This window comes from Hypanus sabinus, chromosome 9 (assembly GCF_030144855.1).
Source record: "Hypanus sabinus isolate sHypSab1 chromosome 9, sHypSab1.hap1, whole genome shotgun sequence".
In the NCBI taxonomy this organism is placed as follows: Eukaryota; Metazoa; Chordata; class Chondrichthyes; order Myliobatiformes; family Dasyatidae; genus Hypanus; species Hypanus sabinus.
The window spans coordinates 46,985,629-47,129,807 of NC_082714.1; the positions used below are offsets into that span (position 1 = coordinate 46,985,629).

At 41.0% G+C, this 144,179-nt stretch overlaps 3 protein-coding genes across 3 annotated transcripts; 2 read left to right on the forward strand and 1 right to left on the reverse strand.

Annotated features, from left to right (window-relative positions):
- Positions 1 to 2,259: 2,259 nt before the first annotated feature.
- cdip1 (cell death-inducing p53 target 1) lies at positions 2,260 to 30,048 on the reverse strand. Its single transcript, XM_059979610.1, has 5 exons — positions 29,963 to 30,048; positions 19,332 to 19,424; positions 17,744 to 17,902; positions 10,988 to 11,270; positions 2,260 to 9,281 (listed from the first exon to the last, which is right to left on the reverse strand). Exons 2-5 carry the CDS (start codon positions 19,414 to 19,416, stop codon positions 9,170 to 9,172), a joined length of 639 nt encoding a protein of 212 aa, XP_059835593.1. The 5' UTR covers positions 19,417 to 19,424; positions 29,963 to 30,048; the 3' UTR covers positions 2,260 to 9,169.
- A 6,948-nt stretch (positions 30,049 to 36,996) lies between these two features.
- On the forward strand, positions 36,997 to 76,574 carry LOC132400049 (uncharacterized protein C16orf96 homolog). Its single transcript, XM_059981135.1, has 8 exons — positions 36,997 to 37,498; positions 44,190 to 44,273; positions 50,251 to 50,298; positions 54,225 to 54,311; positions 57,333 to 57,416; positions 71,943 to 72,072; positions 73,893 to 73,978; positions 76,446 to 76,574. Exons 1-8 carry the CDS (start codon positions 37,025 to 37,027, stop codon positions 76,572 to 76,574), a joined length of 1,122 nt encoding a protein of 373 aa, XP_059837118.1. The 5' UTR covers positions 36,997 to 37,024.
- Positions 76,575 to 76,716: 142 nt separating this feature from the next.
- On the forward strand, positions 76,717 to 90,447 carry LOC132398823 (glutamine-rich protein 2-like). The gene is made up of 5 exons (XM_059978664.1): positions 76,717 to 76,778; positions 77,701 to 77,865; positions 81,519 to 81,637; positions 83,467 to 83,529; positions 90,260 to 90,447. Exons 1-5 carry the CDS (start codon positions 76,764 to 76,766, stop codon positions 90,387 to 90,389), a joined length of 492 nt encoding a protein of 163 aa, XP_059834647.1. The 5' UTR covers positions 76,717 to 76,763; the 3' UTR covers positions 90,390 to 90,447.
- Positions 90,448 to 144,179: the final 53,732 nt, after the last annotated feature.

Below are 144,179 nucleotides of genomic sequence, written 5' to 3' on the forward strand. Positions count from 1 at the left end.
TTAGTAATTGACAAGGTACCCTATCTGGGCCAGGTGCTTTTCAGGGTTTGCCCTCCTGAAAGCTGCTTGCACTTTGGCTTTAGGGACTGAAATCACAGTATCATCTGGGACTGTGGGAGTTTGTGATGGTTCCTCCACGTTTTGACAGTCAAAGTGAGCATAACAGGCACTGAGCCCGTCTGGATGCAAAGCCCTGTTGTCACCTATGTTACTTGAATTAACTTTTTAAAGAGGTGATGGCATTCAAGCCCTGCCAAAACTGTCGACCATCATTCATTGACTCAAGCTTAGTCCGGAATTGCTACTTCACCTATGAGATGGCTTTCCAGAGATGATACCTAGACCTCTTGTAACTGTCTTAGTCACCAGACTTAAATGCCACTGATCTGGCCATCAGCAGGTTGCAAATCTCATGGTTTGTGCACATCATATAGCAGCTGAATCTTTTTGCCTTAACAAAATCCTGCATCCTTGCAGCTGGCGCTAGTATAAACATTTACACTGAATCTTGTTATGCTGTAGGAGTAGCACATGACACTGGACAATTATAACATTTTTGAAAAGGGTTTCTTGCGTCTGGAACTCTGATAAAATAAGGTGAACTAACTGTGAAGCCTTTCTTTGCTTTTCGATTACTTACAACAATTGTTATAAACTAGATGGCTCATACTAATGGGAAGGAGGAAATAAGTAGAGGGAACAAATGAGCTGACTCCTTGCAACAGCAGAACTTTATGACTGCATAAGCACTCCAGTATCATCAGGCTGCCAATACTTAGGAAATTTTTTTGATGAACTAGTAAAATCACAGCATGATACGTCAGAGGCTGAAAACACTTTACGGACTAAAGCACACTATGTACAAGAATATAAAGGATGGTGGGTATAATTGAAAGTGAAGTTCTCAACCGTAACAAGTAGCAGCAACTGTATGATTTGCCAGATATAATCCTGAAAGATACTGCTGATATCTGCCCCGGAATTCATTTGTGCACTTCCAAATGAATTTATGCAGTTACCCAAATGTACGGATTGTGATTATGTACTTGTTACTTTGCTTGTTATCTCCATGGCTAAAAGCTTATCCAACTCAGAAAGGATGCTGGGACTGTCAGTAATTTTTATTATGAGAACTTATTCCTTGGTTTGGGATCCCTGAGAAAAAGAATCTTAAGTGATAGCCGTACGCACTTTACAGGTAAAGTTACATGCTGATGAAAGCCTTGTAGTGTAAGCATCATTTCACCTGCCCTTGCCACTCTCAATCATGCCAGGCAGCTGAAAGACGGAGTGGGGCCCTGAAGTGCAGGTTTAGATAAATTGCATGACAAGATCGAGCTAAAGTGACTAGAGGTGCTTCCCCTGGCCCTCGAGACAATGTGCTGCACAACCCAGAATATAGCTTCCCTTTACACATTAGTGGGTGCCAGAGACAGATTAGAGAAATATGGAAGGATGTGAAATACACCAAACAGCTAAGGGACAATTGCTTTACTAACTTCAAAATATCATTGGTTGTCAGCTAAACACACAAAATGCTGGAGGAATGCAGGCCAGGCAGCATCTGTGGAAAAAAAGTAGTCAACATTTCGGGCCAACACTGATGAAGGGTGAAGTTCATTTCCCAGAACCAAGCTTGCCTCCTCTCTTGGAAAAACTTGCTGTATACAAATTCCTTCAAATTAATTTAACAAATACAACCTTATACAACTGATTCACAAACTGTTGCTAATTGGAGGGTTTTTTTTTGCATTTTGCAAATATACTAATATATAATTTGTTCCATCTGTTCCTGATTGCTTTGGGCTTTAGTACATATTTTGCCCCACATTATTCCTTAGTTCAATTTACACAGGACTTCCTATGGTTATGGTGGCCAACTTATCACTCAGCTTCCATAATAGTAAATTCAAAAGGTCTGATGTACTTCTACAAACTGCAGAATTAACTTCTACTCTCTTCACTTTTGTAATTGTTATTTCTTATCAAGCACTTTTGATGCAATTCACTACAAAAGAAATTATTGCCATAGCGATTTTGTATATTTTCTAACTTATGGATAAAGTTAACTAATGGGACACGCAAAAATGAAATCTGTTCAATAATGTTTGATTCTTCAAATTAATGATTTGATCATCTTCATGGAATAAAATTCTAGCACTTTAGATCCAGCAACAATATGTAAATTGCGAGAAAACAAAAGTTCATTTTGGAATTTGGAATTCTAGTGTTTTTGATAAGATTAAGATTAAAACAAAATAGTGCTATTGGCATTTATTAGCTTCCAAGGTGTAAATAATTATACATAATACATGAATATACATATTTTAATTTGTACACAATGTTACAGAAAAAATAGACATTGCAAGGCATAATCTAACAAAAAGCTTTTCATAATATACATAGCCTCTTAAATTAACAAAAATATCAAAACATATTAGAAGATTTACACACCAGACAGATAAGTACTACTCATTTCAAAAGAAAAGGACATAAAATAAATTATTCACTGGTATGCAAAACAAACAACAGCGTTTAAAGAAAATTTATCCTTCATTTCTATTGTCTACCCCATGCTTTGGAGTTGTGGCTTTATATTGTTGACTTGTACAAAAAGTAATTACATCAGTCAAGACTAATTTAAAAATGGAATTTTCATACTTTTCTGACACAGAAGCACTTAAAGGTCCTCTTGCAATTATGTAAGATGTTTTTAAATAGGCCCTCTTTCAAAAGAATCCAATACTTAACGATCACACAGGGAACCTACTCGTGAAACTGATTTAAACTGTCCGATCAGCAAAATACTGCATCAGATATTAATCCTGTACCTGCATCTCCATCATAGTTGGAACAATCAGCTTACTCCTGTATAACATAATTATTAAATATTGGTATAAATATATAACTATATAACAATCACAGCACGGAAACAGGCCATCTTGGCCCTCCTAGTCCGTGCCGAACCCTTAATCTCACCTAGTCCCACCTACCCGCACCCAGCCCATAACCCTCCACTCCTTTCCTGTCCATATACCTATCCAATTTTACCTTAAATGACACAACTGAACTGGCCTCTACTACTTCTACAAGAAGCTCATTCCACACAGCTATCACTCTGAGTAAAGAAATACCCCCTCGTGTTTCCCTTAAACTTCTGCCCCCCAACTCTCAAATCATGTCCTCTAGTTTGAATCTCCCCTACTCTCAATGGAAACAGCCTGTTCACATCAACTCTATCTATCCCTCTCAAAATTTTAAATACCTCGATCAAATCCCCCCTCAACCTTCTACGCTCCAATGAATAGAGACCTAACTTGTTCAACCTTTCTCTGTAACTTAATTGCTGAAACCCAGGTAACATCCAAGTAAATCGTCTCTGCACTCTCTCTAATTTATTGATATCTTTCCTATAATTCGGTGACCAGAACTGCACACAATATTCCAAATTTGGCCTTACCATTGCCTTGTACAACTTTAGCATTACATCCCAACTTCTGTACTCAATGCTTTGATTTATAAAGGCCAGCGTTCCAAAAGCCCTCTTCACCACCCTATCTACATGAGACTCCACTTTCAGGGAACTATGCACAGTTATTCCTAGATCTCTCTGTTCCTCTGCATTCCTCAATGCCCTACCATTTACTCTGTATGTTCTATTTGGATTATTCCTGCCGAAATGTAGAACCTCACACTTCTCAGCATTAAACTCCATCTGCCAACGTTCAGCCCATTCTTCTAACCGGCATAAATCTCCCTGCAAGCTTTGAAAATCCACCTCATTATCCACAACACCTCCTACCTTAGTATCATCGGCATACTTACTAATCCAATTTACCACCCCATCATCCAGATCATTTATGTATATTACAAACAACATTGGGCCCAAAACAGATCCCTGAGGCACCCCGCTAGTCACCGGCCTCCATCCCGATAAACAATTATCCACCACTACTCTCTGGTATCTCCCATCTAGCCACTGTTGAATCCATTTTATTACTCCAGCATTAATACCTAACGACTGAACCTTCTTAACTAACCTTCCATGTGGAACTTTGTCAAAGGCTTTGCTGAAGTCCATATAGACTACATCCACTGCCTTACCCTCGTCAACATTCCTCGTAACTTCTTCAAAAAATTCAATAAGGTTTGTCAAACATGACCTTCCACGCACAAATCCATGCTGGCTACTTCTAATCAGATCCCGTCTATCCAGATAATTATAAATACTATCTCTAAGAATACTTTCCATTAATTTACCCACCACTGATGTCAAACTGACAGGTCTATAATTGCTAGGCTTCCTTCTAGAACCCTTTTTAAACAATGGAACCACATGAGCAATACGCCAATCCTCCGGCACAATCCCCGTTTCTAATGACATATTAAAGATCTCCGTCAGAGCTCCTGCTATTTCTACACAAACTTCCCTCAAGGTCCTGGGGAATATCCTGTCAGGATCCGGAGATTTATCCACTTTTAAATTTCTTAAAAACGCCAGTACCTCCACCTCTTTAATTGTCATAGGTTCCATAACTTTTTTCCTCACACCTTAGACAATTCAATATCCTTCTCTTTAGTGAATACCGAAGAGATCATTCAAAATCTCTCCCATCTCCTTCGGTTCCACACATAGCTGACCACTCTGATTCTCTAAGGGGCCAATTTTATCCCTCACTATCCTCTTGCTTTTAATATAACTGTAGAAACCTTTCGGATTTACTTTCACCTTATTTGCCAAACCAACCTCGTATCTTCTTTTAGCTTTTCTAATCTCTTTCTTAAGATTCCTTTTACATTCTTTATATTCCTCGAGCAATTCCTTTACTCCATGCTGCCTATATCTATTGTAGACATCCCTCTTTTTCTGAACCAAATTTCTAATATCCCTTGAAAACCATGGTGCCCTCAAACCTTTAACCTTTCCTTTCACCCTAACAGGAACATAAAGATTCTGTACCCTCATAATTTCACCCTTAAATGACCTCCATTTCTCTATTACATCCTTCCCATAAAACAACTTGACCCAATCCACTCTCTCTAAATCCCTTCGCATCCCCTCAAAGTTAGCCTTTCTCCAATCAAAAATCTCAACTCTAGGTCCAGTCCTGTCCTTCTCCATAATTATATTGAAGCTAATGCTATTGTGATCACTGGACCCAAAGTGCTCCCCAACACATACATCTGTCAGCTGACCTATCACATTCCCTAACAGGAGATCCAACACTGCCCCATCTCTAGTTGGTACTTCTATGTAGTGTTGCAAAAAACTATCCTGCACACATTTCACAAACTCTAAACCATCCAGCCCTTTTACAGAATGAGCTTCCCAGTCTACGTGTGGAAAATTAAAATCTCCCACAATCACCACCTTGTGTTTACTACAAATATCTGCTATCTCCTTACACATTTGCTCTTCCAACTCACACGCCCCATTAGGTGGCCTATAATACACTCCTATCAGTGTTACTGCATCTTTCCCATTCTTCAATTCCACCCAAATGGCCTCCCTAGAGGAGCTCTCTAATCTATCCTTCCAAAGCACCGCCATAAGATTTTCTCGGACAACCAATGCAACACCTCCTCCTCTGGCCCCTCCTACTCTATCACACCTGAAGCAACTAAATCCAGGAATATTTAGTTGCCAATCACACCCTTCCTGCAACCATGTTTCACTAATAGCTACATCATCATAATTCCAGGTATCAATCCACGCTTTACGCTCATCCACCTTTCTTACAATGCTCCTTGCATTAAAATAGATACATTTAAGATACTCTCCATCTCCTCCTCTCTTTCCATCCCTAACAATGCATTCAAATTTATTATCCTTTTCTTTCTTCTCCCCTACATCTTCGGGCTGAGCGCATCCCTTCACCATCACCTGCCTTTCCTCCCTCACACACTGTCTATTTACTTGCTTCACTGGTGAACTAACCTCCTCTCCCATAGTCTCCTCAAATAGTCTCCCGCCCCCCCCCCCCATCTTACTAGTTTAAAGTCCGCCCTGTAGCCCCAGCAAACCTCCCCGCTAGGATATTGGTCCCCCCACGATTCAAGTGCAACCCGTCCTTCTTGAACAGGTCACTCCTGCCCCAGAAGAGGTCCCAATGATCCAGAAACTTGAATCCCTGCCCCCTGCTCCAATCCCACAGCCACGCATTTATCCTCCACCTAATTCTATTCCTACTCTCACTGTCGCGTGGCACAGTCAGTAATCCCGAGATTGCTACCTTTGCGGTCCTTCTTCTTAACTGCCTTCCTAACTCCCTATACTCTCGTTTCAGGACCTCTTCCCCTTTCCTTCCTATGTCATTGGTACCTACATGTACCACGACCTCTGGCTCTTCACCCTCCCACTTCAAGATATCTTGGACGCGATCAGAAACGTCCCGAACCCTGGCACCAGGGAGGCAAATTACCATCCAGGACTCCCGGTCACCTCCACAGAAACACCTGTCTGAGCCCGACTATTGAGTCCCCTATTACTATGGACCTCTTTCTTCTAACCCTACCCTTCTGAGCTACAGGGCCGTCCTCTGTGCCGGAGGCTCGGCCACTGTCACTCCCACCAGGTAGGCTGTCCCCCCCAACAGTACTCAAACATGAGTAATCTTATTGTCAAGGGGTACAGCCACTGGGGTACTCTCTAGTACCTGCCTCTTCCCCTTCCTGACTGTAACCCACCTATCTGCCTCCCGTGGTCCCGGAGTGACCACCTGCCTGTAACTCCTCTCTATCACCTCCTCACTCTCCCTGACCAGGCGAAGGTCATCGAGCTGCAGCTCCAGTTCCCTAACTCGGTCCCTCAGGAGCTTCAGTTTGGCGCACCTGGCGCAGATGTGGACGTCCGGGAGGCTCGGAGACTCCAGGATCTCCCACATCCGACACCGAGAACAACAAGCTGCCCTCACACTCATACCTCCCAAATAACTGAAAATACAAGAACTAAAAGATAAGCCTACTGTGCCCTCTTCCGCCTAAGTCCTCTGAGCCCAAGCCCTACACTCTGCGCCCGGCTCACTCCACTGCCCGCAAACGAAGCTGCCCGCTTCTTAAGGCGGCGTTCTTTATATATCTTCCCTCCTTCCCGGGCCTCCTTCACGCGCCTGCGCAGTCCCGCCTCTCAGAACTCCGATCTGAGAAGCAATTGGACAATTTGAAAATGGCCGCCGCCGCACTTCCTCTCAAGCCTCGCTGTCCTCTTCCAAAAGAGAACTACCTCACTCAGTATCTCCTTTATGTATCTTCCCTCCTTCCCGGGCCTCCTTCACGCGCCTGCGCAGTCCTGCCTCTCAGAACTCCGATCTGAGAAGCAATTGGATAATTTGAAAATGGCCGCCGCCGCACTTCCTCTCAAGCCTCGCTGTCCTCTTCCATATGCATGATTTATTGATGAACAACATTTTAGTTAAACAATCCATACTTAGAACTGGCTGTAATTTTGAAAAAGGGAATTGTTTCAATCTTGGTCTTCATTTTACAAGTGATCCTGTATGCAACATATAATGTAAATTAAAGTGATATAAAAGTGTGACCTATGTGCAAATAACCTACTGCTATAGCCTTTCAATGATTTACTCATGAACTGACAGGGACTTAAATCTAAGTAAATTTGCTCAACATTTTGACATTGCTAACAATTGTGATGACATCAGAAACACTCAATGAATAAAAATTTGAGATATTAGTAATATATTTATTTAGAAATGCTTAATGTTTTCCAACTAGCAACAGCTGCAGCATCTCATCAAGTAGTTTGTTTTAACCCAAAAGGTGGTTATGGTAGATACATTAAGCCACAGCATATTAGGTAGGATAAAGTCAGCCACATGCATAATCCTTCTTGTGCACTCTGAAAAATTAATGCATTCTTCTATTACATTTGTATCCCAGTAACCTATTTTGAAAGCAGAAAAACATTTAATACTTTTTGTAAGTTCATGATGCATAATAGAGACAATAAATAAAAGTGCAAATTTAGATATGCAGCAAAGTCTTAGCAAAGGCAATACTTGCAAGCTGCATGTGTAGATATTTTACTACATTTATATTCTGAACATGTCAAAGATTTCTGCACTGTACAGTATTTCCAAACACTACTATAAAGAACATTCATGAAGATCCTGACAGTCATTCTTAACAGACAATATTCCTCAAATCTGGAAGAAAAAACATTCTTTGGATCCACAAAATCTAAGCTACACATTTAGACTGAAAGCTTACAGGTGATGTTATTTTTTTAAAAAAATATCCTCTATTCAAGTTCCATTAAAATGATTTTGAATGATGCGAGTGCACTATAATCACAATAACACATCGTCATGGCTCAGAAAGTTTGTCTTAAACTAAACTAGAATGGCAACAATAAAATACTTTCAAAACCATAGTACAGCTCTTTATAAACATTTAATCTCTCCAAAATAAACAATGCTTTTCTTAAATTGGCCTTCATTTTAACCTTGGTATCTTTCCCAGCATTTACCAACTGTTTAGAAATTCAGACTTGATAGGTCTGTATCAGGAAAGATTTGGAAAAAAAAACACTGATGACAAGTATTTAAATGACTAGAATGCACATCATATTACAAAACACTTCCATGCATGTGCTCCCATGAAGCAGCAACCTGTGTCAGACAACAAAACATTTCTCCCTGGGGTTTAAAGTGTGCATTTTAACTTGTGTATATTCTATAGAGCACATTATATTAAACTGTACATGTTCAATATAAACATCACAAAAATATTGCAGCAGTCGGCAATATTTTGGGACAAAAGGCTGACTGTTGAAAGATATCCTAAGTTAGATACTTATTTTTAATTCTCAAACACTATTTAGCACAATAATCCACATCAATATTCAACTTGCTCAAGATTTTAAACTGAATATCATAAAAAGGTGCTAGCCATAGGGTTTCCTTTACTGGGAATTTCATAAGTTGAAGTGCAATGAAATATTGTTTTCTGATTTAAATTAGGACAAAAACTTTTCTACTGATATTATATTAATACATTAATTAAATCTTCATCTTAATCATATAATCTGCAGATAAGGCATTCACAGTTTGTTGGACAGCACAAGACAATGCTGCATCATGTGTGTAAATAGAAACAAAAAGTTAATGTTAAGTTTATCGTTTTTAAGGTTTGAACAGAGCCAGGATTGGCGTTAACACACACGCTTGTATGTATATATATAAGCTTTACAGTTTGGACAAGTATGCATCACATCCTTCAGGTCATCTATCAAACATGGGATTAAGCAGCAGCCCAGGTCACACCTGAATCAAAAGAAAAAAAAAGATATGAAAGCTTTCTACAACCATATATCAAATGACAATGATTTTCTAATACACATTATATAGTGGTATCAAATAAAAAGATGGCATCAATTATGCTCATACATTTATTAGAATTTAGACTTAAGAGCCTGAGCCAAAGAAATCCATTCTTACAAAATTATAGCATTTTATTTAATTATTCTCCAGGCAAAGTCACAAGTACAAATCAGAACACACTTATTAAAAGTGCTTTGGACTCATTTCTCCTTACTTCATCCCTGCAAAAACAGTAATTTTACCGAACCAAGGCGATCTTTCAAATTACAAAGCATGAAACCTGCTGCAGATTATGACATAGTCAGTTTATGATATGTACTATGTTATCATGAAATCATCACTGTCAACTAATGCAACTAAATAAGGATCTGTAGGTGTGCTAAACAGTAAAACCAAAATTTTAAGACATTGCAAAATAGTTTTCCTGTAAGTCCCATACTATTTTGCAGAACTGCACATATTTTTCAAATACCTAAATATTACATGGTAAAACCAGAGGTCCAGTTTAAACAGGAGGTCACATTCTGGCATGCATTTCTATCATAGTATTTTGGTAAGATTCTGAAAGAAACCACTCTGGAGTATAAAAGAAAGGAAGGCCTGCCACGACTGAAGAGTGCTGATGCATCCGCAGTTATAGTCAAGATCAGTGAAAGATTGATGTTAATCTTAGAACACAGGACTCCATTGTTTCTTTCAAAGAGAACTTGTTCCATCACTTGAACTACATTAGTTATGGGGGGAAAAAAAATCACTTTGCAAATCTGGGTGACATAGGAAATCACAAAATTGATCCTGACTCAAGGTGGACACAGGAATTCCACTCTATTAATTTCCTAATTGTATGCAGGATTCTCTTATTCCTTCAAGGGGATAGTTATATTTGCAGAATAATAATATAGCTTAGTCATGTTGGTGAGTACTTGAAGATTACCTAGGGGAAAATAATTTGCTTAACTGCAGAGTAGTCAGGAGGGTATCAGAACTGGAGTTAGGCAAGCCAAGATGGAAATAGAAATTAGGCAGATAAGAGAACACCAAAGGAACTCAAAAGAAATAAATGTTGCAGAATAGTGTGGAAATATATTCAGAACTTTGAGATTCTTGATCTATTCAATTTTGTAGTGTGACAAAATGGAACGTATATAATCCCAGAGTGCTTTGCTATGAGCTAAGTGTGTACGTGGCAAAAGGCATACAACGTCTTGATCATATCTCATTGTGTAACTAAGGGGAGATTGATATATTACTGCCCTCGAGTACTACAGTGGAGGAGCTGACCTCCAGAACAGATAACAGCCAAAGGATGGCCAGAAAACTTGTAACATAAACAAACTTTGTAAGCTATAAATCAGAAACAGCCTGTTATCCATGAGGAGTGGAGATGTTTCTCCTTACAAGTAATAAACATTTTGAACAGATCCACTGTATTTTTTTTGTTCTTTGTTATAAGACCTAGCAAAAGGTACATGACAGTAGTTCATATTCAAAAAGAACAATAGTGCCAGCATGCAAGAAAATATGAAAATAAGCAGAGAGGTTAAAGTTCATGAAATCAGGGGTCAGAAATTTCAAATGAATACAGACCGCTGTAAAAAATGAGAATTCTTAACAATGAGACTTGAAAACCTCAAGTAAATGTCACTTACCCCATAAAACAGCAAAAGAGGCAGAATAACGTATTCAATAAGCCTAGCTCATAAGTGATCTTGGTCGTGATAGCCTGCTGACAGTGAGGGCATACAGTTTGGACTGGTGCAGCTTGAAACATCTCCCCTTGAAGCACAGTCACTGTTGTTGCTGCACCAGGGGGGACTATAACAGTTGCTGTTTGTCCACCATGAGGGGGATAGTGCCCAGGAGGAGGTGGATAATGGCCAGGAGGTATAAATTGACCTGAAGGTGGGTACGGTCCAGCAGCTGGATAGTATCCTGTTAAGAAGAAAAAAAAACAAGATTATCAACACATCAATAGTCTTATCTTTTAAACTTAAATTTTGTTTGTCATGTAAATAAAATTTTTTAAATAATTATGTTTGTGTTACACAAGATGCATTATCTTCATGTTGTCCTCCTCTGGAGTTACTTGCAATGACAGGAGCAGAGAGGTCACAGATACTATAAATACGAAGTACACTGCAGATGCTGTGGTCAAATCAACATGTACAAACAAGCTGGAGGAACTCAGCAGGTCGGGCAGCATCCATTGTAACGAGCAGTCAACGATTCAATAGGTGCTGCCCGACCTGCTGAGTTCCTCCAGCTTGTTTGTACATACAGACACTATAAAGCTTGGAGTGCTACCTACTGCACTAGCACAAAGCTGGAGGAACAGAGGTGTTGCAGGTAGTATAGCTGTGTCCCAGCTCCCAGCTATCCAGGCTCAATCCTGGCTGATGGTGCTACGTGCAGAGTCTCTCTTTCTCACGGCTGCTCCAACTTGCTTTCACTTGCCAAAGATGTGCTGGCTTTTAGGTTGCCACAGTACTAATTTAGAGTGATAGCAGATGATAGAATGGAGGTTGTTAATTGATGATAGAAAGAATAAGAAAATAAATGGAGGGGGTGGGGGTTTAAATTTGGTTGCTCTGAGAGGCAGTTGAATTGACTCTGCTTGTGTCATAAGGAAATATAAAACAGGCCAGTGATAATTTAAAAGAATGTTGGTAGAATTACAGAAGTTGAAGCATTTGCTGAACCGTGTTTTCTTTTAAAAATTATACAACAGTGCTAGAAAAGTACACTTCCCTTGGCAGAGATAAATAATTAATGGTAGCCTATATGAATAGAATGGGTTAAATAGCCCCTTCTTTGATAAAGTATTTCTATGATTTAATTCTGTGAAAATTCCAAGGTTGACATTTTCAAAATACTTCACTGGTCATTTTGTTACCCTGTTGATAATGTAATCAGTCTCACACTGTTCTGCATATTCTTTCCCTTCTACAATGTTCTTTAAAGGGGATTAAACATGAGATTTTAAATGAAAGTGTCATTCTTACTGGAGTTCGGTTCGCTGTTTATATAAAACCAAGTGGGATAATGAGTAAAGTGTTGAGGGTTTAATAACAAGATCCAAAAAACAGGCAAGAAAATAGTGGGTGAAACCAAGTGAGAACACCCACAGTGCAAATAGCAGAAAAGGCTTAAAAAATGTTAACAGATCAGGGAATATTATTAAAATAAAACTCACAGGATGCTGCAAATAAGTCATAAAAACATCCAGGTGCAGCAGGCAAATGGTACTGTGGCCTCTATTACAAGAGGATGAGTGTTCAGGAATGAAGATTCACCAGAATAGCTCCCGGGATGGTGGGCTTGCCGTATTACATACGTACGATAGCTCAGACTAATGAGATGATCTCACTGAAACTTACTAAATTCCTACTGGTTCAAGAGACTAGATGTAGGAAAGGTGCTTCACTTTAGATAGAGTCTTCAATGAGCCATCCCAGTATCAGCATAAATAGGCAGGTTATTTATAATTAAGTCGAAGAGAAATTTCTTGCTAAGTAGGGATTGGCGAATCTCTATGATTTACAGCCCTATTCAAGGGGTGATTGATAAGTCTGTGGGCTACGGTAGAAGGAGATAAGTTATTAACTTCAAACTTTCTGCGTTATCACTCAAAGAGTTGAACTACATGTGCATGTAACAGGAGCTGCATAACTTATCAATCACCCCTGCTGTGGACATTTTCAGGAGGTCCAAGATCCATATGCTCCACAACCACTGGACTAAGTGTGTAAACGTAGGAGGAGACTATGTTGAAAGATAAATGTGCTAGGTTTTCTAAAATTGACTCCTTCTACCCAAGGCCACGAACTTATCAATCACCCCTCGTACAAAACAGATTGATGACTCCTTTAATATCTAGAAATTTCAGTCATATGGAGGTTAGGGCAAGAAAACTAAACTGAGGTAGAAGATCAGCTAGGTGGCCTGTACACTTAAGTATGTCTGTACACTTGTGCTTTAATGCAAATATTTAAACATACAATCATGTAGCAGCATCCCAATGGATAGTAGCATGTAGACGTCGTCAAGAGGTTTAGTTGTTGTTCAGAGTGGGGCAGAAATGTGATCGAAGTGATTTTGACCATGGAATGATTGCTGGTGCAAAACAGGGTGGTCTGAGTATCTCAAAAACTGATTTCCTGGGATTTTCAGAGAATGGTGCAAAAAAAAACATTTTGTGAGCAACGTTACTGTGGGTGAAAACACCTTGTTAATGAGGGAGGTTAGAGGAGAATGGTTCAAGCTGACAGTAACTCAAATAACCACATGTTACAATAGTGGTGTGCTGCCCTAAGCACCAATGGCCTAACAGGCAGCAAGTACAACAGTGGTGGGCAGAAAAGCATCTCTGAACACACAATACATCAAATCTTGAACGGATGGGCTACAGCAGCCAAAGACCATGAACATACACTCGGTGGTTACTTCATTAGGTACAGGAGTTATTGACTGAAAAGGAGGTCTCAATAGATTGCATGCTGGATGCTTCCTCTGACAGAATTGATACATAACAGAAATTCTTTAAAAAGGGATCATGTCTTTAAGACAAACAAGGAAAAGAAGAAAAACATGCTCAACCCTTAAAGAGCGAGGGACTTCCAAGTCTTCAAATAATTTTAAGGGTATTAGTAGATAGATTTTTGATTAGGCTGCTGGTGATTACCGGGGTTGAAGAACAAAGAATTGAAGTTGCAATCAGATCAGTTGCCACCTGGCAAAGCAAGCCCAAGGTGTGAACTAGCCTGCCTCTAATTCTTATGCTGGTGTGAATGACGGAGTAGGCTCGAAGGACCACATGGATTATTCCTGATTTCACTTGTTATTTTTTTAAAACAACAGATAACACACAAGTTCAGGCTCTCTTGCTCCAACTGCCACCAGATATGGCCTAGTTCCAGAATTTTAGGTTTTTGTGCTTTTTTTATAACTGTACAAAGTTTAAAGTATGAAAAAACAATTAATGCTGTCTGCAACTTGGCAACATGATAGATAACCAATTCACCATAAGGTTAGGTGCATACATCTGGAGCAGAAGATTCTCAAAGGTAATTTTACTGCATTGTTTTTAACCCCATTATTCTCAAGATACCACACTAATCATATCTTGAGAAAATACAAGTGGAATTTACTCAATAGGTTTTGGTGATGGTGTGTTTCAATTTAGCAGACTGATGGGGAAAGGGGACTTTAAAACTGAGGTTAAGAGATTTTATACAAGATATGTATAATAATGTGTTTAGAAGAGAGCAACAGCTTCCTGTAAATTAAAATTATGTAGTTTAGAGTTGGGAATGCATTGTCTGATGGTGTGGATAAATAACATGAAGGAAAAATAAAATCAAATGTGGGAAAGAGGACACAATTGAGACCAATTAATTTGCTCAATCAAAGAACTGGCCTCTTCCTTTGATGTGTTACACAAACCAAGTGAAAATTGCTGAAATAATCTTGCTGAGATAATCAATATTTTGACTGTAGAATCAGAGTTACTTACTGACGTAGATGAAGTAATATTTGCAGTTTTGAAAAAGTACAAAGACATAAAATTAAGTTATAAAAATTACATGCAAAAAAAGGAGCGTTCAAGGACCATTCAGAAAGCTGATTGTCGGGTGGGAGGGGAAGAAGCTTTCTCTAAATCTTCCAGTATAGGTCTTCAGGCTCTTGTACCTCCTCCCTGATGATAGTAATGGAAAGAGGGCATGCTCTGGATTAGGAAACCAAATTGAGATTTTATCATACTCATTTGAAATGAGAACTCCACAACTGTTATCCCAATTGTCTGGATAGAATTCCAACCCAAACCCACTGCTTTCAAGTAAGTGCAAATGACACCATTAAAAGTTATTCACTTCAATGAAGCCCCAGGATCTGATACTTCTGCTCCGTTTCAAAAGGGATGCCAAGAACTCCAGATAACTGTACAAAAGATATCATGTTATCCATCCAGGGTATTAGAAAGGCGCATATGCATTTTTAAAAAAATGATTGGAGTTACTTGTTAATTTATAAAATTCTGTTCATCAGCAAACAGCATTTCAAAAGGAGGCTACATTTGATGCAAATTTTTTTTTACATAAGTATTGCAGAGCATCACTAAAAAAAATGCTGTGGGAACTCAGGTCAGGCAATATCTATGGAGGGGAGCAGACATTTGATGCTTCAGGCCAAGTCTCTTCATCAGAAATGGAAAGGAAGGGGGAAGAAGCCAGAATAAAAAAAAGTGGGTTTGGAGGGCAGGAGTAAAAGTTGACAAGTGATAGGTGAAGCCAGATGAGCATGAAGGTGGGACAACGTGAGAAATTAGGTGGTGGAATACAGAAAAGCTAAAGGGCTTAAGAAAGAACCTGATAGGAAAGGAGAGGGGACCGTGGAAGAAAAGGAAAGAGGAGGGACTCAGAGGAAGGTGCTGGGCAGATGAGAAGGGAACCAGAATGGGGAATTGAAAAGAGGGAAGTGGGTGGAGGGAAGACAGCAAAATTACCAGAAGCTAGAGAAATCAATGTTCATACCATCAGGTTGGAGGAGACGCAGACAAAATATGAGGTGTTACTCCTTTAACCTGAGAGTGGCCTCATGGGGACAATAGAGGTTGCCATGGACCACCTGTTGTGGCAGACAAACACTGCACCTGCCCCTCCACCACCTCCCTCACCACCATTCAGGACCCAAAAAGTCCTACCACGTGAGGCAACACTTCCCCGACAAGTCTATCAGGGTCAAGTACTATACCCAGTGCTCCAGATGCAGCCTCCTCTAAACCAGCAAGACAAAAATAGATTGGAAGACCACTTCATCAAGAATTTTTGTCTGCCACAACAGGCAGGATTTCCTGGTGACCATCCATTTTAATTCTGCTTCCCATTCCAACATGTCAGACCATGGGCTTCTCTATTGCCACGATTTCTCCAGCTTCCAGTAATTTCTCCCCTCTTCATCCCTCTTTTCCCCTCAATCCTATTCTGGCTCCCTTCTTACCTTTTCCCTTCTCACTGACCCATTACCTCTCTCTGATATCTCTCCTCCTTGCCTTTCTCCAATGGTTGAGTCTCATCTCCTATCAGAGAGGAGGACTGCAAATGTCACTCCACTCTTCAAGAAGGGAGAGAGGCAGAAGAAAGGAAACTATAGGCCAGTTAGCCTGACCTTAGTGGTTGGAGAGATGATGGAGTCAATTATGAAAGATGAGGTCTTAAGAATACTTGGAGGAACATGATAAAGTAGGCCATAATCAGCATGGTTTCCACTAAGGAAAATTTTGCCTGACAAATCTGTTGGAATTCTTTGACGAAATAACACACAGATGAGATCTGTCAGAAGGCCTTTGACAAGGAAGCTGCTTAACAAGCTACAAACTCATGGTATTACAAGAAAGATACTAGCATGGATAAAGCAGTGGATAATTAGCAGGAGGCAAAGAATAGGAATAAAGGGAGCTTTTTCTGGTTGGCTGCTGGTGACTAATGGTGTTTCACAGGGGTCTGTGTTTGGACCAATTCTTTTCACTTTATATGTCAATGATTTGCATGATGGAATTGATGCAAAGCTTGCAGCCGATATGAAGATAGGTGAAGGAGCAGGTAGTTTTGATGAAGTAGAGAAGCTACAGAAGGACTTAGACAGATTAGGGGAATGGGCAAAGAAGGGCAGGTACAAAACAATATCAGGAAGTGTTTAGTCATGTACATTGGCAGAAGAAATGAAAGAATTGACTTTTTCTAAATGGAGAGAAAATACAAAAAAAAAATAAAATTAGATGCATAGGGACTCGAGAGTCCTTGTGCATGATTCCCTAAAGGTTGATTTGCAGGCTGAGTCTGTGGTGAGGAAGGCTAGTGCAATGTTAGCATTTGTCTCAAAGGGGCTAGATTATAAAAGCAAATATGTAATGTTGAGAGGGGATACAGGGAGAAGACAGGAGATTGAGGCAGAGAGGCAAATTGGATTGGCCATGATAAAATGGCAGCGCAGGCTCGATGGGCCAAATGGCCTAATTCTGCTCCTTTATCTTACGGTCTTACGAGGTTCCTCCTTCAGCACTTTACCTTTCCCACCAATCACCTCCCACCTTTTCACTTTAGTCCTCCTACTCCTTCCCCTCCCCCCACAACCCATCCTGGCTTCATCCTTCTTTCTTTCCAGTCCTGATGAAAGGTCTCAGCCCAAAATGTCAACTATTTATTCCCCTCCATGTTGACCGACCTGCTGAGTCCCTTCTGCATTTGAAGTGTGTTACTCTGGATTTCCAGCATCTACAGAATCCCTTGTGTTTATGATTGCAGAGCACATTCATCTCACTTTACCTCACCACATATTTCATTATATTGGAAATTACCAACAACACATTCAATTCTCTCAAATTCCATAATCACATCAATGATAGTTACCATGTGGTTGCAATGGCACGGCACCTTCTGCTGGTGTGTGAAGGGGCACAAATCCTGGTTGAGGCATTGGCTCATAAGGAGGTGGCCCACCATCTGGTGGCATAGAATACCCTTGAGGTTGAATGGTGGTAGCAGTAGTAGCAGCAGGTGACATATACCCTGAAGGGAGAGGGGAAAATTCTGTATTATGGATTAAAAAATAATTTAAACAAGAAAGCAAATAATTATCAAACAGAAATTCTTTATTTAACATCCAACTATCCTACAGTATTCAATTAAGGCTGCTTACTTTTGAAATCATCAATAAATCACTGCCTGGCTCATTTTAGATCCAATCTTACCTATATATTTGTGTGGCTTCAGTTTGCCATGCCTGGAATTTAGAAGAATGCAGAGGGGTGGGATCTCATTGAAGCTTACCGAATGCTGAAAAGGAGTAGATAGGGTGGATGTGGAGAGGACGTTTCCAATGGTGAGGGTATCCAGAACTAGACAGCATAACCTCAAAATTAAGGGGCAATCTTTTGGAACAGAGGTAATGTGGATTTTTTTTAGCCAGAGAATAGCAAATCTGTGGAATACTCTGCCAGACTGCAACGAAAGCCAAGTCTGTGCACATACTTAAGGCAGAAGTTGATAGTTTCCTGATCAGTGAAGGCATCAAAGGATATGATGAGAAGACAGGTGTATGGGTTGAGTGGGATCCAGGATCAGCCATGATGGAATAGCAGAGCAGAATCAATGGGCTGAATGGCCTAATTCTGCTCCTATGTCTTATGCCCTTTGAGGGACTGATTTCAAAGACCGCGACATACCCTTAAGTGAAAGAGCCCCTGGTGTAAGTAAAGTTCTTCTACCTAAAACGTTATTGTGACTGATGAAGGCTTTCAAACTCAAGATCTGACTTTATTTAACTAGTTGTTATTTCTGCATTTCCACCCAGAACAAAATGTTTAGAAAAAGTTAAAAGGCCATTTATTTATTTATTTCATCCAAAACCTTAACTTGCATGCTTTTATTTTCCAAGAAAAAAATGTTTTCATAATTAAGCTTTTTTTTAAAAAAAGTATTATAGTATGATCCTTGATAGTTGCTTGGAATATGGTTCATTTGAGGCAATTGTCTAACAAACAACTATTTTCCCACTGCTTCTTCTGATCAATAGAGCGTTATGGTAAAAACAAGCAAATACAAAGTGTGAATGATGAGCAAAAAATAAAGATTATTGGTAATTTAAATATAAAGTTGCAAAATACAGGCTCAAAAAGTTCATTTTAACTGTCATTCTAACTTAACCATTTTAATTATCAATAAAGTTAGAACTAAAGTTAAAATGAACTATTCTATTCATTTTCATAGTCTAATAGAAATAGAACTACTGATAAAAATATCCATTTCATTTCAAAACGTTTTCAAATTTTCATAAAGTCTGAACTATTCCAAGCTATTTAATCTTTTTGACATATATACAAGTAGAAGTATCTAATATGAAAAACCCTTGCTTGGTCAGGGAATGAAGGGATACAGGGAGAAGGCAGGAGATTGGGACTGAGAGGAAAAGTGGCCTTTGCTAGAACTTAGTCTTTACCTGTTGATGGTGGTTGCCCTGATTTCTCTTCTAGCAATGGAGCAGAAGGTCCCCCAGGATATGGAGGAGGTGGTTCTTCTGACATTGTGTCCTCTGTTTGATTTATAAACAAAAATCACAATTCTGAAATTATTCAAACTTCACACAGCAGTTCACATGAAGAAACATAATGGAAAAGGCAGTGTTTTCAAATTTTTACCCCCTAAAACAACAACCATTTGGCCATTGACATCAAGTACATATTCTACAGCTTTTTAAAACTCCATTATGTTAACGTCCACATCTTATGGAAAATTATACAAATTTGAACAATAATATCTGAATCTCAATTCTAACCAGGCAGTGCATTCCAGAAGTTAAGTTGATGTAAGCAAAACAATTCAGATTTCCTCATTTGATATTGTGCAAATTTCCTTTTCGTGATATGAAACTGCTATCATGCACAGGAAGTCAATGTCATCCGTCAGTGAAAACAATCCAAAGTTTCACTCAAACTCTTCTGTCAAAATCATTTGAGAGTGAGCACTCTAGACTCCCTGTTTCTCCTTAAAACATGCTTGACGGCTTTCCAGATGTATAGAATCTGTGAATCCACCATGCCCGGTCCGATTCTACACTACACCATGACATTAATTCATAAAGTGTAACATTTAATTTTGATAATGACAACATTCAGCAAAGCTTCTAATTACAAAGCATCAATCTTGGGTACTTTTTGCAAGTCCACCAATTTCCCCTGACATTTTCAAAAACATGTACATGAACAACCAAGTTTCTATTTCTGACTTTTAAAGTAAACACATTTACAAGGGCTGGTCTCATTTCCTTTTTCAAAATAAACTTGTTGGCATGGTTTCAAGTGACCCAGCCCAAAGTAAATCGAGGTTGAATTAACCATACTAATCAGTTACTATAATTAAAACATTGCATTAAGTTTTGAAAGATATTGCAAGCTACATAGAAATGCACCTTGAAATTTGCACAGCACTACTGATTTTTCGCTCAGAGGCAACATTCCAAGTGCAATTAGCTGAAGGCTGTACAACAGTGCAGTAAGAAACAATTACTCTGAAGACTGATTTTGTACTAATTGATCCTGGGTCAATATTAAGAAAACAAAAGGCTCAGAAAATTGTACCAGAGTACCTTCCAAATGCAGTGCAAAAGGGGTTGCAGGTGTAAAAAATTAGAATAGATATTTACCTTTTCTGAAAAAGCAGGAGGACACTTCTGTTGGAACAGTTCAAGGACTGATACACATATATAAAATGTATTTATTGAGATTTAGCAGAGTGGGCCATTGGAGCCATGCCACCTAGCAACCCTCAATTTAATGCTCAACTACTCAAAGGACAATTTGCAATGACCAATTTGCTTATGTTTTTGGAAACTGGAGCAACCAGAGAAAACCCAAAAGGCCATGGGGAGAGCGTACAAACTCCTCACAGGAAGCGCTGGGTTGAACCCAGGTCGCCTGTACTGTAAAGCATTTTGATAACCACAATGCTACTTTCCCACCTCCAAAGATCCAAAGGGCTAAAAAGAGAAGTTCCTTTACTCAAGACTCTACTTGGAACTTGCTCTCCACTTCCATCACTCTATGTAATCAAAGCTCTAAAAGGGAGAAGTTAGATAGGTATTTGTGGGGAAACAATTTGAAGGGCAATGGAAAAAAGTGTGGGAATGAAATGGGAGCAATGGGATTTCTCCACTTTAAGCCAGCACAGCAACTGACCTTGTTGTAACAATTATTTGTACCACATATAGTGGCATGCAAAAGTTTGGGCACTCCTGGTCAAAATTTCTGTTACTGTGAATAGCTGAGCGAGTAAAAGATGACCTGATTTACAAAAGGCATAAAGTTAAAGCTGACACATTTCTTTAATATTTTAAGCGAGATTACTTTTTTTATTTCCAACTTTTACAGTTTCAAAATAACAAAAAAGGAAAAGGGCCCGAAGCAAAAGTTTGGGCACCCTGCGTGGTCAGTACTTAGTAACACCCCCTTTGGCAAGTATCACAGCTTGTAAACGCTTTCTGTAGCCAGCTAAGAGTCTTTCAATTCTTGTTTGGGGGATTTTCTCCCATTCTTCCTTGCAAAAGGCTTCTAGTTCTGTGAGATTCTTGGGCCATCTTGCATACACTGCTCTTCTGAGGTCTATCCACAGATTTTCGATGATGGTTAGGTCAGGGGACTGTGAGGGCCATGGCAAAACCTTCAGCTTGCGCCTCTTGAGGTAGTTCAATGTGGATTTTGGGGTGTGTTTAGAATTATTATCCTGTTGTAGAAGCCTAGAAGCCATCCTCTTTTCATCTTCAGCTTTTTAAAAAAAACATACGGTGTGAGGTTTGCTTCCAGAATTTGCTGGTATTTAATTGAATTCATTCTTCCCTCTACCAGTGAAATGTTCCCCGTGCCACTGGCTGCAACACAAGCCCAAAGCATGATCGATCCACCCTGTACTTAACAGTTGGAGAGGTGTTCTTTTCATGAAATTCTGCACCCTTTTCTCTCCAAACATACCTTTGCTCATTGTGGCCAAAAAGTTCTATTTTAACTTCATCAGTCCACAGGACCTTTTCCAAAATGCATCAGGCTTGTTTAGATGTTCCTTTGCAAACTTCTGACACTAAATTTTGTGGTGAGGATGCAGGAAAGGTTTTCCTCTGATGACTCTTCCACGAAGGTCATATTTGAGCAGGTGTCGCTGCACGGTAGGACAGTGCACCACCACTCCAGAGTCTGCTAAATCTTCCTGAAGGTCTTTTGCAGTCAAAAGGGGGTTTTGATTTGCCTTTATAGCAATCCTACAAGCAGTTCTCTCAGAAAGTTTTCTTGGTCTTCCAGACCTCAACTTGACCTCCATCATTCCTGTTAACTGCCAGTTCATAATGCATTTCTTAATGCATTACGAACTGAGGAAACGGCTACCTGAAAACACTTTGCTATCTTCTTATAGCCTTCTCCTGCTTTGTGGGCATCAGTTATTTTAATTTTCAGGGTGCTAGGCAGCTGCTTAGAGGAACCCATGGCTGCTGATTGTTGGGACAAGGTCTGAGGAGTCAAGGTATTTATAAAGCTTTGAAATTTGCATTACCTGGCCTTTCCTAACAATGATTGTAAACAAGCCACAGCCCTAACAAGCTAATTAAGGTCTGAGACCTTGGTAAAAGTTATGAGAGCTCAAACCTCTTGGGGTCCCCAAACTTTTGCGTGCTGCTCCTTTCCTTTTTCCCCCACTCTAAATTGTACAAAACAAAAATAATACACTAATCTTGCTTAAAATGTTGAAAAGAATGTTTCATCTTTAACTTTATGACTTTTGGAGATCAATTCATCTTCTACTCGCCTCACAGAAACAGAAATTTTGACCAGGGGTGCCCAAACTTTTGCATGCCATTGTATAATCAGATTCCAAGTGATACGCTATGCTAACAAGTATATCATAAGACAATTTCCATCACCTATAACGAGCAAAAGTTTCAGTGCCGACTGCCTGCCTTTTGATTGGTGCTGGAGGAGGAATCTGTGAGCGGTCTATTGCTCTGTGGCTCGCTGTGGCAGGCCGGTAGGCCTTGCCTCGTGTGGTGTCCATCTCTTTCGATGACTGTCGGCATAGGATGGTATGTGGCTCTGCACTTATGGATTGGACTATTTCATGTATGGACTATGGACTTTCTCAGACTAATGGTTTTTATATACTGCGCTTTTTGTTAAATCACCCGTTTGATTTTCCATTTATTGTGTGAGGGGAGGGTGTTTGGGGCTCGATGTTCTATTAGTATTTTGTGTAGGGGAGGGGTTGTTTTTTTTTGGGGGGGGGTGGTCAATGTTCCTGTTCTGTGAGGGTTGAGGGAGGTTTTGAAGGGGTGATGATCAGGATGCAATTCTTTTTTGTACAGTGGGGGTGGGGTGGGTTTGTCATTTCTCTCTGAATTACTTTCATGTTCTTTCTTTGTTTTGTGGCAAGCTGGAGAAGACAAATTTCAGAGTTCCATATGCCTTGGTAATAAATGAACCTTTTGAACATCTTTCAATGCCTTTCATTGATATAAGTTTGAAACATTAACATCCTTTTGCCATGGGAAAATTTCTGTATCACCTTAAGCAATTGTCTTTACTAATCAACAAGCTGTTATGGTGGTCTGAATGTAATGGAACGAAAACATCAAAATCAGTCATTAGTTTTCATCTGTGAGAAGCTGTGGAAAAATTACAGATAAGTAAACTGTCAACTGCCTACTAGTCACTTATGCTGCAAACCAAAATGTTCCTGAGTGCGTAACGACATTTTTAATAAATTAGCTTTGCATGAATCTTTAAGTTATGCTACTGAATACAATAAAAATGATTTTCCTCCTCAAAGGGAACTAACATATTTATGGACATCCTGAAATTCAATTACTCCCTCAATAAAACACTGCAAAATTAATCTTCATATGGAACCCATTTTATAACCAATTTCTTTTACATATTTGCTTTACTCAGCAAATTTTCAGCAGCTAACCAGAGATAGTTAGCTCTCTGGTTAACTATCAGAGAGTAGTATACGGAGATAGTATACAGCTTTACCTTCAATCTTATTTTGGCTTGACTCAAACTACCAGAAACAGGTGAAGGAGCTTCATACCACACAAGATGTCTTGGCAAAATTCCACTACTCAACCAAAAGTTTTAAATTCATTTATGAGTCATGGGATTTGCTGAGAACACCACATTTAGTGTCCCTACCTAACTGCCCCGTTACAAGTGATGAGTTACCTTAAGTTTTTGCATTTCTTGTTATGAAATGCCACATTGCCTTTTGGAAGGTGATCCAGAATTTTGACCCAGTGAGAGACCCGACTAATAGTAACATTATTTCATCCTATTACAGATACCTCATTGACTCCATGCATTGTCCCTCCATACCATCATTATTCCCCACCCCTTCACTTCTCCGCTACTTGAACTGATTTTCACAAACACGGGAAAATCTCCACATACTGTGGGGGGGGGGTGGGGAAGGGGGGGAAAAAGAAAAAAAAATCGCTTAAGACCAACTTTGCCTTTTTCAGCTCCGATGCAATAGTCTTCAACATGAAACATCATCTGTTTCTCTTTCCAGATACTGCCAACTTGCAGAGCATTTTCCAGATTTTTTCTTTGTTATACTTCAGTCTTCCAGTTATGAGTTATTTGATGCTTTTCTTTCAAATGTCATTTTAGATCCAAATGCACTTTTTTTTTGCCAACAATCAGCAGGTGGAAAGTTAAGGAAACAGCACTCTGTAACCAGCAGCAATCATTCTTATTTTTGACATTATGATAGAGGAAAAGTCACTGAAGTGTAACTGAAGATGTTGGTGCTTTCAACACTGCTACAAGGAGCTTCTACAGCAATATCTTAAAAATTCAGATAAATGCTTGAATTCATGTGGCGTGTGTTATATTCCAAACATGAAGTGTAAATAAACCTAATCACCAACAACCATCACTGCACACAATGAAGGTATCAAAGAGCTCTCAATGATATTAAAAAAAAAATCTGGTAATGTGATAAATTTCTGCTCAGGCTTAAAGCAAGCATTGGATCATTTGCCAAATCCCAGAATTTGACCACAAATTTTGTGCTACCATCAATGCAGTATCAGACAATGCTGTATTTTTTCCATTGTTTGGGATATTAATCTTTTAACACATTCCATAGTGCTACTTAAATACTGGGGATACCCTGAAATTTATTGTTTTCCCCTTCCTGTTCCAATGTTATTAATATAATGAGAATAACCTGGTTCAGATAATCTACCTGGATCTACTTTTTTATTATTATTATTATTATTTATAAATGAATACCAGCATCCTGAAACATTTGTTCTGGTGGTGATGGGAAGCTTTCTTCAACTACACAAGGGGACATAGCTACAGACATTTATATTTCTACATTAATAATTACACTACTGGGGTAATATAGTGGCCACGAAGAATTCAATAAAATTTTCATGACATAAGCAATGGCAGCATTGTTTTTCTTAGGTGTAAGTTCATACTTTGAGGGACGCCGCTAAAGAAGCTTTAGCAAGATGCCAGAGTTCATAGAGCATACAAAGTTGATGAGCTCTGCAATTAAAGGAAAACTTTGCCCTGGACAGTGTCACCATTTTCCCAACAGAATTCCCTGAATTAGACTACATGCCATAAAAGAGATGCAAAGACAAAGCAGTAGGTTTTTTAAGTCATCTTGAAAGATTCTGAAACGTCAGCTCTCAAGTGTTGTCCATTTTATCTGCTAAGTAAGTTTTCCACTGTTATCCTGGTAGCGGTGTACATTTCACGCCTGGCCAACGTCAGACAAACACTGGAAGAGCTGAGCACCCAGTTTACCAATCATGAAACAGTGCACCTTGAGGCCTTCCTAATCATTGGAGGAGATCTCAACCATGCAAGCTTGACCAATAAGACCAACGTAAACCAACACACTTGACCACTGTTATACCCATGCCAGCCCACGTCCACACTTTGGCTAGTCTTATCACCTGACTGTACTTGCACTCCTAGCATATAGGACCACAGCAGCAGTCACACAGATCATGAAGGTATGGTTAAGGGAGGTGGAGGAGTGTGCACACGACTGCTTCGAATTGGCAGCCTGCGCAATACTCAGGAACTCATCTTTGAATCTGAATGAATATATCACAGTTGTCACCAAATTCATAAAGACCTATGCCAACATCAGAGCATCTTTCAAGAGAGTGAACCCTCACAAGGCATCAGGCCCTGATAGTGTATGTGGTAGGGTACTGAAAATCTGTGCCTATCAGCTGGAAGGACTGTTCAAGGACATCTTCAATCACTCATTGCTGCAGCAAGAGCTGCCCACCAATGTCCTTCAAAAGGGCATTAATTATACCGGTGCCCAAGAAGAGCAGGGTGAGCTTCCCCAACAACTAGCACCCACTTCCACTCATATCTCCTGTGATGTGCTTTCAGAGGTTGATCATAGCTAGAGTTAACTCCTGCCCAAGCAAGAACCTGGATCCATTGCAGTTTGGCTACTGCAACAATAGGTCTACAGTGAATGAAATCTCATTGGCTCTCCAGTCAGCTGTGGACCACCTGGACAATAATACCTATCACAGACTGCTGTTTATTGATTACAGTTTTTCGTTCAACACCTTCAAGTCCTCAGTACTAAATCAACAAGCTCCAAAACCCAGACCTCCTTCTGCACTAGATCTTTGACTTCATCAGGACTCCAGAATTAGTGTTGCAGATCCAAAGTAACATCTCCTCCTCACTGACATTAAAAACAGGCACACCTCAAGGATGAGTGCCTAGCCTGCTGTTCTGTCTCTCTATACTCACGACTATGTGTCTGCGCACAGCTCAAACACCTTTTGTAAATTTGCTGATGACAACTGTAGTTGGCAGAACTTCAGATGGTGATGAGGAGGCGTACAGGAGTGAGATAAACTGGCTGGCTGACTGTGTCACAACCTTGCACTCAATGTCAGTAAGATCAAGGAATTGATTGTGAACTACAGGAAGAGGAATTTGAGGGAATACACACCTTTCCTCATCGAGGGATCAGCACTGGAAAGGGTGAGCAGCTTTAAATTCTTGGGTGTCAACATCTTTGAAGATCTTTCCTAGGCCCAACATATTGATGTAATTATGGAGAATGCATGTCAGTGGCTAAATTTCATTAGCAGTTTCATAGCAGTCACCAATGACTCCAGCAAATTTCTACAGATGTCCTGTGAACAGCATTCCAACTGGCTGCATCGCCATCAGTAATGGACGGGCCACTGCATATGCTTGGAAAAAGCTGCAGAGGATTGCAAACTTGGACAGTTTCATCATGGGCTCCAGTACCGAGGACATCTTCAAAAGGCAATGCCTCAAAGAAGTGGCATTCATCATTAAGGACCCCCAATCACCCAGGATATGCTCTCTTTGTACTACTACCATTAGAAAGGAGTCTGAAGAAACACTCAGATTTGTGAATGGACAGTGAACCAAACCATCAACACTACCTCACTACGTTTGCTCTCTTTAACTTAACTTACACATATAACCTAAATGTAACTTATTGTATTTTTATGTAATGCACTGCTGCCATAAAACAATGATTTCTCATCTTTTCCCCCTCACCCCAGTCCTGATGAAGGGTCTCAGCTCAATTCGTCAACTCTTTCCTCTTTTCCCATAGATGCTGCCTGGCCTGCTGAGTTCCTCCAGCATTTTGTGTGTGTCGCTTGGATTTCCAGCATCTATAGATCCTCTTGTGTTTGTGAAATTTCACAACTTGTCAGTGACATTAAATCTGATTCTGATTTTGATCCTAACTGCATCTGGGAGACATTTGTAAATCAGGTTATGTCTTCTAAACTTTAATGCCGGGTCTTACACAGCTTCAATATAGGCAGAATTTTGATAGGTGTTCGTGAAGTAGTGCAATTTGGACACTGGTTGCAGTTTTCACTGAACAAGGTGAAGAATAGTGCAGAAAGGGACAAGACACTGGGTTTGGAGTGTGCAGATCCACCAAGTTCGGAAATTGCACCATCTCGGATCGCAAGACCCTGCAGAGGATAGTGAGGTCAGCTGAGAAGATCATTGGGGTCTTTCTTCCAGCCATCACAGACATTTACATTACATGCTGCATCCGCAAGGAAACAGCATTATGAAGGACCCCATGCACCCCTCATACAATCTCTTCTCCCTCCTGCCGTCTGGGAAAAGGCTCTGAAGCATTCAGGCTCTCACGACCAGACTATCTAACAGTTTCTTCCCCCAAGCTATCAGACTCCTCAATACCCGAAGCCTGGACTGACACCTTGCCCTACTGTCCTGTTTATTATTTATTGTAAATGCCTGCACTTCTGTTGTGCACTTTATGCAGTCCTGTGTAGCTTTCTCTGTTTTTTTTATTACATAGTTCAGTCTAGTTTTTTGTACTGTGTCATGTAACACCATGGTGCTGAAAAATTTTCTCATTTTTACTATGCACTGTACCAGCAGTTATGGTCGAAATGACAATAGAAGTGACTTGACTTGACTTGAAGTCTAAGAATATAAAAGCAAAACTTAGACATGTGCTAAAAACTATTTCTTGAATAGCAAGGAGATAATGTATTACAATTTTACATCAAGTTAAATTACTATTTTTAATAATAAAATGTCAAAAATTAATTATACAATTATATTCAAGTACAGCAGAATCTAATATTGCAAACCATTTCACATCTGGAAAGAATTAAATGTTCTCAGGGGAAAATGAGAAATGAAAATATAATGTGCATTAAGACAATACATCTCCAGTTAATAATAAATGCAACAGTTTATAAAATGAAAAAAGTAAATATTTGAAAAACCAACACGACAAATTGAAACAAAAGGCAATATAATAACATTGATTTTAATCAAAGTTTCAAAAGTATTCAAAATAAACAACAACTTTTTACCACAACATCACAGAGGATCTATTTCACCTGACAATTGCTGTCCAAGTTGCATGGGACAATGACTCCCATCCACTCCATTATGTACTGGTTAGGCACAAGAGTACATTCAGCCAGAAACTTATTCCACTGAGATGTAACACTGAGCGTCATAGGAAGTCATTCCTGCCTGTGGCCATCAAACTTTACAACTCCTCCCTTGGTGTGTCAGACATCCTGAGCCAATAGGCTGGTCCTGGACTTATTTCCACTTGGCATAATTAATTTCTTAGTTATTTATGGTTTTATATTGCTATATTTCTACACTATTCTTGGTTGGTGCGGCTGTAACGAAACCCAATTTCCCTCGGGATCAATAAAATATGTCCGTCTGTCTGTAACTCCACATTCAAACATTATATCTGAAGACAGGAGAACATATGAGAGAGTATTGCATTAAATGAGGAAACATTCAAACTATCTACCTACAACACCAATATGAAAAATACACTTTTCAAATACCATATAAATGTGTTACAGCTGATAAACACCAAATGAACGCTCCAGGCTAAACAATCATGCATTAATATGGCATAATGTATACCGACTGAAATCTTAATATTCAAATTCCAGAATCTCAGAGACTGGCTTCTACATTTCATTTGTACATGCAATAATAAACTTGCAGTAAGCAAAATTATTCCGATAAGTCTCTTTTGGTATTAACGTAACAAATCCATTTTGTTATCATTGAATGATGTTGCATTATCGAGAATTTTAGTGAAACTATTCTAACCAAGTATTGCAGATAAATTTTGTTTCTGTTAAGCAAAATACAAATTTTACAAGACTGCCTTATTGCACAGTTAAGCCTAGGAACTACGTTCTAGTCATTAGAGAACAGAACCAGTTACAGTCTTAGAATTTAAGGCCTTGACACTTGATCGTTGCGCAGGCGCGAGTCACGGGGTCGCTGGGAGATGTAGTTCAAGAGTTACAATCACAGGTAGAGAGTTACGGGGATTGCGCGCCAAATAAACTACAACCCCTATAAGGCCCTGCCCCGAACACAAATAAGACTGAAAAAGACGGCGAGTGTTTTCCAGCAGCAATGATCGGCCATTGAAAACCAGATTTTCTTACATTCAGTGAAAAAGCCAACTCCCCCCTTAAACTATTTCACGTTCTTTCTGCTTAAGCTTACGTACCACTCTGGCGTCCAACACGGCACTGACAAGCACTGGACCCCAGCCGCCGTCTCCACTCTAAATGCACTGCAACCGCTAGACAGGCGCCGCGCATGCGCTGCTCATTCCGCTCGCCAATAAGCAGCGTAACCTGCTGAAACGCTGCGGGTTTCATTAACATGGGTCAACTGATCTCTCAAACCCAACAAACAGAATTGCAACAAAGTAGCATTTTTAACCTTTTGAAAAATAATCAGTTATGCAATTTGAAGTGTTTAGTTGCAAATCTGGATGGGTCGCTGAAAAGATCAAAATCCCACTTAACTGTTCCTAATTGCCCTTGAAAAAACGGTGAGCTGCCTCCCTCAATGCTGCAGTGCCCCAACAAAGGATATTCCCAGTGATATTGGGAAAGGTGTTTCAGGAGCATGGGGCTTTAATGTGAAAACAACAATTTATTTGCAAGTTAGGCTAATGAATAAATTGGAGGGAATGCTGAAATTACATTGATGATTTGGCAGAGGGACTAAAGTTTGCAGATAACACGAAACTGTGCAGAGAGTGTGGAAAGTCCGCAAAGGGATATAGTTAGGTTGAGCAAATGAGTGAGGCTCTGGCAGATAGAGTACAATACTGGTAAATACAGGGCCAACCTCTTTGGAATGCCACTCAGTTTATTTAAATAGTGAAAGATAGCAGAGACAGAGGGTCTTGGGAGGACATCTTGAATCGTTAAAGGTTTTGCAGGTGCAACAGTTTATCAAGAAGGCAAATGGAATGTCTTAATTTCTAGACAGGTTGATTTTCAGACACAGAAAGGTACATTGCAAATGTACAGGGCAACGAAGAGTAATTCATACAGTTCTACTCTCCTTCCTTGAGAAAATATATACTGGTTTTGGAGGCAGTACAGAAGAGGTTCACCAGGTTGATATTGGAGATGAGGAAATTCGCCGATGAGGAAAGATGGAGTCACCTAGGATTATGCTCACTGGAATTCGGAAGAATGAGAGGGGATTTTATAAAAACATATAAAATTATGAAATGGATAGATTGGATGGTGGCAGAAAAGTTGTTTCCACTGGCTTCTGGACATAGCCTCAAGATTTGGGGGTGTAGATTTGGGATGGAGATGCGGAGAAACTGCTTTGCTAAGAGAGCGCTGAATCTGTGGAATCATCTGCCCAGTGAAGCGTAGCAGATATGTCATTAAATACAGTGAATTCCAGTTAAACTGGCCATCGGTTAATTGGGGCAGCCACTTCCTTAGGGCAAATCTTAAAGAACAAAACTAATTGAGAAATTTCCTGCATTCCTTTCATGGAACGCTATGCTGTCTAATTGGAACAAGAAGCAGTTGCCAAAAAGTCAAGAAAATCAGCAGATGCTGGAAATCCAGAGCAACACACTCAAAATGTCAGCAGATCATGCAGTATCTATGCAAATTAATAAACAGTTGACATTTACAAGGTAGTTCTTCAGGAGGAGTTGTAGGGGCAGTTGTGGCACTTATTCCCCAGAATGGTAATGAGGGAGGAGGTGTAGGGGCAGGTGTGACTCTTATTCCTCTTGCTGGTAGTGAGGGAGGTATCATCTGTATCCAGTGCTCCTGGTGTACCCTCCTGTAGATTGTTGAGGCCAGACATAGATTGGGAGGCAGCTTCAGTGAGCACGTTCGCTCCATCTGCCACAAAAAGTGGAATCTCCCAGTGGCCATCCATTTCGGTTCAGCTTCCCATTTGCTTTCCAGCGTGTTAGTCCATAGCCTCCTCTACTGCCAGGGAGAGGCTACACTCAGTTTGTTGGAGCAACACCTTATACTCTGTCTAGGTAGCCTCCAACCTGTGGCATGAACATCGACTTCTCAAACTTCCAGTAATTGCAATCCCCCCTTCTTCATCATTCCCCATTCCTCTTTCCCTATCTCACATCATCTCCTTACTTGCCCATCACCTCCCACTACCCTTTTTTCCATGGTCTTCTGTCCTTTCCTATCAGATTCCCCATTCTCCAGCTCTTTATCTCTTTCACCAATCAACTACCCAGCTTACTTCACCCTCCTCCTCTCCTGGTTTCACCCATCACCTGCCACCTTCTACTTCTTCCTCCGCTCCTCCCACCTTCATACTCTGACTCTTTCCCTTCCTCTCCAGGCCTGATAAAGGGTTTTGGCCTGAAACATTTACCGTGCTCTTTTCCATAGATGTTGTCTGGGCTACTGAGTTCCTCTAGCATTTTGAGTGAGTTGCTGAGAAAACTGCCGGACAGTTTCTAACTAGCATCAGTCTAATGTGCAAATGTGTCTGTTAGACACCACCGTGTACTTACAGCAAACGGTTTTTAAATGTTTGTGTTCAAAAAACAGTGATTGTTTTTGCAACTGATAGTTGGCTAGAAATAAGCAGTAAGAGAATTCAGAACTGTTTTGCTCACTAAGGCTTCAAGCATTCAGGCTTAGAGATGCCAAAAGTATCCAAGAGTGAAAGTGAAACCATTTCACTACTTCAAAATATAAACTTGAGAGTTCAAAGTAAATTTATTAGCAAAGAACATTTATATCATTATATAAGACCCTGAGATTAATTTTCTTGTAGACATTGACAGTAAAGACAAGAAACACAATAAAATCAGTGAAAGATTGGACCCAGTAGGATGGATAAACAACCAAAAGACAACAAGCTGTGCAAATACCCAAAGAAAGTGTTATGAATGTACCACAGCTCTGAGGGGCCGAAGGGTGCGGGGTAGCCCCCTCCTTTGTGAGAATCACAAGATCGCTATTGATTTTGGATCAGGAGACCCAGGAAATGAGAGAGAGATGTGCAGGATGTCACATTTCTCCCCCCCCCCCCCCCCCCCATAGCGATGTAAAGCTACGGGACATGGCCATTGTCTCCGGAAGACCAAGTTGTGTATTGAGTACTGTACTATTCATTGAAGCCCCTCAGGGGATGACCAGAGTGGGCTGGTTGAGGGATTGCATCATCCCAACCTGATTGACATCTGAGACCCCGTGAGGAAGTATAAAAGAGGGTCTGGGGAACAACTCCTTCAGACGCACCAGAAGAAACGCTAGCAATCCCGTATTAGCGGGAAGCCATTTGAAGGAAGCCACATGCGTTCGGTTCCCTTGCCTGGGAGCTGGTGGCTGGTACCACAGAAAACGACTTGGAACTAACAACGGGGAACCAACTCCCCCGACTCAACGGATTGGCCTCATAAAAGACCCGGGCAAGTTTAAAACCGTCTCTCTTAAACCCAAAGAGCTGCAGCTTGAAAGGACAGTGACTTTTATCTTTCCATCGGACAATACAATATCCCCTAGACAAACAATAGAGCTATTGCTTAATTGATGATTATTATTATACCCGCTTTTTTTAGATTGAGTATTGACGACGTATATTATCTGAATGTCTGTATTAATCTTCTTTTGTGCCCCTTTATAAATAAAGACTTTTAAAAAATAGTACCATCAGACTTCAACGGACCTCTCTATCTTTGCTGATAAGTGATCCAGTTACGGGAATTTCGTAACAAAAGAGACAAGTAGAAATTATAATAATAAACAAAGAAGCAAGCCATAAATATTGAGAACGTTAGATGAAGAGTTTTTGAAAGTGCTTCATTAGGTTGTACGGACAGTTCAGAGATGGGACAAGTACAGTTATCCCCTCTCGTTCAAGAGCCTGATAGTTGAGGGTAATAACTGTTCCTGAGCCTGGTGGTGTTGGATCTGAGGTACCTCAAGCTGTCAGAGTGAGAGGTTAAAGATCTTGGTGAACACTCCAGCCAGTTGATCAGCATAGGGGTTTAGTGCTCGGCCAGGTACCCCATCTGCTTTCCGTGAGTTCACCCTCTAGAAGGACCAGCCTCAGAGACTGAAATCACAGGGTCATTGGGGCTGTGGAGTTCATGAAGGTGCCTCCCTGGTTTGACAGCCAAAACAAGTGTAAAGGCATTGATTGAGCTAATCAGGGAGTGAAACCCATCACTTTGTAGGAGCTGATCGCATTGAAGCCCTGCCGCAGCTTTCGAGCATCCTTCAGTGTCTCAGATTTTGTCCACAATTGCCACGTCGTATGTCAGCTGGCTTTCAGGAGATCGCAACAGAACCTCCTGTACTTTATTTAGTTGCCAGACACAAATGCCACTGATCTGGCCCTGAGCATGTTTTTGTTCTCATGGTTCAGCCGGGGCTTCTGGTTAGGGAAGACTATGAAGGATTTTGTGAGGTCACACTCATCTACAACTGTTTTTATAAAGTCCATGACAACCATGGTGTATTCATTCCGATGCTTGAAGACAGCCCAGTCCACCAACTCAGAACATTCCCATAACCTCTCCACTGCCTCTTGTGACAATCTTATTATCGTTCTTACCTCTGGAGCCTTGCTCTTTAGCCTCTGCCTGTATGCAGGTAGGGGGAGGACAGCCAAGTGATCAGATTTCCCAAAATACATTCTAGGCATGGAAAGGTAGGTAATCCTAATCATAGTATAGCAGTGGTCGAGTATGTTGGGAGCCTTGTTGCAGCAAATATGCTGATGTTAATTGGGCAGAGATTTCTTTGAGCAAGTGTGTTTCAAGTCCCTGACAATGATCTGAAGAGCACTGGGGTAGGCTGTTTCTTGTTTACTGATGGCAGCACTCCATACCCCGAGTGCCTGTTTAACATCTGCCTTTGGCAGTATGTAAACTCTGGTCAGGATCACGTTCTTGGTAGGTAGACTGGTCAGCACTTTATCATTAGATGGTCCAGGTCAGGGGAGCAAGAGTGCAACAAGGCCATTGCGTTGGAGAATTACAAAGAGTTTATCATAAAGCACACACCCCCACCATTTGACTTCTCTGAAACTGCAGTCTAGTCCTGTGTATCGAAATAGATTGTACATCTCAGTGTTGTTTATGGTGACATATGTATTTGATAATGAATTTACTTTGAATTTTGAGAAGCCTTCAGTTCTTACCAACATAGCTGTCTGTAGTGAGCTCTAGAATGCCCTACCTAAATCTTTTATAATTAAAATGGAATCATTCTGTAAGCAGCAAAGTGAAACAGAGATAATATCTTCAGTCAAAGACCTTCTCTCAGAACTGTCTGCCATTTACTTTTAGCTTAACACAACATCTGTGTTCTTTTGATTTTTTCTCTTAAATCTTTGGTTGGCAAGGTATTTTATTATGTCAAGGGCACTATTTAAGTACAAGTAGTTGTTAATGATAAAGATTATCTTTATTTGTCACACATTCATTGAAACATTGAAGCATACAATGAAATGCTTTGATTTTGTATCAGCAACCAATAGTCCAAGGATGTGCTGAGAACAACCTGCGCTTCCAGTGTCAACATAGCATGCCCACAATTTGCTAACCCTAACCCATACATCTTTGGAATATGGGAGGAAACCAGAGCACCTGGAGGAAATCCATGTGGACATGGGGAGAATATATAAACCTCCTGCAGACAGCGGAGGGAATTGAATACGACATTTGTTTTAAGCTTTCTGTAGTTTGGAAATAACCAGAGATGGCAATATTCACACTTTTTTCAGAAAGCACAGCGCTTCAATCAAAATTACACTTCAAAATATTGATAAGTAAATACATTCAAATTCAGTTCAAAAAAATTTTTTTGAGGACAGAAAGCAAACAAAAGAAAATCTGCAGATGCTGGAAATCCAAGCAACACATACAAAATGCTGGAGGAACTCAGCAGGCCAGGCAGCATCTATGCAAAAGAGTACAATCAACGTTTTGGGCTGAGACAGTCAGCCGGACTAGGTTTTTCAAAGAAGAGAAATTTCATTCCATTCAAATGGGGTTTAGGAACAATGAGACAAGGGTTGAATTGCTCAGTTTTATTTGAGGTGATAGATCAGCTGTGAAGCCTGTTAAAATGTAAATGTAAATTGAATATATGACTTTATGAACAGCAGCAAAGAATATGCAATTAAAATGTTATATTGAACCAAAACAGTGGGTTTGTTCTCAGCTAAAGTACTGTGTGCCATACCTTACAAAAAAATGCCAAAGTTTTCAAAAAGTTAGAAGAAATGAAAAAAGTTCCAAGTTAAAGAGAGCCAATTATGCCAAGAGACTGGGAAACCTGGGTTCTTCTCTCAAAGGCAGTGAAGGTTAAGAGGAGATTTGATAGAGCTGTTCATTGTCATAAACGGTTTTACTGAGTAGATAAAATGCTTTCCAATGATTAATAAAGTTAAAATTGTTAGTAGATGGGGCAGTTTTGCAGATTTGAAAGTCCTGCTCAACAGAGGTGGAAATACTTGTGGACTCTGGGAGTCCAGCCTGAGGTAATGGCTACAAGCTGGATGAGAACTGGCTCCACAGAAGTGCAACGTTGTGCACAATTTATCAGCAATTTCGTGCCAATACTGATCCTCTGAACGGGCACGGAATAAAGAACAGAAATGACTGGACGTATTCAACAGCTCAGGCAGCATCAGTGGGAGAGAGAAATAAAGGTTTCTGAAACATCTGTTCAAATGTTCAATTGCTTGACTTGTTGAGCCATTCCAACATATTTCTGTCTGTGTTTTGGATTTCCAGCAACTCCAGTTTGTGTTTTTTTTTTGGTCATCAGTTAAAATGCACGGACAGCCAAAAGATAGGGAAAGATCCTTCGGCGTAAACTCGACCTGTCACTTTGAGAATCCTCTCGTTGGTAAATTACGCAGCAATCGCCACCACTCAGTACATAATGAAAATACATGCATATAAAATAAAAACACCTGCTGACTATTTTGAGTTACTGTCAGAACAATGCAGATCATGACATAAAGCCGTAGGTACAACGCCATTAGCCTATGATAGCAACTCAGGTGACATCGGAGCAGCCCGAATAAAGGCGTTTCCACGCAGCTGTGTGGGTATCTTAGCAACTGTAGTGTCACGGGCGGGACGGGGAGTCCGTTGATTGGTGGGAGCGTCAATGGACAACGCCCTGGCCGCGATGCCACGTGAAGTTCCATTGGTCGCCTTCTTGCCGGTTGCACGTGTTGTGAATTGAACTGCATTTTTTGAGGTAGCGTCAAAGGCGATTTATGCATTGCGAGAGAGATTGCGATGGCACACACTTTTACTTTAAACGAGCTCGTGAATTTGGCCATCGGCACTCCCGAGGTGGGTGTGTGTAACTTCAACGCGCTGCATGCACTCCTGCATGGTATTTTGGAACATCTCCAACTTGGAGAGGCGCAGAAGACGGTGGAAGAAGTAGAGGCTGAGTTTATCAAACCCAAGAGCGCCAAGGGCAAGGTTTCTGCAGGAGAAGCCCCTGCTTCAGAAGGTCCACCCAAAGAGAATGGAAAATCGGTTTCTCTCTTCCACCAACTGGAGGAAAAAGTTGCAAAGCTCCAAAACGCGATGGACTTCTTGGGGCAATTGCCCAGTGTTCCAGAACTCATGGCCCGCAGCCAAGAGGAGGCGAGTGGTAGGAAATACTCTCTATCCAGCGGCAGTGGAGGGCCAGTGAAGGAAATGTGGCAACTTATGCAAGTCAAAAAAAAGGTGGAAGCAAACGAGGAAGGAGTACATAAGGTGGGTTACGGTCACCTTAAGGTGCTGTTATTTAATAAAACAATAGATTTAACATCCTGTACATGGGTTAATTGGATTTGGAATCTATTGCACTTGTCAATCAATATACATAAGTATGTAGGAGAAGCATTCACTGCTGTCATCAAAGGAGTTGCAGTCTAAATTATATAAAGGATATTGGAATTCACTGGAAAATCTAATGGGATTAAATGCAGGCAAGTCATTAGCTCCTAATGTTTGGGGATCCAAAGAAAGTAAAGTACTGTAATAGTTCATCCTTTGATCTGTATCTTTCTTTAGTCATGTGTAATCCAAAATAATGTTATTTATTTCCAGTGAATCTTCCACAAACGTTCCAATGTTTATCCCTGTGGCTCTTGTTTCCCTAGAATACAGTTGCATTTGAACTTGTAGGCTAAATAATTTTAAAATAAATCGCAATGGGATTTTCAGGCAAAAGGAGGCTATATTAGAAAAGGTTAGCTTGGTGATTGTGGAGATGGGTTTTGTGATTGTGTTCAGAGGGGAAAAAGTATCTGAGGTGGATGTACAGTTGTTTCACACCCTGGTCATACACTGGGATTGTCCCAGTGCACTGCTTCTTCCTTGAACAGTGGCCCAACCATTTCCCCTCCACCAGCACATTGATTTGCCTGGCTGAACTCATTCTCATGTTAAACAACTTCCGCAACTCCACTGTTCTCTGGAGCCTTGCTCATGCCTGTCTTTTTTTTTTGTTTCCCCCTCATTACTTTTGCTGCCAGTTTGCACTCTGATGTCATCTTCCTGATCTGTGGAGATAGGTTCTGCCCATAACATGCCCACACTTGTTTTAGATAAACTTCATTCTGTCCAGCTTCCTGAAAGCACTCCACTCCCTTCTATTTTTTTTCTGTTTCTTCTATGTCTACTCTTATGACACTTGCTAAACGGGTGCCTGGGAGCTGTCTTCCTTTTTCCTTAATCATGATCTGTTAATACTACAGTTATAAAAGCCCTGATCACATCATTTATTTCCCAGCCTCTGGTCTCGCAACCTCTCCTAGATAGAGCAATAGAATTCCCACTTCCCACCTCATCAACCTCCTGGTTTGGACAGATCATCTTTGCAATTTCTGCTATCTTCACAAAACTTGCAGAGTAATAGAACATTACAACACAGAACCAGGTCTTTTGGCTTATTAGCCAATGCCGAACTGTTATTCTGCAAAGGCCCATTGACCTGCACCTGGACCATGGACTTCCATGCCCCTCCTGTCCATTTACTTATCCAAACTTCTCTTAAAAGTTGCAATCAAACACACATTCATCACATCTGCCAGCAGCTCATTCTACATTCACATTGCCCTTTGCCCTCACATTGCCCATTGCCCTCAGTTTACCCTTAAATATCTTCCTCTGTTTTCCTTTCAGCATCCTGAAGCTACCATCCCCTCTAGCTCTGTCCTGCTAATCCTTTTTCTTCAATAACCCCTTCTCATGATGCTTTCCAAACAATCACTCTTTCATTTCTTTTCCACCATCCAGTGACACAACAGTCACACAGGAGAAGCAACAGTTCACCTGCTCTTCTTACGATTTAGTGTATTGCATTCAGCGCTGATGTGATCTCTTCTACAGAGATTTGTACTGGGTCCAATGTTGTTTGTCATATACATTAATGATCTGGATGATGGGGTGGTAAATTGGATTAGTAAGTTTGCAGATGCTGCTTACTGCATAACAGGTGGCATTGTAGATAATGAAGTAGGTTTTCAAAGCTTGCAGAGAGATTTAGGCCAGTTAGAAGAGTGGGCTGAAAGATGGCAGATGGAGTTTAATGCTGATATATAACTTATAACTTACTAGAATGTTACCTGGGTTTCAGCACCTAAGTTACAGGGAAAGATTGAATAAGTTAGGTCTTTATTCTTTAGAGTGTAGAAGGTTGAGGGGGGACTTGATAGAGGTATCTAAAATTGAGGGGGATAGATCGAGTTGACATGGATAGGCTTTTTCCATTGAGAGTAGGGGAGATTCAAACAAGGACATGAGTTGAGAGTTAGGGGGCAAAAGTTCAAGGGTAACTCGAGGGGGAATTTCTTTACTCAGAGTGGTAGCTGTGTGGAATGAGCTCCCAGTAGTAGTGGTAGAGGCAGGTTCGGTATTGACATTTAAAGTAAAATTGGGTAGGTATATGGAGGGGAAAGGAATGGAGGGTTATGGACTGAGTGCGGGCCAGTGGGACTAGGTGAGAGTAAGCATTTGGCAAGGACTAGAAGGGCCGTGATGGCCTGTTTCTGTGCTGTAATTGTTATATGGTTATACATTGGAGAAACCCACACAGATTAGATGACAGCTTTGTGCAGCACTTGTTGTCAGTCTGCACCAGAGACACTGAATTTCCTTTTGTTGTCCACTTCAATTCAGCACTTTGCTTCACCACTGGCATGCCAGTTCTGTGGTCTCATCGCTGTTCTAACAAGGTCTCTGAGATCAGAGATCAGAAGCCCAAGAAGTAGTAGTTTGCTCAGGTTCACGGACTTGAGTAGAAAAGGCAGTGCTTGCAGCAGTTCGCTGCTTTGCGCAGCGGCCAAGTGGTGTTTGGGATTGATTGTCAAGATTAGATTAAAGTAAGGCTGGGCAAGTGGAGTGGCTGTCATTGGAGTGGTCGAAGTTAGAGCGGAGACTTTTTAGGCTTTAGCTCTTCGAGGCTTTAGAGTGGAGAGAGAAGGCAAAAAATGCTGTAGATGGTATTTCACACCCACAGGTTTTCTAATCTTCCTCCTTTGTTTGCTCAGTTAGAACAGTAGAGTTACTAGGCAGGGTAGTGGGATGCTCCTCTTGAGGGATGTGGGAAGGCAAGGAGACTTCCAATGACTATACCTGAAGGAAGTGTATACAGCTGCTGATTCTAACAATCGGAATTAGAGTTGGCGGTGGAACTGAACTGAACTCCAGATCATTTGGGAGGCTGTGGGGTGATAGATGGAATAAGTAGTTATACCCAAGGAGCAGTATTCAGTAAGCTAGATGACAGGAAGGGTAACTAATTAAACAGCCAATGCAGAGTATCCCTGTGGCCATCTTCCCTCTCCCCCACCCCCCAGCCCAACAACAGCTAAACCACTTTGGATACTGTTTTGGGGGAGGGGTGGTGGAAATGACCTAGCAGAGAAAAGACACAGTGGTCAGATCTCTGGCATTGAGTCAGACTCTGACTCAGAAGGGAAGGGAGGGAGAAGAGGCAAGCTGTGGAGAAAGGGAATTTGTTAGTTGGGAGAACAGAAATTTTGAGGGCTCCAATATAAAAGGTAAAGATACCAGGTGTAGGGAACTTTGGTTTTTCAAGAGTTATTGAGGTCCTGGTTAGACAAAAAAAGGTGCATAGCAGGTATAGGCAGGTGGGTATAAATGGGGTGCTTTTGGAATACATGAAATGCAGGAGAACACTTAAAGTAATCAGGAAAGCTCGCAGGCATGAGATTGCCCCCAGCAAACAAGGTGAAAAGAGATTCTACAGATATTGAGCAAAAGTGTTGCAAGGGACAGAATTAGTCTTCTAGAAGATCAGAATATGTGTAGAGATGGAGTTGTTAGATTTTTTTTGCCTCTAATTAATCAGAAGACAGACAGTCTATAGAAGTCGGGTGAAGTGGCATCAACTTCATGGAAGCTATACAGATTACAGGAAGGAGGTGTTTGCTGTCCTGAGGTAAATTAGGGTGGATAGATCCCCAGGGCCTGATGAGGTGTTCCATTGGATCCTGTGGGAGGCTGGTGCAGAAATTGCTGGGCCATAGCAGAAATACTTAAATCATCCTGGGCATCAAGTGAGGTACCAGAGCATTGGAGGATCATCAATGTTGTTCCGCTGCTTAAGAAAGTGTCCAAAACTAAACCAGGAAATTATAGGCCAGTGATCTGACATCAGTTGTGGAAAAGGTACGGAAGGTATTCTAAGGGGCTGGGTACATCAGTATTAGGATTAGACATGGACTGATTTAAGGATTAATGAAAATTACCAGGAAAGTTGATGAAGGCAAGGCAGTGGATGTATCCATATATGGACTTTAGCCAGGTGCTTAACAAGGTCCCTCATGGGAGGTTGTTCAGGAAGGCTCAGTCGCTCAGTGTTCAAGATGAGGTAGTGTATTGGATTAACATTGGCTTTGTGGGAGAAGCCAGAGAATGGTAGTAGATGGTTGCTTTGCTGACTGGAGGTCTATGACTAGTGGAGTGCCTCAGGGATCTGTAACGTGCTGTAAGGTTTCACTGCTAATGTAAAGGCTTCTCTGTAATGTTCCACTGCTAAGGTAATAGTTTTTCTGTAGCAGTAATGTTTGGGTTATGACTAGAGATAATGGGGCATGCTAGCCAATGAGTGGGATGTTCTTTGTGGTGTGTCTGGGAGCTGGGAATTTGTGGTCTTTTGCCAGGGAGAGATGAGAGAAGACACAAATAGAGTTGGTAGACCACTGGATGGAGTGGACTTGGAGTGAAGGTCCAAAGGTCAGTGACAATCAGAGGAGGTCGATGGTGGACGAACAGCCTTATCAGTGAGTTCCAATGGTGCGCATTAGACTGTTTCATGAGAATGGGACCTTTTTTGTTTTCTTTACCAACCATTGTAACCCTCAGGCTCAGCCAGCACATGTTCATCTCGAGAAAGACAACTTCTGGCCCCGCCAAACCGAGAAATCTCGTTTTATGTGGATGCTGCGTGATGTGTTGCCCAGTTACAAATCCGCACCGCAAAATAGCACAGTACACCATATTTAATTGATTGAATTTTATAAATCTTAATCTGAGTAAAGGGTTAGTAAAGAAAATAAAAAAAAAGAAAGGGTCCATTTTAAGGAACAGTTTATTGTGCATCGTTGGAGCTCACAGTTCATTCATTTGTTCCCATCGACTTCCAAGCAGGGCCGGCCCTCGGACCCTCACTCCTTAGTCTACTCCGTCTGGTGGTCTTCTGACTCTCTCCATTCGCGTCCTCTCTCTCCATTGCTCCCTGACGAAAGACCGCAAAAAACACTCTTCCACTCCAGACACACGAGAAAGTACAACATTGCTCCCACTGAATAACATACAGTACAAAGCCCTGTCATCTCCAGTCATAACCCAAACATTGCTGCTACAGAGAAACCATTACATTAGCAGTGAAACATTACAGAGAAGACATTACGTCAGGCTTAGCAGTGAAACCTTAGTGTTACACCATGTAGTCAAATTAAGAATTATAAAGATCAATCATTTAATCACATGTTGTGTACTGCATATTACTTTGTGGTACTGATTTGTAACGAGACACATCGTGCAGCATCCACCCAAATGAGATTTCTTAAGTTTGGGGGGGGGGGGCGCTATCATCCCCCATATTAAGCCGCTAGCCAAAGCAAGAGTTACAGATCTGTGCTGGATTGGTTGTTGTCATCTATGTCTGTGTCAGTGATCTGGATGATGTGGTTAATTTGCATATGACATCAATATTGGGGGGTGTAGTGGGCAGCAATTAAGGCTATCATGGCTTGTGTGTTCTGGGCCAGCTGGAAATATGGGCTGAAAAATGGCAGATGAAATTTAAAGCAGACATGTGTGAGGGTTTTGCGCTTTGGTAGGGCACTGAGGAGTGTGGTAGAAGGATCTGGAAATACAGAATAGAATTCCTTGGAAGTGGTGTGACAGATAGATAAGATCGTAAAGAAAGTTTTTGGCACATTGGCCTTCATAAATTAAAGTACTGAACACAGGAGATGGGATGTTGCGTTGAGGTGTATCAGACATTGAGTCCTAATTTGGAGTATTGTTTTGGATTACCTTCCTGCAGCAAAGATGCAAATAAATTTGAGAGTACCGAAAATTTGCAAGGCTGTTGCTGGGTCTGGAGGACCTAAATTGTAAGGAAAGATTGAATAGATTAGGACTTTATTCTTTAAAGTCAAAGTACGAGGGGAGATTTGATGAAGAGATACAAAATTGAGTGGTATAGATAGGATAAATGCAAGCTGAGTTTTTCCATTGAGGTTGGGTAGGGACTACCAGAGATCATGGATTAAGGGTGAAAGGTGTCCTCTCCTATCAGATTCCCCCTTCTCAACCCCTTTATCTCTTTCACCAATTGACTTCCTAGCTCTTCACTTTACCCTTCCCTCCCTTCAGGTTTCACCTATCTTGTGCTTATCCCTCCCCTCCTTCTTACTGACTTATCTTTTTTCTTCCAGCCCTGATGAAGGGTCTTGTCCCAAAATGTCGACTGTGATTTCCAGTATCTGCATATTTTCTCGTGTTTGAACTTCATAAACAAGTTTATTCCACAGAAACAACAACCTTGTTCAGTCAGAGATATTTCCTTTATTTTGTCCATCTACCCTGCACTCTCCCTGCAGCTTAAACTATTCTATATTTCCTTTTTCCAGTTTTTAAGTGAAGTCTTGGACCTGAAATATTAATCTTTTTTCTCACAAAAGCTGCTTGACCTCGGACTGGTTCCAGCAATGATTATTTTGAAAACTCTAAGAACCTTGGTTGCTGTATAGTGTAATCTGTTTCTGAATGCTGTAGAAATGCTACTTTAAATATTTGCTTTTATTTTTAGAATTCAAGCTCATGGTTATTCCAACTGGCATTTTCTGAGTACAATGATAATTGGCAATATCGCTGTGACATGGTTTTTCCCCTGCAAAATAATCACCTGTATGCACTTTTTCAGACAATGGGATCACTACAAGAATTGATGAATACATTGAATCTCTTGAGTAGTAACCATGAAGCAATGAAGAAGGACCTTGAAAAAGTAAGTTGCTGATTTTTTTTTTACTGATCCTCTCAATGTACTGTAAAGATTAAAAATGCTTTTTTTCTATGTTCATACAATTGATTTTTCCTGTGATCCAGTTACCAGTTGGGTCCTTGCTGGAGAAGGACTCAAAAATCACTGTCCTCCTTCCCTTCTGAGCTGCTGCAGTACAAACCCCATTTCCAGAAAAGTTGGGATATTTTCCGAAATGCAATAAAAACAAAAATCTGTGATATATTAATTCACGTGAACCTTTATTTAACTGACAAAAGTACAAAGAGAAGATTTTCAATAGTCTTACTGACCAACTTAATTATATTTTGTAAATATACACAAATTTAGAATTTGATGGCTGCAACACACTCAAAAAAAAAAGTTGGGACAGAGGCATGTTTACCATTGTGTTACATCACCTTTCCTTTTAATAACACTTTTTAATCATTTTGGAACTGAGGATACTAATTGTAGTAGATTTGCAATTGGAAATTTTGTCCATTCTTGCTTGATATAAGACTTCAGCTGCTCAACAGTCCGTGGTCTCCATTGTCTGATTCTTCTCTTCATGATGCGCCATACATTTTCAATAGGAGATAGATCTGGACTGGCAGCAGGCCAGTCAAGCACACACACTCTGTGTCTACAAAGCCACGCTGTTGTAGCCCGTGCAGAATGTGGTCTGGCATTGTCCTGCTGAAATAAGCATGGACGTCCCGGGAAGAGACGTCGCCTTGATGGCAACATATGTCTCTCTAAAATCCTAATATACGCCTCAGAGTCAATGGTACCCTCACATACATGCAACTCACCCATGCCGTGGGCACTGATGCACCCCCATACCATCACAGATGCTGGCTTTTGCAGCTTTCGCTGATAACAAACAGGATGGTCGTTTTCATCTTTGGCATGGAGAACTCAACGCCTTTTTTTTCCCGAAAACTAGCTGAAATCTGGACTCATCTGACCACAGCACATGGTTCCACAGTCTTTCTGTCCATCTGAGATTAGCTCGAGCCCAGATAACTCACCAGCGTTTCTGCATAGAGTTGATGTATGGCTTCCTCCTTGCATAATACAGTTTAAAGTTGCATTTCTGGATGCAGCGACGGACTGTGTTAAGTGACAATGGTTTTCTGAAGTACTCCTGAGCCCAGGTGGCTATAATTGTCACAGTAGCATGACGGTTTCTTAGGCAGTGCCGCCTGAAGGCTCGAAGATCACGCGCATTCAACAGTGGTTTCCAACCTTGCCCCTTACGCACTGAGATGTCTCTGAATTCTCTGAATCTTTTCATAATATTATGTACTGTAGAAGTTGAAAGACCTAAATTCTCTGCAATCTTGTGTTGGGAAATGTTCCTTTTGAACTGACTAACAATTCTCTCACAAATTTTGGCATAAATGGGTGAGCCATGACCCATCCTTGCTTGCAAAGACTGAGTCTTTGATGGACGCTACTTTTATACCCAGTCATGATAGCTCACCTGCTACCAATTAGCCTGCTTAATGTGGAGTCTTCCAGACCAGTGTTACTTGAATATTCTGAGCACTTTTCAATCTTATTTTAACTCTGGCCCAACTTTTGAGTGAGTTGCAGCCATCAAATTCTAAATTTGTGTATATTTACAAAATACAATTAAGTTGGTCAGTAAAACTATTGAAAATCTTTTCTTTGTACTTTTGTCAGTTAAATAAAGTTTCACGTGAATTAACATATCACAGACTTTTGTTTTTATTGCATTTTGGAAAATATCCCAACTTTTCTGGAAATGGGGTTTGTACATGATAGACTAGTTTCATTAACTTTCTGGGTCCTACAAGATGACAGCAATTAAGTGCATTGATATTGCTGTTTATCAAAACAAAAATTTTAACTCTTGGCGAGAAGAGGAAAAATGATGGGGGAGAAAACTAAGCAGTGATCAGGACAGTGAATGATGGTCTATGGAGAGGCAAAAAACAGACTGATGGAGGAACTCTGGGTCAACCACATCAGTGGTGGCAGAAAGGTAATTACATTTCAAATTGAGACCTTGCATCAGGAGAGAGAAAATAGCCAGTATGTGGAAGTGAGAGGAAAAGGTGAGACAAGGGCCAGTTAAATGATGGATGGAACCAGAAGGAGGAGGAATGCCTGGTAGATGGAACCAGGAGGGTTGGGTAATGGAGGGATAGGGAAGCTGAACAAAGGGAAAGAGACCCTGTGGACAGGTGGAAGCAGAAAGAACATGGAGAATGGGTAACCAGAAAATACAAAATCCAGTGTTTCTACAGTGGAGCTGTGGGCTGCTGTTCTTGTATTTGCATTTGGCTTCTGTGGCATTGAAGAAAGGTGAGTACGGACAGGTCAGTGTGAGAATAGGATATGGAATTGAAATGAGATGCCACCATCAGCTTAAGGAGGCATTGTGGATGGAGTAGAGATGCTCTGCAAAACAGTTGTGTAGTGTACACTTGATCTTGGGGGGGAGGGCCACATCATGGGCACTGAGTGCAAAAGACCATGTTGAAGGAGGTGCACCAACTCATCTGGAAAGGCTTTTTAGATATTTGGCTGGTGAAATAGAAAGTACAAATCTCACACATGTTAAGGTTGCAGGGGGAAAGTGCAGGAGTGCAAAAGGTTGGTGAAGGGATGAGTGGATCAAGGGGTCACACATTGCTTGGTCCCTGTGGAAAGCAGAATTTGGGAGGGTGGGTGTAGGGTAGAGGGGAAGATGTGGCTCATGGTGAGATCCCTTTGGAACTGATGGAAGGAATGAAGGATGATGAGACAAAGCCCAGTGGGATGAAAGGTGACCCATCTCCATTCTGTCTGGAGAAAGGTTGGATGAGTGATGTGAGAACAGATGTGTGGGAAGTGAAAGAAATGGGTGTTCAAATTGATCAGTTAAAAGGTCACCATGAAAGGGCAGCTCTTCTGAGTGGTTAGTAACAAAACAGATCTTGACAGAATTCAGGCTCAAGGAGAAAATATTGGACACCATCTGCTGTTACGTACCCCGTAACTAGGTGTATGCAGCAGGGAAAGAAGAATCCATTGGAGTCTGGTGGTACCAAAACTAAAGGTGTTTATTAGTAAACTACACAATACAATATGAAAAATGCAAATATACATATAAAACAAGTTAGCAGTAATAAACCTAAAAGTGTAGGAGTAATAATAATAAACAAGCTCTATTGATGTCTAGGGGTAAGTGAATTGTCATAGGAAAGTATAGAGTTCAGTTCATAAATGCTGAGGTGGTTATGGTTGTTGTATTGAAATTGTTGGGGAGAGAGCGAGTGAGATGTAACAGCTACAGCTGTGGCAGGCAAACCTTTTGTGGCTTTCTTAATCCGTCGTATCGTTGTGGCCTTTCAGTTATGACCCCTCCGTCCTTCAGCTAGACCGTTCTTCTGTGGTGGACTCGTCACTCTGGCATGAGTAGACACACACACAAGTCCCCACTGACTCTGCTGTAATGAGTTTTACTGACCGATCTCCTGGTTCGGTCTCCGAAGCCCCCACCTTTCTGTGGGTTCCCCAACACTGTCAGTGTCCACTGGTGTATCTGAAGGGTGTCTCTTCAGACTTGTCTTTTATCCCCACTCACGGGGTCTCAACTATCCATCCACTCTGAATGACTGTGTCCATCAAATCAGGCCACTCCTGCTATCTCCTGAGGAATGTTAATGAGCAAAGTAAAGTTCTTGTAGTGGAAGGTAAATAATCCAGGAAGAGTCAAAATACAGTAAATCAACAGTCTCGCTCTCTCGCTCTCTCGCTCTCTCGCTCTCTCGCTCTCTCGCTCTCTCGCTCTCTCGCTCTCTCGCTCTCTCGCTCTCTCGCTCTCTCGCTCTCTCGCTCTCTCGCTCTCCCCTCCCCCCTCTTATCTGTAGCAGATGTGCTTGCCTGGGCTTTCTCTCTCTTTCTCAGCAGCAGCATAGCAACAGCAATAGTTCGTAGTTTGCGGGGGGGGGGGTGGGGTTGGGAATGGTTAACTCTGCACCCCATTTCCATCAGGTCTGTCCATCACTCATAGCACTACTCCCCCCCCCCCCCCTTAATTAGTAGTAAAAGCTTAATGATGTAAATATGGAGAATTTCTTATTGATGTACCCTGCTTTATGAATGTTTGCTTTACGCCACTTTGCTTTTACAAAAGACCTTCATTAGTAACCTGTTTTTGCATTCCAAAAGGATTTTTGCTTTTACAAAAATTTTTCCCATATAAATTAATGGTTCTTTGCTTTACACCATTTTGTCTTAAGGGTTTCATAGGAATGCTTTACCTTTGTAAAGGGGGTTGGGAGACACCTGTACATAACACATTGCTTTGTACATGGGTTATCACAAGTGTTTAAGTGTCCTTTTATGGTGAGGTGAGTTTTGATGTTTACAACAAATTTCAGAATGTAACATTAAGCTTTTATAAATTTCTTCAGCTGCAGAGTTTTCCAGATGTATGAATGTGACAGTGACTGGGAAATAGGAGCTGCTGACTCCCCTAAAGCTTTTTTTGTCAGATTCAGGACAGTCCTATCTCTTCCTAGTGTTAAATATACAGTACTGGTTTTAGCAGGGGGAATGGTTCTATCCAATGACAGCACTTGCACACTTTTTGCTTGTGATTTATCAATAATCATCAACTGAGATTTTCTTAGTCACAAAGTACGTGCTTTTCCATTTGGATATTTATAAGCCTTCAGCAGAAGCTGGAATGTGCAGTAAGGTGGGTAAAATGCTGACTAAGTCCAAATTCTAAGTGTATAAGATCCTAAGGGACTTGTAAATTCTCATTAGTGGGAGTTACAAATAAGGGGATGTAGCTACAATATAGGGGACCGGTCATTTGAAATTGAGCTGTGTAGAAATTTCTTCAGTGCAGTGCGTCTCTCCCCTGAGAATGGTGGAGGCCACATCATTAAATGTAGAATCAAAGTAAAGACTGACAACTTGTCGAAAGTTTGCGAGATTGGGACTACAGGAGCTGTTGTGGTTGAGGAGCCGAGGCCAACATGAGATGGTTATGATTATGCTGAATGGTGAGATGACTTGGTGGGGGAGGTGGGGAATGATAGTTGTCTACTCCTGCTTCAATTTTCTTGTTTCTTTTGAAAAGCCATCCGGATTAAGGTTGATGACCATGAATAACAAGGAGCTAATCTTGCAGTTGTCCCTGTACTGCTATATTGCAGTACTTTAAGCCAGACGTACTAATGAGAAAGGAGGTGGTTTACAAACAACAACTTCAAGTGAACCTTGCCTTGGAAATGGTAAGAACGTTAACATTGTGGATGAGATTAAGCACCAAGGTTTTTGATACGCTGGAGGTGGCAGTGTACTGTCATGTCCACAGGAATCTATATAGCTGCATAAATTTGCATACCTTCAGCTATCTGATTTCAGTAGAAAAATCAGTGTGGTGTGCACCCGCTATCTTTCTGTGAGCCCTGGCTGCAGTACAGTTGTTTGAGTGAGTACTGTAGATCATGCCTCCGATTTATCCATTTAGGGCAGGGATTTTCAACATTTTTTAATGCTGTGGGCCTCTACCATTAACTGAGGGATCAGTAGGCCTCCAGTTGGGAACCTCTGATTTATTGTATTTGTACTGACGATGTTGACTGAGTGAAATAAGAGACAGTTCTTTGCCTCCATCATAGTCTCCATGATATCCAAGAGATTGCATCTTCTGGACACCTGAAAGGAAAAAGACAAGGGTAAACTATTGGTAGGTAGGGGAAGCTTTATGTGGGGACTGTAATTGATTAGCGCTTAACATCCACAGCAGTTTGGAAATCAGAACGTATGCTAGAATGAGAAAAAGGTATGTACAAAATTTAATGTGCATGTTGTTCTCTGCAGTTCATCTTTGCACATATATTCATTTAGTATGAATTGTCCCAGAAGTAGTTAGCACTATGACACTGTTTAAATCCCCATTTGCTTTAACTTTCTGTGAAGCTAAATTTCAAACTTCTTATACTTGCAGCTACAGCAAAGCAAAGCACGAAACACTGAAGAAACGACTCGCAAATTGGTGAGTTGTGAATAGAAACAGGTAAAAATTTTGATATTCAAAGACGACTAAAGATTTTTATGTAACCTAAAGTTGTGATACAATATTGTAACAGTGAAATAAAAATGATTTTGAAAACAAGAATTGGAAACTAACTTTATAATCTCTAACTTGGAGTGATAGATGGGGTTGGATTACTATAATCATGTTTGGATTAAAAATTGCCCATAATTTCCATAGCATTGAGAATTGTGCAAGCATCTGTCCTAGTTATGTATAACAATTGTTATATAACAGTGAACTGTATGCAAGTTGTATTTAGTGTTATCTTTGGTATACAGTTTTAAGTTTAAATAACTGATTCTAGATATTTATTTCTTAAATTTACAAATTTATTTTCTGGGTCTGGAAAATTGCAAAACCTGCAGAAAGTAAGATGTGAACTTTCAGTGATATTTTGCTTGGATCCTTCTCACTGAGAGGTATTGCTATGAAACATATTGTGAATTTTTGTAAGATGAGCCATCATGTCTCCCTTTGAATCCACTGTATAAGTGGAGATGTGTTCATGGGGATGATTTTATCTCATAAGGCCATTTTATCATGATTTAAAAACTGACCCACTGCTGTTGTTTAGCAGTTGAGACCAACATTAGACTTGCTGGGGGAGGGACGGGTGGGGGGTGCAGGGAGGACAAAAATGTAGTACTTTTTTTTAAAAAATGGTCTCTTAGTACTGTATGGCAATAAAATTTGGGCATATTGTTGCTGCATTGATTGGGTTAGCAGTCACATTTGAGACCTATTATTATCACACACCCTGTCCAGTCAAAGGACATGTGAACAAACATCACTTCTTGCAGTCCTTTCATCTACAATGCATTTTCTCTGACATCCATGGCTTGTGGATTAGGAAGGAGTGGGGATATCAGAAAGAAATGGGATTTGAAGATTATGGTTCATGGAAGAAAGGTGATGTAAAAGGAATTCGGAGTAATGAGTTAAAACATGGTGAGTTAGTAGCAGTGGAGTGAAGGTCAAGCAACATGCTCAATACTGGAGGAACTCAGTAGGCCAGGCAGCATCTATGGAAAAGAGTGCGGTTGACATTATGGGCTGAGACTCTTCAGCAGGACTCAAATTAATTTCTTGATCTCTTAAGGAGATAGCCATGGCTATTGAGGCTCCTCACAATGCAGCTTTAAAAATATAAAATGGCAGGGTGGAGATGGGTGGGTGGATGGAGAGTAGCTAATGGAAGCAAAGCAGTGAAAAATATAAATGGACAGTTAGGCCTTCTAGTGTATATATAAAACCTTGAGATAAATACTGTAGATTATGGTTAATTGGGCCATTGGTTAATTATGACAGCTGCTTATTTTGGCCAACTCTTAAAGAACAATAACTAATCAAGAAAGTAGCTGGGATTCACTTCATTTTGGACATTGTGCCACTTAATTGGGGCAGGAGATTGTTACCGTCAAGTTTCTAACTAGCATAGGTTCCGTGCACTTGTATGGCTGTTAAACATGACACTGCTTAAAACAGCTTAAATCGTGTTGGTTCTGGGTGTTTGTTCATAAAGCAATGATTTTTGTTATCGATGGTTGAGAAATGAGTGGGAAGACAATTCTAAACTCTTGCTCACTGCTCTTTCAAGCATTTAGGTTTGGTGATCCAAGAACTTGCTGGGGAATGAAACAATTTCACTATTTCAACAAGTTAATAATGTTAGAGTGAAAACTAACATTTGGAGAATGCAATCATTGAAGTATTGTATGAAGATAATCCATTATTTACACCAGGGGTCTGTGCTGATTTTGTTCATTTATAGTTGAAGGAAAGAACACCACAGTATATGCAGGATTAATTCCTATCAATAACTATTGGGGACTAAGTTTTATAATGCAGTAGTAGTATCAAGTGTTGTAATTTCTGTTTTTCATTTAAGTACATAATTTGTCACTCAGTTGAATGGTAGCTTGACTACTTATACCTTTTTAACTATCTCCATGAAACTTTAGTTAATTTGGATAGCTGCTTAATTGGCCAAAATGTACTGGTCCCAATGTGTCCCATTTGACTGGAAATCACTGTATTGATCTCTTAAAGAATGACGCAGGTGAATTAATAACAGAAAACAATGAAATAGCAACATGTGAACAAGTGTTTTTCAGTATTTTGACAGATGAATATAGTAAAATCATCACAATAACAAATTAGAAAAGGGGAGAGAGACTTAATACAGGTACAATCACTGGGAAGAAGATACTTAAACGATTTGGTGGGGAAGGATAAATGGTCCTTGTGAACTGATGGCTTGCATTCTAGGATTTTAAGAAGTGTCTCAAGGGAAAGAAGATGCCTTGCATTATCTTACAAAATTCCTTTACTAGGTTCTTGAGGGGTCTGAATAGATTATAGAATCACAAATTCAGTCCTTCTAGTCAGAAAAGTAGCCTAACATCTGCTACTGAGGACATGGTGGATCTAATATCGAGGAAGTAGCAGAAGCACTTTTACAAATTGCATAAATTTCTTTATGAAAATGAAGGTGTGCCTGACAGACTTGTTAGGAACTTTTTAGGATTTTGAGCAGGATGGATAAAAATGGTACACAGTTGAGATAGTCTGCTTAAATTTCCAAAAGATGCCATGGACCGATTCCTGTGTTAGAGAAGAGTTTATGACATTTTGGGTAATAGTATGGATGGAACATTTTCTAATTTATAGAAAATGTAGTATCAGGATAAATGGGTAGTTTTCCCATTCTTAAATTATAAGAAATGGGGTGCCACAGGTATTGGTGCCAGCATCTTGACTATGTACTGCTTAATGTTAGTGACCTAAAGGAACCGAGTGTTTGGTGGCATTAGATAAGAGGATGCAAAGTATCAGCAGAAAGATAGGCAGGCTAAGTGCATGGTCAAATGTGCAGATAAGTGGGTGATTTCAATTTCCTCATAATTTCAGTTAAGCTGGAACCCCTAATTTAATGCGCTGTAGATGTGTTAGTGTGGGAAGTTCGTTGAGTCAGAATTATAAAACGGGCAAACAGACCCTTCAGCCCACTAAATCTATACTGATTATCAAGCACCCAATTGGATCTATTCATGATATGGACTAATGCCACATTGTTGTACCCAGCCTGTACAGTTCCCTAAATTCTACCACTAATCTGCATACTGGGGTAGTTTACAGTGGCCAACTTGCACATCCTTGGGGTCTGGGAGGAAGATAGAACAGGAGGGTAAAACCCCATGACTGGATTGGGAGAGCATATGAACTTCACACAGATGATAGCAGAGATTGCTGGTTACTAGAGTTGAGGCAGTTTATCTACTAGCTGCACAATTGAGTCTGCCTCCTCCAATTATGAGGTTGTTGTAAGTCAAGCAGAAGAGCACCCAAGTTTGCATGCTAGTGGTAAATGGAAGGTCAACTTGCTCAACTTGTTCTCCACCCACAAGACCCAGTTAGTTATCTCTTGCAAAGTGCAAAGAAATGTGAGGTATCCTCTTCTGTTGCTTAAGAAATGTACCTCAGACTGCTACCGCTCCTTTATAGAAATTTCTTTCTGGTGATCAAAGTATTAGCGCAGCTCTGAGCTCACCTCCAATTTGGGTCAGTTTTGTCTTTATATTGTCCTGCTTGGTGGCACGATAATATCAACACCGGACTGTGGAGTGAAGGTTCCTAAGTTCAAATCCAAGTAGGTTTGAGCGTCGAGCTAGCAACTCGGCCTCGGAAAAACAAGATCAGCTTGCTATGGAAACACCATCAAAAGACGTTGCTCTGGAAACTCCAGTGCCAAGTTGAGGGCTATTCTTTCTTTATATTAATATGAAAAAGTGACGTGCTTGGCTAGGTATTATTTTGGGATGGCTGTGTAAATAACAAAACATTAATGATTTCATAATTATTGCTACATTTTTTCCTTTTATTAGAGTACTTTTGAAGACCAGCTGAATAATCTGCCAGATGCAAAAGATTTTGTTTTGTGGAATACTTTGCAGACATTATTGAATAAAGATGTGAGTAAAGTCTGTGGTCTCCACATTAGTGGAGCAACTGAAGGAATATCATTTTTTCAGATGTCATCAGATGTATAATAGTAGCTTTGCAGATCAAGGTTCCCTCCAGCATGGACCAACCATTGCTCTAAGCAGGAATTTTTTGTGGCCTGACATTGCAAAGCACTTTAAATATTTTTTGTGATATGCATACTATGAATATTTAGAATGAAAGTGGAAAAATCATACTTATTTAATTGAAGGGTATAATGAAATGTGGTACAGCAAAGACCATCTTTGGCACATACTCAATGATTCAGAAATAACTTCACTTTTGCCATCAGATTTCTGAATGGACATTAAACCTGTGAACATTACCTCTCTACTCTTTTTTGCATGACTTAGTTAATTTAATGTTTTAAGTGTATTTACTGTCATTTAGTTTTGATTGTGTATTGCTGTATTGTGTATTGTGTACTGCTGCTGCACAACAAATTTCACAACACGTGCCAGTGACATTAAACCTGATTCAGATTATGATCTTGTGTGTTTCATAAACTTTTTCTTGTCTGTCTTTATTCCTGCTGCTCGGCAACAAAGGCTTTGTGCATGGGAGCATTTTAGTTATTGCACATCGTGCACCTCTAGCTGAGAGAGAACAGTGCCACAGAGTCACCGGGATGATTAGGGCATACCTTGTATTTATTGAGCTCTTAACAACAGTTTAAAATCTCATGTTGCCTTTCTAGAGCAGAGAGATTTGTCAGGTGTAAGTGAGGATGAGTTGGATAGTGGGATCAAAATGCAAATGAAGAACAGTTATTGTAGATAGGTGTGGTAAGATGTAGGGAAGAAAAGAAGCAAATCAAATTAGGTGAGCGATGGATCTGCTGTGATTGGAATATATTTGTAATTTGTTGCTGAACTACCAGTTAACCAGTGAGAGAGTGCCTGTTAGGATGGAGGGAGGTGTGAGAAATTGTACTGTAAGCATCAACATGTAGAAACTTGAGTGTTGACTGTCTGGAATTAAAATTTGGCCTTGAGCCTTTATTTCAAAGCATACTCTTGCTTAACGGTCATCTGGTGGAGCATCTGCAGAAGAGCCTGGGAATCCTGCTTGGCATTCCGTTCTTAAGACTAGTAAATCTCTTCCATTCTCTGCAGCACTTCCATTAAAGAACCGAAAAATGTTGCGGGGGAGGGGTAATAACGGATGTCCTCTCAGCAGGCCCTAGTATCTGCAATATTTTATAAATTTTAATCCAAACTTTTATTGTCATTCCTTTATGGCAAGACTAGACCTGATGTTTTTTTTTAAAATAGTGAGCAAATAAATATCGATAGATGTTTCTACCTGCAGAAGGCAGTTAGTTAGGTACTAGATGCTGGTGGAGAGACATGCACACAAGAGGTTTTTTGAGGTAGCTAGCGATTTTAAATGCTTTTAGGAGAGCCACTTGTATGGAAAATAGCATAAATAAAGGGAAGAAGATTTTGGAGTGCTCAGCAAAGTATTTTATTACCTTTGACTACTTTTTTTTATTATAACTCATTTTTTTAAATGAGTGATCAATCACCAGAAGGTATCAGAGCAGAATTAAGCCATTCAGCCCATTGAGTTTGTTCTGCCATTTGATCATGGCTGACTTATTTTCCCTGCCAATACCATTCTCCTGCCTTCTCCCCTTAACCTTTTGAAGTCCTTACTAATCAAGACCCTATCAACCTCCACTTTTTAAATCTTTTTATTAATTTTCCACTTTAAATATACCCATTGATGGCCTCCACAACTGTCTGTGCCAATGAATTCCACAGATTCACCACCCTCTGGCTAAAGCAATTCCTCCTCATTGCTGTTCTGAAGGGATATCTTTGTAATCTGATGCTGTGCTCTCTCGTCCTAGACTCTCCCACTATTGGAAACATCCTCACCTTGTCTAGTCCATTCGGGTCTTTTGATACTTGGTAGGTTTCAATGAGGTCCCCACTAATTCTTCTAAACTCCAACAAACACAGACCCAGATCCATCAAATACTCTTTGTACATTATCCTTTAATTCCCAGGATCATTCTCATAAACATCCTCTTAGACCCTCTCCAATACCAGCCAGTATTTTAAATTTTATTTTAAAAGCCTCCCAAAAAAAAAACTGGTCTTTTATGCATGTCTCTCCCCCAGCATCTTTCACAGTACTCCAGTATGGTCTGAGCAATGCCTTGAAGCCTCAGCATGACATCGTTGCTTTCATGTTCCGGTCCTCAAAGTGAGTGCTAGCATTGCATTTATTTTCTTTACTATCAACTCCATGTGCAAATTGCCCTTCAGAGGATCCTATACTGGGGCTCTCAAATCCTGTTACACTTCTCACCACTGAATTGCCTCCCCTTAGAAAATAGTCTACATCTTTATTCCTTCTACCAAAGTGCATGACCATACACACTACTTTGCAATATATTTTGTCTGCCATTGTGCTAGTCTTCTAATTTGTCAGTTCTTCAGTAGATTTCCCTTCTTCCTTAATACTGCCTGCCTCTCCATCTGTCTTTGTATTGCCCTCAAACCTGGCCATGAAGCCATCAATTCCATCATCCAGGTCAATAACATGTAATGTGAAAAGAAGGGTTCCCAAACCAGACACCTGCAGAACACCGCTAGTCACCAGCAACCAACCAGAAAAGAACCCCCCCCCCCTCCATTTCCCATTCTGCATCTTGCCAGGCAGCCAGCCTTCTATCCATGCTAGCATCTCCCATAGTAGCATGAGTTCTTATCTAGCTGCCTCGTGTGTAGCACCTTTGTCAGGCTTTCTGAAGCCTCATGTATGGCACCTTGTCACAAGCCTTCTAGTCACACGAAAAGTCAACAGCAGTTTGAATAGAAACTAGTACTTCCAGCATTTAGTTCTAAAATTTAATAGCTTTGTGTGTATATATAAACAGCTTGTATTATAAATTGTGATTTATATAGTTTGTACCTATGATTAATAATTAGAGCTGGATAGATATTAATAATCAACAAACTTTTCTATTTTACACTTAGCTTGATTATGATGCAAAAATTTCTTTGCTTGGTCTTCAATCAGAAATAGGTGATTTTGAAACAAATGTGGAAGGTCGGAAGGTGGTAAGTAAAACTCCACCTTTGTGTAACTCCCAAATCATTTTTAAAGTTTCTTTTGTCATTCTATTATTATTTTCCAATTAAGATGAAATATTGTTTTATTTTCTGGTACTTGGAAGGAATTGCTGAAGTTTTGAAATTCAGAAATATTTTAATGCTGTCAGCCAAAGAAAGTCATTCTTAGTATTGTTACGGACCCCGTAACTGGGCCACTTACCAGCAAAGATAGAGAGGTCCGTTGAAGTCTGATGGTACTATTTTTAACAGTATTTATTGATAAAAATACACAAAAATAATTTCAATGCAAACATACAGATATGTCATCAATACTAAATCTAAAAGTGCGGGTATAATATAATCAATAAAAAATAGCTCTATCGTTGTCTAGGGGGTAATGTATTGTCCGATGGAAATATAAAAGTCACTCAGTTCATTCAGGCTGCAGCCTTTGGTTGGAGTCGAGAGAGATTTTTAGAAACTTGCCAGCTTTTCCTTTTTATGATTTCGATCCTTCGAGTTCCGTTGGTGTGGCCTCTCCTTTAGCTAAAGCTGTTCTTCCGTGGCGAGCAATTCCCAGGCAAGGGAAAAGGACACGCGCAAGCCCCCACCGGCTGTCGCTATTAAACGCTGTCACGGGATTTCTAGCGTTTCTCCTGGTGCGTCTAAGGGGGTTGTTCCCCAGACCCTCTTATCCTTACTCACGGGATCTCAGATGTTAGTCAGGTTGGGATGATGCAATCCCTCAACCAGCCCACTCTGGTCATCTCCTGAGGGCTTCAATGAATAGTACAGTACTCAATACACAATTCCGTCTCCAAGAGACAATAGCCGTTATCCATGGCTTTGTCTTGCTGAGGCCAGGACACATTCCAAAACCTTGAGGATGCTCTCTCATTTCCTGGGTCCCAGACCCAAATTAATAGCGATCTTGCGATTCTCAAAAAGGAGGGGGCGACTCTGTACCCTTCGGCCCCTCAGAGTTGCTGCACATTCGTAACAGTAATGACATTTTTGAGTAAAAATAGCATATTGTGGAAGGACTCAATTTCCTCTTCCGAAGAAATAAATCCTGATTTCTACTTCGTGGGGAAGTGCTTCCTGACATACCATTTTAATCCTAGCATTAAACAGTTTGTTTCCTTATTCTAAGCTGTTGCATTCTCTAGTTTTCAGCCCCATCCCTCCCACTTAGTTCTAGATTTTCTCAAGTGTAAGCATTCCTTTTTTTGGGAAACCTATGAGCTATATCCCCTCTGAGCTGTGCGTGTGTGTGCACGCACACAAGTTTCTCAACCAGCGCACAAAGGAAATTGATGTGTGCACAAAAGGTTAGTTACCTAAAATAATGTTGTAATTAAAGTTTCCTGGAGTGACAAAGTTAAGTTTTGCTAAGCCAACAGCGTGATTCAAGTTCGCTGTTGACTTTCATATATAGTCTTTCTGTTCATTTAGAAGAGGTTTCCTGAAGATGAGGTACAAGAATGGCTTGCTTTTGATTTCTCTGCAATTGCAGATTGTGACTTCACATTTGGAGATGAACAAGTTAATGCCTTGTGTCTAAAATATCATGATTTTCTAGCTGAAAATACTGTAATAGACAGTTTAATAATTTCAAATGTTCTGTGCAAGAAAAAATTAAATCCAAACTGATTTCAAACTTTGCTCAAATGGTGGCATTTGTACTTCAAAGTGAACAGTTTTGCGACCTTGCACAAATGACGATGGACATTGGGGGAAGCTTTCTTTTGTCTAGTGTGGACTTTGAGCGAGGTTTTAGCCTAATGAATCAACTCAAAATCAAGCTGAGAAAGCATTTAGGTGAATGTCATTTGGATATGTTATTGAGAATCAAAAGCTATCAATTGGATGGAAATTCTATTAGTCTAGGTAGAGTTTACAAAGAATAGGTAAATGCCAAAGACAGAGGAGAGAAAAAAATAACTGAAATATGTCTGTTATTTTGTTGTTCTGTGCAGTTTTATGTCAAATTTTGTAAACCTACATAAACTGTGCCATGTGTGCATTCAGTGTACACATACTTTTGTCACAGGAAAAAAAATTTGCACAAAAGATTTTTGTGCACATTGACTACTAAAAATTAAAGGAAACATTGCTGCTGAGATTCTTGAGCCTTATTTAAAATCTCCAATATGTATAGGACCAACCTTATTTTGTACCAGTAATAAACCTCCTCTGAATTGCTACCAAAAGCAGTCTATCCCTGCCTAAATAAGGAAATCAAAACATTCCATTCCTTTAAGTTCAGGTTTGTTATTAACACGTACTCATAAGGGCTAATGGAATGTTTTGCACATTGACCCAGTATATATAATCGCACATAGCACTTGTAGTTAAGATGGTACATACAGTCACATATTAGCCCAAGTCTGAGAGGAATGGCCTGAAGATTGGTGCATGGGATGTTATCTGGGACCCACGTTTCTGCAAGTACATACTGATACGCAGCAGTCCCTCGTGCACTAGTTCAGCTGCAGATGAAAGCAATCTAGCTCGACTTCCACTGAGTGAACATTGAAGAGCAACACCGATGGGAGAGGACCCTGGCACGGACTCCAGTGTGCCCACTGCACCTCTTCACTCCACTCTGCCTCTGGCAGCTGCACCAGGCAATGCCATGGATGAGGGCCTGGTCTGTGGGACAACAGTGGCCACACAGTTCCCTGGCCATCAGTCTCACCCACGAGCCATTGATTTATTTGAGTTAATGAAACAGTGTTTTTTTTTGTTCATGTCTTGTTTCATGTTTTGTTCTGTTCATTAAGTTGTATCTGTAGAAGTTTGCTGACTTGCATTACTGGGAATCTAGGAACAATTATTACTCTTATTCTTGTGTAACATTCAGTCCTTCTATTATGTAAAGAGAAACTTGTTTTCTTTCTTCCCATCCCCACAATCAATAACTGTGCTAAGCTATCTTATAGCATGCAGTTATTCATGTCATATTAAGAAAATAACCGTGACTCAGTGCTATATGAAAAGTTTGCAGGTAATCGTGGTGGGGGGGGGGGGGGGCGCGGAGGAGAAGCAAAAAAAGTGACTGGAAGTTTTCACATTGTTTTGTGCTTCCATTTATTTACATATGCTCAAGGTACAATTTAAGTAACAATTCCTAAAGTTGTTGTATAGGATCTAAACCTTAGGGAAACTTTTTTCCCTTTTTCTAATAAATGAGCAAGAATATCCAAGTATAGATGAAGCAGTGCATATTAAACATTTACATTTAACAATGGGTTGTTGCTTATTAAATCTTAATTTAAAAAAAGCCTTGCATGTTGCCTTTTGGCTAATGATTACTTGAGTATTGGAGTAATTGTATAGAAGCTTAAAGGTTTCTGAAATGCTATGTATAAATGATGAATTTTTCCCCTGAAATCAAAAATATCAATGGCCTTTTCAGTTCGATGGTTACTTGTTTCTCTTTAATCTGACTCTAGTATGATTAAAGTGACACATTTCTCAACACGTGTCAGTAATAATAAACCTAACTCTGTTTTCTATTGGTACCTTGGAGTCTTAAATATTTTGCAGGTCTGTGGTTGTTCTTCTCTCGGGCTCGACATTTTAATAATCTTTGATTAAACCTTTGTCTGCTGCCCAGTATCTGTCCAAATGATAATTGGGGCAACGTAGTAGCATACCATTAGCATAACACTATTTTGCCAGTGCAGCAGTTTTGCAGTTGTAATGTACTCCAAGGCAAATGTAGGTATACTCCTGATATTTAACTATCTAGGTGAGCAGCTGAATCACCAAGACAGAAGATTGCATGCAAAGTGCTGATTGACGAGATTCTGTGTTGTGCAACTGTTTATGACTGGCCATGTTCCTTATTGCGACGTTACTCTCAAGCCAGGGAGTAATGCAAACTCAGTATGTGTTATAGGTGTCCATAAAAATGAAGTGCAGATCTCGCGACTAAAGTGAAGAACTAAATGTATACCAAGTGGAAGCTGGGCAGCTCAAGACTCTGGAATCTTGCTGCTGGTGGATTAAATCATAGGTGAAGGAGAATCAGAGCTTACTCAGTGGAACCCAGCACAAGTGCAAAAAGCCAGTGACAGCTATCATGAGCTAGAAATCCTAGTGGACGCTAATGATGAAGATTAGCTTTATTTCCAATGTATACATTAAAAAAAATACAGCAGAATGTGTCATTTGCATGAAATCAGAGGCTTGTACTGGGTAGCCCAGGATGGTTGTCACACTTGTGGTCCAACATAGCATGCCCACAGCTCACTAACCCTAACTTATGCATCTTTTTAATGTTGGAGGAAACTCGCATAGTCACGGAAAGAATGTACAAACTCCTTCTGGACAGTGGGTGGAATTGAACCCCCATCTTACAGCTAGTGCTGTTAAGTGATGTGCTAACCACTATGCCATCTTCTAACTCTTCCACTTGAAAGTCCACTAATTTACAAGAGGCAAGCTTAAACCAGGCTGATTCACTCTGGGGCATTTTAAAAATCCTGGGTGTTATGGTGTTCAGTGACATCTTAGCTTTGGTCCTGAAGTCTTCAGTTTTTGTGCCTCATTCACTGTTCCACTGAAGTTACAACACTGCCATCTACCTGACAATGTGAAACATTGCACATTAAACCTGCGCATAAAGGTGAAAAATAAACTTGCCCGAATGAGTTTAAATAGTGGTCTAGCAGAGTTATCGGATATCACCAATTATCATTTTATTTGGGTTAGGGCTCACAGCTTGTTATAGTTTTAATCAAACAATGTCAAAGTTAGTAAGAATGGCAGTCTTTCATATCAGAGCAGCATTTTGGCAATGTGAGCCCTGATAAAAGTGCCTTCTGGGAACAGAGGGAAAGCTAGTTATTGGCTTGTATTGCACTGCAGAAAGGAAGATGGTTATGGATGCTGGAAACCAACCACAGTAGTAACTGCGGGTGTTGTTTGGGGCTGACCTCTGACTGCCATCTTCAGTGGTTTCATAATACAGTCAGTGCTCATTTTCGCCAAGGGTTGTGAGTTCCTGAGATCCCAAGAGATGCCGTCTGGAGTTTAGCTGCTGCTAGGGTCTCCTGTGGCAACAAGGTCAAAGGGAAGGTTTCAGATACAACAATCAAAACAGGACCTCCTGTGGTGGAACTATCAGAAAATGAGCATCCCTAATCACTCGCTGTCTATCCAAAAATTTGGATATCTGGTCCGTTAGAATACTTTACAGTAACTTGCCCACCACTAATGTTTCTTGACTTATTTATTGGGCCTTTCCTTAAATGATGGAACAACATTAGCTATCCTCCAGCACCTTGCCCATGGCTAAGGACATCTTAAATATCTGTGCTCGTGCCCCTGTAATTTCTGCACTAGCATCCCACAGGGTCTGAGGATTTATTCACCCTAATTTACCTCAAGACAGCCAACACCACCACCTCGGGAACCTGTCCAGGGTCCGTGTCCTTGCTGCAGCTTTGCCTCACTTCTGTGGACTCTGTCCTTACTCCTCAGACACAAGAATCAAGTATGCTCACACTCCCGCTCAAGAATTCTCTGGACCTGATCCAAGGTGTCCCTGACCCTAGCATCTGGGAGGCAGCATATCAGGGAATCTCATTCTCCTTCACAAACCTCCTTTCTGCTCCCTTAACCATTACAACTCATCTCTTCTTCCCTGTCTTTCCCTTCAGAACCAGACTCAGTGCTAGAGATGTGACTGCTGTTGCTTTCCTCTGTTAGGTCATTTCCCCAACCCCCCACCCCCCCACCCCAAAAGTATCCAAAGTGGTATACCTGTTGTCGAGGGGAACTGCCACTGGAGTACTCTACACTGGCTGCCTGTCCTCTTTCACCGCCTGATAGTCACCCAGTTACCAGTGTCCTGCTCCTTGGGTGTAACTACCTCCCTGTTTTTCAGTTCCTCAGCATTCCCACTGATCCAAAGTTCATCCAATTCCAGCTCCAACTCCTTGTCACGGTAAGTTAGAAGTAGCAGCTGGATGCACCTCTCTGGTGTAGTCTTCAGGGACACTGGTGGTCTCCCTGCCTTCCTACATCCTGCAGAAGGAGCCTTCCACCATCTTGCTTGGCATCCCTACTGCTCTAAATGTGCAATAAGAAAGAAAAATAGCAAAAAAAAAGTCTACCCATGCTTGTTTTTTTAAGCCATAGACTACAGTAAATGTTTACAGATTACCATGGAGAGCATTCTGACTGTCTGGAACTCGGTGCACAGGATCAGCCAGTTCCATGGCAGACGACCCACCACGGAGGCCATCCACGCACTCTCATCAGTACTACCATTGGGGAGGAGATACAGGAGCCTGAAGGCCCATGATCAATATTTTAGGAGCAGCTGCTTCCCCTCTGCCATCAGATTCCTGAGTGGCCCATGAATCTGTGAATGTTACAATGTTACCATGTTACCCATATTTTATATTGTTTACTTATTTTTGTAACTCGTAGTTTGTCTTGTTTTGTACTGGTGTTGCAAAGTACCAAGTTTCATGGCTTGTGTCAGTGATTTAAAAAAAACAACCTGATTTTAATTCTGTCTGCTTTTCCCTTCAAAGTGCCACAATTTAATAACCCATGGGTAGTACTACATAACTCGTGGGAGTTTGCTGACTTTGTGGAGGCGATGACAGAAATGGCCTCGCTCCTCTAGGCCCCTGATGTGGGAGGCTGCTGTCCATGGCCCTGGAGTAGTAGTGATGGAGAGGATGAATGGAATTTCCTGAGAGTGCAGCTTTTTAATATACAGTAGCTATCACTATATGCATAGATTGGCATTTTAGCAAAGCACAAAATGCTGGAGGAACTCAACAGGTCAGGCAGCATTCCGGAAATCAATAAGCAGTCGATTGATTCAGCCCGAAACCCTTCATCAGGTTGGGAAAGGAAGGAGGAGGTTAGCTGGAAAGTGATGTTGAAGCCAAGTGGTTAGGAACGGTGAAGGGTTGGCATTTGGGGACATGTTCTGTGTGTTATTGTTTGTGTTTTGTGCCTGCCGGCAAGAAGGTAAATCTCAAGGTTGTATGCAATATACATACTTCGATAAAACTGTACTTTGAACTTTGTATTTTTGCTGATTCACCTGAGCTAAATTTGTTTTTCCTCAAAACAAAAACCAGCTTGAGCTTCAATTAAACAAGGCATAATAATTGTGCACCTTCCTTTTATAAATGTTTTCTTCAATCACTTCACTTCAGACTTTTTTCTTGCCGATTGATGCAATGGCTTTCTTTTAGATTCTCTGAATTAGTTTGTTTACTGACAGCAAATAATACCCAATTGTAATGCATTGAGTATATTGAAATGCTTTTAACAGAATCCTGAGTTCCCTGAGGTGAAAAAGTGAAACTGTAATGTCAGTTTCTAGAGAAAAAATATCAAAGTTTAAGTTGAAAGTAAATTTATTATAAAGGTACATGTGTGTCACCATATACAACCCTGAGATTCATTTTCTTGTGGGCATTCACCTTAAATACCAAGAAACAATGGAGTCAATGAAAGACGGACAGACAACCAGAGTGAGGAGGATGATTGAATACAAAGGGAAACACTGTGCTGGTTTCAGCCACGCCCCTGTCATGCCTGCCTCCAACTTAATCATACCTGAGTGATGGACAAATGCATACCGGTTATTCCGGCGTATAAGATGACCCCCATTTTCAAGGTTAAAAAAGTGACTTTTTCATATTACCTTTGTATAAGCCAAACCCTTTTGTAGAGGTTCTTGATTTAACCAGAAAAGATCACAGGATCTCACATGCCGGTACTTATCTTTGCTGGATCCGGAACCAGGAAATTTTGTGAACCAGTACCTGCTAAGGAAACAGGCCTGCACATTGTAGCGCATTATACGTGAATTCTTAATAAATAAATCAGGGAGGGAAATTTTGGATTATGTTTCCAATAGTAAAGAATCCTCTGAAATGTCACCCCCGCGAAACCATTTAGCGCCCATTGTAATCTCGTTAAAACATAACACGGGGTGGCAGGATCAGTACGTGTACTCAGTATTGAGTTTGCGACCACCATGTACAAGAGATTAAAACGAATGCGATACGATGCTGGCTTCAAGCTGAAGGTTGTTGATTTTGCTAAAGGAACAAATAATTCTGCAGCTGCTAAGAAGTTTAGTGTAAATGAGAAACAAGTGAGAGAGTGGAGAAAGACAGAGGACACGCTGAGGGAAATGCCAAAGACGGAATATGCAAACTGCAGGAAAGCATGCCAATGGCCAGAACTGAAAGAAAAAGTTTTAGAGTGGGTGAATCACCAGCGATCGTCTGGATACATTGTTACCAGAGAAATGATTCGAGTTCAGGTGTTGAAATGGGCTGAAAAACACCGTAAGGTCAGCGAAAATTTCAAAGCTACGCGAAGTTGGTGCACCCGATTTATGAATAGACGTGATCTTATATTCAGACAAAAAACAAATATTGCTCAGAAAATTCCCACAGGGTATTGTTGTTTGTGTTCAAGACCGCTGCTGGATGGACGAAGCCGGTTACTTGAAGAGGGTTAGAGGTTTGGAGTCGACATCCTGAAGGTTTCAGGAAGGAAAAGTCCCTACTTGTCTGGGACATGTTCAAAGTGCACTTGTCCTTTGAGACAAAAGAAGCATTGAAAGCTGAAAATACGGACATTGCATCCATCCCCAGTGGTTTGATCTCCATGCTCCAGCCACTATATGCGAGTTTAAACAAATCATTCAAAGAATTCATGCGTCAACAGTGGGACGAATTTGACTCTAAAACAGCCAGTAAATATGACCTGTCTTCCACCCTCTGTATAAGCCGACAACCTAATTTTAGGACCAAAATTTAGGGCCAAATTCTGGGCTTATACACCAGAATTTGTGGTATTTCCAGTCAGTGGACCGGGCCCTGTTCAAGGATTCAGAGGATCAGAATGAATATACCACCATTGTCACCAACTTTAGAAAACAGTCATAGATGAGTATATCCCCACAAAATCAATCAGAAGCCTGGATGAACAAAGAGATCTGTAATCTGTTGAGGACCAGATCAGAGGCATTCAGGTCTGTTGACCAAATAAAATACAAGAAGACCAGGTATGACCTCCAGAAAGCTGTTTCACGCGTGAAAGGTGATTCTGGACCAAACTTGAATCACTGAAGTTTGCTCAATAGCTGTGGCAGGGCTTGAATGCTATTACCTCCTACAAACTGAAAACACGTGATGCAGGTGCTCAATGCTGTTTATGCTGGCTTTGACCATCAAAGCATGCAGGAGCCTTCATGAAGTCCCACAGCCCCAATGACCCTATGATTTCAGTCTCTGAGGATGACACGAGAGCATCCTTCAGGACAGTGAACCCACAGAAAGCATCTGACCCAGACAGGATAGCTGGCTGACTAATAAACAGCTGTGCTGATCAATGGGCTGGAGTGTTTACCGATATACTTAGCCTCTTCATTTCGCAGTCCGACATTCCCAACTGCTTTCAAGCAAGCTTCAACTATACCGGTGCCAAAGAAGAACATGGTAACCTGTCTCAATGACTGTTGTCCAGTAACACTTACGTCCACTGTGCTGAAGTGCTTTGAGAGGTTGGTGATGAAACATATCAACTCCTGACTGAGAAGCAACTTGGATCTGTTACAATTTGCCTGTCCTCACAAGAGGTCCACAGCAGATACCATTTCATTGGCTCTTCACTCAACCCTGGAACATTTGGACAGTGAAGATGCATACACCAGGATGCTCTTCATTGACTACAGCTTGGCATTCAACATTACTACCATCCTCTAAAAACTATTCAATAAGCTCCAAGACCTAGACCTCAATACCTCCTTGATTTCCTCACTTGCAGACACTAATCAGTTCAGATTGGCAAAAACATCACCTCCAGAATCACTGTCAACACAGCTGCACCTCAAGGCTGCGCTCTCAGAACCCCCCCCCCCCCCCCCACCATTCGCTTTATAATTATGATTATGAGGCCAAGCACAGATCCAATGCAATTTTAAAGTTTGCTGATGACACCACTGTCATTAGCCAAATGAAAGGTGGTGACAGATCAGCATATAGGAGGGAAAATGAAAATCTGGCCGAGTGGCCCTACAACAACAACCTCTCACTCAAGGTCGGCAAGACCAAGGAGAAGTGAAAATCGGGGTTACAGCGTAGCCCTTCCGCACAAGTATAAATCTGCCTTTATGCTGAACTGTTACAACAACCTATGAACTCACCTACACGGACTCTTCATCTCAAGTTCTCAATATTTATTGCTTATTTATTATTGTCTTTTTGTATTTGCAATTTGTCTTTTGCACGTAGGCTGTTTTTCATTGATTCCATTGTGGTTCTTTGTATTTATTGAGTATGCCCAAGTATGACAAATCCCAGGGTTGTATATGGTGACACATTTGTACTTTGATATCAATTTTACTTCGAATTTTGAATTTTTTTTTAGAAACTGACATTACAGTTTCATTTGTTCAGCTGAGGAAATGACTCTGTTAGAATCAGTTTCAATTTACAATTGGGTTATCACTTGCAGCCAATAAACAATAACTTACTCAGAGAATCTAAACATTGAAAAGAAAGACATTTCTTCAGCCTGCAAAACAAAAGAAAATTACCATAAATTCCGTTGTATAAGCCGAGAATTTGGCCCTAAATTTTGGTCCTAAAATTAGGGGGTCAGCTTATACAGAGGGTGCCAACTTTGGAAAAATGAATACACGGAAGACAGGTCGTACTCACTGGCTGTTGTTGAGTCAAATTGGTTCCACTGTCGACCCATGAATTCTTTGAATGATTTGTTTAAACTCACATCTGGTGGCTGGAGCACGAAGACCAAACCACAGGGGATGACTGCAATGTCTGTATTTTCAGCTTTCAATTCTGCTTTTGTGTTTTTGTTTTGCAGGTTGTTGTGGCGCCACTCGGCCAGATTTTCATTTTCCCTCCTATATGCTGATCTGTCACCACTTTTTATTTGGCTAATGACAGTGGTGTCATCAGCAAACTTTAAAATTGCATTGGAACTGTGCTTGGCCTCATAATCATAATTTTAAAGCGAATGGGGGGGGTGTTCTGAGAGCGCAGCCTTGAGGTGCAGCTGTGTTGACAGTGATTCTGGAGGTGATGTTTTTGCCAATCCGAACTGACTAGTGTCTGCAAGTATCTGGATGATGGGGTGGTAAATTGGATTAGTAAGTATGCAGATGATACTAAAGTAGGAGGTGTTGTGGATCATGAAGTAGGTTTTCAAAGCTTGCTGAGAGATTTAGGCCAGTTAGAAGAGTGGGCTGAACGATGGCAGATGGAGTTTAATGCTGATAAGTGTGAGGTGCTACATTTTGGTAGGAATAATCCAAATAGGACATACATGGTAAATAATAGGGCATTGAAGAATGCAGTAGAACAGAGTGATCTAAGAATAATATTACATAGTTCCCTGAAGATGGAATCTCATGTGGATAGGGTGGTGAAGAAAGCTTTTGGTATGCTGACCTTTATAAATCAGAGCATTGAGTATAGGAGTTGGGATGTAATGTTAAAATTGTACAAGGCATTGGTGAGGCCAAATTTAGAGTATTGTGTACAGTTCTGGTCACCAAATTATAGGAAAGATATCAACAAAATAGAGTACAGAGAAGATTTACTAGAATGTTACCAGGGTTTCAGCACCTAAGTTACAGGGAAAGGTTGAACAAGTTAGGTCTTTATTCTTTGGAGCATAGAAGGTTGAGGGGGGACGATAGAGGTCTTTAAAATAATAAGGGGGATAGATCGAATTGATGTGGATAGGGTTTTTCCATTGAGAGTAGGGGAGATTCAAACAAGAGGACGTGATTTGAGAGGGGGCAAAAGTTTAAGGGTAACAGGAGGTAGAATTTCTTTACTCAGAGAGTGGTAGGTGTGTGGAATGAACGTCCAGTAGAAATGGTAGAGGCAAGTTTGGTATTGTCATTTAAAGTAAAATTGGATAGGAAAGGAATGGAGGGTTATGGGCTGAGTGTGGGTCAGTGCAACTAGGTGAGTGTAAGCGTCGGCACGGACTAGAAGGGCTGAGATGGCCTGTTTCCATGCTGTAATTGTTATATGGTTAAATGGTTAAGTGAGGAAATCAAGGAGGTATTGAGGTCTAGGTCTTGGAGCTTATTGAATAGTTTTTAGAGGATGGTAGTAATGTTGAATGCCAAGCTGTAGTCAATGAAAAGAGCATCCTGGTGTATGCATCTTCACTGTCCAAATGTTCCAGGGTTGAGTGAAGAGCCAATGAAATGGTATCTGCTGTGGACCTCTTGTGGGGACAGGCAAATTGTAACAGATCCAAGTTGCTTCTCAGTCAGGAGTTGATATGTTTCATCACCAACCTCTCAAAACACTTCAGCACAGTGGACGTAAGTGTTACTGGACAACAGTCATTGAGACAGGTTACCATGTTCTTCTTTGGCACCGGAATAATTGAAGCTTGCTTGAAAGCAGTTGGGAATGTCGGACTGCGAAATGAAGAGGCTAAGTATATCGGTAAACACTCCAGCCCATTGATCAGCACAGCTGTTTATTAGTCAGCCAGCTATCCTGTCTGGGTCAGATGCTTTCTGTGGGTTCACTGTCCTGAAGGATGCTCTCGTGTCATCCTCAGAGACTGAAATCATAGGGTCATTGGGGCTGTGGGACTTCATGAAGGCTCCTGCATGCTTTGATGGTCAAAGCCAGCATAAACAGCATTGAGCACCTGCATCACGTGTTTTCAGTTTGTAGGAGGTAATAGCATTCAAGCCCTGCCACAGCTATTGAGCAAACTTCAGTGATTCAAGTTTGGTCCAGAATCACCTTTCACGCGTGAAACAGCTTTCTGGAGGTCATACCTGGTCCTCTTGTATTTTATTTGGCCAACAGACCTGAATGCCTCTGATCTGGTCCTCAACAGATTACAGATCTCTTTGTTAATCCGGGATTCTGAATGATTTTGTGGCGATACACTCATCTACGACTGTTTTCTAAAGTTGGTGACAATGGTGGTATATTCATTCGGATCCTCTGAGTCCTTGAACAGGGCCCGGTCCACTGACTCGAAATAATCCCATAGTTGCTTCTCAGACTCCCATGACAACCTCTTTGTTTCCTTACTTCTGGAGACTTCCTTTTAGCCTCGGCCTGTATGCCAGTAGAGGGAGGACTGCCAGATAAGATTTCCTGAAATGTGCTCAAGGGATAGTATGGTAGGTATTCCTACTCATAGTATAACAGTGGTTGAGTGTGTTGGGACCCCTTGTGCTGCAGGTGATATGTTGATGACAATTGGACAGAGATTTCTTCAAGCAGGCCGGTTTGAATTCCCCTGGCTATGATTTGAAAGGTGTCAGGATAGGCAGTTTCTTGTTTGCTGGTCATGGTACTCAATACATCCAGTGCCTAATTATCATTAGCCTCAGGATCACAGAGGAGAATGCTTTTATTAAGAAGCACTTGATCCTTCGATGATTCAGGTCGGGAAACAAGTGTGACAAGACTGCTGTATCTGAGCATCATGAAGAGTTTCTCATAAAATTCAGACTCCCACCTTTTCCCTTCTCCAAATCAGCAGTCCAGTCCATCGAATGTATCAAGAAGCCCTTGGGTCTTACTGATGTATCTGGTGTGTCCAGAGTGAAACACAGAACACAAAAATCCCTCATTTCCCTCCCCAGCAATGACTTGAAAGGTGTCAGAGTAGATTGGTTCTTGCCCTTAGGTCCGCAAACTTGCCCTCCAGTGATTGTACATATGCTAACAAAATACTTGGTAGAGTAAGTTTCATACCCTGACAATTTAGTCAGCGTTGGAACCACCCCCCCCCCCCATCCAGACATGAATATTTGATTCAGAGTCAAATATACTCTGTCCATTCCAACACTGGTAAACGATTTTCCATTCGCAAACACCAACAGAGTGATAAAGCTTGCATTTATCAGCCTACTGGAATTAAACTAGATCTCTTTAAGGCTAGAATTTACAAACTTTTCTTCTACCGTGTTAAGAAGGGACAATCAACAAGTTAACAAAAGCAATGGATTTATTTACTTTGAATAGTACACACAGTTCTGGAGGAACACAGCATGTCAAGTAACACCTATGGATCAGACTAATCTGTTACCATTTTGGGCTGAGACCCCAATGGAGGGCCCAAATATCGATTGTTCGTTCTCCATCCATAGATGCTGCCTGACACATTGTGTTCCTTCAACATTTTCTGTGTGTGCTTTAAATTTCCAGCATCTGCAGAATCTCTTGTCTTTATCATTAATGTTGGACATTAACTGAAGGATATGTTGATTGTACATAAAGGTTATGAAGTATGAATATGGGAGGATTTCATGCATTACAAGCTTTTTGTATAATTTCTACAGTGAAAATAAGACATATTTATCCCATGAAGGTGAACTCAAAAACATTTAATTTTGATAAGGTTATATACAAAAATAATGCAATTATGTTATGAGAAGCCTATTGGTATATGCATTATAAGGAGAACTAAACTTTTTCTGGGAGATCTGATTCATTATTTTTTCCTTTACTTAAGCCTGGAACAGAGCGTGGTCCGACCTTGAGCGCCCTGCATCAACTGTCACAAATGCCAATCAGTCATGAGGTTCTTAAAGAAAGAGTAGATTCTCTGGAAGATGAAATCAGGCGACAAATGGAAGAAATAGGTCAGTCACAACATGTAAACACAGATACAAGATTTACGAAAATGTCTTCTAGTTTGTAAATATCTTGAAATATAATCTCTTTTATAAGGACATCCAAGTCTTGTAGGTAATGGAGTGGACTTTGTTGACTGTGGCTCCTTGGCAGATCTTTCCAGGCTCACTAATTAGTCACCAGAAATTGGCTGATACTGTTTTGGGGAGAATTCATCTAAAATAAATAGATCTAATAGACTGCTGGGGCAAATTTATCATTCTCCTGAATATGAGATTGAGAACACCACGTTGAAACTATGGTGGAATCTTAATGTTCAGATGGGATGAGTTTGAGGTGGATGGGAAGCCAAAATAGCAAAACTTCTGAGACTGAACCCAACCTTGAAGGAGCCAGTTTGAATTTTACTGTGGTGGTATGACAGGGTTTGCAACAAATTAATTTAACAATTATTTATTTTCTATCTGACCTTCAGATATCCAGATCCAGTCATGGCAAAAACAAACTCAGAAGTGCAATGTGCTCATGAGTGTCTTTTTAATTTGGTGATTTTATTGTAAAATTTTCAGGATGCTCTTCATTCAATGGTAGTGAGTCAAAGAATACATTAGTATTCTGTACTTAGCGAAACACTTCAAATGTGCACATTGAAGGAGATTGAATTGGGACCAAAGAGTGAGTGAAAGAATGGAGTCCAGTTAGACAAAGACTGGCATTTGTTTCAGTGAATGTTTATATTCGATATATTTGTGAGTGTTTACATGTCGGGGATGACCAGGGTCAGGGTGAAATTCTGATACTTAATGAAAAGGAGTCTGGGCAGAGACGAAGAAGATGAGATTGGTGGTTGTAGAGGTCAGTGGCTCCTATATTTAATGCGGTAAGCTCTTTATTGGCTGAATGAAATTGGGAAAGGTGAGTTTTTTGCATATTCATCTAGAACTGGCTGTGCCTTGTTCTCACTTGCAACGTTGGTGTTTCTCACACCTAACCTGATAAAGTGAGTTCAAGCTTTTGATGCCTTGCATTTCCTCATCCCCATTGATCTCACTCAGCCTCAGTATTATACATTATCATGTCAGGAACCTCTCCTATAATCATCTGCAACAAATGAACACCGGCATTGCACTTAGAAAGAGGACTGTTCTGTATATCCTTACCAGAGGAAAGCACCAAATACCAGAGAGAAGGTGAGAGAGAGAGTTCTTTCCACACCTCACAGCTGACCAGTACACAGATAGAAGTACTTGTGTTCCTAGTGAATACATTTCATGTAGACCTTATATGAACATCTGCGCTTTGCCGAAGGAATGGTAAGAAATAGTTCCTTGTCACTTGTGAGGATGGGTGAAAGTAAATTAAGTCTTTTCTCTTTGAAGATAGAGTATGAATGACTAACCTTCTGTGAGATGTGATCTAATTCCCCTGGAATGATACTAAAACTAGGAAGGCAGAAGTGATGACAACCTTTCCTAAAGCACATTGATCAGACTCGTGAAGTTAGCAGTGAAACTGGAGTCTGAAGATGCATTATTGTTAACATTATTTCGAGCAGAACTCCCAACAAAAACCGTGGTAGAAAATCAGCAGTTGAATTTCCTACTGGGTTTTAAGATGCTCTGAGATGGATACAGGTTTTGTCCATTCCAGGTTAAATATGTGAGAGCACATTTTTTCTAGTAAAGAAGGATAAAGGTCTGCTAAAGAATTACTGAACTTTACTGAGTCAAACTTAAACTAAATAAATTGTAAATCATATTTTTAAGAGCAGAGTATTATAGTGTTATCACTTAAATATAATGTTGACTGAGTTATGTTTGTCTTCCAGAAAAGAAAGGTCTTCCTGATGATCTGATGATCAAATTGGGTTTACTGGAGAATGGAATACAAATTGCCCAGAATGAAAATTATCAGGTTACAACAGAAATTTCTATTTTTAAACTTACTGGGGACATTGTAGAATTCATTGAAAACTGAGGAGATCAGTGAAGAAACAAACTGAAAGGTTGTCAAGGCAAAGCTTTTGAATGCTTAGATATTTTGTATTTTAACATCAGTTTGTTATAAAGGAGTGTTATATTCAGTTTTGGTCACCCTGCTATAGGAAAGGTACTATTAAGCTGGGGAAAAGATGTTGCTTGGACTTGAGAAACTGAGATATAACAAGAGGTTGAACATTTTTTCTTGGAGTATAGGAGACAGAGATCTTACAGAGGATGAATGCACTAATCTATACAGGCTTAGGAAAATCAAGAACCAAAGGGCATAGGTTTAAGCTGAGAGGGCAAAGATTTAATAGTAGATGCTTGGGAAATTTTTTAACACTGAGTGGAACATGTATAGAATGAGGTGTCAAAGTGCTTGAGGCAGGTACAATAACAACTTTTAAAAGATTCTTGGATAAGTATGTGGATAGAAAATATTTAGAAGGATATGGGCCAAACTTGGGTAAATTTGACCAGCTTGGATGGGCATCTTGGTCTGCATGGCCAAAGGGCTTTTTCCGTGCTCTATGACTATTTAATTGAAGGCAACTATGACTGTAATTGAAGACTTTGTTTTATTTTTTGTGTCCAGTAAGAACAGACAATGCAATCTCCATCTTGTTAGCAGTTCCTCTCAAATATATTCCTGATGGTTTGGAACAGAAACTAAAGGAATCTATGTTAACATGCAAGTCAAGAAACAGAGATTCTTCAAGAAGTCAACTTGAAGAATCCTCACTGTGATGCACAGACAAAATCAGAAATATATATTATATTTACATCTACAGTCTAATACTGTAAAGGATAGAAGACATGAGAGGTATCTGATAGGATGTTTTTTTTAAAAAAAAGTCGATATTGATGATGGTATTGTTACGTGTGTCGAGGTACCTCAAACAGAACTTTTCACACTGGAACAGGGAGAACTGAGGAGTAATCTTACAGATGTGTATAATCATAAATAGCATCGATATGGTGAATGCTTACATTCACCATATCCATGCCATTTACGATTAAGTAAAGGTATCTAAAATTAGACAACATAGGTTTAAGGTTAGAGGGAAGAGATGTTAAGCAAGCCTGAGGGTTTTTTCATACTGAAGGTGGATGATAGAGGAAGTCATAGATGTGGGTACAGTTTGAACATTTAATAGATATTTAAACAGATACTTGTTTAGGAAAGTTTAAGAGATTTATGCAAGCAAGTAGGAATAGCTCAGGTAAGCAACTTGGTTGGCATGAACCAGCATGTTGCAGAACTCTGTATACGTCAAATAAAAATGGTACTGAACTAGTGATCGGGAAAAGCAGGTGGCTGTTCCTGCTGATAACTGCTGCATCCCACAGTTTGCTGCACATTTTTGCATAAGGGAAGTTGCACAAACCCTATATTTATGGAAAGAAGGCACTTTCCCTTCAGCACACAGCAGCAAACAAAATAGACTTATGCAATTGACTGCACTGCAGAGTATAGACATTCATGGACATTTGTGTCGTTACTATGATCTCACTAGAGATTTCCAACTATATCCCTGGAGTGTTTCCATGGTCTAAGACATTGTTCTCCCCATTCTATCCAAACTCCTCTCACATTATCATTGCAGCATCCATCTATTCATTCAGCAGCACTATTCCCTTGTAGCTTGTATTGTGGTAGGTTCACTAAGAGTCCACTGTAGAAACAATAGCTGAGAACTGCCAGCACATCTCAGCACAGTACGGAACGCCACACCGAAGTTGACAGTGTCTGTTTCAATGGGACTCCGCAGTAGAAAACCTAACTAATGCTTTTCTGTCAACCTCAATATTGAAATTCTGTCTTTGTGACCTTGGAATGACAGTTACCTTATGCACTGCATGCCAATTCTGCTCTATTGGCTGCAAGGTACTTGGGAATGTTTGAAAGGCATTCAGTAAATGGAAGCCTTTTTTTTTCAGTCCATCCTGATATTATACTTCACTGGAGCCTCCTCCCTTGCGGAGTAGTCCCTTCTGGCCCTTGGAGCCACGCTGCCCAGCAATTCACCAATTTAATCCTAGCCAAATCAGGGGACAATTTACAATGACGAATTAACCTACTAACCGGTACATCGGTGAACTGTGGGAGGAAACCGGAGCATCTGGAGGAAACCTACGTGGTCATGGGGAGAATGTACAAGCTCCTTATTGGCAGCAACGGGAACTGAACCCGTGTCACCTGTACTGTAAAGCGTTGTGCTAAACACTACACTGCTGTGCCACCCAACACAAGCCAATAGTTCACATCAACTAAATCCTGAGGTAGTGCCATATTTTCAGTGTAATAATTTATCTTGTGAATTCCAAATTTGCTCTGATTAGGTGATACGGAAACACCTAACACTGATTTATTTGTGTTTGACATTTCCATTTCTTAGGATAGAGAATTGTTGGCAACCCTGAAGAGGAAATTAGAAGAAATGGAGGAAGACTTTGAGGGCCGCCTAGGAGTACTGCAAGCTGATCACAATGAACTCCAGGTGATAGGAGGGCTCAGTACTTGCTGAAAGAGTCTTTTTTTCTTTTTGTTTTTGGTCAATGTTTTCATTTTCTTTCAAATGAGCAATTGTTTCTTCTAGATTTTGCTTTTATCCTGTATTCATCAAATGTTGTAATTTCCAAATGTGTTTACATAGGGTATTCTAGAAAAGCTGGATCAACTTGACGAAAAGAAAGTTGATAAAGAATTTTTGGAAATGGAGATTAATGGGGTAAGGATCTTTTAAAATAAGAATTAGAAGAGATGCAGCTATGCAACATGTACAGTAGATAGAAGTTCAGGCATTTACATAAAGCATGTAATGAAAGGGCTTATTTCACAACATAGTGAGAAGAAAATGAAAAGGGATGATGTACTTGAAGATTTCAAAATGAAACCTATTTAGCTGATATTAAGGATCATGATATGAGATCTGTGACTATTAAATGGAATACCATAAAGCATGAAGAAAATTTGCAATTAGATTTCAAAAAAAATCTGAAAAAGAAGAATGATGATGGAGAGATTTGGATTTTCCCCATCCCAACAAGGATAAATACTGCAAGCTAAAAAGGGAGGAATTTCTGAAATAAATTCCCATGAGCACTGGGGTTTCATTAAGTTCCACTCCGCTTTTCAAACGAGTAGATTTTCACGGTCTATGAGGTCATGCTCTGAATAATTTCTTTGACAATTCAGCATTTTATTTTCAGTTGGGGCTGCAAACCGGTGATATTTGATTAACAGATTTGAATAAGAATTATTCTGTTCATGTGATATTTTTAAGAATATAAGTACAACAATTTATTATATAAACGTTGCATAAGCGGTGCCAGTGATGCAGGGATAGAGGAAAAAGTGGAGGTAGGGGAATAAGAAGTGGGAAGTGATTCATTTAATCAAAACAAAAGTTGGGACAAAACTTAATTCCACTGTTGAAACTTGATTTCAATAGTAATTCATAAAAATGGTGCTGATAGTTAAACTGCTAACACAGATTTCTCTTCTAACTTTAAGTAACTGATAAACAATACCTATAGTACTGTCATGATGCTCTAGTTTCCTGCCTGCAGCTACTAGGTAATCTATGAATTGATAATACCTACCCTCCAACCAGTGTGTCTCTGCACTAACATTTCTTCTTTTCACTCCAGAAAGCTGACAAAAAATCATTAGAGTCAAAAGTGAGTAGAACACTTCTGGATGCAACAGCGCAGCAATTGAACTCAATGATGCAGGAGCTGTTAAATAAGGTTTGTGCACAAGAGAAAGACTGGCAGAAGGTGCTGGAGAAACTTCTTTGTGACATGGATTGCAAGGTAACAAAATCCAATATTTTAAGTTTGTCTATGTACTTCAAATGTCAATTGAAACGTATTATAATTAACCATATAACCATATAACAATTACAGCACGGAAACAGGCCATCTCGGCCTGTGCTGAACACTTACTTTCACCTAGTCCCACCAACTTACACTGAGCCCATAACACTCCATTCCTTTCCTGTCCCTATACCTATCCAAATTTACTTTCAATGACAATATCAAACCTGCCTCTACCACTTCTTCTGGAAGCTCGTTCCACACAGAAGTTCCCCCTTGTGTTACCCTTAAACTTTTGCCCCCTAACTCTCAACTCCTGTCCTCTTGTTTGAATCTCCCTTACTCTCAATGAAAAAAAGCCTATCCATGTCAACTCTATCTATCCCCCTCATAATTTTAAATACCTCTTATCAAGTCCCCCCTCAACCTTCTACACACCAAAAAATAAAGACCTTATTTGTTCAACCTTTCTCTGTAACTTAGGTGCTGAAACCTGGGTAACATTCTAGTAAATCTCCTCTGTACTCTCTCTATTTTGTTGACATCTTTCCTATAATTTGGTGACCAGAGCTGTACACAATACTCCGAATTTGGCCTCACCAATGCCTTGTACAATTTTAACATTACATCCCAACTTCTCTATACTCAATGCTCTGATTTATAAAGGTCAGCATACCAAAAGCTTTCTTCACCACCCTATCTGCATGAGATTCCACCTTCAGGGAACTATGCACCATTATTCCTAGATCACTCTGTTCTACTGCATTCTTCGATGCCCTACCATTTACCATGTATGTCCTACGAAAATGTAGCACCTCACACTTATCAGTATTAAACTCCATTTGCCATCACTCAGCCAACTCTTCTAACTGGCCTAAAACTCCCTGCAAACTTTGAAAACCTACTTCGTTATCCACAACGCCTCCTATCTTAGTATCATCTGCATACTTACTAATCCAATTTACCACCCCATCATCCAGATCTTTAATGTATATGACAAGCAACATTAGACCCAGTACAGGTCCCTGAGGAACACCACTAGTCACCGGCCTCCAACCTGACAAACAGTTACCCACCACTACTCTCTGGCATCTCCCATCCAGCCACTGTTGAATCCATTATACTACTTCAATATTAGTACCTAAAGATTGAACCTTCCTAACTAACCTTCAGTTTGGAACCTTGTCAAAGGCCTTACTGAAGTCAGTATAGAGAACATCCGCTGCTTTACCCTAATCAACTTTCCTAGTAACCTCTTCAAAAAATTCAATAAGATTTGTCAAACATGACAATTAATAATAATAGCATCATTAAAGTTTGAAGGCCAAATTTTGTTTTATCTACAGTATATTATATTTTATCCTTCTGGTTTAATTGGGCATTTGATTAGGTTGGTACAGCACTGTGGGGCAAAGAGCATATTCCTGTGCTGAACTGCCCAATGTTCTATTCTGAAACAGATTGATAAGTTGGGTAGTGAGTGGGTTTTCTCCAGTTAGGGAATCTAGAGCAGTGGGTCTTTGTCTTGGGATAAGAAGCAGGCTGTTTGGGATTCTGGTACAGGCAGACCCCGGGTTACGTACGAGTTCAGTTCCTGTCTTTAAGTTGTCTGTCTTTAAGTCGGATTTGTATGTAAGTTGGACAAGTACATCCAGTATTATTTAGTGTCAGTCAGTCAACATTTGCCTTAGTATATAGAATATATTTTATATAGAATATACTTTCTATGCATATAAAACGCTTAAGAAACATATGTATTCCAATAATTAAACCACTGTTGCTTAGTTCTAATTGTAGCTTTCATCAGGGCAGGACCTTTCACATGCTCCATTATCCTCACTTCATCCTTTATCCTTTAGAATTGTTCCGATCGTTGACCGACTGTAGCCTAACACTTTTCCAATGGCGTTTCACCTCTTTCCAAACGCTTTATTATTTCCACTTTATTGCTTCCCATCAATGGAACAGAAACACTGCGGGCGGTGGGTCCCGAGCTTTGCCGGCTCCCAAGGTCTGCTGGGTCCTAAGGACTACCGCACTAAGACATGCTAAATGGGACAAGTGGGGGCTGTGCTGGGTTTCAGTATTTGATCCTCTACAATATTTCGCGTGGGAATTTAAACTGGAGGTGGCAGTTTTTTTTTACGAGGTCGTGTTGCGAGCTTGACATCAACCCAGCATGGATGGTACGGGAGTCACTGGATCGACATCAACCCGGCACGGGAGCGGACTGACACTGGGTCGAACTTGGAAACCTCTGTTCTCCAGCCCAGCACTGATCTAACTGCGCCACCAATTGACCGTAACCGGCGGGGTGGGGTGGGGGTCAGGGTGAATCTTACTAAGAAAAATTTAAGTCGAATACAAAGTTAAACACTCAACACAGTGTCAACGGCAATGACTTAAAATGGCAGACAGTGTTGTAATCCGACTTAAAATGGTGGCTGCGTTCTCCTTCCTAGGTTCGTAAGTATGAGTTGTCCGTAAGTCGGATGTTCGTAACTCAGGGACTACCTATAGTTAGAAATTTCTTCACTCTAGAGATTAGTGAAGCTTCAGAACTCTGTATGCCCAACCGCTCTGGGTGCTGAGTATAATTTTAGAATGCTATAGAACAGAGGAATTCGGGAATCTGGTAAGAAAGTAGATTTAATATCCCATAAATGATGCCACTGTGAAGCTTTCATTGTTCTGTAAAGGTTTACTCCGTATATTTTTATAAGGCAATTTATGATTTTACACATGGTCCCGTACAATTCAGAAACCATTACGTTTTTTGAGTTTGTTGTAATGGACTCGATGCAGAGAGAAAATCAGACCTTGTAATCATTTTAACCTACATTTTTGCCTGCAGTTTTGTATTTTGTATTCTTATTTTGTTTTCCATTATTTCCATGTTGCCTCAGTTGAACTATTTCCAAGTATTGTTCTACATTTAGTTCCTTGCTCATCCGTGATAATTTTACCAAAATCCGGAATCAGTCAACATCTTGCCAGTTTCTTCAACTCTTGGCTCTGCTGTTCCATTGTTGGCCCTTCCGCATGAACTGAATTTCAAAAGGAAATTTAGATTGTTATTTGTACAGGATAAACAAAAGCATTTTGTGTGTCAAAGCACACATCATAAAGGGGTCAATGGATAGAAAAAGCAAAAATGCCATTAATTGAAGTTAGTGAATGAAATGAAGCTAGCAACTAATAATATGGAATCAGATTTAATATTATAACCTAAATAAATTGAGTTGGAAGCAGTTCAAAAGCAAGTTATCTACAGATACTGGAAATATAGTGAGGATACTCAGCATTTAGACAGTAGGTGTGGAGTGAGAAATGAATATAGCTTTTTGGGTCAGTGACCTTTCATCAGAACTTGGAAACTATAGCAATAAAGCAAGTTTTAAGTACACAGAGGAAAGGGTAGAGAGGGAAGAAGAAAACATTATGATAGAGAGGATGGCAGTTAAATAGTTAAAGAGCTGATGGATATAGCTGATTGATGGGGTAGGTTAGCAATAGCTGATTAATTTACTTAATGGCAAATGTGGACTCTCCTAAACTTGAAGTTTACTGAAGAACATATTTACACAATGTGTCTTTTAGGAAGTTATCTTATTTCCAGCTTTCCGATGTTCCAATTTGTTTAATTGCAGCTGGATCGACTGGAGCTGGATCCGTTGAAGAAACAGCTGGAAGAAAGATGGAAACAGCTGAAAAAACAGTTGAGAAATGGCCCAGGTTTTGAGGCTGATTCTCCAGCTGGGTTCAGGAAGTGAGTGACTGGAATGCTTACAGCTCAGATAGAAGTAACCTGATGAGATATTGGAGAAAAGTTTACACAGCTTTAGACACATTTGCTGCTATTACTTCTATGCAGCAAATGTTAATATTTATCATTTTCCCCAAACAATCCACTAAGATTAGGACAAAGAATGGCAGGCCTCTACTGAAAACTTTTGTCAATTTGTAAATTAATTCATAAAGATGCAAATACCATCTTTATTCATTCAATGGTGCTGGAACTACCATTCTTTGTTGTTTGCATAGTTTGGATCAGGGTCTAAAAGTGAAATCTCAAGATTTAACAATGGCACCAAACTGGGAAGTGTAGACAGTACAGGAAGATGTTAGTATGCTTGCAAAATGGGCATCTAATTGAAAAAAGGAACAAAAATTTTAGTATATGTGTAGTTGTACATTTTGGTAGAATGAAGGGGATCACATTCTTTGAAGATCAGTGACTAAATGGGAGTACTCTGGGGTTTATATAAACAAACCTCTGAGGTTTGCAATCCAAATAAACAAAAAATATAAGTGGAGCAGTGGGTTCATTTCTTGAGGCAGTGAAATGAGAGAGAGCGACTTGCTATTATGTTTGGGTAGAACCATAGGTTGCCCTTCGGTTATTTAAAAGAAGCAGTTCTCATTTTCATGTTATAACAAGGATATGAAAGCACAGGCAACCTTAAGAATTTTTTGCAGTTACTACTTACTGTAAGGAGCATTAAAGGTGCCTTCTTGACCTGCTACAATTCATATGAAGCTGTTCCAGAGTGATACTGAATATGGAGTTACAGTATCTAAACCCAACAACAGTGAAAAAAGTGTTGTGTTTCCAGGTCAGGATATTGTCCTCTATCCTTCCCCCCCCCCCCCCCCACCCCACCTTCTTCTATTCCCCACTCTGACATTTTACCTTTTCTCACTTGCCTATTATTTTCCCCCCTATGCCCCCTCCTCCTTCCCTTTCTCCCATGGTTTACGCTCCTGATCTATCAGATTCCTTTGACCCTTCCCACTCATCTTCCTTCAGCTAACCTCCTTCTCCTCCCCCTACGTTTTTATTGTGGTATCTTACCCCTTCCTTCTCAGCCCTGAAGAAGGGTCTCAGCCCGAAACATCAACTGTTGGTTCATTTCCGTAGCATAATTCCTCCAGCATTTTGCCTGTGTTACTTAGGATATTATCTGACTTGGTGGGAACTAGCAGTTGGTGGTGCTTGCCTCTACCTATTGCCTTTTCCTTCAAGGTGTCAAGTTGTACCAATACATCTTGACATCACTTGTATATGTTAGTACATCTAAGAGGTATATTGACCACTGATTGCAAATTCTAGGCTGATGAAAGTTGGTTAAAAGGCTGCAGCCCAAAAATAATCTTGGACTCATCCTATAGTACGTATATGGATCAAGATGTGTTTCAGTGGTAGGAACTCAACATGCTATGAAAAACTTACATTTTTTAATATTTTTTGAGTTTCTGTGGAAGGGCAAAATGTGCATTCATATTTCTTTCAATTCCACCTCTTTAATTTCCTTCTGTTTGATTATTAAGCAGTATTAGTATTTGCTGTCACAGAAGATAAGTTATTGATACCCTGCTGATTATTGAGAAAAGAAAATGTTCAAAGAAAAATGTGCAAACAATGAGCTTCCCAAGGAAGCTATAAATTAATTGAATCTTTCTACTAAAAGGTAAATCTATAAATTTGTGGAGCAGACTTGATGGGCCGAATGGTCTTATGGTCTACTTGCACATCAAAATTGGGAGTTAAATTTTGCAATTGTACTCTGTTTTAACTGTTGTATCATCCAATTTCAGGCAGTTACTTGAGCGATTTAAGTGCCTTTCCTGTGCCAAATCTACAAGGATGATGCCAGGACCGTAAGTAAACACATTTTAATAAGGATCCTTGCTATTTATTGATAATGTTCTTTACCAATTGATGGGGTTAGAGAAAAGAATCTTGAAAGAAATAAGCAGTTTTCTATCTTAAATGAGTATTATATGTGACACACTGGTTCAGTCGGCTGTGTAAGTCCAGGGAATACGCCTTCCGGCCCTAAATCTCCTAGTCTGTGTGGATGCTGCGTGATTTGTTACCCCGTTACAAATCAGTACATGAAATAACAGACTGTACACAGTATACAATTAAAAGATTTAGCTTTATAATTAATTCGTCTAGAGGGTTAGTAAAGAAAAAGCAAATAAAGAAAAAGGCCCATTTTAAATGAAGCAGTCCACTGTGCACAAGTTGGAGCTCACGGTTTCCCCTTCACCGATCCTCCTTCGATCTCCCTGGCCTTCAACGAATCTCGGCCCCACTCTGGGTCAACTCAGAGGGAGTCCAGAACCAGAGGCCGCAGTTTAAGAATAAGGGGTAGGCCATTCAGAACGGAGTTCAGGAAAAACTTTTTCACCCAGAGAGTTGTGGATCTGTGGAATACTCTGCCTCAGAAGACAGTGGAGGCCAATTCTCTGGATGCTTTCAAGAAAGAGTCAAATAGAGCTCTTAAAGATAGCAGAGTCAAGGGATATGGGGAGAAGGCAGGAACAGGTTACTGATTGTGGATGATCAGCCATGATCACATTGAATGGCGGTGCTGGCTCGAAGGGCCGAATGGCCTATTCCTGCACCTATTGTCTATTGACTCCTCTGACCTCTTCTCTCCAGCATCTTCTCTCTTCTCTCCTCTCAAAAGCCCCAAGCCAAACTTGGTGTCCCTCACCAGGGAAACCTCCCCTCAATCCGTTCATCCCCATTGAATGGCACACATTTCTCCTATCTCTTACCTTCAGTAACCCAAACAAGCAGCTTACACAGAGGAAAGGAAAGCATCACAGAGAAAAAATATGAACCAGGTGAACCAGGGCATTACATGTATATCTTCAGCTGTCCATTGATTTCGATGTTGACTGTGCTGAGAGTTCAGTCTCTGCAGGCATGTTTATGGGCCACAAGACTAGCATTGGATCAGCACTATCTCCCACATCGGCTGCACTTGTGATTTGACTGGTCTAGCACCGAATGTCTGCCTTCATGACCTGCTTCATATTTCTTCTGCCTTTTCTCCTCAATAGCTGGGATTGACTTCTTGACAATGCAGTGCCAACTTCTTCTGTCCAAAGCATCTTTCTCCCAGGTGTTGACATTCATGTCAGTGTTCTTCATATGACACGAGCACATCTTTGTAGTGCAGCTTCTGACCACCATGCTTCCTCGTTCCTTCGCGTGGCTCACCACAGAAAACGGGTTTGGGTAAACAATCATCGCTTATTCTTGCAACATGACCAGTCCAACACAGAAACTGTGTTGGGTGGAAATAACAAAGGGCTGAAGAAGATGAAATATGATAGGAGACCACAGAGTCACATGGAGTAAAGGGAATGAGATGGGGGAGAAAAACCAGTGGGATGAATGTGTGGGTGATAGGCTGATCAAGAGGGAGGGAAAGGGTTAAGGGCTTATGAGATAGTGGGGGAAGAAGGACAAAGGGGAATGATTGCCAGAGATTAGAGAAATTTATGTTCATGCCATCAGGTTGGAGACTACCAAGCCAAAGTAGGGGGAGCTGTTCCTCTAATCTGCATCTGGCATCAGTCTTGCAGTAGAGGAAGTCATGGACGTGCATGTAGGAGTAGGAATCGGAAGAGTAATTAAAATGGCAGCCTGTTATGGCAGATGGAGTGAAGGTTCCTGATGAAACCTTTCCCAATCTGTACTGGGTCTCATTGACGCAGAGGAGTCCACACTAGATGCAATAAATGGATTCACCTGATGAACTGCCTCACCGTAGACAAGTTCCACTACAGAAGACTTTGATGGCAGGAGTCTATTAGCAAGCTGCAGATGGGGAAGAAATGGAAGCATTATTGAAAATGGATCCATATGATTATGAGGAGAGCATCTAAACTTCATACAGGTGATATCTAAAGTCAGTTTTGATATCTGACTACTAAAGCACCAAGTGCTGCCCTTGTGAACATTAACTCGCTCTGGAAAACCTACAGAATTCTGCATGAACTGAGACCCTCAGCTACATAGGAATATCACAATATGTGATCTCCCTTCAAAGCTGCACAATAGGTTAGCCCTCAAATATATTGTTCATTTACCGTCTCTTTTTTTGTAAATCCTGGAACCCTGTTCAACCGTTTTCTGTACCTTCAAGTGAACATATCAGAAATAAATGCTGGCCTTGCCAGTAATGTCTCCAAGTCACAAATGAATTAAAAGATATACCCTTGGATGTAAAGAACAAAATAAATTGCCTGGACATAATCACGTTGCTGTGTGGAAATTAGCCATTACATTCCTGTATTAAATCACTGGGCATCAAAATCCAGAAATGTACTTCGTGTCCCTGAGTCTCTGAAAGCAGATATATACTCAGTGGCTACTACATTAGACACAAAATGCTGGTGGAATACAGCAGGCCAGGCAGCATCTATAAGGAGAAGCACTGTCGATGTTTCGGGCCAAGACCCTTCATCAGGACATGGGTCCTGACAAAGGGTCTCAGCCCGAAACGTCGACAGCGCTTCTTCCTATAGATGCTGCCTGGCCTGCTGTGTTCCACCAGCATTTTGTGTATGTTGTTTGAATTTCCAGCCTCTGCAGATTTCCTCGTGTTTGCTACTATATTAGGTCTACTTGTACAACTGCTCATTAACGGAAGTACCAAATCAGCCAGTCAGTAACTCAATCCATAAAAACATACAGACATAGACAAGTGGTTCAGTTGTTCAAACATCACAATGGGGAAATAAATGTGATTTAAGTGATGAAGACTGTTGGATGGTTGTCAGTGCCAGATGGGGTTGTTTGAGTATCTCAGAAACACCTCAGACCCTAGGATTTTCATGCACAACAGTCTCTAGATTTTATAGAGAATGGTGCCGAAATACAAAAAAAAATCCAGTGAGCAGCAGTTCAATGAGCAAAAAGGCCTTTTTAATCAGAGAGGTCAGAGGAAAATGGCCGGACTGATTCAAGCTTACAGGAAGACAACAGTACAGTCAGCCCTCCTTATCTGTGGATTCCACATGCATGGATTCAACCAACTGCGCATCAGGAAAACCCAGAAGTTCTCTCTCCAGCACTCGTTGCTTGAGCATGTTCAGACTTTTTTCTTGTCCGTATTCTCTAAACAATACAGTGTAACAACTATTTACATAGCAGTTACATTGTATTAGGTATTATAAGTAATCTAGAAATGACTTAAAAGTACAAGCAGTCCCCAGGTTATGAATGAGTTCCATTCCTGTGGCCGTCTTTAAGTCGGATTTGAAGTTGGAACAGGTACATCTGGTATTATTTAATGTCAGTTAGTCAAACGTTTCTCTTATTTTACCTTTCTATGCATGTAAAACACTTAAGAAACATACGTATTCCAATAATTAAACCACTGCGTTGCTTAGTAAAAATTGTAGCTTTCATCGGGGCAGGGCCTTTCACATTCTCCATTAAAATTGTTCTGATTGTTGACTGACTGTAGCCTAACGCTTTTCCAATGACTGATGGTGTTTCACCTCTTTACGCTTTAATACTTCCACCTTTTTTTCCAATCACGATCGTGATTATTTTTGTGAACAGGAAGACTGCAGATTCAGAGCTGCACTGCCAGGTCCTAATGTCCACCGCACGGAGACGTAAAATAAAGTCCGGGGTTCCACTGGGTCCTAAGGACCACTGCACTGTTACACGTTAAATAAGGGACTTGAGCATCCATGAATTTTGGTATCCACAGGGGGTCCTGGAACCAATCCCCCACGGATAAGGAGGGCCGACTGTAATTCAGAAAGCCACCCTGAGTTACAACACAATCAACAACACATTGAAACTTGAAGTGGATGGGCTACAGCAGCAGAAGATCATGAACACAAACTCAGTGGCCATTTTGTTAGGTACAGGTGGTACCTAATAAAGCGGCCGCTGAATGTCTATTTATGCCTGCTTTCTCAAAAGAATTGATTTTTCCCTGGAGTACACTTACACATGCCACCTAAGCACATGGATTTAGATTTGGATTTTAACTCTTCTGAGGATTACTTACCAATAAGAAGCTGAGCTTCTGAAGGACGATAGAGATACAGTCAGTTCACTGATCAGTTTCTGTCAGCCAAATGCCTGAGGTAATGGAGGTTTCTCAAGATGGGAGGAGTAGTAAATTACACACACTTGGTCACCCAGAAAGAACCGTAGGAGCTGAGGCTTACAGCAGGATGATTTTGGCTGGATTCACTTTTGATTTCAACTCAAGATGACTAAACTGCTTCTTGTGATTGAAGAGTAGCCACCTTAAAGGCTTTAAGCTCTATGTCCAAGTCTGCAGATCAAGAGCAAACATGAAGAAAAGTGCTGTTAGCCAAACTGGAGTTCTGCAAGTGTAGTATGAGGCAGACTTTGCAACATCTTTCAAACAGTCCATTGCATGGAGACTGGCGCTCGAGGTAAATGGTTATGGGGTCAGACTACATGCATTGAAATGCTTGTGTCTCTGGACATAATTTTCGTGGATAGATACATCTGGACTTAAATTATAATGCAATACAATTCTAAAATTCTCTAAGATCAATGTAATTATATTTTGCTTGATGCTGAAATCAAATTGATGTGCTTAAGATATGTAAGTCAGAGATATTTAATGTCACCATGGATCTGTGAGATGCTTGTTACTTCCTCTTCAGTGGTTCTTTACCTGCTTTTCTCATGTTGTGCTTCCTTCTGCAAAGGAGAGTGGCAGATCTGTAAGATTGATTTCATCCAATAGTTGTTGAGGTAGCAAGAGTGCACCGATATTTATTGAGGATGGTGTTAACAATTGATTGAGTTGAATAGGAGCATGATAAAGTTAATAGGATGAACTGGAAAATTTTAAAAAAAAGTTACTTTTGAAACAATTGGCTCTTGAGGAATAATGTGATTAGGTGTACTGCAACACAGGATAAAGGTTAAAAGAAGATATACCTACTTTTACAGACCTGGTGCGGTCAGTACACCACTCGTAACTTTATCCAAGTAAGAGGTGTTATACTTTTGTTGCTGATCTTTGCAGCTACCTGTTATGTACCCCTAGGGTTCATATTTTCTGTGGACTATCGCTTTAAAATGTCAGGAGAATGAGACTGGTTTTTGGACACTGTTTGAGCTGTTATTAAGAGAGAGAGAGAAAGGCAAAGAATGCTTGAAAGATTGATGTCATGGTTTCTCTACAAGTTGTTTACCTTTCCGCAAGGACACTCGCCAGCTTGCAAAGAGAGAGGAGGGCAGAGCAGGTTGATGGACAGCTGGTGTCCAACACGTGGAGATAAATACCAGGTCCGCTGATACACAGACAGACACACGGTTTCAGACGCTGAACGAGCTTTGTTGCACCCACAGGAAGGTGGGGTTTTTGGAGGATCGATTCGGGGAAATCAATCAGTGGCTCTAGTAGTGTGAAAAGTTGTGACCGGTGGGGAATTATTTGTGTGTCCACCCTCGCCTGGGTGATAGTTCCATCACTGAAGAACGGTTACACGTGTTATCGTCATTGTCCGTGTCTACAACAGGATTTTGGAAGACAACGGGAAGATCGATGGCATCAGGATATGTATATATATATCCTGATGCCATCGATCTTCCCGTTATATATTTTATATATGTAAAATATAATTTTTTAATATAATTTCTAACTCTTAGAGTACCTTTATAATGTAAAAGTGATGTTTGTTGAAGCAAAAAACATTGCATTTATAGTGCTTCTTCATGTGCTGTCATTTGAGTGTAGGGAAAGAAGAATACATTGGATTCTGGTTAATTGGGCTATCAGTTAACCGGGGAAGCTGCTTATTTGGGGCAACTCTTAAAGAACAAAAACTAATTGAAAAATAACAGCCAGGATTCCGTTTGTTTATGTGGGACACTGTACTGCTTAAGTGGATCAGGAGAAGATTCTAACTAGTGTCAGTTGAGTGCATTTGTGTGGCAGCTAAATACTACACCATGCATAAAGTGAATGTTTTTTTAAATAGTGTCTGTTGCTGCGTGTGTGTTCAAAAAGCAGTGAATTTTATCACTGATAGTTGGCGAGAAATAAAGCAGTAAGACAATTCTGAACTGTTTTGCTCACTGCATTTTCAAGCATTTAGACTTGGGGATGCCAGGAATATCCAGGAAATGAAAGAATCTCACTATTTCATCAAATTAGGAATTATGAATGTTACAGTGAAAAATGTTGTATAAAGCCTGCCCATTATCTGCACAGATTTTGTTCACAGTTAATCAAAGGAACATGGCAGCATACACTATGGATGAACTCCTCAGTTGATAACTATTTGGAACTAATACACAGTTTGATAGTGCTGTGGTAGTATTGTTGGTGTTCTAATTAGTTCTGTATTTCATTTAAATACATAATTTGGTATTCAATTAAATGGCATTTTGTCTTTTTTATATAGTTTTTAAAAACTTTTTTTCATGTAACTTAAGCTAATTGGGGCAGCTGTTTAATTGGATCAAGAAGTACTGGTCCCAGTGTACCCGAACTAACCAGAATCCACTGTATTCGATAAAGTTTTAAAATGTAAAGTTGTAAAATTAGTTTATCAATTCCCTATCATTGTCTTTCAGGCATCTTATCACCATTGCTGCTTCAGCTTTGCATCCTAAAGCCCGTCCAACCACAGCGCCCGAACTGGACTCCTTTAAGCAAACAAAGGGGTACGAATGGAACGTCTATTTTCCTGAAAAGCTGTGTTGAAAATTGGATTCTGCTAGCTTTTAATGTCGTAATTGAAATGGCTTTAGATATTTTTGGTCAGGGCTAATCCACAGCACAAGAATTCCCTAACTTTGTGAGTGGCTGTAAATTTTTGTACAATGAGAGTAGAAAGTGGTTGCTGGGAAGGCTGGAATTATTTCATTAATAAGGTATGCTTTTCTGTTGAGCCATTTTTAATCCACTTGCTAAAGTTTCATGATTGGAGCTCTATAATTCTCCTTTGAAATAATGTAATATAATTTAGTTTTGAAGATTATTTAAAAATTCACAAGTGTTGTATTACTGGTTCCTTTGAAAGACACAGCCCGTGAAAATTAAATGGTCTAAACTAGAGGGACTGTAATGTAAGTGGTCTAGTCTCGACAACTTAGCTAGCCATGAAGAATGAGAAAGCCAGAATAAAGATGCAGGAAATATCGAGACTATTTCTCAACAAGTTGCAAGCTAACCAGAGAATGGGTTGGCTTGCAAGATCTGCAAATGATAATTCTGACAATTCCTTTCTTCCTGCCTCTAGTCTTCCTCATCAGGATTGGGTTTGAGGTATTTTCATTTATCAACTGGCATCCAGCCGCTGTTTCATATCAGTTTTCCTTTTAATTTTGAGTCCATCTGTTTTTTGTGTACAACTGGGGGAAAAAAACCAATGGAGCAGTTGATATACATAATAACAATATTATGTCAAGCCTAATGATCGGGCCTGGCATCGTTCATTGTCCACCATGTCAACAGCAAGCATTAGTTTGAACAAAGCAGCCAGCATGAACAGAAGAAACCAGCCGTTACTGAATACATTATTAAATCAATTTTGAATATATTTTGAAGACGAAGCATAGATTGGCAAAGCAAATATTGACTTCAATTTCATGATTAATGCTTTTTCAACTTTTCATCACTACAATGTTTAGTAACAGTGGGAAGCAAATCTCTAACATTTAAATGTGGTAATTGGAAAGAAACATCGAGGCTAAGTTAAAATTTATGTCCAAAATACTTAACATTAAAAAGGATTATGAATATGAGTAGGGGCATTGACTACCACTCATTTTCTGGATTGAACAGGCTACTGGGTACTGTAGGAGGTACTAAACATTATGAAACTTAATGGAAATATTGTGTAAAAGCCACTCCGGTACTGCATTTGCTGACTTCTGAAGGAAAGCAATAGATCTTGGATTTCTGAGTGGGATAGGAAATGATGAATATGATAACATTAGCTAAAGTTTAGTACCTTCAATCTGTTTATCCAGCATCAGTACAATAAGGAGAAATATCTTTTTATTTGATGTCAGAGGAGTTCTCCAGGAATGCTAAAAACTACTGTCTAACCAGCCAGTCTGGACCATATTTTAAGGGTATTGTCTTTGAATGATGATGTAAATAATCATGATAATGATAATAAGACATCTATTTAAATACATCAACAGTGTTGCCAATGGAAAATAATATCAAAATAGAATTTAAATTGATAAAACCCATCTTACACTGCCAGGCCTGTGAAAAGTTATTCACCATTGACCTTAAATAGTATTTAAAAGAATAAATCTCTTGGGCATTGTTGGAAAGCAAAATACAATCCCGGAGGCTTGGGTAGAAACTACTTAGTATTAGTCAGCATCTACCTATTCAGAATATAATGACAGTCTTCGGATGCAGAGTTTATATGGTGACTTCAAATTATTTGTTCTCTATTTTTTATTTAAGAGGTTTGAGAAGTATAAGAAAGAAATTCTTTCCTTAATGCAGAGTCCAGACATGGAATTCCATAAAATAATAAACATGTGGCATATGTTGGGATTGATGTCAAGTCCAAGTCTAGAGAAATCTAGGTTCAAACATTGATTCAGGATGTTTCAGTAATGACTTCCTGTAAGTTTTAAAAACAGCTTTAAATTTGATTCAAACAAAGCTATTTCACAGAGAGTCAAGGATCCCAACATTGACAAGGGGTTTGTTATGTAAGCAAGGCTGGGGGGAAATTTAGATTCCCTCAACATATGCCTTAATTTTTCAAATTATGGGTTCAGTGCCAGTGATGTCAGCCTGGCTTACTCTAGGGCATGGGAACCTTTGGAAGACACTTCAGGTAAAAGTAAGTTGCTGCTGCAGCATTGAGAGGTGTGTGAGGAGGGGGTAAGTGCTCCTGAACCTGGATCCTGGGATGAGGGAGTGTAGAGGAAGATTGTCTGTGGGTAGTAGGAAGGACGGTCCAAATTATGGCCTGATGGGACACATGCCTTAACCCCCAGCCCAGAGTCTTTGCTGAAATGTACTTCCTTTTTCTCAAAGGTGCCCCAGTTTTCTAGACATGCATGTTTCACAAACTCTCGGAAATTAGTCCTGCTATGAGTAAAATTGTAAAAAGAGTAGTAGTGTACATGCATCCTGCCCCCTTCCTTAAAACCAGAGGATCCCAACCCGGGATCCACAGACCCCTCAGTTAATGGTAGGGGTCCATGGCATTAAAAAAGTTGGGAACCCCTGCTTTAAACTCAAAATTGAATAGGCAATGAGCAACATTCAATTTGTAGTTAATAACATTTTACATCTCACAAAGCCCAGCCCATCTCTTTCTGGTGGTTAACGTCACCACTTTTCATTGGGAGTTTTAAAAAAAGATAGACTGGCAAATCTTATCCCCGGTCTGGGCTTCTGCACTATTGGTCAATCTATAATTTGAAGATTATCTTATGAAATTGATGTAAAACTGTACACTGGCTAGGGGATTATCTGTGCTGGAAATGTTGACATCTTTAATATATCACATTGAACAAGCTAACTGCTATCTTCCCTTCTGGTTGTTTGTAGTCTTGGTAACGAATACCTTGAGACTATGGGGAGAAGTACTATTCGACCTTGTGGTGGCAGTCACACTGTAACTGGGCCAGTCAATAGGCGAACTGGACGGGGTATGAATTACCAAACGGTCTATCAGTACAGTGATTCCAGTGCAATGTACAGACGGGTAAATACTCTTCTTAATAGAAGTATTTTTGTTTCCCTTTCAAAAAAGAACTTCTAGAATTTTTTATGCCTAATATATATTTTAAGATAATTGAACAAGTTATTTCTTATTGGCATCCTTTCAGAAAAAGCCTTACAGATATGTAGCCGAAAGCTTGCCAGGGAATTGATTAGCACTTTTGTAAGTTGTGCTGGAGTCCCCACTGCATTACTTTCTTACAATTATAAAACATAATACTCTTACATATTCAGTAGTGTGTCACCATGGGGGGGGGGGAGTGAGGGCAAGGAAGATGATGGCTTAGAAGTAGGGAGTTGTAGGAAATGTTATCTGATCTAATTGACTAGGTAGAAACAATCTCAAGTATTGGAAGGCCTGTATATAGAGTGGATGTGGAGAGGATGTTTGCACTAGTAGGGGAGTCTAGGATCCAAGGGCATAGCCTCAGAATAAAGGCATTAGAACTGCAATGAGGAATTTCTTCAGCCAGAGTGCAGTGAATCTGTGGAATTTCTTAGCACGGTCAGCTCTGGAGTCCAATTCACTTAGTGTATTTGAGGCAGAGATTGAGAAGTTGATTGCTAAGGGGTTTAAAGGTGGGGGGGAGCTCATAAAGCAGTCATAATTGAATGGTAGACAGAACCTCGATGGGCTGAATGACCTCATTTTGTTCCTGTGGTAACCTGGACCAGTTTGAATTAGTACAGGTCATGTGTGGAATTCATGCTGTGAGTGCCTCATTGCATGATTGCAGTATCCAGATATCAGTAACACTATGAATTACATAAATGTGCTCTCATGGGAATTACTACCAGCAGCTGAAGCTAACTGGTGCTGAATCAAGTCAAGCTTTAAGGACTGCGTACTATTTCCATCTACAGCTGGAAGTTTATTGTGCAGCTTTGGGAAGGTTAGACCAAGTTGAGCAACAACCTTAATTTTCAGTTACTACTCTTGGTGTCTTCAGCAAGGTAAAAAACATTATGCACTGGAAAACTATTCCAATTGGGCAGTGTCTCTACAGAAGCTGCCAAAAAGGCCAATAGAGAGAGTGAAGTCCTGAAAAATGTTTATTGACATCACATGTTCCACCTCCTGCACTAACAAACTAGACTATGTCATACATGCCCATTAATCGTTTAACAGCAACCTGTGCCACTTGATTGCTATCACATAATTATCACTATAAGGTTCACTCCTGCTCCTCACAGCTCGAATCCACACCCTGTTATTTATCCAAGGCGGAATATAACAGGAATATAATACCTTTCTTACATGACAAGGACTGGCTACCACAGGCTGACTGTGATTATCACCATTGTAATTATCCAGCAGCACAGTGGCCTGGAGAGGAGAGTTGGTCATTAATAAGGCAACTTCCTTAGACGTGAACTGTGCAGAGATTGATAAAGATGGGATATGTTCATTTTTTTATCTGCTCTACTACATCTCTCTTTTTTCCTTATCTGACAATTAGATGCAATTGGTATGAGGAAGGTAGCTCTCACTCGCAATTTTCTTTTCATGACTGCGCCCTTACACTTTTGAAGATGTCAAGAATTCCCAACTACCTTGGTTCCTAGACCACAATGTAGAAAGTATCAGTCATGCAAACATTAGCTGTTTCATCAATGACCTTCCCTCCATCGTGGTGGAATGTTCACTGATGATTGTACAAAGTTCAATTCCATTGGCAGCTCCTCAGCAAATGAAGTATCCGTGCCTGTAGGCATCAAGGTCCATCAAGATATGCTTGTCATGATGAAGATCTAGGCATAGACTGATAAGTATCAAGTAATGCTTGAGCTGCAGAAGTACCCTGCAATAACCTTCTCCATCAAACGACTTTATTCCTGATGACCAGTGAGCATGTCCCTCATCAGCAACATACTTGGGGTCATCATAAACTCTTAAATAGTGTAGCTAGAGAAGGCCATTGTCTCCCATCCCCCACCTCCCAAGCTAGTTTTCGTCAAAGTTGGTTCAAGTCAGGAGCCATGATGATTGCAGCTTCAACAGCTCTCAAACATACCACCTGGGACTAAACAACCTAGCTTCATTGGCACCCCATGCATTATATAAGCATTTCTTCTCTGCAGCAGTGTTGCATCCTGTGTCTGCTCTGTACAATGTACCAAGTGCACTGCAGTTATGTTCCTGTGTTGATCTACCAGCATCTTCCAAATGCTGAGCTGTTAAAAAAAGGACAAGGGTGTCAGGAATTGGGAATACGAGCACCGACAGATTTCCTTCCAGTCCTGCTGCGGAGTGTACACTCAGAGGCCATTTCATTACGTACCTCCTGTACCTCACAAGGTGGCCATTGAGGGTATGTTTGTGGTATTCTACCTCTGTAGCCTATCCACTTCATGGTTCAATGGTTGACGGTTCAGAGGTGCTCTCCTACATGCCGCTGTTGTAACACATGGTTGTTTGAGTTACCATTGCCTTCTGTCACCTTCAACCAGTTTGGCCATTCTCCTCTAACCTCTCTCTTAAATGAAACGTTATAACTGCCACAGTGGATGATTTTTGTTTCTCGCACCATTCTGCATAAATTCTAGAGACTGTTGTGCATGAAAATTCCGGGAGATACTTGAGCTACCATGTCTGGCACCATCAACTATTCTGCAGTCGAAGTCAATTAGATCCGATTTCTTCCCCATTCTGATGTTCGGACTAAACGACGACAAGACCTCTTGGCCGTGTCTGCATGCTTTTATATGTTGAGTTTCTGCCACAAGATCAGCTGATTAAATATTTGCATTAAGGAGGTGTACAGATGAACCTAATAAAGTGGCCGTTTGGTGCATATCCCCATTCCTTCATTGCTGTCGAGGATTTCTATAAATGGGAGCCATACAGCACTGGTCTGTGCACAACAAGCACACAGAAATGACCTGTGTAGTTGTCACCTCTAGAATTGTTTCGCCTTCATTTTACTTCGGGATCCTGTGTCACATAAAGCCTGGGACTGCCTTTATTTATGTCTCTGAATCATTCTCGTTGGCCTCTAATGAGGATTGATGAAGTTTCTGATAGTCACTGGTTCAGGCATATCTCGCTGTTTTCTGCCTTTCTTCATAGGGGAAAAAAGAAAAGCATTTCAGTGTTTTGAGTTCTTGCAAGTGAAATGATGAAATTACTGAACAGAAGTGACATTTAAAAGCTCCTGCAACAGCTCCATTTCATTAATAAGAAAAGCCAGACAGGATAATAAAAAGTTCCTACAAAACAGATGTTTCTGTCTTCAGGCGTGTCCACTCTAACATCCTCATGGCCTTTGGTGTTCTCTACCTCTCACTGATGTCAGAACTGTCTGCAGTTAGAGATTTCCTTTCGTTTTCAGTGGAGGCACCAGTGCAGATGGAGGAAATTCTAGTCAGCTGCTGCTTCACCTAACCCCTCTCTTCCTAGGATCACTGGACAGCAGCTAAACATGTTGCCAAGTGAGTTGGCCAACTCCCTGCCATCCCAAGTATGGGAAACTCTAGTAGGAATGATGCTTGGTGCCAGGGAAATGTTGTAACTGTGCAAACAAACTTCAAGGTCCCCTGAGTCTTGTCAGCAAGACCTATTGGTGGAGGGCACCCATCATTCCCTGCTGCACATTCCCCTGTTTCTTCCAGGAGGAATCTGAAATGTCACTCACATTTCTGTTGCATGGATGCCTGTAACTTTACTTAGTAACAGTGGCTGTTTCTGAACGCCTTTCTGAGCAAGTGAGTACAAGAGGGGGCATGGAGATAACAAGGCACATTATTGTTGAGTGGGGATGTACAGACTTCGCTTCATTCCATTAATTGCACCAAGAGGAAATAACAAATGAGAAAGACTCCGGCCTGTACAAATCCAACAGGCTTTGAATGGTGGAGATTAGACCAGCTGTCACAGCAACATTCCTGTTTATTGTTTTTAATATTATCTCATCAGGACTACCATTTTCAATCCTCTGACATAGTTAATGTGAATATTCTTCAAATAAATTTCTTGGGTTAATATCAGTTTTGCATTTCCAAATCAATATAAAAAGCATTTCATGTGCTCAAGGCCAGCTTGATTGTGAGAGCATTGAACTGTCCCCTAGTATGATGAGTTGGCCTTTGACTTCACAGTCCATCTCACTATGGCCTTGCACCTCATCCTCTGCCTGCTCTGCCCTTTCTCTGTATCTTTTATACTTTATTCAGCATTTTGATGTCATTTCCCTCGTACTACCTCAGTGTAATGTTGCAATTAAATGATCTGCATGGAGGCCGTGCGAAACAAACTGTTTCAGTGTATCTCAGTATATTTAACAATTATAAACCATTTTATCAATTTACAAATTATCGCAAAGAAATTCAACTTCCTCAATTTGATGAATAAGTTGTTTACTGCGCAGTGTCTTATGGGGGAAAATTCCTTGCTAGAATTATGAATTTCAAACTGTAATATGTTGATGATGAAATCTACCAATTCCATTCCTTCACATTTCATGTTCATTAACGGCCCCAAATGAATTCAGAAAATGGTTATAAATGAATAAATTTCAGTTTTATTAAGGTCAGTCTTTATTTTTAAAAAATGACTAGTAATTAATGTTATTGATTTTTTTTTGTCTGAATGTCCTTTTTAGGAAGAGGTAGAGCTTCAGGGAATTGATGGTATCATGTACAAGGGAAGGCTAGATCCCAAACTTCCAACAATATATCCAATGCAAGATGACGAACCTTTAGGTAAATCATGTTTCTTGGTTGGAGATATATGCTAAAAACAAGCTGTATGTATGTTTAACAGTGATATTAACAGTTATTGTTTGTTATTCATTTTACTGTAATTTCAATAATTAATTCAACTGAATGTAATTATCCCAAAGGTTGAAATCTGATGTGTTCAATTTGACCGCCAGTAATTTAGGGGGATGATGTGTCTCAATTTTAGATGCCATTTGAGCTGTGCCTAGCCATACAGTCATGGGTACAGAGAAAGCAGAGCAGTGGGCTAAGCAAGCATTCCTGAGGTGCGGCAATTATGAGGATTTAGTGCTAATAACTTCAACCTCCTGGACCTCATTTCAAGTTAACATCAGCCAAATAATCTATGGTAGCTGTTACATATATTGGCAGCTCAAAGTGCACTTCTGCAGAAATGAAGGTGTAAAATAACTAAAGGCACCCAAGTATAAGATGTCAGAATAATTCATTCAATACATGTTGTTTCCATATAATAATGGTGAACTTAATCTATAGTTTTATAACTTCTCCTAGCTTTATACTTCCCGTATTTACATCTCATTTTTGTTCTTTTAATCAAGAATTCTCCCCCACCCCTACCTTTAGCAATTAATAATTATTCAAGACCATTATTGACTAGTAAAATGCCATTTTCTTAATTCAGCTAGTGCTGGATGTGTTCTTCACTTTTACACCAGGGCATTTAGCTGTACATACAGTGGCTGGTGGTGGACCTGAGGAGGGCTAAGGCACCGGTGACCCCTGTTTCCATCCGAGGGGTCAGTGTGGACATGGTGGAGGATTACATATACCTGGGGATACGAATTGACAATAAACTGGACTGGTCAAAGAACACTGCGGCTGTCTACAAGAAGGGTCAGAGCCGTCTCTATTTCCTGAGGAGACTGAGGTCCTTTAACATCTTCCGGATGATGCTGAGGATGTTCTACGAGGCTGTGGTGGCCAGTGCCATCATGTTTGCTGTTGTGTGCTGGGGCAGCAGGCTGAGGGTAGCAGACACCAACAGAATCAACAAACTCAGTCGTAAGACCAGTGATGTTGTGGGGGTGGAACTGGACTCTCTGACGGTGGTGTCTGAAAAGAGGATGCTGTCCAAGTTGCATGCCATCTTGGACAATGACTCCCATCCACTCCATAATGTACTGGTTAGGCACAGGAGTACATTCAGCCAGAGACTCATTCCACTGAGATGTAACACTGAGCGTCATAGGAAGTCATTCCTACCTGTGGCCATCAAACTTTACAACTCCTCCCTCGGAGTGTCAGACACCCTGTGCCAATAGGCTGGTCCTGGGCTTATTTCTGCTTGGCATGATTAACTTATTATTTAATTATATGGTTTTATTTTGCTATATTTCTTCACTATTATTGGTTGGTGCGGCTGCAACGAAACCCAATTTCCCTCGGGATCAATGAAGTATGTCTGTCTGTCTGGTAGGAAGTTGCAAAGCCTGGCTCATTCAAATTGTTCAGTCTAGTGCCCAGAAATCTGCCACTCACTGCCCAGAATTCCCAGGGGTTTGTTTCCGCTGGGCAAGTTTAAGAAATTGAACAGTGCCAGTCTGTTCTGTTCAGGATGGACGATTACAGTGTGGCTTGATCTTGTCCTGACCTAATTTGCAAGGGTACATTGATAGTAATCAGGAGTAGAATTGAGTTCTGGACTGTAAGACTAAAAACAAGTGGCAGATATTCAATAGCTTGCTTGGATTTATCATTCAACCATCGTTACAGCCACAGCAACTCTTTAACAAGTTGGCAACTTCGTAACCAGATTCTGAGCAACCAGATACAAATCTACCTGCTTATTGAAATTGTATCCTAATCCCACTTCCTTCAATATTTGAACTAAATAGCATGCTTGGGATGACGGATACTTTTGGTGAAGCTGCCTTTGGGTGACAAGTTCTTCTATTGAATTTTACCAAAGAATTAACTTGCTTTTAAAGTTCTGTTAAGAAACAAATTGGTGCAAAAATAAGTTCTCAAGCCTTCATGCATTAGTGGAGGTATTGTGCTTAGATTTCCAGAGAAGCTGCATCAACGCTAATTTGGAAAGGAGAGAGCTCCCCAATGGGATGGGATCCTCTTGAACCATGCTGGTGAATTGCAGTTTTAGATAGAATTTAAAGCCAGCTCCATGAACAGGAGGACATGAAAGAGCAGTGGCATAGGACAGAGGTTGAAGGGGGTGGTAGGGATTGACGGTCATGGTGTGACAGTGAGGTAGTTTAGCTGTGTGGGCAGGTATGTGGCCAAAATGTACATTTTGATAGAAGTAAAATGAAGCACGTTATCTTAAAGGTGGAGACTGTAGCCCTTCGAGGTGCAGAGTATCTGGGTATCCTAGTGTATGCTTCACAAAAATGTATCTGAACTGCAATAAGTAATTAGGAAAGCAAGTACAATGTTATTATTTATTGCTAGGGGAATCAAATAGAAAGATAAAGAAGTTTATGTATCTTTCAGACTTAGAAGATTGAAGGGAGGTTTGATAGGTATACAAAATTGAGGGATATAGATATGGTAAATGAAGCAGGCTTTTTCCTCTGAGGTTGGGTGGAACTACACCAGGGGTCATGGGTTAAGAGTGAAAGGTGAAATATTTAAGGGGAAACTTCTTCACTCAGAGGGTTATGAGAGTGTGGAATGAGCTGCCAGCACAAGTGGTGCCTACCAGCTCAATTTCAACATTTAATCTAAGTTTGGATAAGCACACAGATGGTAGGGTATGGAGGGCTGTGGTCCCGGTGCAGGCTAATAAGAGTAGTCAGTTTAAATAGTTTTGGCATGGACTAGATGGGACAAATGGCTTGCTTCTGTTCTGTACTTATCTATGACTCTGAGTTTCAGTTATTTTGGGCAGTGGAGAGACCACATCTTGAGTAATTCATGTGGTCTTATTGAAAGAAGGATCTTAATGCATTAGACACAACTCTGAAAAGATCTACTAGACCGTATCAAAGGAGGGGCCATCTGTTAAAGGAACATTTGACGTGCTAGCCTCTTGTGCACTGGAGTTTCAAAGAATGCAACGATCTTGACTTGAATGTAGGAGCCTAAAGACTACATGGGTGAATGAGAAGAGGTCATTTCCTGTTGTGAGAATCTGGAACTAGTGTTCACTGTTTAAAATTAAGTTTCTTCATTTCAAACAGATGTGAAATTATATCTAGAGTTGTGAACATTTAAAACTTGGCAATAGAAGCAAAGTTTTTAAATGCAGTGTATTTAAGGCAAAGTCATACAGATATTGAAAAATAAAAAAGTGGAAGATTGCCACTAACAGACAAATACAGAGTTAAGGTTACACGGAGATCAGCTACAATCTGCTCAACCAGTGGGGCAGGATCAGAAGGATGAGTGATACACTTCTACTCCTTTCAACTTATGTCAATATGTATGTTCCTCTTTTTGTAAAAGTTGTACTCTGAGGAACGGTCTGCAAAAGCAACTATCAATTACTTTGTTACACAGAACGCTGCTTGAAAATAGATGTCCACATTAAATCTGGTGCTTGCCACTTAAATTTTGTATTGTGTTGCACTGGCTTTTTTTTTGCAGGGATAGCTTTCTACTGGTGTGAATTATTATACATGTTCAACAATTTAATTACTTATCTGCACCTCTTAATTTATCTGCAGAGAAGAAATCAAGTGGAGTGAATCAGCAGGTTACTCGACCAGAAACTTCTCCAGTTGCTCCAAAATGTGTTTACTGCAATCAAACTTGTAAGTGTACTTCTGACTGTTGTTAGCCTTCACAAGCTGTCGATGCCTGGGAGTAAATTTATCTTGTTCTGAATTCTATCAATCGATAATAATCCAAACGTATACAGTGTGTATATGTGTATGTATATGCATATATATGCAGATGGTACAGGAGCTGTGGTACAGGAGGATGGGTTAGGAGATACTCTAAGTTGCTGTGGTTTTTCTCCTGATTATGCAGGGTTTCTGTGCATTCCTGATGCATATAATTAATGTTTTCAATACAATCCAGAATATTTGTTCACATTGAGTGCTCATGGGTAGATATTGCATTTTTTAAGGAGACTTTAAGCACGTCCTTGAGTCCTGTACCTGCCTTGTATTCTGAACCTATAACTTTGATCTTTAATTTACTTGAATTCTTGTTTTTCCTCCATAGGATAGGAAGCAAAAATTGATTGTGATAATATTTTCCTTTTTTTTAAAATACCTAGTGTCTTAAAATGGAACTCGAGGGAAGGAACATGTACTTTCTTAGAGATTTAATATCCTGTATTTCCCAAAGGGGTTTATAGCAAATTATAAGCATATTTAATTTATTTAAGCATAGTTATTTCCATCTGTATTTGAATTTAGCAGAAAGGTCCACCGAACAGTAATTGGCAGTGCTAGTTGTACTGGCTACTTCCAAAACTGTGATACCTGTAAAACTTAAGGCAGCATTTCATTGGGTGTGACCTCGAGGAGCTCTGATAACACTACATAAAATGGGATCTTGGGGAAATAACATTACCAACTAAAACCCACACATCACAAAATCAAGTTGGATGTGGTTTTTAGAGATCAGTCATCTGTGCCTTAGGTCATTGCTACAGGATGGTAGCCTAGGGTGATGGGGTGGAGATACCCTAGGAGCAGTAAGGTGCTCCTTCCCTCTGCTAACCTGCAGGTCACCCTTGGACCAGGTATGTGGCTAGTCTTATGAGCAGCTGCAGCTGATGTACATCACAAGTCCTAGTTATGTGATTGCTGACACCAGGCAGACAATCCCTGAAGAGTATTAATAATGGCTGGGGTCACCTGTCTTATAAAGAGACTGCCCAGAAGAAGGCAATGGCAAGCCACTTCTGTAAAAACATTCTCCAAGAATGATCATGGTCATCGGAAGGCCGTGATCACTTGCATCATATGACATGGCACATAATGAACAAACAAGTGACCTAGATCCAGTCATTCCAGGTTGCTTCAGCGATGGTCCTCCTTGTATCAAAGCATCTGGATTGGTGACGTTCTGTGATGTTGTACAACGTTCAGTTCCATCTGCAACTGCTCCAGAAACAAAGCAGCCCATAAGGCAGAAACATGGATGCGTTCAGCCATGGCTTATTAAGAGGCAGGTCCCATTCTTGTCGAACACTCATCATCATTAGGAGGTACCTTGTGAATACTTTATGTCAGCTTTCAATAAGTAAAACAGTGCTGCTGGAATCTCAGCAAATCAATAAATTTTGTAGATTCTGAATATATGAAGACGCAATAATGGAAAGATTGTTGCATGGAGGATAAAACAACTTGATCCAGCTGGGATATATTTTAGGTTGTTCAGGGACAGCGATTCTGTAAGGTCCACAGACCCCTTGCTTAATGGTATTGGTCCATGGCTTAAAGGTTAGGCACCCTTGTTCAGGGAGGTAAGTAATAAAGTCAACAGGTCCTGACTATAACTTTCTAAAATATCAATAGACTAGATCTGTGGTGCCTGTAGATTGGGAAAGTGCAAATATCACACCGTTGTTCAAGAGGGGTATAGACCACCTGACATGAAAGTACATTTCTCCATTATTGCCTTCATTTAAACCTGGAGCTTTCTACCTAATATTGCTGTGCTAGCATCTTCATCAGAAGGGTTACAGTGGTTCAAATAGGCGGCTCTCAGCCACTTTCTCAAAGGCAGAAATTGGCAGTAAATCTTATCCTCAGCAGGGACAGAAATGAATAAGTAAAACTCTTTACTCATCCATGAACGCCAGTGTGCAATTTAATGTTATTCAAAAGATGGGACATCTGACAGCATAATACTACTTCAGCAGTGTATTAGGCCCCAGATTTGATTACAATACATGTAGAAGACATAAGGGAATTTACTCTTCACTACAACTGTCAAAGCACATCCAAAACCAATGTGTCACAAGTGTGTTTTTTTAAGCCATAGAAACCTGTTACTAAGTATGATTTATTGAATGTACCAAGTAGCATAATTAATCCCATGTAAAGTTTATTTCTGTAGTCATAATGATGAAAATGTAACATTATTGAGGTGAAATTCCACTTTTGCTCACTTTGCACTTCTGCTCAAGGTCGAATTCATCCTTTCTATGTTTGTCAGTAGTATGCATTATTGAGAAGTAGTGTGCTAAAATGAGAGTTTTTCTCAGCTGATGTTTAGGCAGCAAAAGAAGGTAGCTTAATAGGGTCCGATGTTAACTCAAAGCATGCCAGTAGACATGAACACAGCAAATGATGAATTTGGACATCATGTGCATTTCAACTCTTTATAGGATTCCAGTCAGAGTTGAAGGGAAAAGACAATTATTATTTTGTAGTTTGGAAGGTTGCAAAATCTCCATGCCCCAAGTCCAGATTGGTATACAGTTTGATGAAAGAGGTTTGCATTTGCACTACTGAGTGTGATAGCTGAGAATGTGAGGTTGCAACTGCAGAGATAGATACTTGTAGAGGAATATAATAGAAATCTGAACCCACCTACCCACAATACTGTTCAATCAGTAGCATTCTCTGTATGGACTTGAATGTGCAGAAGCATGATGAACTTTAAGTGTCTGGATGGATTAAAGTCAAGAGTGTGGCCCACACAGTGGCAGATTGCTCCAACTCATAAAATATGAGGTTTTTTTGCAATGTTAGGCAAGCTGTAAGCTATTTATTTCTGATAACTGGCCTTATCAAGATGATCCCAAAATTTCCCATGTCTATTTGCATTATGGGCAATTTATACCGGCCAAAAGTTTACAAACCAGTACATTTTTGGAATGAGGAGGAAACTGACCTTCACTCAGAGAACATGCAAACTTCACATGAACAGGACCCCAGCTGAGGATTGAACTCATTTCCCTAAAGCTGTGATACAGCTGTCACAGTACTTGTATGAAGAAGTTTGCTGTCAATGCTTTTGTTGAAAGGTTGATCTGGTAGAGTTATGGTCACCATTAGCGATACCAGTTTTTATTTTCCCCAGCTGCAGTGGTGGGATTTGAACTTGTGTCTCTGGATGATTAGCCAAGCTTCTAGATGCTAGTAAACTAACTTAACCACAATTCTGCCAAACAACAACAAAGGATGGGAAAGTGGTGGCAATATAAATAAAATCAGGAAACTTAAAATATAATTGTGCATGATGGAATGTATTCTGAGATACGGTACACTCAGTGACATTCACTATTAAGTCAGTGCAATAGAATAGTGTATGTATTTTTTTGAACAATAGCTAATTGTGTCATCTTTTGGATCAATTCAGTCCCTCTTCAGTTCTATCAGATATGAAGTGACTGATGGGACTTCTGTTGGTCCTGCAGACTTTTCCACAGATGTGGTAGGAGGTACTTGATGAGGTGGATTTTAGGCAATTTAGGAGATGATGGGTTTCTTTGTACTTTCAGTAAATGAATGTGAGGTTCTCAGTCTCCTTAAATGCTCCTCCATTTTGACTCGTAGAGGGTTAGAAGTTCCCAAGACTCACTGAGAATATTGCTGTTCAAGGTTTTGAGGACATCCTTGAATCTTTTCCTTTGTTTGTCTAAAAATTTCATGTCATGGTTGAGCTATGAATTTATTTTCTACTTGTTGTGTTGAGAAGATGACTAATTAGGACCTCAAGGTAGGACATAAGAAAGAATGTTGATATTGGGGCTTTGGAGAATTTTGTGGAGAAACATTGCTTTGTCTGTCTGGTGCTTTAATGCACCTACTGCAAAAAAGCCCTCAAGCTTCATGCTGGGTTTGAGGTCTTTATTGTCAAGTACGCATTTCCTCAAATGACTACAATATAACCCATATCAGTTTCTGACCAACTGAAGGCAATGATGAATTTTATTGTTGATATACTTTTTCGTCGGGCTTTAATCTTTGGGTAGTGGTAAATGGTCCACGGTTTCCAGTGTCTCATTATGGACCTTTATTGTTGAAGACTGTTTTTGGTACAGATGGTAAAGGATTTGTATTTAGATATATTAAATTCCTATTCCCTCATGCACTTCAGTGAAAGAGTTGGTAGCAACTTGGAGTTTGGCCTCTGAATGTGCAGGTGCCATCAGAATGCTGATTGAAGTTGGGTGACCTTGCTTCTGGAGTGAAGGCAATGTAGAACGGGTGTTCTCATTTGTCCTGTAGATTAATTTCATTCTGGCTGGATGAAATGCATTACTGTGATGAGAAAAAGTGAAGAAAGAGTTAGGAAATGACATAATCTTGTTTGACATTCGTCTGGACTGAGTTTGGATCTCTTGTGGATGCATTGGTTAAGATCATGTCCCATATGTGAATGTTGGTGCAAAAAATGGAGATGAATCTCCAAGGTCAGCCAAATATGACTAGGATGCCTTTCAGATATGTTGGATTGACAGTCAAAGGTTTTGGTGAAAGCAAAGAAGGGCTACTTGCTGTTGCTTCCTGAGATGATGTGCAATGATGACCATGTTGATTCTGCCTTTAGACAGGAGAAATCTACTTTGTAATTCAAGGAGAAACCCTTCAGCCATTGGGAGCAAGGAAGTGGGGTTGGGGCCTAATCATTAGGGTTGATCCTAATAATATCTTTCCAAGTCATTGACAGCAGAGAATCCTTTCTGTAATTTCTTCATTTTGATCTGCCTCCTTTCTTAAAAATTGTCATGCCTACGATGTGTCTAGGATCCCTACTATCTCTTCTCCAGAGGTGCAAAGTGAGATTGTTGATTTGTGACCTTAGTTCCTATCTTAACATGTTTTGTAGCACCAGTGAGAATACCATTTCTCGCAGTAGCTAATCATCCTCCATCTGTGATGACTAGATATGCCAAGGCTCCACCAATCTCCATTTCTTCCTGTACAGGTGTTTCAGCTAGAGGCCTATATCTGGCTTTCTGACTCACCTTGGTGTCCTGTGCTTTCTTCTATTGCCATGATGGGAAGAGGTGACCTATAAATTGAGAGTAATGGTATTTGTTCAACCGCTGATTGACCTTTCTTATTCATCCATCCATCCGTCCTTCCCTCCCAAATGACTTGCACCACCCAGCAACCCACCTATTTTTAACCCTAGCCCAATCACAGGACAGGTTACAATGACTAATTAATCTACTAACCGGTACATCTTTGAACTGTGAGAGGAAACCAGCGCAGCTGGAGGAACCCTATGCACTGATGGGAAGAAGGAACAAAGTTCCTTACGTGGATGCTAGAACTGAACTCAGAACTCCAATGCCCCAAGCTGTAATGGTGTTGTGCTAACTGAGGGAGAGGAAGAAAAGTAGAAGAATGAAATTTGGTGTCTATGTTAGTCTGGAGGGTCAGAGAAGACAAGAGGAGATGGGGCTGGTCGACACCTTGGAAGCCAGATTCTTTCCACTATTCTGTCCTAGTTGGTTCATTGGACAGCTTCCTCTATTACACTATTTATGTACCATTGGTTCTCATTGATCTCATCTTCCATCTCCAACCAGAGTTTCCTATTATATCTCCTCTTGAAAACCTATCTCATCTTTGCTGTTTGCAAGGTGACCACAAACACCATGAAGGGGTTTTTTTTGGGTGGTGTGTATTTGGAACTTAATCTAATTTTCTGTATTTTTGGTTGCTGTTTTTCAGGTATGGGTCCTCGCGCTCCTGATCCTCCTTTTCTACAGCAGAGGGCCATGACGCAAGATACTTCAAACATTTGTCGATGCCAAGGTGCTTCCCTTTCTGATGAATGTAAACTTGAACTTCATGGGGAGACTGAATGATAGAGTTGGTAATACGCAAGTACTTTGATGCAGGACATGAAGTTTCAATCCAGCTATAGAAGGATGTCTTCTGACAGGGCCCTGTAGGACCAAAGTAAAATGTGTAGGAAGTCTCAGCTTAGTAAACTAGGTCATAGGTTACTGAATCTAATTTGGAAATGATGGATAGTTTGACAGTCGTTTTGTGCTATGATAATTGGCTGCTGGAAAAGGCATGAAAAGAGAACGAAAAGCTCTTGGATTTTCACTCAGGAGGGACTATCCTTTAAGCAAAATTCTTCTCCCCACTCAACTGGATCATAGTCACTATATCATTGGAAGTTTGTACAATTTATTAAAGCAAAGTTGCATTGATTTTGCTTTAAAGAGAATAGGTTACTGTGGAAAAAGTCGGGGGGCTGTGTGGACGTAGTTTATAAAGGCCTGCTATATTACTGGTGCGATCAAGGCTGAAGGGTGCGACCAGGTGCTCAAAGTGCCCTGTCAGTGTGTTGAATACTGTCTTCCACTGGTCAGCATCCTTTATTGGAACCAGATTGTAAGCTTTCTGCAAGTCTCGCTTCGAGAATACTCTTGCCCCTTGGAGAATCTTGAAGACAGTGTTAATGAATAGAAGGGGGTAACGATTCTTGGCTGTAATGCAATTCAGTCCTCTATAATCAATGCATCACTGCAGGCTGCTGTCTTTTTACTGTACAAAGAAGAAGCTTGCACCACCTGGTGAGGTGGAAGGCCAAATGAATCCCATGGTAAGAGCTTCTTTATGTGCTCCTCCATAGTGCTTCTCTGCTATGGGATTTTGAGTGGCTTGGGTGTTGCAACTACTCACAAACCTCCCTCTGAACAACTCCTGATGCTCCTAGGCAGCAGGGGTGATTCGACAGACCTTAGAGTCTCCTCCATAGGTTCACTAGAGTCTTTAGTTAAAACGAAGACCGCATCAGAGTACAAGTCCTCATTCGTATCCTCAGACCAGGTGCTACAAATGGTCTTTGTACTCCTGGGACTAGGCTTCAAAGGACCTGGCAAATGGATCCCTTAGGTTTGGCTGCTAGAATACTTGGGCACCTGTCTCTCTTGTTCCAGTGAGCCCCCAACTAGGCAGCGTCAGAACCTGCACGGTCCCATTGGCTGAAGCTGGCCTATCTGCCCTAGGAAGCAGGACTAGGTCATCCAAAGGCTCTAGGTTTCAAAGGTTTGGCTCCTTGTTGGTTGTTTGTCTCAGGAAAGTCACTAAGCTGAAAACATTCCCTCTTGCAACAACTGGACTATGCAATGATCCTCCCTTCCCTCTAGTTCATGAAAGGGTTATGCTGGAACAGCCAAGGGCAAAGGTGCCCGAGGATCAGGAATATGTGAAGAGAATCAATGATATAGAAACAACTATCTTCTGCATGTTCCTCTATCCTCATCCGCAAAGTTGATGTTGGCTGTAAGATCTGCCCGAAGCCCAATACGACGACTGACCAGAGCAGTTGCAGGCATGAGCTGCCTCAGCTCCTGCAGAGGTATGTTGAGATGATGGACGGCCCGCAAGTCCAGGAAATTGCCAGCTGCCCCAGAGTCCACACAGACATTCACCTCTTGCTGGCCCTTTGCCTAGGAGATCTCAGCCTTCAGTGACACCAGAATCAGTTGAGTTGGGAGTAGTGGTTGCTATGTTCAATGGACAGTCTTAGCTGTTCTCCGGGTGGCTGCAGCTTTGGACATTCAGCCCGCAGGTGACCTGCTTCCCTGCAGAAATAGCAGCAACCTCGACTCTGATGCTGGGACCTCTCATCGGCAGAGAGTTTGTGCAGCCACTTTGCATAGGCTCGACAGGGTCTTGAGTAGGAGACTGGTTGATCATTGTCTGAGGTCGAGATGTGGAACTGTGATGCATTGAGGCCGGGCTTGGGCTAGCCCTCTTCGACCTCTTGATAGTAACACGTTTTCTCCATTAGGCAATTGGTGATGTAGCTGGACTGATTGATCAGAGCCTCTTAAGTCTGCTGGGTCTCCCAAGGCAAGGGCATCCTTTAGTCTACCTCAGAGCCCATGGTAGTACAGAACGGCCAAGCCCTCCCCATTCCAGCTGCTCTTTTTGGCCAAAGTCTGAAACCCAATAGTTTAGTCAACTGCTGACTGACTGCCCAGATGCACCTTCATCAGAAGATCTGAGGCTTTGTTTGCTCCAGTGGGATGATGGAATACTGGATCACCCTGCTAGTGGTGGCCATGAATTCCTCTGAATCCAAGCAATCTCCGACCTCTACCCCAAATGTTGTGGTTGCCCATGCTAGGGCCCTCCTGATCAGGAGAGGCCACCTTACCATGTTCTGTAAGGAACTGGGATGGCTGGAGTTCCAGCAACGATGGACACTGAGTGAGGAAGCTGCGGCAGGAGCCTAGGTCACCACCAGGACTCTCTGGTGTCGGAAGACGGACTGACTCCGCAGAGTGGCCAACAGCCTCAATCTGTCTTCCTCCTAATAACAGTTGGTGCATAGCAACCTGGGGGTCGTGCTTCTTCCAGCTGTATCCTGGAATTTTCTTCTTGTAGCTGCCCACAGCTGGCAAGAGGCTCTGATACCTCACTAGGTCCATGTTAGACTCAGTCCTATTGTGACGAGAGACCTAGGTGAGGATGGTTAGGACCCAAGAGCTGGACTAGTCAAGACATGATAAGGGACTGAAACAAAGATAGAGTTCTAATCTAGACATAGATGAAAATCCAAGGTTAAGCTGATGATTGAGCACCAAACCTCTGTTCAGGAGCACTTTAAATATTAAATCCTGGCACCAAAACATGGCCACCAATTAGCAAGGTGGGCCTAAATCTGTAAAGGGGCCATACCTGCTATCCATATTCCAGAGAGTTGGTGTCTAATCCCTGGAGGCTGGAACAGGGTCATAATACCATGTAATGAGTGGGATTTACGTGTGTGCACACTCCCACCATGCGTTGGGTATGCATATACACACACCAAGGGCATCCTTCATTCATGTACTTGTTTCACATTGAACCTGCCCGTATGCACTTCTCTTACACACAATCCACATGGATCTGTCTACATAACTGCCTCGCACACCCAGTCTCACAACCCTACTTCGAACGTTCCTTCCCCAAATACAGATATATATCCCCACACATACCACATAGGTACAAACATGTACTTGCACGTACACAAAAACAAACACGTAGACAACTCACACAAACTCTCCACATTCAAGCAGTCCATACATCTCACAGACTCCACGCGTACACCTCCCTGCATGAAACTTTCAACACTCATAAACTTGCTCCAAACAAAGTAATTTATAAATATCCAGTAGCTGAAGTAGTTCTAATTTTAAATTAGTTGTTTCCGTATCATTTTATCCACTCGTTGTAGAACATGGAATATAGAGTGAAGTTTTTTATATTGTGACACCAGAACAGTTAATGATAAGGGTCCATGGTATAAAAAGGTTGGGAACCCCTGCGCTAAAGGTTCCATCCTTGAAAATATGCCATTATATCATACCAAATTTTATCAATTATATGGTTAGCTGCTTCAGACTATTTGTTTTGAATTTGTTTGTTGTTAAATTGGAGTCCAGTATGTCTTTTATCATCAACAGAGGTTTCATTGCTGTGTGTGTTTGTCAGTATTTATTTGGAGTTGTTATTTTTCAGGATTCGGTCGATCCACTGATGCGGACCTTACTCAGCAGAGGCCCACTGCACAAGATATTTCGAACATTTGCCGATGCCTGGGTACGGAATTGTTAAGTGACTGTAAAGCAGTCATTTATGCTGTAGAGTAGTTTAGTAAAGCTGCCCTTCAACTCAGAACATTAAGCTTTAGGCTTTAGTTGATGAATGACACTTGAGTGAATGTTTTTTATTCAAAGTTCTTTCGTTCAGCCCATGCAACAGTATGTCTTTTATAGTTATACTGTGCTAAGCTAAATTAGTAGTGGAGAGTGCAAGGTGAGTTTTACTGTTGATACTGAACTTGGGAAATGTTTACATTGATGCAAGAACCTTTTACAATTTTACAATTTGGAACAAGAATCCTGCAGGTGGACTCATGGTAAATTGATGGATTATCCTGATTTTTATCCGTGTCGCGGTCTTTCTCCCATGTGAGGATGTAAACATTGGGAGCAGGCGGCCACCATTGTGGATCAGTTGATCAATTGCTGGAGCTCCTTTCAGTTGATCGGGGTGGTTCTGTGACATGCTGCCTCTGGATAAGAGAGCTGCTGTTCCTCCCGACTCCTCAGCCTCCCAGATGCAACGACTAAACCCAGCTGAAGCTGGAATTTGGCCCTAATGAGAACATCAGAATGAATGTGATGAACTAATGAAGAATCGAAGGATGTAAATGTATTAGGATAGGAGTTGGCAGTGGGAATGATTCAACAGATGATCCTGTTACAGAAATATCTACAAGGAAAGATTGGAAGTTCCTTCACATTGCTCGTACCTCTGTCATGTGTTGGGCCAGATAAATATGTAGCAGTAGTAAACTTATTGTAACCTGGCTTTGAATGTGCTGACTTTGATTTAGCTGTAGTGGGTTCAGTGACGTCTAAGGAACTTGGAGAGGCATTTCAGGGATTTAATATTTAAGGAAGAGTCCTATCCTTAGATTTAAGTAGGCATCAGAAATAAACAGTATAGAAGCTGTTTCCATGGGCTCTAGAATTCCAACAGCTGAAGGGAGGTTAGAACTGTTAGAAGTTAAATACCATTTCACTGTTGCTTATGGGCTGGGAAGAACATGAAGGTTTGTGCCTGGCTTTTCAGTCACATCTTTAATGTTTGTACCATTCTGATGATTGTTGGGCCTCGAACAATCATTTGTTCCCCTCACTCTCCACACCAAGTCCCACCCCCACCTTCACCAAGACCTAATCTCCAGCTTCTGGAGATGGTCCTCAGTGATGGTTGTCTGCATTGCCTACCAAGGGTCATTCTGAGTTCAGTCTTTCCCCATGGCAGCTAGGAAATAAAGTACCAGTGATGTCTTTCTAATACATTCAGCAGTCTCTCTACCTCCCTCCACAACCTCCAGGTGCAGGCACACATCCATTGCTCCATTCTTGCCTTCCCATAAATATCTAGACTGTTCAGAAGCTGCATGTGGGTTATATTCACCATCCTGAAGTGGAATACCTCTTGTGTTCAGGTTATATATATATATATATATATGGGGCCACGAATAGTTTTGAAAAGAACTATGTGTAATAATTATTCTAAATACATTTGTGACTATTTTAAATTATTTGTTACAGCTGCAATGTGTGCTCCACAATCGACACAAGAATTTGGAAATTCAGGTAATGAAAACTTGATTCTTACACTATTTGTTATTTAATTCAAAGCTTTAGAAATAGATTTAATTGCAAGAAGATTTCTGTAATATACAAAATAATTTTCTGGCAGCTTGTAATGCAAACACATAATTTTGATTTTGGCTGATTTTTTTTTCAGCTACTCTAACGCTGGGCTCAGATCCCTTGTGTCCGAAGCAACCAGATCAAGAAACTTTAAGTCAATGCCCAGGTTTTTCTTAGACTTTTTATGGGTATCAATTTAGTAAAATGTGTGCTGACAGCTGAACAGTGGCAATGAAGATATTATGTAATGGCATTCCAACTTCTGGAAGTCTAATGGAATCTTAAATGATGCATTTTGTGCAATAATTTATATTAATTTATATTGTGGTATATATATGCATTTCAGTAATCTGCAAATGCTTAATGTTTTCCAATTTCCTCCTCCTAGTTAATGTCAAGAGACATTCTGAACTGCAATCTATGCAGATATTTAGGATTAGCTTTACTGAATGACAGAATAAAATTAGCATCTTCCTCTTGTACTGTTCACAAGCTGGAGGACACAATGCTATATAGGTAAAATAAGGAGTTCAAGAATGAGAAGTTTGGTTTCAATAATCAGAGAGGACTACCTTTTGGTTGCGTATATTTTCATTTGGCAAGTACTGCAGATTGTGCAGTTTAATGATAATCAATATTGCCCTTTATGCATTATCCAAAGTTGAAAGTATCCCCACAATAATTTGTTAGGTGAGCTTCAAATGAGTTTGTTTGAATATTGCTGAATGCAAGTTTATGTGAGTGTGAATGAATAATATTTGGAAACATTTATTTTGCTTTTGACAGATGAACTATTGACTATGTGCTTAATGCACATTTCTAAGGTAGTAAGACTGCAAAGATAAAACAAGGCAGTATGCAATAATTAGTGACTGTTAAATTTCATAGGGAGCCAATAGCATTTCAGAGCTGAAAATTAGAATTACTGCAGATGCTGGAAATCTGAAATGAAAGCAAAAAAAAATGCTAGGAACAGTCGGCATTTAAAAGTTATTTCAAAGACATATTGCAGATATCCATATTTTACACAATAATGAACTGTGTTTAAATAACAAATGTAAAATTAAAACCATTGAGCCAGAAAGCTGCATCGCTTTCTTGCGCAATCAAGATGACTGAGCTACATTGCTATCAGAAAGGTCCCTATATCCCACTGATTTCTGTTTTACTGAACATGTCTGGTTACACAAAGCAAGTAGGATGCATTTGTAATACGTTGACAGGTCCACTGGCACCACAGTCTCTGATTTAAAGTTCATCCCATGGGGAGGCTTCCAGTGTTTTACTGGAAGACCGAACTGTGACAAGGATCAGGAAGCAAAAGAGGATCCTACAGAACCGTCAGGCATGTTTTTTCTAGAAGGAAAGTTGGGACCTCTGTGGATCCTATCCACTTACAGACTCCATCTATGATGTGGCTTTGGAATGGGATACAGAACAGGAACACTGGACTAATGTCCATCAGAAGCATATTAATAATCATTATAGGCTTAAATAATTTCAAGCACTGCCATCTTGCTAGTGATCTCATCAAGGTAATAGATCAGTAAGTGTCAAAAGCTTATTCTACTTGTGTCAGTTAGATAAAAATAAAGGTCAAATAGCTAACCAAACATCTCGGTTAGATTTTAAGAAAGATCTTATTTGCCCGAAAATAATCTTGTCTTCAGTGGATGGTGAGCTTCCTTTGTTTGTTGCCCTAATTTGAAAAGTTGTTTCTTTTTTTTCCTCACAATATCCATGATATTGTATGACCTTTAGTGAGGTTGTGAGCATCCTGACTAAGTTGTGATATACACGGTATTGTTGTTATGAGGTACAAGCGGATGTTCTTGTGTTAGGATAGTGTCATTAATGTTATACATTTGTCCATCGGCTTTCTGTTAACAACCACCCCATATCCAGTTAGTCTACATGAATGCAGGTGTATTCTATCCTCATTCCTAAACCCTGTCTGCTGAACTATGAGAAAATGTATTTTGAGAAAAGAGGTTATGTATGTAAGGAAAGAACGACCCTTCACAAGCCGGGAATGTGGTTACGAAGGAAAGATCTGTGTTATCAGCAGTGACTCAGAGTTATATGCTAGGATTTCAATGAACTGGCTTCAGTCCTCAATTCCACCCAAAATGTTATTTGAATTAGCACGGTGATGAGGAGGTGTACAGGGGTAAGATAAATCAGCTGGTTGGATGATATCACATCAACAACCTTGCACTCTACATCAGTAAGACCAAGGAACTGGTTGTGTACTTCAGGAAGGGGGAGTTGAGGGAATATACACCAGTGCTCATCGAGGGATCTGAAGTGGAGATGATAAGCAGTTTCAAGTTTCTGGATGTCATTCTCTTAAAATCTATACTGGGCCCAACATGTTAATGCAATTACAAAGGAGCACATCAGTGGCTATATTTCATTGGGAGCTTGACGGCATTTGGTATCTTAGCAAAGGCGCTATAAATGTCTACGGAGTACTAAGGAGAGCATTCTAACTGGTATCACCAAGTCTAGCATGGAGGGGCCACTGTACAAAATCAGAAAAAGCTGCAGAAGGTTGCAAATTCAGGCGCTAGCCTCCCCAGCATTGACGATATCTTCAAATCATGATGCCTCTAGACGATGCCTCCATCATTAAGGAGCCCCCATCACTCAGGGCATGCCCTCTTCTTACTTCTACCATCAGAGAGGAGGTACAGGAGACTGAAAACACAAACTCAATATCTTAGGAACAGCTTCTTCCCTTCTGCCATCTGATTTTGGAATGGACAATAAACCAATGAACACTATCTCACTATTTTTGCACTTTTTTATTTTTAATATAAATAATTTTGTTGTGTATTGCACTGTACTGGTGCTGCAAAACAACAAATTTCACAACATATATCAGTGATATTAAAACCTGATACTGATTTTGTTCCCTTCAGTAACAATCTTCTTTTCTACCAAACATTGTTTTTCATAAAATTTAAATTCAAAGCATAGTTATCTAAGTGACATCTTAATTCCAGTCCTGTCGAAGGGTTTTGGCCTGAACCGTCAACTGTAATCTTTTCCATAGATGCTGCCTGGTCTGCTGAGTTCCTCCAGCATTTTGTTGCTCAGATTTCCATTTTGTTGCAGATTTCCCCTTGTTTCTGTCTTAAGTTCTTGTTTTCTTTTCTATATCTTGTGGAGGACCACTTCTTGTGAAGTCTTTTTCTTAGTGGCTTCTACGGTTGCTCAGAAAGCGACTGGATGTGATCTTTGAGAGCTAGGAACTGTGAAAACCTGACTCTTGAGTTACCAGCCTTCACCAGGCCAGTCAGGGCATGTGGTCTGACTATGTTTTGGGCATCAAGCCAGATATATTGAGGGGATCACAGAGAACCGTATACATGCTGTCATCTGGAGAGAATGTGTGTCAAGTTTTTTTGTGTGCTGTTAACATGCCTTTGGGCTTTCTTGCTGCAGGAGCTGAGTAAAGTGACTAAAGCCCTGTTAGTGCATTTCACAGCTTTTTGAAATGGCAGAAGATAGTGAAGCCTTAATTTTGATTGTAGCTTTGATCATAAATACTGTTGCCGATGACTCGGGGAGCATTGTGGCTGCTTCCATTGATGCTGCACAGGGGAGTGCACAAATACTCATTCATGCCAGCAATTCATGAAAAAGCGTTCCCTGCATTTGATATGTTGACGCCAGCTCTTCTCCTTGCTCACTTGACAGTGTGCAATCTTTGCTTAAACACTGGACGGATAAATCCTGCATCTTTACCCTCTTTGACAGCATTTGGACTTGTTTGTCACAGGTAGTCAGCCATTTCCTGATCTTGCCCTATGGGCTTGGCACTTCAAAGAACTCCTCTCCCTCATTTCTGTGAACCAGTTTCTGACCTAAGTGGGTTCCGTCCACGTCTGTGCTGCAGGGAGTGAGCCGTTACATGTTAGGAATTTGGGTGGAAACAAACTTAGGCAGGACTGTGTTGCAACACTGCCTTTGGAGAAAAGAAGGAAAAGTCCATGAAACAATTCACCACATGGCACCTCTTCCCTCAACACCTCTGGCACTCCTCACATTTTATCTGTAAAACATCCTCCTCTGTGTGGCTGGGTTACTTTAGGAATGTATTTCTCCCTAAAGGGTTGTGCTGTTTCCAAGTGTCATGAAGCAATTCATCCTACAGAAGGGCGAGGATGAGTTGTTAGGGTTTTTTTTTTGGTAATATGAAGCAGTGTTACATAAATATCCTGCTGAAAAACACAGAGAAAACATTGGCAAACTGAATGTAAAGAAACGGTGCAAGATGTGAAGGCAGTTAGCAGAAGAGTGACTAATTCCGGTTATTGACAGTTAAAGCAGATTTTTTTTGTCTGTTATTAGATGGGAAGGACGATGGCATTCTCAATTGTGACTGGCACAAGTTGAAGCTGTCCTGTGGCAAAGCATCATCCTGAGGAAAAGAGATAACACGAAGACCTGAAACTGGTGCCATGTGTGCACTGTCCATATGCAGAAAGATCATTCCTGATTTGTGAATCAAGATACTACAGATACTGAATATCTGAAATAAAATAGGAAACATTGGAAATAACTGCCAGTGAGGTGGTGTCTGTGGAGAGGGAAACAGTTAACATCTCACGTTGATCTTTCTTCACAGTTACTAAATAGTTGCACTCTTTCTGTTTCGTAGGGATTAGCAGAATGCCTTCCTGCCTGCCTCATTCTACTCGGATGTTATTTTTGGAGTTGCACTACAGTTGTTGAAGTTTGTTTACCAGTAAACATGCACAGAACAAACTTGCTGCATGTTTGTAACTCGTTCATTGTTTGGACCTTGGAACACAGCAGAGCTTAAAAAAAAGTGCTTCTTCGATGGGAGGGCAGTCAATCCCAGAGAAATATGTTTTGAATATTGAATGGTTTTCTGGAGCGACATGTCTCTTTCTTTGATATTTTTTATAGAGCACTTGCTGATGCATATTTTAGCATATCCTTGTAGAAAACTTTGACTTGATAAGAAAAAAAAATGTGACATTGTTATAAAGTATAGCACTCTTCAAATAGTTTTAAAATGTATTATCTATATATCTACACATGCATTTCCACATCCATAAAATATTCACGAAGCATCTTCAAAGTAGCAAATGTTTCAAGGTGCTTTGCTAGAGTGTTGGAAGCAAGTTTGTTGAAATGGTTTCAAGGGGGATCTTAAAGAGGCAGAGGGAGAGGAACACTCCTGGTGAGTTCAGGCCTTTAGTAGCTGAAGGCATGGTCACAGATGATGGAGTGATTCAACTTGAAGATGATCAAAAAACCAGAACTCATGGTTTCTGGGATAGTAGTGTGGAGGAGGTTATAGAGTAGAGAGGATGGAGGCCACAAAGGGCCTTGATAGCAAGAACTATAAAAGAGGTTTCTTACCCCAGGATTGTATGCAGTGGTAATGTGTGATTAGGTTGTGGGAAGCAGAACAATTTTGTGTCCTCAAGGTTTTCATTAAAATAAGGGTCTGGATGTAACAACTGCCAGTGAGCTGACTAAGGTAGGTTGGTTGCAAAGCAAGAAGTGTCCTCCTCCTTACAGAGAGAGTATGTAATCCAAAGATCATCTTGGGGTCAAATGGAATACCAGGGTACAGAGCAAACGGTCAGTCTAGGACTGTAGTTATTGAGAAGGATCTAGGTAGTTAGAAGATTTGTGGCATGGATTTTGGTTTTCTCCAAAGCAGGCAGGTGAGAAAGCTAGTGGATATCAAAGTACAAACTGATGGTGGCTGAGCTACAGCATGCAGATGTGAAATAGCAAGAGTCTATAAAGAGTTCAGGGGCACGTAAGTGGTAATGGTACAGGACAGTTAAATGAAGATAGAGGGGATCAACACCGTGCTCTCTCTGGCCACCATCAACAGCTCCCAACCATCTCAAGACTTTGCTAGCATGACAGTTCAACAAGAGCTCAGGAAAGTCAAACTGCTTATGCTAGTAGAAGACCTTTGCTCTGTTTACCAACCTCCGAGATCATCAGAAGCATACGGAAATAGATCAAGTAAATAAAAACTATTAAAATGAGGCTACATCCAGTAGATCAGCTGTGGCTCGAGTAAAGTTGAGTATGTGAGCCCTCAGGCAATGGTGACTGCAGAGACAGGATGACCTCCAGTATGATCTGTATAATGCGCAGGTGCAGAAACCAGACACATTGATGTGAGTGTTGCAGTTCTCAAAGCTCCATTGGGACAGACAGACGAAGTGCCAATTTGTGAATCACACAGCGATGCATTCTCACAGTTATAGCATATCCATGGGATTGACTATCCATAGTTTAATTATTATCACTAACATTGTGGAGTACAGGAGAATTGTGTTTTGATGGGCTTCATTTGTTATTTTCACATACTGAGCAAAGATAGCTTGCCTTACAGTATGTACTTGAAATAATTCCTGGATGGAAAGGGTAAGGTTAGAGGTTCAAGAAATGTAAATGATATCATACAAAAATACATAGTCTGCAGTTTTATAAATAGGGCATGTGATTTGTCATTGACAAAGCATAGCTAGTGCAGTCTTACAGCATTTATGTAAGTGTATGATTGGACACTGCTAAAAATCACAAATGTAACATTATCAGTATATTGTCAGGTTTATTTGTTATAATAAAACATTAAATTATAATAAATTATTGCACATTGAGTAACAAAAAATAACATTGTTTTGTTTAAGGGAGAGGTCCAGTGAAAGTATTTTGTCCTCCTCAGAGTGGAAATGAAGAAGCTAATCGTTCAAACACAGCCAATTGCAGTGCTCCAAAACGAACCGGTGAGTGTGTATTTCCAAGAGAATTTTAAACCAGTTTAAGTGTGTACTGTGCATCTTTTCATTGAAATGTATTGCTGCTCCCTCTTCTGCTTTTGCAAATAGAATCTAATTGAACTGGAATTTTAAAAATGTAAGTAGATTTTTAAACTTAGTTTAAGAGTATATTTTACAATTGCAGTATGTATAGTGCCTATAAAAAGTATACACTCCCTTGAAAGTTTGCATGTTTTATTGTTTTACAACATTGAATCACAGTGGATTTAATTTGGCTTTTTTTGACACTGATCAACAGAAAAGACTCTTTCATGTCAAAAGTGAAAACAAATTTCTGTGAATTGGTCTAAATTTATTACAATTATTAAACAAAAAATAATTGATTGCCCAATTACTCACAGCCCCCCTTCAAGTCAATATTTCGTAGATGCACCTTTGGCAGCAATGACAGTCTTGAGTCTGTGTGGTCAGGTCTCTATCAGATTTGCATATCTGGACACAGCAACTTTTCCCCATTCTTTACAAAACTGCTCAAGCTCTGTCAGATTGCATGGGGATTGTGAGTGAAGTCATTTTCAAGTCTAGCCACACATTCTCAATTGGATTCAGTTCTGGACTCTGACTGGGCCATTTAGGACATTAACTTTATTGTTTTTAAACCATTCCTGTGTAGTTTTGGCTTTATGCTTGGGGTCATTGTCTTGAAAACAGATCTTCTCCCAAGTCACAGTTCTCTTGCAAACTGCATCAGGTTTTCCTGCAGGATTTCCCTGTATTTTACTGCATTCACTTTACTCTCTACCTTCACTAGCCTTCCAGGGCCTGCTGCAGGGAAACATCCCCACAGCATGATGCAGCCACAACTATGCTCCACGGTAGGCGTAGTGTGTTTTTGATGGTGTTCAGTCTAATGGCCAAAAAAACTTGGTTTTGGTTTTATCGGACCATATAACCTTCTTTTGGCTGATTTCAGAGTCTCCCATATGCCTTTTGGTAAATCCTGGCAGAGATTTCATGTGAGTTCTTTTTTCAACAGTGGCTTTCTCTTTCTACTCTCCCATGAAGCTGCGACTGGTGAAGCACCCAGACAACGGTTGTTGTATGCGCAGTCCCTTCCATCTCAACCACCCAAATGTGTAACTCCTCCAGAGTTGTCATAGGTCTCTTGGTGGCCTCCCTCACTAGTCCCCTTCTTGTACAGTCAGTCAGTTCCTGAGGACGGTCTGCTCTAGGCAGATTTACAGCTGTGCCAAATTTTTTTCTATTTCTTGATGATTGACATAAGTGTATTCCAAGGGATGTTCAGTGACTTGGAAATTTTCTTGCAACCATTTCCTGACTTGTGCTTTTCAATAACCTTTTCGGGGAATTCCTCTGAGTACTCTCTTGTGTTCATGATGTAGTTTTGCCAGGATACTGACTCACCAGCAGTTGGACCTTACGGATAGAGGTGTATTTTTACTACAGTCAGTTGAAACATGTTGACTGCACACAGGTCTGCAAAAACAGATCTCCATTTAACTAATCATGTGACTTCTAAAACCAATTTGCTGCACTGGTGATGATTTGATGTGTCATGTTAAAGGGAGGGGAATGAACACTTATGTAGTCAATTATTTTGTATTTTATGTTTGTAATTAATTTAGATAACTTTATAGAAATCTGTTTTCACTTTGACAGGAGACTCTTTCTGTTGATCAGTGTCAAAAAAGCCAAATGAAATCCACTGTGATTCATTGTTGTAAAACAATATAACATGAAAACTTCTAAGGGGGTCAATACTTTTTATAGGCACCGTATATTAACTACCCCATTTCTCTCCAACCATTGAACAGCCCACTGTAGATGAAGTTTTGGATGTGTATCCAAGATACATTGGTATTATCAACTAGAGCTGAATAGTTGATTCTAATCACTGCAGGTCTGAACATTTCCAGAGCAATTTGTTTAAGGTAATCTGGTGAAACATATGTTTGCTCATGGTCCATTTTAATTTTTCATTGGTAGAAATGTACAGGAAGATCCTGTATTTTAATTCCACATTGTTGTTCGAGTGCATTTTGGGTGCTGGATGCATTTTAAAGGCTGAAGCTTCTTGTTCCCAGAGATTCGATTATCCTGGAACGACGTAGTGCAGTCTCACTATGGCAACTTAAGACCATAAGATTTAGGAGCAGAATTAGGCCATTTGGCCCATCAAGTCTGCTCCACCATTTCATTGTGACTGATCCATTTGCCTCTCAGACCCAGTCTCCTGGCCTCTCCCTGTAACCCTTCATGCCCTCCCTAACATTGCGCCTGCCTTTCTCACCACCCACTCAGCCTGCAAATTAACCTTTAGGGAATACTGCACGATGACTCCCGAGAATCTCTGCACCCCAGATTTTTTAATTTTCCCTCCAATTAGAAAACAGTCAACACTTTTATTTCTTCTACCAAAGTGCACCACCATATCTGCAAGTTAACCCTTTTGTACAGGTTGTATCTTCCCCAGAAGAGAATTCAATGATCCAGAAATTTAATCCCTTGCCCCCTGTGCCACTTCCTCAGCCATCCATTCCTCTGCCTTATTCTTACCCTCACTGGCATGTGTCACAGGCAACAATCCAGCGGTCATTGTTCTGGAGGTCCTGCTTTTCAGCTTTCTACCCAGCTCTCTAAGATCTCTTTCTGGACCTCGTCACCATTCCTATCCATGTCGTTGCCAATGTATGCCAAGACTTATGGCTGCTCGCCCTCCCCCTTTAGAATGCTGTGGACCTGATCAGAGACGTCCCTGACCCGGGCACCTGGGAAACAACATGCATCTATTGCGTCCACAGAATCTCATCTCTATTCCTCTATGGAATCTCCTATCACTGCTGCAGTCCTCTTCACCTCTTCTGTGCCAGAGACCCATTTGTTGTGCCCCTCTCTTCAGTAGGTCATCCCCTTCAACATTATCCAAAACAGTATACTTGTGCCATTCTCTCAATAATTAGGTGTGCTCTGCACTGTCTGCCCATTTACCTTACTTCTTCTGACAATCACCCAGTTACCTGCCTCTTGCAACCTTGGGGTGACTACCTCTCTGTAGTTCCTATCTATCATTTCCTTGGCCTTGCATTAGGGTTAGCTACAGCTGCAGTTCCTTAACACATTCTCTGAGGAGCTGCATCTTGGTACAGCAGGTGTAGATGTGGTTGTCTGGGAGGCTGTAGGTGACCTAGAATTCCCACTTCTTACACAGGGAACATAACACAACCCCGGCATCAGTCTCATTCCTCGAACTATGCCGTAACATAAGAGGGAGAAGAAACTTAGCAGATACTTACTCTGCACTCACCTAAACCTGATAAGTCAAAGCCTCCCAACTCTACCACTGGCCCAGCCCAACAATGGCTGCTGTGCTTGAACCTGCCTTTTTGTAGTTCACCCTTCCTAATGAATCCCATTCACTGGCTGGTCACTGTTCAAACTCTAAACACTGCCGCAAAGTGCTGCTGTTTTAATCTTGCATCACAGTTGTGTGTGAAGTTGCCTCTTCTCGTGCACCTGTTCACAGGCTGCAGTTCAAACTTGACTAATATGGTAATGATGTCAAAGAAAAAGGTATTTTGGCACCATTATTAATAAGTTTTTAACCTTTTTACGTTACTCTATTTTTCAAAGTCAAAGTAAGTTTATTAGCACAGTACATATATGTCATCATTTACTATCCTGAGAATTTTGCGGGCATTTGCAGTAGATGAAATATATACAATAGAATTGATGACAAACTACTCACAAAGGCAGACGAACAACCAATATACAAAAGACAACAAATTGTGCAATTACAAAAAAAAACCAAAATAACGATAATGGATAAATTATATTGAGAACATGAGTTGTAAAGTCCTTGAAAGTGAGTCCATGGTTGTAGAATCAATTTATTGTTGGGATGTCTGAGGTTATGCACAGTGCTTTAGGATCCTGATGGTTGAAGAGTAATATCTGTTCCTGAACCCTGTGCTTTGGGACTTGATGCTGCTGCACCTCCTTCCCAGCAGTGAGAAGGGACCATGGCCTGGATAGTGGGGAATGATGAATGTTACTTTCCTGTGACAGCACTCCCTGCAGATGTGCTCGATGGTGGGGGTGGTTGGGCTTTACCTGTGGTCGATTGGGCTGTATCCACTATTTTTTGTAGACTTTTCCATTCAGGGGCTTCAGTGTTCCATATCTGGCCACTGGTATTTCCTTACCACAGTAGTCCCCAACCACCGGGCCGCGAAGCATGTGCTACAGGGCCACGAGGAAACGATGTGATTTGGTGATATGAAACGATATGAGTCAGCTGTGCCTTTCCTCATTCCCTGTCACGCCCACTGTTGAACTTGAATGCACACATACAGGTGAAGACATTACCCACGCGAGGCCATCAGTTGCCTAAACGCGGTGATACCCTCATGCCAGGGATCACTGGTTGGCCTTGGATAACCGGCCACCTCGCACGTCCGGTGGGAAGTGCCGTTGCAACGGGCCTGGAGTGAGGACAGATGAGTGCCACCTCTAAACCTGTATGGCACACCAAATGTCTGTGGGGAACCCGGTGCTAAAATATTCGCAGACGACCTAATTCGGGCTCAGGGTTTCGTAAGTAGCAGAGCAGCTACTTCACTGCGATCTACTGAAAGTCATCCCTCGAGCCAAACTTTTGTTGGCCGACAGATCCCACCTACCTACAAGGACGCGGGGGGCGGGGGGGTGCCCTGTCGCAGTCCTCGCTCGGTCGCTTTCTCAGGACTGCAACAGCCGTGGCCTCGGCACAGGGACCTCCGGCCCTTACCTTGTCCTCTCACTGGTGTATTGCAATGACTTTATATGTGCATACAAGGAAAGTATGTGCTGTGTTTAATATTAAATTTGTTAGATAAACCCTTTTAGAAACAAAATTGAGTGTATTAGCCACTTATAAGTGACTTATAGTTGACTTAATCACCTATATTCTGGTCATGATTAACACCCCCCCCCCCCCCCCCCAAGTCGGCTGGTCCACAAGAATATTGTCAATATTAAACCAGTTGCGGTGGAAAAAAGGTTGGTGACCCCTGTCCTTACCACCAGTCAATACAGTCTCCACTGTGCATCTGTAGAATTGTACAAAGTTTTGGATGATATAAAGAATTTTATGCTATTCCTTGAAAAAGGCTAATTAATGTTGCCATTAATTTTGCTGTAGATATTATACTTGTTACATTTATGTATTATTTCTTTCAATAATCTGTGTTCCTGGTGATATTTTCAGCTTCTGCCATGCGAACAGATGCACCTCAGTAAGAGATCTGTGTAATCAGTGCTCAAGTGTATGAAAATTAAAGGAATATGAATTAAAGTGAAGAATTTGCTCCTATTTTAACAATAGAGCTGAAGAAAAGTTTATTCGTTTTTCCCAAATCAGATGAACAGCAGGATTTTCATCCAGAAGAGTATTTTCCCCTATTAACATTACAAATATAATTAGTATTCCCTTTAATTGGAACAGTCTGAGATCAACAGCAGAAATTAATAAAAACCTATAAATGGAAAGTGACAGTTACTTTTGGTCTGTAGGTCATGAAGTTTACCTCCTGAACGATAACACTATTTCTGTTGCTATTCTTCAAAATTCTGTTAGAGGGCACATGTGTGGTTTAAATTTGCCGTGTTGTTTCAGATTTGCCATTCAAAACTTTTGGGTCAAATAGGACGCTCTTCAGTGAAGCCTTGCATGACACTTTTCTGAGAAACCTGAACCTCAATTTATGCATTCCTCGATACAAATATTTTTAACTTGCGAGTATTTGGTTCCGGGGAAATTCAAGCAAACATAAGGAGAATTCTGTGTTCATCCCAGGCTACAGAGACAAAGGTGGTACTGTGCTACCTGGCAGAGTACAGTGACCTTGCTAGTATTGCAGAAAATTCAGCTTCAATGTAAGACCTTAAGATATAGGACACCATCAGGCCATTTGGGCCATTGAATCTGCTCTGCCATTTCCCTCAGCCTCACAATCAATGCGTAGGACCACAATCTTGCAGAACTTAATGCTACTATATAAAATTGCAAGAAACCTGAGGTTGTTATTGTAGGTGATTTTAACTTTCCATATACTGACTGGGCCATATTGTAAAAGGGCTAGATGAGATGGAGTCTGTCAGATGTGTTGGGGAAATTTTCCTTCATCAGCACAACGAGAGAGCATGCAATACTGAATCTGCTATTGGGGAATGAGACAGGGCAGGTGACAGAAGTCTGTGCAGGGGAACACTTTGCATCCAGTGACCACAATGCCATTAGTTTCAAAATAAATATGTAAAGGGACAGGTCTGGTCTGCGGGTTGAGATTCTAAATTGCCAGTTTTGATGGTATCAGAAAGGATCTGGCAAGTGTGGATTGAGACTGGCTGTTTCCTGGCAAAGCTGTATTTGGAACGCGGGAGGCCTTCAAAAATGAAATATTGAGAGCACAAAGCTTGTGTGTGCCTGTCAGAATAAAAGATTAAGTTAACAAGCGTAAGGAGCCTTGGTTTTCAAGAGATATTGAGGTCCTAGTTAAGAAAAATAAAGAGGTGCATAGCAGACATCGTCAAGTAGGAAAAAAATGAGTTGTTAATGGAGTGCAAGAAATGCAGGAGAACACCTCAGGAAGGCTAAAAGCAGGCATGAGGTTGCTCTAGCAGACAAGCTGAAGGAGAATCCATAGACATTCTACAAGTATGATGAGAGCAAAAGGATTGCTTGGGACAAAAATGGTCCTCTGGAAGACCAGAATGGTAATTCTTTTGTGGAGCCAAAACAGATGGGGGAGATTAAGCACATTCTTTGCATCTGTATTTATTCAGGAGATGGATAACAGAGATTATAGAATGAGGCAAAGCAGCATCAACTTCATGGACCCTGTGCAGATTACAGAAGAGGAGGTGTTTCATACCCTGAGGAAAATCGGGTTAGATAAATCCCAAGGGCCTGACAAGGTGATCCCTTGAACCTTACAGGAAGCAAGTGCAGAAATAGCTGGGGCCCTAGCAGAGATATTTAAAACATCCTTAGTTACAGGAGAGGTACCAGAGGATTGGAGGATAGCTAATGTTGTTCTGCTGTTTTTAAAGAAAAAAGCAGGAAAATTATAAGCTGGTGAGCCTGACATCGGTTGTGGAAAATTACTGGAAGGTATTCTAAGGGACTGGATCTATAAGTATTTGGATAGACATGGACTGATCAAGGATAGTCAGCATGGCTTTGTGCATGGTAAGTCATGTCTAGCCAATCTTAGGACACTGAGGTGCGTGGTAAAACAAGGGGATCTGGAAATACAGGTACATAATTTGTTGAAAGTGGTGTCACAGCTAGGGTCGTAAAGAAAGCTTTTGGCATGTTGACTTTCATAAATCAAAGTATTGAGTACAGAAGGTGGGATGTTATGCTGAAGTAGTATAAGACATTAATGAGGTCCAACTTGGAGTATTGTGTGCAGTTTAGTCTCCTACCTACAAGAAAGATGTAGGCAGGTTGAAAGAGTGCAGAGAAAATTTACAAGGTTGTTGCTGGGTCTGGAGGACCTGAGTTATAAGGAAAGGACTGTATTCTTTAGAACAGGGTTTCTCAATTGGAATTCCGTGGAAGACTGAGGTTCTGTGAGCAGTTGCTAGGGGTTCCATGAGAGATCCTGATTTTTTTTAAACAAAACATCGTTTTTTTGAACTTTGAGCAATGCACAATGCTAGCGCTCACAGTGGTGGGCAGTGACCAAGCAGTCCTGTTAGCAGTCTCTTAGTGCAGTAGGGCCGTGTTTATTTGCTTGAGTCCATTCTCAGTTTTTGACATGAGATAGGGGAGGCCGCTGATAATCGAGCGCTGTATTGCGCGGGGGGGGGGGAGCAGTCAATCAGCTGATGAGGTTAAAGTGCATTTTCCGAGCATTGAACGGACTCCCCCAACTTGGGCTGTGATGTCAGCCTCTCCCTTCCAAACCACCTCCCCCAACTTCCCCTTGCGTGCTGTGGACTGACTTCACTATTCACCGTTGTCAGTAATTTTTCATTTTAATTAAAATCAACTTATAACCTTTATTTAAATTAAATCTGCCGAGCCTACCTTTGGAAAAATTGAATCCCAGTTTTGCTTAAGCCAGCTATTTAACAGAAATTTATTATGTTTGCCCTATGAGTTTTTAAAATTTTCAAAGGGAAAGAAAGAGTAATTTCAAGAAAAATAAACTAAGCTTAACTACCTGTTTTTTTTCAAGAAAGGTTGGCTAAAAATCCATTCTCTACTCCAAAGAGTTGACAATTATTTTTGGATTATATCTACAGCTTACCGAGGGCAATAATGTACCGTAAGCTGTAGATATACTATTTTTTTACGCAGGGGTTCCTTGAGACCTGAAGTTTATTTTGAGGGTTCCTCCAGGGCAGAAAGGTTTAGAACTTAGAATATTGAGAGGAGGTTTTATAGAGGTATACAAAATTATTGAGGTATATAGATAGGGTGAATGCAAACAGGCTTTTTCCACTTTGTTGGGTGGGACTGCAACCAGAGGTCATGGATTAAGGGTGAAAGGTGGGAAGTTTAAGGGGAATATGAGGAGAAACTTCTTCGCTCAGAGTTGTGAGAGTGCGGAATGAGCTGCCAGCACAAGTGATGCATGTGAGCTTGATTTCAACATTTAGGAGAAGTTTGGATAGGTACATGATAAAAGGGATATGGCGTGTTATGGTCCTGGTGCAGGTCGATGGGAGTTGGCTGTTAAAATGGTTTTTTAGCTTGGGTTAGATGGGCCAAAAGGCCTGTTTCTGTGTTGTACTTCTCCATGACTGACTCTAAACTATTTAATTAAAAAAAATAGAGAAAAGAGAACAGGATAACTTGTCTGCTAGTTTTAATTTTATGTGACCTACAATATATTTATATCGCATTTTCTCCTGACATAAGGTCAGCTGGCCCATGAAGTTCTGTGCCAGCTCTCAAAGCAATCCAATCAATATAATTTTTTATTCAGTTAACATAATTTTATACTTCCCTGTGCTTTTCACAACTTTTCCTTAATCTTTTCTATTCCATCTGGAAATTAAGCGTCTTAGTCTTGGATGTCTGTCAGTTGCTTAGTTGGTTAAATTCCTTCACTTACGTCCGTCGTCTCTCCCCGATTGTCCTACTACCCATCTATATTAGGAGTAATTTTACAGTAACCTATTAATCCAACAACTAGCACATCTTTGGATTGTGGGTGGAAACCTGAATACCCAGGGCAGAAACCCCTACAAGGAAAATGTGTAAACTCTACGCAGCTTGATTAAACTGGGGTCACTTGAACTATGAAGCACTAGAGTGAGAAGTGTGCAGAAAGGATTCAGGCTAAGCGAATGGGCGAGGGCAGGACGATGAAATATTACATAGTGCTTATAGTAAATATTCACTCTTATTGGAAGTTTTCATAAAAACATAGAAAAACTACAGCAAAATACAGGCCCTTTGGCCCACAATGCTGTGCTGAACATGTGCTTTCTTTACGAATTATCTAGGGTTACCCATTTTTCATGTTTTATTGTATCACAGTGGATTTAATTTTGCTTTTCTGGCACTGATCAACAGAAAAAGACTATTTCGTCTCAAAGTGGAACAGATCTCTACAAAGTGATCTGAGTTAATTACAAATATAAAACAAAGTTGGCTGCATAAATATTCATCCCTTGACATCAATATTTCGTAGATGCACCTTCGGCAGAAATTACAGCCTTGAGTCTGTGTGGATAGGTCTCTATCAGCTTTGCACATCTGGACACTGCAGTTTTTCCCCATTCTTTACAAAACTGTTCAAGCTGTGTCAGATTGCATGGGGATCATGAGTGAACAGCCAATTTCAAGTCCAGCCACACATTCCCAATTGGATTGAGGTCTGGACTCTGACTTGGCCACTCCAGGACATTAATTTTGATGTTTTTAAGCCATTCCTGTATAGATGTAGCTTTATGCTTGGGGTTATTGTCTTGCTGGAAAACAAATCTTCTCTCAAGTTGCAGTTCTCTGGCAGATTGCATCAGGTTTTCCCCCAGGATTTCCCTGCATTCACTTTACCCTCTCTTCACAAGCCTTCCAGGGCCTGCTGCAGTGAAGAATCCCCAATGTGTGGTGCAGCAACGGCCATGCTGTGTTCTTGATGGTATGTGGTGTTGGCTTACACCAATCATAGCACTTAGTCTGATGGCCAAAAAGCTCAATTTTGGTTTCATCAGACCATAGAACACTCCCTCTGACTTCCGAGTCTCCCATATGCCTTCTGGCAAACTCTCGCCAAGATTTCATGTGAGTTTTTTCAACAGTGGCTTTCTCTTTGCCTCTCTACCATAAAGCTGAACTGTTGAAGCACCCAGGCAGCAGCTGTTGTATGCACCATCTCTGCCATCTCAACCATTGAAGTTTGTAACTCCTCCAGAGCCTTCACAGGTCTCTTGATGGCCTCCCTCACTCATCCCCTTATTGAACGGTCGCTCAGTTATTGAGGATGGCCTACTCTAGGCAGATTTACAGATGTGCCATATTTTTTCTATTTCTTGATCATTGCTTATCTGTACTCCAGGGGATAATTAGTGACTTGGAACTTTTCTTTTATCCATCTCCTGATTTGTGCTTTTCACAGAGTTGCTTGGAAGTGTTCTTCTGTCTTCAGGGTGTACTTTTTGACAGGTTACTGACTCATCAGCAGTTGGACCTTACAGATAGAGGTGTATTTTTACTACAGTCAGTTGAAACATCTTGACTGCACAGAGGTCTCCAGAAACGGATCTCCACTTAAGTAATTATGTGACTTCTAGAACCAATTTGCTGCACCAGTGATGATTTGGTGTGTTGTATTAAAGGGGGGGTGAATATTTATGCAATCAATTATTTTGTGTCTTATATTTGTAATTAATTTAGATCGCTTTATAGAGATCTGTTTTCACTTCGACAGAAGAGTCTTTTTCTATTGATAAGTGTCAAAAAAGCCAAATTAAATTCACTGTGATTCAATATTGTAAAGCAATAAAACATGAAAACTTCTAAGGGGTGTGAATACTTTTTATAGGCACTGTATTATTTTGTAGGGAAAAAAATAGGTGAATTCTGCAGTAATTTTGAGAGATTGAATGTTGATCAACGTTAAGAGAAACCAGAGTTTTCTTGTATGTAATTAAAGGAAACATTCAGATATATCAAGTGGTTAGTAGAGATGATGGCTTTTATTTCAAGAGAAAATTAGTACAAGATTAAGAAACATCTTACTTCAAGTAAATAGGGTTTGGTAAACAGCATCTGGAATATTCTGTACAGATTTAGTCTCCCCCACACCTGTTTGTGACAGGAGGTATTGCACATTGATCCTGGGATGGTGTTTTTTGGTGTATCAGGGCAAGTAGGCATACTAGGCCTCTGTTTTCTAGAGCTTAGAGGAATGAGAATTGATTTCACTGAAGCATCCAGAAATTCCTTAGGGCCTTTAATGAGGTACATGCAAAAGTTGATTCTCCTGGTTGTGGTGCCTAGAACTAAAGGTCAGTCTCAAACAAAAAAGTCAGCCATTCAAGACAAATGATGGGAAATTGTTCATCTAGAGGGTAATAATTCTTCACAATTCTCTGTCCAAAAGTGCTGAAGTGTATCAGTTGCACAGTATATTTAAGATGGAGACTGATGGTTAATTGGATGTTAAAGACATCAGGTGATATGGAAAATTGCACTGTGGTAAAAGATCAGCTGTATTCTAAAGGAATGACAGACCAGGCTGTGGTGAACTACATATACCTGTCTGGACACGCCCCCCCCCCCCCCCCCCCCCCCGCCGCTGACTGCTCCTGTGGCTCCTCCCACGGACCCCAGTATAAAGGCAATTGGAGACACAGCCCCGGTCTCAGTCTCCAGGATGTAGTGTGGTGGTCAATTGCTGCTTGTTCTTTCTTCCAGCCAATAAAAGCCTATATCTCGCCTCACGTCTCCGAGAGTTATTGATGGTGCATCAATTTTATTGGCTGGAAGTTTTAAAACATGGAAAATATTTTACATCCGGAAAAATTAGACTTGGACCCGCAAGCTCCAGAAGCAGCTCTTGCCTTTGAACTCTGGCTTGCATGCTTCCAATCATACTTGGAAGCGATTCCAGTGACTAAGCCTGCCACAATGTACAAAATACTACTATCCAGAGTAAGTCCGAAAGTATTCTCCCTATCTGAGACCTGCCGACCTACCAAGGGGCACTGGACGCCCTCAAAAGACAGTACCTGCGGCCGGTGAACACAGTCTACGCAAGACATCGCTTAGCGACGCAGCGACAGTGACCCGGCGAGTTGAGCGAGGAGTTTCTCTGAGCCCTACAGACACTCATGCGAACCTGCGACTGCAGGGGACTGACGGCGGAACAACATGCGGAGCTGCTAGTACGAGACGCCTTCGTTACGGGGATCAGGTCAGTGTACGTGCAACAGCGGCTGCTGGAAAATGCCGATCTTACCTTATGCTCGGCGCTCGAGACGGCCGACATGCTGGAGGCTGCTCTGCACAACGCTGTCCAGCCGCGCGATCCCCCGCCGGTTCTGTGGACGCTGCAGACCCGCCGCCACCACCCGCAAGCGAATTCACCACCGCTGCTGCCAGTCGTGAGTCCACGAACTCACCGAAACCGACCACAGCTGCTGCCAGTCGCAAGTCCGTGTGGTATTACTTTTGCGGACTTGAAAAGCACCCCCGAAAACGCTGCCCGGCCCGAGAAGCTACCTGCTCCAGCTGCGGGAATAAGGGCCATTTCACCAAGGTCTGTAAGTCAGAACCACGAGTGGGGTCGGGCAGCGCTGCGTCTGAGGCATGGGGGCCGCCATCTTGGTCGCCGCCATCTTGCCTGCCCGGATGGGGGCCGCCATCTTAGTCGGCGCCACCTCGCCCCGCCCCCAACCCACCAGTGCTTACCGGCCACCAAGATGGCGGTTCAACTCTGGCCTCCGTAACCCTCGACCAAAGCGCCCCACACCAGCTTGCAAGGTCAATGATGGACATCCTGGTGGAGGGGCACAGGACTAGCTGCCTGTTTGACATGGGCAGCACTGAGAGTTTTATTAACCCGGACACGGTGCAATGCTGCGGACTCGTGACACGGCCAGTAAGCCAGAGGGTCACCATGGCTTCTGGGTCGCATACAACAGACATCCGGGTGGGTTGTGTAGCGACATTGGTGGTGCAGGGCACAGAATATCGGGACTTAGCGCTACTGGTCATGCCTCAACTGTGCGCGCCTGTGCTATTGGGGCTCGACTTCCAGAGCCACCTGAAAAGTGTGATAATGGAGTATGACTGGCCCCTCCCTCCACTCACTGTCAGGAATCCTCAGTTTTGTGGGACTTCGTCATATACCCCGCTACTGACCACACACACACACCGACCTGCACATCCCACCCAGCACCAATCCGACTGCTGCGCTACTGACACCACGCAGCCTCTCCACCCTCAAGATCCCTCCCCCATCTCTGTTCGCCAGCCTGACCCCTGACTGTAAACCAGTGGCAACTAAAAGCAGGAGGTACAGCGCAGGGGACAGGGCCTTCATTCAGTCAGAGGTGCAGCAACTGCTCAGGGAGGGGATCATTGAGCCAAGCACAAGTCCTTGGAGGTCCCAGGTGGTCGTTGTTCGGACCGGGCAGAAAAATAGGATGGTGGTGAACTATAGTCAAACCATCAATAGGTTCACGCAGCTTGACGCGTACCCCCTACCCCGCATCGCGGATATGGTCAACCAGATAGCTCAGTACAAGGTGTACTCGACAATAGATCTGAAATCCGCTTATCACCAGCTCCCCATCCGCCCAGAGGACCGCCCCTACACCGCCTTCGAGGCGGGCGGCAGGCTCTATCACTTCCTGCGCGTCCCCTTCGGTGACACAAATGGTGTCTCTGTCTTCCAGAGGGAAATGGACCGGATAGTGGACCAGTGCCAACTGAAGGCCACATTTCCCTATCTGGATAACATCACCATCTGTGGTCACGACTGGCCAGATCACGACGCCAACCTCCAACAATTTTTCCAAGTGCCCAAAGCCCTGAACCTTACTTATAACAGGGACAAGTGTGTGTTCGGAACCACCTGACTCGCTATCCTTGGGTATGTCGTGGAGAGCGGGGTCATTGGCCCTGATCCCGACCGTATGTGCCCCCTGTTAGAACTCTCTCTTCCCACCACCCTCAGAGCCCTCAGACGGTGCCTGGGCTTCTTTTCCTATTACACCCAATGGGTCCCCAATTACGCAGACAAGGCCTGCCCCCGGTCAAGTCCACCACATTTCCCCTCTCTGCTGAGGCCCGCACGGCCTTCAGCCGCATTAAAGGGGACATTGCCAAAGCAACGATGCATGCAGTGGACGAGACCATTCCCTTCCAAGTAGAGAGTGACACCTCCGATTTTGGGCTGGCTGCTACCCTCAGTCAGGTAGGCAGGCCAGTGGCATTCTTTTCTCATACCCTTCAAGGCTCTGAAATTCGGCACTCTGTGGTGGAGAAAGAAGCCCAGGTCACAGTGGAAGCTATTAGGCACTGGAGGCGCTATCTCGCCGGCAAAAGTTTCACCTTGCTGACTGACCAGCGCTCGGTTGCGTTCATGTTCAGCAACCAAAAGTGGGGCAAAATCAAAAATGATAAAATTTTGTGGTGGAGAATAGAACTCTCCACCTACAACTTTGACATCCTGTACCGGCCTGGAAGGCTCAGTGAACCCCCTGATGCCCTATTCCAGGGAGCGTGTGCCAGCGCACAGCTCGACCATCTATACACCCTCCATGCAGATCTTTGCCAACCGGGGTTCACCCGATTTTACCATTTCGTGAAAGCCCAGAACCTGCCTTACTCCCTTGAGGAAATCAGGACGATGACCAGGGACTGCCAAGTCTGCGCTGAGTGCAAACCGCACTTCTACCGTCCTGAAAAGGTGCAACTTATCAAGGCCACCCGCCCCTTTGAGCATTTGAGTGTTGACTTTAAGGGCCCCCTTCCCTCCACCGACCGCAATGTCTACTTTCTCAACATTATCGACAAGTACTCGCAGTTCCCCTTTGCCATCACCTGCCCCGACACCACTGCCACGTCTGTCATAAAAGCCCTGTGCCAGCTCTTCACTCTGTTTGGATATCCCTGCTATATCCACAGTGATAGAGGGTCCTCGTTTATGAGTGATGAGCTGCGCCAATACCTGCTGGCTAGGGGCATTGCTACCAGTAGGACCACGAGTTTTAATCCCCGGGGAAATGGACAGGAGGAGAGGGAGAAGGCCACACTTTTAGCCCTTAAGTCAAAAGGGTTGCCGGTCTCTCGATGGCAGGAGGTCCTCCCTGAGGCACTCCACTCTATCCTCTCTCTGTTATGTACGTTCACCAATGCCACCCCTCACAAGCGCCTATTTTCTTTTCCCAGGAAGTCTGCCACTGGGACCACCCTACCGGTTTGGCTGACATCCCCAGGGCCAGTGCTGCTCCGAAAAATGCAAGGAGCAATAAATACTCCTTGCTGGTCGAGAGGGTTCACCTACTACATGCGAACCCCCCCAGTATGCCTACGTGGTCTTACCTGATGGGCGGAAGGACACAGTCTCCATCCGCAACCTGGCGCCCGCAGGAGCAACAGACCACTACCCCAAACACTCCACAGTAACTATGAACCCTGTACCCGAGGTGACACTGCGCACACCGAGCCCTACACAGAATCCTTACGACACTCCTATACCAGGCGTCTCGCACACGCATATACCAGGTGCCTCGCACATGCATGAGGGATCACTGACACCAAGTGGACTGACACCTCCAGTCAGGCCGGAACCAGCACAACCACCGTCTCCGGTGCAATCACCACCGGCACCTGTGCAATCACAGCCGGTGCTACGTAGATCGCAGCGACAGATTCGACCACCTGATAGACTTAACCTGTAAATATACTTGTAAGAAACTTCGCCCCATGGGGACTGTCTTTTAAAACATAGGGGGGGTGAATGTGGTGAACTACATATACCTGTCTGGACATGCCCCCCCTGCTGACTGCTGTGGCTCCTCCCACAGACCCCGGTATAAAGGCAATTGGAGACACAGCCCCGGACTCAGTCTCCAGGATGTAGTGTGGTGGTCAATTGCTGCTTGTTCTTTCTTCCAGCCAATAAAAGCCTATATCTCACCTCATGTCTCCGAGAGTTATTGATGGTGCATCACAGGTATAGAGGCCAAATGTTCTACTCCTGTTGCTGTGTTTTATATTCTTGTGTTCCTTCTGGTTTGAAGGCATTCATCCTTGGCTCACTTTCTGTCCTGTCAGTATAGTCAGATTCGGGACCCATCTTGTAGGTAAGAGTCCCATCCCTTCAGCTTCCTCCTATTTTTTATTTGATCTGGTTTTTTTTCTGTCTCATTTCTCTTTTTTACCTGTTTCATAATTTGCAACGATTTCTCAACTGTCATGTTGTCAACAATAGATCTTGATAAGTTTCAGCACTGTTCATAAAACCTACACAATAATAAACTCTTTCAATGTAGTATGCAATGTGTCAAGAATAGTAGGTGGATAGAGTTACAGAGGATTCTGGTTAATTGGTCCATCAGTTAATCAAGGCAACTGCTTATTTGGGACAACGCTTAAAATCTTAACAAGAAAATGGTTGAGATTCCTTTTGTTTATTTGGGACACTATGCCTCCTAATTAGTTTAACAGACTGTTGCCAAACAATTTCTAACTCATGTCATGTGTGTGACATGTGTGGCTGTTAGATGCTACACTGTGCTTAGAGTGAACAGTTTTTAAATAGTATCATTTGCGTGTGTTTGTGTTCAAAGAGCAGTGATTTTTATCACTGATGGTGAGAAATATGCTGTAAGACAATTTTGAATTAATTTGCTCACTGCGGTTTCAAGCATTCAGGCTTGAAGACGATAGAAACATCTGGGAGTGAAAATGAAACTATTTCACTACCTCAAGTTATGACCTACAAAAAATTTGAAGGTATCAGCAATTGTCTTGAATGTTACAATGAAAATGAAGATCCAGGGATGCAATAAAAAAGCATTGTATGAAGGCAGCCCATTATCTGCACACGGTGGTTGTGCTAATTTTGTTCATCTGCAGTCAATCAAAAGAAGATGGCAGCGTGCTGGTTGTCCATCATTCCCGATGATGACAGTAGAGCCGGAGAGGGAAAATTTTTAAAATGGAAAAGCAGTTGCACGAGGAGAGTTCTGCTCTCCTGACCTGGGAAGTCTGGGTCCAGTGGTGCAAGTCGCCATTACAAACTAGAGTCTTCACTGGTTGCAGTGGATAACCATGACTTATTATGTGCCTTATCATGTCTTTCACTCTCCACGAAGAGCTGCAGAACTGCCTTCTTGGCCATTGGATCTCACTGTTGATCTCATCTGCTCTGTCTGCCAGAGCTGACTGCACAAGCTAGGACAGACATGTCCCTATTTCACCGGAGTCTTAGAGCCTTAGAAATGCACAGCACAGAATTGGGCCTTCAGCCCATCTATTCCATGCCAAACTGTTTAAACTACCTACTGTGATCGACCTCCACTGAGACCATAGCCCTCCATACCTTCCTAACATCCATGTACCTATCCAAACTCCTCTGAAAATTTGAAATCAAGCTTGCATGCACCACTTGTGCTAGCAGCTCATTCCACACTCTCATGACTCTCTGCATGAAGAAGATTCCTGTCATGTTCCCCTTAAGCTTTTCACCTTTCACCCTTAATCTATGACCTCTGGTTTAAGTCCTATCCAACCTCAGTGGGAAAAGCCAGCTTGCATTTACCTTATCTATACCCCTCATAATTTTGTACACCTGTATCAAATCTCTCAATCTTCCACATTCCAAGGAATAAAGTTCTAGCCTATTCAAATCTTTCCTTGACCTGGCAACATCCTTGTAAATTTGCTCTCTATTCTTTCAATCGTATTTACATCTTTCCTGTAGGTAGGTGAGCAGAACTACACACAGTACTCCAAATTAGGCCTCAACAACATCTTGTACAACTTCAACATAACATCCCAGCTCCTGTGTTCAATGTTTTCATTTATGAAGGCCAGTGTGCCAAAAGCTTTCTTTACAACCCTGTGATACCACTTCCACTGAAGTTCCAGGGCCAGTATTCCCTGATCCTTTTGTTCTACCGCACCCCTCAGTGCCCTGCTATTTACCATGCAAGACCTACTCTGATTGGTCCTACCAAAATGCAGCAACTCCAACTTGTCTGCATTAAATTCCTTGTGTCGTTTCTCAGCCCATTTTTCCAGCTGATCGAGATCCTGCTGCAAGCCACGATAGTCTTCCTCGCTGCCCGCTATGCCCCAATCTTGGTGTCGTCCGCAAACTTGCTGATTCAGTTAACCACATTATCCTCCAGGTCGTTGATATAGATGACAAATATGAGTGTGCCGACTACCCTCACCTGTTTCAGTCCGCCTATCGAAGTGGTGTATCGTGGTGTGACCTGTGTTGCATGCAAACAGCTACTTGAAGCTACAGGTGAGAGTTGAGTGTCTGGTGGGGACCAAAAGGTGAGCAAGCTGCCCCAGAATGGATAAGCTGCGCCTCCCTTGAACACCTCACGCACGGCAGTGTTCTCCAGAAAAACTCCTCCGTCGACATCTATTAGGAACTAATACACAGTTTTATAGTGCTCTAGTAGAATAGATAGTGCTTTAATTTGTTCTGTATTTCATTTAAATCTACAATTTGTTACCTAGTTAAATGCTAATTTGTCATTTTTGTACCTTTTTAACTATAGCTAATTGGGACAGCTACCTGACTGGACCAAAATGTACTGGTCCTGACATCTCCCATGAATCAAATTCACTATATTTTCCATGTAGGTGACACTCAGAGGAGGGAAGTGGTAAGGATGGAATGCTGACTATTATTAGTTTCACAGTCAACAAATTATTTTTATGTTTTTAATGGTTTCTCCTACTCTAATTGGCAAGGTCATTGGACGAGAAAGACAGTTGCACTTGAATATACAAGAACAAAGAGTAGGTAGGAGGATGGGGAGATATCATAATAGAGTGCAAGAAGGGAGAGGGGTTGTGCCAGAAGATATTAACCCCAACCCTTACAATGATACTACACTCAGACGCTCTCAGCAGGAAATCGCATTAAAAGCACCAACTGGTAAACAACTAATAACTCAAATGAGACTGTGGAAAAGCTGTGGAGGTTAACCCTCCAGAAAATTGTTTTTCTGTCGGATTAAGTAACCCTGTTGTCACTTTCTTCAGGTTGCAGTATTTCACAAAAAAAAGCATAGCCAAGATTTCCTTCATACCTTGGCAATTGCTTTGGCTGACACCCTGCTGAATGGCGTTCACAGCCTGGTTTTAATCTTGAGCTGAGAGTTCACATGCCACACATACAAAAACAATTGAACAGAAAACATCTGGAACTTCTGTGCACTTCATCATCTGACACACTAAATTATCCCATTGGGAGTACCTTCAGCATTAAGCTTACATATCCATCATAAAATACGACTGCAACTGTATACTCTCTGCTTCCTTCCAGAATTTTTTTTTATTTGAATGAGCTGATGAGTATCAATCAACCAAATGGCATAATTTGGGAATATTAATCCTTCCACAGGTTTACAACATTTGCAGTAGTTTGTTTCATCTGTGGGGTTATGATGGAGCAGTTGCAAAGCTGAATACTGTACACCCCATATTTAGTTTCTGCCATTTCAAAGCGATTGCCCTTAAATTGGCTACAAATTCAGCTTTGCACTTTGTGCATGTCTCTATGCATTTCAGTTTTCCAACACTGCTTTAAGGACCAGAGTTACCTGTGAAAGATTTGAATTGGGGGTAGGCATGCTATATATTTAAGTAGACAAAAACCCAGATTCAGCTGAAAGTACTGAATAAGGGCATCTTGTCAAATGGAGTTTACATCTTCTCCCTGTGAACACCTGAGCTTCTGGTTTTCTTTCACATCCCAGTGATCTGTGGATTAATAAGCTAATTGACCACGTTAAATTGCCTTTAGTGTGTAGGTGAGTGCTAGAATTTGAGAGGTGCCTTTGGATGTGGGATTAATGTAAGATTAGGGTAACCGAGTGGCTGATGGACCTGTTTCCATGCAGTTCCTCCATGTGCTTCCATAATTCTGCTTTTCAGCTGCCAATACTTCGCTCTAGGCCACATAATGTCTCTACAGTCATGGCCATTTCAACATTGACATGCTCTGCTTTAGCTTTTGGAACTGAGTATGTTGTATAATTTTTTTTGTGGCAGCATAGACTGCAAGACATTAAAACTGCTACAAATAAAAATAAATAGTTCAAAAGATGAATAACATAGTGTTCATGATTTCATGGACAATTCAGAAATTTGCTAGCAGACTGGAAGAAGCTGTTCTAAACTGTTTAGTACGGATCCTCAGATTCCTTTTCCTGTTTCCTAATAGTAGGGACATGAAGACAGCTTGTCCTGGAGGATGAAAGTCCTTGGTGATGGATTCTTCTTGAGGTACTGCCTCTTGAAGATGCCTTTGATGGTGTGAAGGGTTTTGTGCAAGATGGAACTGGCAAAGTCTACAATCTTCTGCAGATTTTTTCAATCCTGTCCAATGGAGGCTCCATGCCAGAATGTGATATCCAGATCCTAGTGTCCAGTTATTGACACAGCAAACAGCCTATAAATAGTTATGAATTGAAAATGCTCACACAAAATCCTGAGATGGAGGCTGGATGAAGGGGTGGTTTTAAGAAGGAGCTCTTCCATGGGGTAGACCACTAGAGGGAGCCCAACTCTACTATTTTATCAACACAAGTGCTTCATGTTCTTGTATGCAGATCAAAACATTTAGTTATGTAAACAATGTGTTTCCACTTTACAATTGGCTCTTCTCTTCGTCTGAACACTGTCTCCACAATGAGTTTCTGTAGAAATTAGTATTTCATACACCAACTTGAGTGTTCTTGCACAATGGGATAACCAGTTGCAGGAGTGATTGGAACTGAGCGCAAGCCTATATTTGCCAGTGAAAAATGCAGGTAACCTTTACTCACTCGGCATTTCTCTGTTCACTGAACCATATTCACTTACAAACACTTTAAAATTATTTTTCTCAAATGCCTCCAAGAGCTCATCCCTCCTGGACTCACAAGCACCAAGACACCTCTACTTGAGCTCTGATCTGCCCAATATCCCTGATGCCAATCCACCATTTATGGACATGCTTTAAACTTTAGGATTCAATGACTCAGTGTTTCAGTATCTCCATCTTGATGATATGCCACAACATCTGCCACTTTGATTAAGCTTCTTGTACTTAGTCCTGTGGTTTTGTGTATATTGAAACACAATACTCGAAAACTGCAGATAAATAAAAGTTGCTGCTGCTGTTGAAATGGATTGCTCTTGTCAAATAAGAAATCTGCCATTACCTTGTGCAAATGATAGACTGCATAAAATACATAACATTTTATAAGACAAGTATTGTTGGGTGTAATTTTCCTTTTAGTCATAATAGGCTAATTTGCAATTACCATTGCAAGTGACTGATTCATTAGTACATTAAGATGCAGCCCATTGTTAATTTAAATTCAGTTATGCAATGGATAAAAGTAGTAATTGAAATAAAGGAAACTATGCTTGAGAATGTTACTGTAATTTGACTTTAAATGTTGCAGCAGTATGAAGTAAATGACTTTAAATTAACAGAACTAAGCTGTTTATCGACTGGTGTTTCATAGCTTCTTTAACATATTAAGCGTATGCCTTTTGATCAATGATGATATCCAAGGGCCAGAAATACTAAATGTTGTGAAGGGAGATATTTCGTGCTCACAGTGTTTGTTCAAACTGGAACAATATAAATATTATGCATTTGCTTTATATCTTGGGAGCTCCCAAGGGTCAAAATAACTATCAAAAGTCCTTTTAAAATGCAATCCTTGTCATCATATAAGGAAATAGAACAGAGTTAGGGACCAAGTCAGTGAAATTGCTCAGAATTTCTTTGAATAAACCATAAATTATGTACAAGTAAGTGTGTTAAAGCAGCACAATTAAAAAGCTGTGCACTTGTGCTGTTTTAACTCGGTGCCTGGAATGAACTAAATCCTGGCATTTCCTGTGTAACCGCTGCTTTTGCCAGGTAACACCTGGTCAGATTTCTGAAATTATGTGAAACTGAGAAATAGTCCATTGTGGGAAGAGTCAGTTACATTCCCAAGGGTCTGAAATGCGCAGAGCTGCATGTTGGGATACAACTCTGGTAGATATACTTTGTCAACTGAATTTACCAGATGTTATTCTCCTAACCACCGTTTCCTAAACTGGGGACACAACACTTTCTGTCCTGTTCCTGGTCCCAATCCACGTAGGTCCTGACCTAAATTTTGACTCTTTTTCAAAGACACATGCTAGTTTTCACACCCCAACTACAAAACAAGAGTGCCCTGGAAAGACTGCTGATTTTCATCGCACATTATTATTCTCATAAGAGAAAGATTTTTAATGCAAAATGATCAAGTGCTTTCTTGGCATTTGTGACGAATGAATTCTCAGGCTTCCAGGCAGGTACAGGTATCAACTTTAACCAACGTATTGATGATAAACTCTGCCATCGTCTTCAGGGATGATTCCTAGACGTGTCTAGTCCGATGGTATATGAGGGATGATTGTTAAGATCATGGACTAAGGTAGAAGGAGTCAATTTTAGAAAGCCTAACACATTTATTTTTCAACATAGTCCGCTCCTACATGCACATGCAGGTCAACTCTTTGAGTGATTATGCAGAAAGTTTGAAGTTAATAACTCATCAGGGGTGATTGATAAGTTTGTGGCCTAAGGTAGAAGGAGATGGGTTATTAACTTCAAACTTTCTGCATAATCCTTCAGAGTTGACCTGCACATGCATGTAACAAGAGCTTCATCTCCTCCTACCTTTGGCCACGAACTTATCAATCACCCCTTGTATATACCCCTGTTGTCCATCCCTCCTGATTGGTCAGTCCTCATCCTATCAGGTTTCCACTGTCCCACGTTGGTCAAAATCGTTACCTGTACCCAGCTGGAAGCCCGTGAAGAGCTGATAGATTTTAATGCTTCATTAGAATTTTTTAAATTCCTGTCACTGTTAAGATCTTCATGGACATTTGTTGTTCTTCATTCCAGAAAAACATTCCTCATTGGAATGATTGTCATGTTTTTACTGTTGTAGGCACAATAATGTCAAGAACTGCACTTAACAGCTAAAAAGAAAAAAGTTTTAGGAAAGTTCTGGTCAACTAAAAATAAAAGCACTTAATTCCCTTAGAAAGAAAGGCTGGCTGGTGTTTATGTTGCAGCAAAATATTGAACACATGCCTGATTTCAATGAGTGGACTGTTCGACTTATTTTATGCTTCCTCCCTCCAAATCTAATGACAGTTTATTAACTTTAATCATCAAAGTGAAACAAGCAAACCCAGACAGGGTACAGGCCAATGAATGTTTATCTGCTGTTTTCAAGTGCCGGTCATGGAAGGAAAATGCAAATACTATAGCTTCTGAAGCTGCAGCTAAATAGTGGCATGAGTCATATTGTTAAAGATATCAAACTAACAGGAGTGACACCCAGGGATGAGGGTATTAGAGGTGGCGCGCGTGTCTAACATTCAGTGTGGGTGATTGCCTTGCATTTTTTTGTCGTGATCGTAAGACCCTACTGGAGATCGGTGGTGTAGAATACTGCAAGTCTGATTCACTGCTTCGTTGGTGAGACCAATGGCAGGGGAGCTGCATTGCCTCTGTTGTTGCACGGACAAGGTTCTTCTGCCTCAGGATTGCCAGAGCCGGCTGTGTTCTGCAGGATTCTGCGCTGGGTTGGGGACTGGCCCCACCCATGGGTGCTGCTCTCCAGTGTTCACTCAGTGAAGACAAAGCTGGATCGTGTTCTTCTGCAGCTGCACTTGTCTGAAATGAGGAACTGCTATGGGCTTGTTCTGCAGAAACGTGGCTCCTGGACAAAATCCAGGCACCAACGATCTACAGGCCACAACACTCAGGGACGGTCTGTATTATGTTTTTCTGCTATCCTGGTTATAGCTGTGTTCTGTGTGCAACTGTTGGTTCTGTGTTTTGCAGCTTGGCCCCTGATGAACACTTTGTTTGGCTGTATTCATGTGAATGGTTGAATGGCAATTAAGATGGAACTTGAAGTACTTGCAAG

Bases quoted from the DNA above. Each gene is read 5' to 3' on its own strand.
- cdip1 (XM_059979610.1), bottom strand. From the start codon at position 19,416: ATGTCAGAAGAACCACCTCCTCCATATCCTGGGGGACCTTCTGCTCCA. The intron at 11,271-17,743 runs GTAACTATCATT...TCTTCTTAACAG, and splicing joins CGTGCCATTGCAACCACATG to GATACTATCCAGCTGCTGGA. The intron at 9,282-10,987 runs GTAAGTGACATT...CTTTTGATTCAG, and splicing joins CTCTTTTGCTGTTTTATGGG to GTGTGACCTGGGCTGCTGCT.
- LOC132400049 (XM_059981135.1), top strand. From the start codon at position 37,025: ATGGCACACACTTTTACTTTAAACGAGCTCGTGAATTTGGCCATCGGC. The intron at 44,274-50,250 runs GTAAGTTGCTGA...TTATACTTGCAG, and splicing joins TGAAGAAGGACCTTGAAAAA to CTACAGCAAAGCAAAGCACG. The intron at 54,312-57,332 runs GTGAGTAAAGTC...TTTTACACTTAG, and splicing joins AGACATTATTGAATAAAGAT to CTTGATTATGATGCAAAAAT.
- LOC132398823 (XM_059978664.1), top strand. The intron at 77,866-81,518 runs GTAACAAAATCC...GTTTAATTGCAG, and splicing joins TTTGTGACATGGATTGCAAG to CTGGATCGACTGGAGCTGGA. The intron at 81,638-83,466 runs GTGAGTGACTGG...ATCCAATTTCAG, and splicing joins TCTCCAGCTGGGTTCAGGAA to GCAGTTACTTGAGCGATTTA.